We start from the raw sequence: 144,179 nt of genomic DNA, 5'->3' as shown, positions 1-144,179 counted from the left end.
ATAAGATACTATTGTAGTATTAAAATTTTATGATTTTTTATATTAGTTATTTTTAGAAGTTGATACTTGATTCTTCATAAAATGTTAGTGAAGATATGTATTTCAAATTTTAATTTTAAGTTTTTATACTATTTTATATTTTATATTTACGTGAGATCGGTTTTATCAGTTTAACCAGTGATTTTTCGGTTGAACCAATAAATCAGTGAACCAGTAGCTTGATCGGTTCGATCACTGGTTCGGTTCGAACAACTATGTTTCAATCTAATTTCAAAAATTTCGATTTACTCAACTTAGTCTCCCAACTTAACAGTTATGACTCACATTAGTTCCTAATCTTATTTTTGTCACTGTCTCACAAAATCGTTAACGACATGCTGAGATGGACTAACAACTGCTACATTATACATTCTAGCGACTATTTGATGTGACAATTGAAATTTTTTTACCTTATTTTTTTCAATTAAACACTTAAAACCATAATATGAGTCACGGATACCTAAATTAAAAAATCAAATTAAGTAAATTGAAACTTTAAAAATCAGATTAAAGCTCGAATATAACTTCAAAACAGAACTTTAACTTATGCAGTGATTAATTTAAAATAAGAATCAAATAAATCAAAATTTAACATAATTTTTATCAATGTTTTTAAATTCGAAATTTCTATACCAAAATTGACTAGGATTTTTCTTTAAATTAAAAATTTAATGAAATAGTGACTTTAATTATCTTAACCAATGTCCTAATTAATTATTTTTATGTCTTAAAAAAACTGTATATGAGAAAAAAATAATTAATTTGTCTACTTTAATAAATAGTTATTTTACTAAAATGAAAGAAAACTATTTTTTTAGAATTTTTTAAGAACTAATTAATATTATATATATTTTATTACACTACATTTAGTTATAAAAATTTTATTTATTTCTAATGCTTATATTAAAAATAAAAAAAATTAAATTAGTAAATCTTAATCTATAATATAATAATAATATAGTAATTATTTTATATATTGTACTAATATAAATTAATTATTTTTTTATTTATAAACATTTTAAGAAGTTTGAGCTTGTTACGCACTCAAAATAGAAAGATAATAGAAATATCTTTCTATTTATATATATATGCGGGTTATTCACATTTCATTTGATGATCAAAGGCGAATTGAAAGCTAAGCAGTGGTAATTCTACACACTCAAAATAGAAAGATAATAGAAATATCTTTCTATTTTGAGCGCAGATTTTTACCCTATTCTTGCGTTCTTGCGCCAAAGATCTTACCATTTCCGGAGTAACTGGAGTTACATCTATTTTTCGATTTCCATTCAAGAGTTCTTATGTGTTTCCACGCCTCTCTATCTAATATCTCTTTTTTATATTGTACTAGTGTATGTTCCCGTACCTTGTACGGGATAATACATAAAATTATATTAAAAATTTTATTAAAAAATTAAATAATATATATAATAATTATTATTATAAATATTTTATAAAGTTATAATTAAAATTAAACTTTTAAAATTTTTAATATTAAAATATTAAAAATAATTAGTATTTATTTTAATCAATTTAAGTTTGTTAAGTGATCATCTTACTCGTCCGCTTAAACAACTATTAGGAGTTAGAATCTCGCCTTGTGTATATAGCAATCCATTGGCTAGCGATATACCCTTAATAAAAGGAGTATCAATACGTGGTCAGACTTGGCAGGAGTTTTTGAATACGCAGGTACCCGATCCGTCTATACCCGAATGAAAAGGGTAATAACTTGACTCGAGTCGGGACAGATTTTGCTTAAGACAGGTATCGTCGGGTTTAGGGTGTACCCGCCCCGAATATATACATATAAACACTTTTTAGTAATTAGGATTTGCCTCACATCACACATGATTCATAGCTTCAGTCTATATTCTATAGCCATGCAAGATAAACTCAATCATCCTCACCTAAAATCTTCTTCTTCTCGACTTCTTCACAAAAAAATCGTATAGCTCATGTCATGTTGTTCCTGAGTCAATCGCCGCTTATCTATTCACAACTCTCATCTTCCTTCACAACCAGAGACGAACCCACGTTTAATATAGAGGGGACATTTGCTCTCACAAATTTTTTTGAAAAAATTAATACTTATATACATATATACCACTTATTATATTATATTTGTCTCAAAATAAAATATAAATAATTCTTTTGTATTTTATGTTAAAAAATATTTTGTTAAACTTAACACATAATAATAATTATATTGTTAAATTTGATTTAGTAAGAAAAATAAATAAATACACTAAAAAATGATAATTAATTATATTATATTAGTTAATCAATTAATAATTAAATTAAAACTTAGTTTTCTAATTAAATACAACTTAAATTATTAGTGATTTTTTAAAAATTGTTTAAGATAAAAAAAATATATTATCTATGTATTAATATACTGTAATTATTTTGGTTAAAAAATTTATTTATACTATAAAAATTATAATAAGTAGATTTGACAATTAAGTAAAATAATTGTTTAAAAATATATATAAAAAATAATATTTAATCATGTTAAAAATAAAAAAAATCTTTATAAATATTTTTTTGTTATTTTAAATATTATACTATGTGTATGAAATTATATTTTATTATTTTAAATATTATAATAATGATTGTGTGTATATTTCTAGTTCTTATTGAATATATCTAAACCAATTTAGATTGATCAAGTGATTAACTTAGTCGTCCGCTTAAATAAGTATTGAGGGTTCAAATTCTGTCTCGTATGTATAGTAACTTGTTGCCGGCCAATTGTAGATTCTTAAATGGAATTCAAATTCATCATAGATTAGTCATTAACTTGTTGAATATGGTGGGAAGAAAAAAAATATATCTATACCTAAATTTTATTATATTTTTGTCCCCATTACTAAATTTTTCTGGGTCCGTCACTGTTCACAGCTTATGTCATCATGACTGCTTATTCCGTTACCGTCGTTGTTGAGCCCGTCGCCACCATTTTCATGCCGAGTTTCTTTTCTCTAGGTAAATTTTCCTTTCTCTCTCTCTCATTGTGAGTCTGTTAAGTTCTTCTATTCAAACATTGATATTTAAATTATAAAAAAATTGATTTTCATATTTTATAAAATATCATACTGGCGGTAATTGTAAATATGATGCTACTTAAAATTAAATAAAATAACATAGATAAAACAAATAAAAAAATAAAAAATTACTTAATCTTGTATAAAATTTACCTATAAAATTTTGAACCAAAAAATGAATTTAATTTTAGTATATTAATAGTATAAAATATTTTATATAATCATTCAATTCAATTGAATTTATCTATTTAGGTCATTATTGAAAATAAATTTAAGATACTAACATACAATTACTTTAAATTAAGCAACAATTATCAATACTATATAAAGGACACACTATTCTACTAAGAATGATTGCCATAAGGAATAATTTTCTAATTTTCTATACTAATATTAGAAAGTTTATATAATACTATATAATAATATTATCATTATTAATACTATATGATATCAAAACAAAAAAATCACCGTGCTAATATAATATTATTAATATTATATAAATCATCTTTGTATTTATTTTTCTGTGCGTATATAATACTTAATTAACACATTAAGACATATATAATATTTTGTTAATACATATATAATATAAAGTGATTTACAAATTATTATTAATTCGTATATAATGTATAATTAAATTTAATGAATTCAATTAGAATAAATAATAAATTATTTATTTTATTTCAGACTTTATAAATGAATAAATTAATTAACTAATATAACAAATTATAATTAATGTTGTAAAATTAATTAAGTAATATATATTATAATAAATTATATTAATATTTAAATATCTAATCAAATCAATTAGCTGATATAATTAAATCATGGTAATAAATTGTATTGAATGAGTTAAAATAATTAAATCGAGAAACATTCTCTAGAGCATGCCACATCAACTCTATCATTAAGTGCAGACATCCGATTTTTATATAATAGAATAGATTTTATTAGAATAGTTCTAATCTATATATATATAATCATTGATATATATATATATATATATATATATATATATATATATATATATATATTTTAATGAATGTGATATATTTTTTTATGTAAATAATCTTTTAAAAAAATCTTAAAAAAATCTAATAGTTAATCTATTATCTTTTTTGTTTTAGTCCAAATTAAATGTTTTTTATTGTTTTTGGAAAGAAAATCTTTTGAGAAATTTAATAATATGTGATGAGGAACACTGAATAAATTATACAGAAACTAATTAAAACACAACATGAAAACATCTTTAAAAAAAGACGTTTTAAGCGTCTTTATCTGAGTGGCCTCCTTTATGTTAAAGGGGCAAAAATAATACATATTACTATCAAAAGATATATTAATTTAAATTTAAAAATATAAAAATACACATTAATTATTCGAATAAAAAAAAAACCAAAAATTACATTAGCCGCTAATTTTTTCCGCTTCAATTCTAAAAATTTCTTTTTATTAGAAAAAAAACTAATGGAATGACTTTAGATTTTAGTGGTAGCTTTCTTTTAAAATATTTTTTCATTATTATTTGTAAAAATAAAAAATATATATTTTAAATTAGTAAATTGATCAATTCACTTTAAAAATTTATATGCAACATAACATATAATAAAATAGAACAAAAGATAAAAAAATAAATAATAAGGATCACTAAATTGAGAATAAAATAAAATATATAAATTCATGAAGAGAATAAAAAAATAAATTAATACCTAAATTATAATTGTTTGAATTAAAATTTGCAATTGAAAATATCAAAAAGGAAAACAATGAAATTGAAAAATAAATAGAGTCATAGAGAGCTATATAAAACAATAGAGAATTTAAAATTTACCTTTTGATGAAGAGAAAATGACCACTAAATAAGAAATAGAAAAGAAAGTTAAAAATATGAAACTAAGAAGAGGATTTAAAAGAATAAATGAGTGACGACTGAGATTTGAAAATAGAAGAAAACTAAATTTGATTAGGTTAACTAATAGTCAAAATGATAGAAAGATAAAATAAATTTGGGACTTTCAATAATTGGACTTTGTTTATTTTTAATGAGGTCATTAAAATTTTAAAATGAAAACATGTTATATATATAATTTTTTTTTTGTTGAAAAATATGAAATGAGTGGAGGCAAGTGCCTCCCTCACTACTATACATGAGTCCGGGCCTGCACAAGGAAATAACAGAAAAGGGATAGAAGAAGCGAATTTACAAAGAAAGAAGAGAAATTTAGGATTTGTGCAGTGAGAACATAGAGATGCTAGAGAAATTAAGCTGGTAACACTCAGATTAAAGTAACTGGGAAGTTTGGGTTTGAGAAATTTATTTTATATATTAGTTTATTTCAAGTAAGATTTATAAGAAAACAAATGTATTATACTATTAATTAAAGTAATTGACTTATAGTGGTTCTATGAACTTTTAAAATGAAAAAAATGTGAATTTAATTTCCATCTACTTTATAAATATATTCTAAACTCACACTCAATTTAACTCATTCTGTTTTTAGTCTGATTTACGATAAGTTGGATTGTTGACTCTATTCAATTGAATTAGGTTAGATTAAATATTCGGAGATAAAATTAAGAGTAAAAGACAAATAGGTCCCAAACCTTTTAAAACGTGGACATTTTCGTCTCTCAAGATTGGAAAATACATTTCGATTTATCATCATGTAAATTCCGTGATAATTAAGTCCTTCCGTGTAATTGGTGCTCGAAACGGTAACGGAGATTGTTGAGGTAGAGTGATGGAGAGTGATGTGTCCGTTACGGTTGCTGAAGTAGATGGGAAGCAAATTCTTGGAGAACAATTTGGTCTTTAATAGCCATAACACCCGAAAACGACGTCGTATGCATCCCCCACCATATTTGAAGCTTTGTAATCCCCATAACACCCAGAAGTCACTTATTTCGTGAATTTTGAGGATTTTTTGGTGAATTTTGGGGATTTTGGTGAATAAGAATCTATTACAGCCAAGATCTCAACATCTCAATCCACACTTTACAAATCATTTCCCATGAACATCCAATATCCTGCAACTGCAAAGCAAGACGGCAGCCTTCAATTAGCACAGACTTGCCACTCTTGTCTCTTCTTTGATTTTCGAGCGGCTGATAACTCTATCTATACATTTGGATCAGCATTCTGGAAGCATCTGCATAATCTTTTACCGGAAACTGCTTTCACTGCAATATCCTTATGGCTTCCCTAAATGAATCTCGAACATGGGTGGTCCTATCTATCCATTTAGGCAGCAAGAATGGACGCATTAGTAGAACATACAACATGTAATCTGATAAACTCTTGCTCGGTCTGCAATTGTGTAGTTGTTGTTCTTATCATCTTCTGAAGCAGCATCATAGCATATATCAGTTGCTATGTGCCAAAATGAGGAGGCTGTGACCAAATTCAACCTCTACACTCCAACCAATCTGATCAAAACAATTACTTTTGGTTAGAGCATGATTACCTCTATATGAAAGAATCTGATCAAAACAATCTTGTGAAGCTCTGCAGTGAGCTTTTCTTCTTGGTTAGCTATCGCATAGTCCAATCCAAAAGAATCAGCGAAATAAATGCATAAAGCTCAAGTGAAACGGCACCAACAAATAAGGCATATGTTATGCAAACATCAACCGTTGACAAGTGATTAGTGTCAACAAAGACAACAAATGCTACCAAAGCAGACACAATAGAGAAGATGCTGATGGATCGAAAGACAAGGCCAGGTAGAGAATAAATTCCAGGAGCCTTGGTATACAAAACATCATAAAGAAATGATAGTTGGACCTCAACCAACTTAAAAGCACAATAACTTTGTTGTTGGACATCGATAATTTCATCTTTTTCGTTCTTCTTTACCATCAATGAGTAGTTTGGTTGTCCTTCTGCGAACCGAATACTTAGACTTGCATAGAGACGCTTGAGCATCGGAAACAAGGAATACCCTCGATGAAGGAATTGAAGCTCAGAATCATGTGGAACATGCTTCAAATCCAGGGGTTGCGAAATTGGAGCTAAGATTAGAGAATCTTCAAATTGGTCAAAGCTAGTTGATCTCAGAACCCAAGTGCGCTCAACATACTTTTCAATCCCAGAGAAATGATAGATAAAGCGCCAGTGCTTCAAGATAATAGGAAGATGTAAAATGCTACCGAAGCTTGGACAAGGAGGCTAAGCAAGTGCCTTAGCCATAAGGTGTTGTCTTCTAAGGCATAAGCAGTTATTGTGTCAGGGCCACCGAGATGCAAGAGCAAAAAGGGTGCCCACAGAGACTGCAGCATTTTGTTCCTGTCCTCTTCTTTTTCTCCATTCTCGTCCCCAAGGTTGTTGGCAAGAGTTCCAAGGAAAACTGTGGCGATCCAATCTGCTAAGAGGTAGCAGACAATTATGCTGATGAAGCTGCTTCTGGCATGTTTCCTCTTAGAACCTAATATGATGAGAATAACTTGGAATGTTAGGCTCAGTAAAACCAGCACACGAATCTCCTATTCATTTCATAGATTTCTTACATGTGCTGAGAATATTTGCATGATCTTTCCTGCTCAAACTATGGTACTGGTGTAGACACAGTACTTTTTTCAATGCACTAAAGACATTCTTCTTCACAATGTGCCTAGTTAAGTGTAAAAAATCTTAGTGTCGTGAAATTGAATTACCCTTGTAGAATTACTTGAGGTGGGAAAAAAGAGCTAAAGGGATTTATACTTTGGAATGGCGTGAATAGGCATAAAAGGACAAAAGAAGTAAGGAATTTATACTTGGCTATAATAGGGATTTTGGTGAATGATAGTAGATTCTTATCCCCATAACACTCCACAAACTTCATGAATTTTTTAGATTTTGGTGAATTTTCTGTAATATGTGGAGTGATTTTTGTGTGTTATGGGATTACAAAGCTTCAAATATGGTGGGGGATGTATACAGCGTTCTTTTTGGGTGTTGTGGCCATTAAGGACCAAATTGTCCTCCAAGAATTTGTTCTCCATCCACTTTAGCAACCGTAACGGACACATCACTCTCCATCCCTCCACCTCAACAATTTTCGTTACCGTTTCGAGCACCAATTCCACGGAAGGACTTAATTGTCACGGAATTTACATGGTGACGGGTCGAAATGTATTTTTCAATATTGAGGGACGAAATATCTGAATTTTAAAAGGTCAGGGACCTATTTATCTTTTACTCTAAAATTAATATTGTCAATCATATTCAAATTAGTGTAAGAATTCTAAAATGAATTAAACTTTAAAATAAATAATGTCAATCCGTCCATAATTTGTCATCGAAAAGTTCAGTTGGGCTGATTCCTACCATGCTGACAGAGTAACAACATCGTTTTGAATTTATAAAAAATAAAGAAGAAACACCCTAATGGATTAATGGCCTTCGGACAAGAGCAAAGCTAGGCAATATTTAATAGAGGGTAATTTTTTCAATTTTTTATTTTAACAAAAAATAATTATATATGTAATTGAAAATAACAAATAAGACTTAGAACTTACTTCTTATAAGATAATTAAACATATCATTTATTAAAATAATTAAACATAAATATCTCAAAACTAACTTCAAATGTTGTAAATATAGGTTGTTGCATTTAAAATATTCAAACATTATTCAATTTTTTTTAGATATTTTCTGCAAAATTATTAAAAAATATATTATGCTTTGTGTAAATAATTATATCACAACTATAATTTATGCGATGAAAAAATTAATAATATTATTATTAAAGTTGAAATGAATTAAAATTTGTAACTTACATAGATAATTGAGCTCAATGGTTTTTTCTACGAATTCCTATGTTTCAATGGTATCCCACAATGAAGACAATTGGCTGAATCCCGTGAAACCATTTCATAGAAGTTCATTCTGGGTTCGAGTGGCATTTCACCCCTAACCACAACTCATCCTCTGATTCTTCAACATCATTCGGTTTGAACCTCCACTTAATTTCATCCAAGCTTCATCCTAGTCATAGATAGATCACCGAGGTTCGATTCAAAGCTATCTATTATTGAATCTGTACTGAAAGTAGTTGTAATTTTTTTCTCAATGTAAATGATTAAATTATCTGTAAGAAATTCATCAACTATTTTACTCTGAACCTTGTTTTAACCATTTTCATTGCCGAGAAAGTTCTTTCTATTATTGTTGTAGATATTGGAAGAGTAAAGACATTGCGAATCAATCTATCAACTAAATGATAAGTTCTTGATTTTTCTATTTCTTTTAAACTTTGACATAACTCAAAAAGTGTTCCAACATCTTTTAAATAATTCGAAATATCAAATATATAATATTGCAATTGAGTGTTTAAAAGAATCATTTCATGATTAGAAAAATCTAAAAGATAAAAATCTGAATATTCAACAACTTAAATTTGTCTTTAAGATCTAAAGCAGTACTTAAAGTAAAAAACTCCATGATTATCTCATTGAATCTACTATATAACTCTTGTATTTGAGAGTCAATTGCTGTCAAAAATACATTTACCCAATAATGATGCTTAACTATTATCTTTGGTGGACGAGATCGACCTTTTCCAACCATATATTGTGTACTCATATCAGGAATGCCAATTTCATGCTTCTCACAAAACTTCTGTTAGTGGGTCCCCAACCAAGTGGGGCCCATAAGCTTTAAAACAAAAAAATAAAGAAAGAATAAAGTGGCTAATTGCCACGGGAGAAGAGTGAGAGAAGCCTTCTTTTGAAATTGAAAGCAAAAGAAGCACAAAGCTTCGGCACCGAAGAGAAGGAACTTGGGGGAAAAGGGCAGTTACATTTTGATCACATTGACCTGGTAAACTTGCTCCATTTCTTATGAAATTTTAATATGTTATTCCTGGTGTAGAGATGAACATTAGGATATAACTTGCTAGCTGTATTGCCTTCTCTTTTTCCTGATTTGAGATACCCACTTTTGTGGAGGGTTTATGTTGATTCCATCAGTTTTGATGATGTATTTTGTTGATTGTTGAGATGCCCTAGTATCACTAGGAAGACTGTTTATGTACCCATTATTCTGATAGTGAAAGATTTTCTGGACTAGGTTCCGTGGATTTTTTGTCCCTCTTTTGGGGGTTTTCCCACGTTAAAATTCTGGTGTCTGGTTATTTAATTTCTGCCATTATATTTGCTGCTTGGAGTATCTTTGGTGTTACCCATTTAATTGCACAGGTTGTAGAAAAATTATTTCTGGTGCTTCCGCTGTTAGATAGGTTCTTGTTTTAAACCTATGTTGAGTTTTCCTAACAAAGTGGTATCAAAGCTTTGGTTGTTTGTCTCTGTGTTGATTAAATGGAGAAAATTACTCATGGACCGAATATGATCAAATTGAATTCCCAAAATTATTCAATTTAAAAGACTCTCATGGAAGACATGTTGTATAGCAAGAACTTGTATGATTCTGTGTAGGGGGATAAATCCAAAGGTACTAAATCCAATACTGAATGGAAGAAGCTGAATTGAAAGGCAGTTGCTTTGATTAGGCAATGGCTTGATCTTAGCGTGTATCCACATGTTGACACCGAAACAAATGCTGAAAGATGTGGAAGAAATTGAAGGAGTTATATGAGAGAAAGAATGTGCAAAACAAAGTATTCTTGATTAGGAAGCTTGTCAATATGAAGTATGTTGAAGGTAAATCAATGCCGGAGCACTTGAGCATTTTTTCAGGAGACGATGAACTAACTGACGAGTAATGAAATCACTTTGAATGATGAGTTGCAAGCCTTGTTGTTGTTGAGCTTTTTGCCTGATAGTTGGGAAGTTCTGGTTGTGACACTGACTAACTCAGCTCCAAAAGTTGACGTTAGCAATGGTTAAAGAAAGCATGTTGAATGAAGAAGCTAGAAGAAGAGAGCGAGGTTTGATTAATGCCTCCTCACATTCAGAAGCACTTGTTTCAAAGTCACGGGGGAGAAGTCAAAGTAGAAAACCTCAAAATTTTGACAGGTCAGAGAGTCGAAGCAAGTCAAGAGGAAAGTACAAGCCAAGAAAGGAGTTCATTTGTCACCATTGTGGCAAGCCGGGGCATATCAAGAGGTATTGTAGGTTTTTGAAAAGAGAACAATCAAGAGGAAGAAACAAAGACAAAGGTAAAGATAGTGATAAAGAAACCGCTGCTATTGTTTATGAAGATGTTCTTATCACATATGATAAAAATTATGTGAATCTTGTTTGTGATGATTCCAATTGGATTATGGACTCTGGTGCCTCGTGTCATGTCACTCTGAGGCATGAATTTTTCACTTCCTATACTACTGAAAACTTTGGCAAGATCAAACTGAGAGATAAAAGAGTGTGTGACATCATTGGTATGGGTGATATGTGGCTTGAAAGCAACATGGGAAGCAAGTTGCAGTTGAAGAATGTTAGGCATGTACCGGATATGTGGTTCAATCTTATTTCAGTGAAGGCATTGGATCAAGAGGGGTATTGCACTTCCTTTGGTAGTGGAAAATGCAAAATTACCAAAGGGCTCTCATTGTTGCAAGAGAAGACAATAGTCTCTCTACTCTCTACCAGTTGCAAGCAAAGTTGTGCAAAGAAGACGTGAATGTAGCTGATGATTTCTCTTCTGATTTGTGGCATATACGTCTTGGTCACTTGAGCAAGAAAGGACTAAGCGTCTTAGCCAAGAAGCACTCATTTCTCATGAAAGGTACAACTTTAAATACTTGCACTCATTGTTTTGTTGGTAAGCATGCTAGAGTATCATTTCATAATTCTGGATCTCATAGGAGATCACATGTTTTAGATTTAGTTCACACTGATGTTTGCACTATGGATGCTAAGACACTAGGTGGTGCATCATATTTTGTTACTTTTATTGATGATTATTCTCAAAAAGTGTGGGCTTTTGTTTTAAAATCTAAAGACCAGGTGCTCGGAATCTTCAAACACTTTCATGCAAGTGTTGAAAGAGAAACAGGAAGGAAATTAAAATGTGTTCGAGCAGATAATGATGGTGAATACAGGGATCCATTTGAAGAGTATTGTAAAGGACATGTGATCAAGCTTGAAAAGACAGTTCCTAAGACTCCTCAACATAATGGAGTTGCAGACAGAATGAATCGCACTATCAATGATAGAGTCGGGTGTATGCTCTCTCATGCAAAGTTGCCTAAATCCTTTTGGGGTGAAGCGATGAGGACTGCAGTAGATCTGATCAACATTTCTCCTTCAGTTCCACTTAATGGTGAAGTTCCAGAGAAAGTTTGGAGAGGGAAAGATGTCTGCTATAGTCACCTAAGAGTGTTCGGTTGCAGAGCTTTTGTTCACATTCTAAGAGATGAAAGGTCTAAACTTGATGGGAAGTCAAAGCAGTGTATCTTCATGTGTTATGGTTACGAAGACTTTGGTTACAGATTATGGGATCCGATGAGCAAGAAGATAATTAGAAGCCGAGATGTGATATTTCTTGAAAACCAAACTATTGAAGATCTTGAGAAGACAGATAAACCAATAGTAACTGTTAGACATTCTGCTGATGATGAACCTGGTCCTTCCACTAGACCTCCTGTTTATGGGAAAGATGTACAAGTTGATAATGATGGTGATGATTTGCATGATGAACCTACACCTCAACATGAGGTGCCAGATGTTGAAGTTCCACCTGAACCACCAGTTGAGCCTGAATTGAGGAGATCTACTAGAGAGCGTCATCCTTCTCAAAAATACTCTCCTCACGAGTATGTGATGAACACTGAGACTGGGAAGCCAGAAAGCTACCAGGAAGCTATGTTTGATGAGCATAAGAAAGATTGGTTGAAGGCCATGCAAGAAAAAATGAAATCCTTACATGAGAATCATACTTTTGAATTGGTGAAGTTACCGAAGGGTAAGAGAGCATTTAAGAATAAAGGGGTGTTCAAGTTGAAAGCAGATGAAAATGTCTCACGGCCAAGGTACAAAGCTCGATTGGTTGTTAAAGGCTTTGAGCAAAAGAAAGGTATTGATTTTGAGGAGATTTTCTCTCCAGTTGTGAAGATGTCCTCTATTCGAGTTGTGCTTGGATTGGCGGCTAGCTTGAATTTAGAGGTTGAGCAGCTTGATGTGAAGACTGCATTCCTTCACGGTGACATAGATAAAGAAATCTATATGGAGCAACCAGATGGTTTCGAGGTTAAAGGAATGGAGCACCTTGTATGCAAGTTGAAGAAGAGCTTATATGGGCTAAAGCAAGCGCCAAGGGAGTGGTACACGAAGTTTGATTCCTTCATGGAAGGTCATGGGTATAGTAAGACTTCTTCAGATCATTGTGTATATGTTAAAAAATTCTCTGATGGTGATTTTATAATTCTCTTGCTTTATGTTGATGACATGTTGATTGTTGGTCATGACACTAAGAAGATTGAAAGTCTTAAGAAAGTCTTGAATAGATCCTTTGCTATGAAGGATTTGGGTCCTGCAAAGAAAATCCTTGGCATGAGTATCACTCGTGATAGGAAGAATGGGAAACTGTGGTTGTCGCAGCAGAAGTACATTGAGAAAGTTTTAGAGAGGTTTAGCATGAGTAATTCCAAACCTTTTAGTACTCCACTTGCTAGTCATTTCAAGCTGAGTTCGCAGCAATGCCCTACAAGTGAGAAAGAGAAATCAGAAATGAAGAAGATTCCATATGCATCTGCAGTTGGTAGTTTGATGTATGCTATGGTTTGTACCAGGCCGGATATTGCTCATGCCGTCGGAGTTGTTAGTCGGTTTCTATCTAATCCTGGCAAGGAACATTGGCAAGCAGTGAAGTGGATTCTCAGATACCTTAATGGTACTTCCAGAGTTTGTTTATGCTTTGGGAGTGGCCAACCTGTGATGGATGGTTACACAGATGCGGATATGGCTAGGGATCTTGATTCAAGAAAGTCTACTTCTGGTTATATGATGACTTTTGCAGGGGGAGCTGTGTCGTGGCAATTTCGACTTCAGAAATGTGTTGCTTTGTCTACTACAGAGGCAGAATACATTGTTGTTGTTCAAACTTCTAAGAAACTCTTGTGGATGAAGAAATTTCTACAAGAGTTAGGCATCAATCAAGAGAAGGCGGGCTTGGTGGAGCAGTCTATCCCCACTTGAGTTGGTGAGGGAGAGATTTGTTAGTGGGTCCCCAACCAAGTGGGCCCACAAGCTTTAAAACAAAAAAATAATAAAGAAAGAATAAAGTGGCTAATTGCCACGGGAGAAGAGTGAGAGAAGCTTTCTTTTGAAATTGAAAGCAAAGGAAGCACAAAGCTTCGGCGCCGAAGAGAAGGAACTTGGGGGAAAAGGGCAGTTATATTTTGATCACATTGACCTGGTAAACTTACTCCATTTTTTATGAAATTTTAGTTGTTATTTCTGGTGTAGAGATGAACATTAGGATATAACTTGCTAGCTGTATTGCCTTCTCTTTTGCCTGATTTGAGATACCCACTTTTGTGGAGGGTTTATGTTGATTCCATCAGTTTTGATGATGTATTTTGTTGATTGTTGAGATGCCCTAGTGTCACTAGGAAGACTGTTTGTGTACCCATTATTCTGATAGTGGAAGATTTTCTAGACTAGGTCCCGTGGATTTTTTGTCCCTCTTTTGGGGGTTTTTCCATGTTAAAATTCTGGTGTCTGATTATTTAATTTCTACCATTATATTTATTGCTTGGAGTATCTTTGGTGTTGCCCATTCAATTGCATAGGTTGTGAAAAAATTATTTCTGGTGCTTCTGCTGTTAGATAGGTTCTTATTTTAAACCTGTGTTGAGTTTTTCCAACAACTTCTTAACAGTCTCAAGTAAATTACACCAACAATTATTCCTCGATTTTTGAAGAAGTAGTTTTGATGTAGAAACAACATGCATTGCATTAGAAATATCTTGAAATTTTTGTTGTAATGCTTGACACAAAATATTAGTAATCCCCATGATTTCTTTCATCAAATGTAACAAAAAAACAAATTCAAATAAGGATAGCACTTTGTTGACACCGTAAGCCTCGTCTCTTTGAGTAGAAGTTGTACCATCATCAATAATGTTATTAAGAATGGTTTGAGTAGCTACAAACATTCTTATCAAGTTACAAATGAAAGTGAAAACTCCATCTTTTATCTCCACCTTTTTGTAAAGTGCCCACTTGATTTGTACTTTAATTTGTTTCTAGCTCATCATTGGCAATCAATTTTATATTTTTAATTTTTTAAGCTTCTTGTAGTTGATTATGTTGTTTGCAAGATGAACCAATAATATTGACAATAGCAGTTAATTGTGTGAAAAATAAAGCTTCTAAACTATTACATTCTCCTCTCATATTGCTAGCACCATCGTACCACAGACCTCGAATGTTTTCAATCTAGAAATTATAAATAGAAAGCACAAACACCAATTCTTTTTTCAAAGTCAAGGCACTAGTATTGCTAACATGTATAAGATCAAAGAAGCGTCGAACAAAACTATCCATATCAACAAATCTCAAAACAATAGCTATTTGCTCTTTTTTAGATTCATCCATAAGCTTCATCAATAATGATACAAAATTTGGCATCTCCAATATTTTTTCTAATTCAGTTTCTTACCATTGTAGCAAGAATATGTAGAATTTCTTTCTGAACATCATTTGAAATATATTTAGCAAATCTAAGATCATTTACCAAAACAAACTTTTGAACGCTGCTATTGTAAGACCACAAAAACTTTAACAATTTAATAAAGTTGCCTTGATTATTTGAACTCGAGCTTTCATCATGGTTTCTATAAGCACAACCTTAAAAAGTCAACCATCTATTACAATCAATAAATGTTCTAAGTTTATGTTGATTATTCTCAATTTTCTCTAATGTTTGTCATTTTATAAGTGTATCAACATGCTGTGATTGCTTAATCAAATCATCACATGATTTCGTTAGGGATGTCAATGGGGTGGGACGAGGCGGGGAATGCCTCCCTGCTCCCTGTCTCCGCTCCCAGAATTGATTCCCATTCCCGCCCCGATCCCCGCCATGGGAGGATAATCGTCCCCATCTCTATTTTCCGCGTTCCCCGTGTTTCCCGCGGGGCCCCATTTCCCATCTCCCTATGTTGAACATTTATATGAAAATTATAGTAAAAAAAATAAAAAACAAACTACAAAACATTATTACAAATATATCTTATCTAAGATTATAAGTCCAGAAATACAACATATCAAATCATAATCCATAAAGGGGTAAGCACTGAGTAGGAAGAGTGGCCGGTAGCGACTGAGGAGGGGGTATGTTACTATGGCTGTGACTGTGGACACAACTATGGGGGATTGGGAGTTTTGAATTTTTCTGAAAAGTTGGGGCTTAGAAACGTCGCTAAGTGGAATAGTAGGAGAGAATGGAAGACATTCAATAAGGTAGGATTAGGGTTTTCAATAGGCAAAATTACGAAAAAGTCCATATATTAGAAATAAATTAAAGATATTTAAATAAACTCAAGAATTCAGGGAATTATCGGAGACGGGGTGGGGATTTTCGCTCGGGTCCCCGCGCCTGTCTCGGGGGATTTTAGTCCCCATCCCCATTTCCACGGGAAAAATTTCTCGCCTTCGGGTCCCCATTCGGGGTAGTCCCCGCAGGGATCCCTGCGCTTCGGAGAATTTTGACACCCCTAGATTTCGTTGCTTTGTGATGGAATGAATTGGGACCTTTGCCAATGTAATTTAAAAGAGGACAATCTTTTTCACTTTTTACCTTTTTCCCATTCCTAAAGCCATTTTCAATGATTGTATTTAAACTTGTGTTGATTGAAGATTCTTTAGCGAATAGGTAGCATAGTAAATAATATATGCAGCATCATCTTCAATAGAATACTCTAACCATGAAGGGTATAATTCAAATTAAGAAGCTTGAAAATGACAACGATGATTTGTATCACTCGAAAATGGATAATTATTAAGTATTAGTTGATTTGGTCTAACTTTAAGATAAGCTCGACGAAGTTCATCTCTTTTACTTAAAAGAAACTTTTAAATTATTAGTCGAATTTTTGGATCTCTTACCAAATGACATACTTCCATTTGTTCAGGAATAAGCCGTGAGCGCTTTGATTTTGAACTATTTTATTGAGGAGTCAAAGTATTCATGTTTGAGTTTGATCTTTCAAATATTAAAGATGTTGGTGTTGATGTAATAATATTAAAAACATCTTCACTCTTTTGATTAGTCTTTTAAAAAAAAAGTGTATTATTTTCATTTTATTCATGATTCAACTAAATTCTTATAATTAAAAATTTTACATAGATAAATATTATATAATTTAGCTAAACTCAATTAATTTTAATTTTTACAAATCAATAATATTAATATCACAAACAATTAATAATAAGAAAAAAATGAAAACAATATATGTTAGGTTAACATGGAAAGTAATTATATAATTATTATATTCAATTTCTTTTAAAAATTTAAATTATTATTATAAAATTATAAACTACATAAATAAATATATAAATTGTTCAAAAAAATTAATAAAAAATTTAAAAAATAAGAGATAATAATAAAAGATCGAATGATACTTACTATTTTGTAGTGATAATGAAAATATGATGACGATTTGTTTTTTTATTTATAAAAAGAGAGAAAAACTGAAGAAGTGATCTTTGCTAATTGAATAATTGCTGCTGCGTGCTGAGGATGAGAAGCGTTTCAGATGCTGTGGAAAACAGTAAAAGTGATTTTTTAAAGAAAAAGTATAGGTGAACAATAAAAATATTAAATAATATAAATAATAGGTATATCAGATGTTTATTTTACTAGTGTATAAATGGTTATTTTAATATTAAAATTTAGAGAATTAATTTAAAAATGTAATATATTTTTATTTGATTAGTGATTATTCATATTATTCAACAAAGTTATTGTCCCTAACATTCTTTTTTAAAATATGGATTAGGCTTTTGTTTTTTATTATAGCCCATGGTCCAACTGAGTTGTTTCAAGTTGCTTTTCGGCCTGTAGCTTGAGTAGGGAGGCCATACATTCTTAAAAGGGAGGGAGAACTCATTCATTATTATTTTTTTATAAAGAATTTTTTGGGGAGAAAGCACTGCCTTCCCATAATGTAATGACTCACATTTTAAAAAATTTAAATATAAATAAATTATAATTTATTTTATAAATTAAATTTTTTATTTTTAAAAATTATTTTATTAAAAATAATTAAATTCAAATTTATATATATATTTTTTATGATAAAATATTTTACATAATTAAAATTATAATTTTAGTAATTTATAAATAATAAAAATTATATATATTTTAATTTGAATAATTGATATTTTTAATTTAAAAATAAAGTTTAGTTAATAATATTATTATTGAGTTAGATATTCGTCGATATAAGTAAATATCGATACTATTCGATAAATTTAATTTTGCTAATATTTCACTGTATATCTTTTATTATTATATTACTAATATCATTTATATTAATAACTCATATATATTATTATTTATGTTTTAATATATCAAATTTTCATAATTATCCGTTTAGAATATTTATAACTTGAATTATTGACTTAGCCATCTTATAATGCGATACCCTACCCCATTTTTTGACATCTCATCACTACTTTAATTAATCATCATCATTACCCTTCGTTCTCTCTTGGAACCGAACCAAGAAGAAAAAAAAAAAAAAAAGAAGGCCGCGAGGGAGAGAGAATGAGAAACCATGGAAGCTATAAACCTTTGGCGTTTGATTTCTTGATATCTATAACTCTAATAAAAAATTTAATCTGATTAAAATGTTCGTATTTTCCTCCTCTTCACATTGATGTCATTTTTGTTTCGAAAAAGTTAATGATGGAGCTGCTATCCCTCCAATGCAAGGTTCGGCCGAAGAAGCCCCGAAGATGGAGTAGCCAATTCTAATGTTTTCTTTTTCAGCAGCTCAATCAAAAAACTTCTTCGAAATTTCTGTTATTTTAATTTTGTACGGACGTAGAATTTTGCTAAATTCTCACCAATATTAAATTGTGGTTGATAAGTGAACTGATATTTGGATTGAGTATTGTCGAAATTTGATTACATTTCATGTTGAATTTTGTTGATAAATTGATATTTTGATGAAATTGTGTTTTGGTAAGCCTAGAAGCAGCCAAGACAGTGTCTTTAATGATAATATAGGAGCTGATATTGTGTACATAATTGGATAAATTTGGCGAGATTTAAAGGCCGAGAGATTGTAAAAAATTATAAAGAATTGGTAACCGAAAAATTCAAAAATGGATTAAAATACAAGTAATATTTTGAAAGAAAAAGGGTAAGAATTTTGGTTTTGGTATAAGAGAAAGATTAGTAATTAAACTTTATTTTTAAAGGGTAACATTGTATTTATATATAAAAATCGAGATACAATTTGTAATTATATAAGTTTTTGGGTAATAAATAGAGTACGGGATAAAACTGGACATTTTATAAAAGTTCAAGGTTATTTTTATAAATACTGAGATAAGTGATGTTTCAAATATAATCTTATAAAAATATTGAGTTGAAAATAAAATATTTAAAAGTTTGAGGTTAAAAACATAGATAACAAGAGTTTAAAAATAAAAGTTTTACGAAGCTAAATTTTTAAGAACAGATATAAATATTATTTATTTACCATTTAAAATATCTTATTTATATTATTGCTATTATTTTATTAAGAATATTAATTAGTAAAGATAGTATTAATATTGTTGTAGGTCAAAAAAGAGCAAACAGAGTGATTTTAAAAGCTTTAGGGAACACCGACTTAATTAAAGAATCTTATGATTGTCTTTCCATAAAATACTTAGTGGGTGATGAGAGAACAGTATGAAGATAGTTTGAACTATTAAGGATAATTAAGTAAAAGAATGAAGAAAGAGAAAAGAGAATATGGCACGTATGATTATAAAATGATTAAAAGGTCACGAGAGGGTGACGGAAAATAAATAGTTATGGTGTCGATATGAAAATGTTAAGTCATGGGCTTTATATGTGAATGATTGTGCGGGGACGCCCGTGTATATGGAATGGCCTCCAAAAGAAAGGGTCACATACTTCAGCTGGAGAATCAGCGCCTGCAAGAGGTTGGAACCTTGCAGAGATTATGCCGCTAGAATGCCTTATCTGACTTGCGAGTTAGATTGCGTCAGGTGTGCGTCGAAACCGACAAATGAGTTCATTACCTGCGATAGGAATAGACATGCATCATCTCTGTTTGTTTATTTTGCATTTAGTTCGGTGTTGTGAATTGTTTGTGATTGCTTGAGTGTGTTTGTAATTTTCACTGATTGTTAATATTTGAATCTCTATGACTAGTTATTGTTTTGGCTCTCTATGTTGGGCTATGATTAACTGAACTGCGATATATATATATCTTTGTGATTAAGTAATTAAAAGAAAGGACTTTTTCTTTTTTTATTTAAAGTTTCGATTCGTATTCACGAAAGCTCAATATTAAATAAAGATAATATAGAATAAAAAGGTTTAAAGGTAAGTAACATCTTGAGCTTTTGGTACGATTATGAGGTACTAAAAATTAGGGTATTACACATAATAATAGGAAGCTTTGCCGTTGCCTTCGAGGCTCCTTCCCCAACTCTATTCTCTCACACTCACAACACTAACCACACAACAAAGGCAGAGCTTCCTCAACCTCTCTGTCGTCGCCTTTTGCGCAGCCTCCGTTTCGGCGGCGCCGCGCCACTCATTGTCTCTTTCCAACCTAGTCTCTCACACTCGAACACAATAAAAGCAGAGCATGAAGCCTCATCCTTCTCTGTCATCGCCTCTCGTCGGCCTCCATCTCGTCACTATGCCATCGCCATCCCTTCTACGTCACTAGGTCGTCTCGTTTTCTCACTTTGCTGCTGCTTCTCTCTCGACTTGTCGTCGTCATTGCTCGTGCGTATGCACTCTTCTCTTAGCTCCTTTTCGTCTCTTTTTGTCTCTGTCTTCTCTTTTCTGGCTCGGTCTCTCCCTCTGTGTGTAGTCAAGATGAGTTTTTTTTAGTTATTCAATCATTATTATTTAATATTCTGGATGATTATTGTTTTTGATTCTGTTTTAATGTAGCTGCAATGATTACTTTTTGTTATTCTGTAAGTGTTGTTGATTTTTTCTAATTGTTGCTATTTATTTTTGTGATTGTTGGTGTTCCTATTCTAATACAGAGGTTACTTGAAGTTCAAGGCATGATTATATCCAAAACTCTTTAAAATTATAAAGAAAATCAATAAGACGTTGACTTGCAATTTATTTGAGTTGGATAAAATATTAGTGAGTCTGACTTTTGTTTAGGTTGATTGACGTTTGTTATTTAAGTTAATTGATTTTTTTATTGTTGTTGATTTTTTTGGAATCATTGCTAGTTTTTTTCAATAATTTTTGCTAATTTTAATCTTTTATGATGATGTTGTTACAGTGATGATTAGATTTGAAAGGTGAGAATAGTTGAAGAGAGTGAGAAAGAAAATCCGGTGAAGATGGTGAAGATAGTTTGGAGATTAGAATTTTAAAAGGAAAAAAAGAACCAAATTTTAATAATAAAATTTTCTTTGCTACGTCAGCTAATTATTATAGTGCTAGCGTGGCAGAAATCAATGCAATTCAGTTTTTCGATGGTAAGTGATAGATGGAAAGTGTTTTAAAGACTATTAGGTAGCGTTTGTTTTGAGGTACTGAGATAGAGACTGAGAGACTGAGACTCAGTATCGTGTTTGTTAGTTCAAAGACTGGTACTAAAATTTCTGTCTCTGTCTCTAAAATTTCAGTATTTCAGTACCTCCAAAAAGTAGGGACACAGGGGACTAAAATTTTTAGAGATGGAGACTGAAACTTTAATAACATTTTATACCTAAAATACTTTCATTTCAATTAATTAATTCTAATTTTACCCTTTGTGTAAATTAAATTAGAGTTTCATTCTTGTTTCAATTCATGTCTCCTATTTTGCACCAAACAGAATACTGAGATTTATTTCAATCCCTGTCTCTTAGTCTCTGTCTCACAGTCTCAGTCTTTCCGTCTCTATCTCTCTACCAAACGCTACCTTATAAATCTTGGAGTGCAACTTCAAAGATAAATTTGAGTAATTACCAACTTTAAAAACTACATTAAAATTCTAGTACAGTTACTAATTTTAGAAACTACATTATTAAGACTTAACTAGGGGTGTTTGTGGTGCGGTTTGAATTTGAGTAAAAAGCTTATTCGATTCAAACACTAATTTTACTTACGAGGCGGTCTAGATTATTGGAAGATTTAAAATAGAAAATCTGATCTGATTCGATCCAATTTTAAGTAGATTGAATTGGATTGGATTTGCGGTTTTGTAAATTAAAAAAATTAAATATATATAACAAGTCTCAACATCAAATTTTAAATAATCAATAATGACGTAACAAATCTCTCGACAATATCTTAAAAAGCCAATAATAACATAACAATAAAAATAAAATTATAGATTAGTTAAAATAAATAAATAAATAAATAATATTTTAAACATAAAATATTTATTAAATAATAATAATACATGAATAATATAAAAATATATAATAAATTGAATATGTTATAAATATAATTGTAAATATAATAATAAAATTATAATATTATAACACATTGTGCGATTTGGATTGAATTGGATTGGTTATAAAAAGTAGATTTAAAATCTGATCTGATGCAGTAATTTGCAAAAAATAAAATCCAATCAAATTCGAATTAATACGATTTTAATCAATTTTCAATATAAAATGAGTTAGATAAACAATTTAATTTAGATCAGTTTAAATTTAAACACTTTAAACTTAACTCATCCTAAAACACACCAATATAAATAATATATGGAATGAAAAATTTGGTGGAACGGCATAAATTAGTAAACCATTTGCGCCCACCATATGTGTGTGCTATAACCAGAAAGCTGAAAAAGAATTAAGAAAACCACGTAGGTCCCTGCTAATAAATTCTCATTACTCAACCAGGAGGAAGTAGTTTACCCAAATTTTCCAGATTAAGAAAACAACAATAAAATCAAAGAGGAGAAAAGGGGAATAAAATTAAATAAAAGGCGATTTATACATTTAAATAAAATAAAGATTAAAATTATTCAAATACAACATTTTTATTAAACAGCTATATTTCAATTTTATAATTAATCTATATAAATTGCTATTATTGATAAAATTTTCAAAATTTATACATAAATCATTATAAATAATAAAAATTTATATAAAAACTGACTAAGTCATACATAAACCAATAGAAGTCGTAGCAGTTTATAAAAAATAACTTCAATTTGTAAACCGCGATAAGATATGACAGTTTATGAGAATATTTATATTTTATATTCAGTTCTAAATGCATACATAAATTAGATAAATAATTTTAAATATCAAAACATAAATATTAAAAAAATCTATTTAAATTTTTAAAATATAAAATTTTAAATTAATTACATAATTTTTTTATTCTATTTTGTTGGATCGATTGATATTGGCTTAAAAAAATTATAATTTTTTTTATCTTACATACTTTAAACTAATTAAACTTTAATTAATTATACTTTAATTTAAAACCTTACATTTTAAAAATATTTTGAGATTTTCAAATATTAAAATTATTTTGTATAAAATTAAGGATATAATTATTGGGCCAACCGTGAAGAGCTCTTGATCATTTTTGGATTAAAGATGAAAAAACACCACATCCAACTCAAAACCTTAAAATAATAAGTTAATATGTCTCTCATCTTATAAACTTCTCATTCTTCCTTATTTTTTTTGATGTGAGACTAACTTCATGCACTCATTACACTTACAACACTAACAATAATATAATTCCTTGCAAATCTGTAAATTCTTAAAATATATAAAAAAAATAGCTCTTAAATTTATAGGAATAATATTGTTATAAATACTAAGTTATAGTATAATCATCCTTTTCTAAGATTTAATTTTGATGTTGCTATCAAATTTGTACTAAAAAACAAACAATTTGTTCTTAAATTTTTTACTTTTTAAATACTGTAATAATATTTATTTCTTAAATTTTGTACATAAACCAATATAACTTTTTAAGCGAACATTAATCAATTAACTAAAGTAGGATAAAAAAAAAGTTAGGTATTATATACACGATTGTGTGCAGACACATATAACTTTTTTAAACCAATATCAATTAATTGGTTAAAGTAGGATATGAAAAAAAAGTCAAATATTATTTATACTTTAATTTAAAATCTTATATTTTTAATTTTTAAAATTATTTAATTAATTTATATATATATTTAAGTCTAGTTAAAAAGTTTAAATATTTTCGTAAATCGCTATGCGTTGAAATTGATTTTTCATAAATGGCTATTGCTTCTATCTATTTATAACTTAGTCAATTTTTATATAAATTTTTTATTCTATGGCAATTTTTGTATAAACTTTGAAAATCCTAAAAACTGTAATGATTTATATAAATGATTATAGAAATAAATGTAACAATTTTTTAAATATTATTATTCTAAAGGTTACATGAAAATGAATTGTTTTTTAAGTTTAAATGTGAGGTCTAAGTTCTTTGAACAACTTTCAATATTTTTGGTGTCGAGATAACACTGTCTAAGTTTCTCGTGAATAAATAAAGGGACATCTAAAAGGGACTTCGATATTTAAATTAGTAAGAATTTAAGTAGGATTTTAGTAGATTGAGTTTTAAATATATTTGAGGGTGTCAGTATATTTATAGTAAAATATGTAATCACTTTTTAGAATAGTTTCATTTTTGTTGGTGAATGACCGTTTTTTTTTTTCTTAAAAAAATTATTAAAATCTTCCTTCTAGATAAATAAAAGATATTTTGAGAGTTAATTACTTATTTAGATAAGTAAGGTTAAATTACTGTCGTTGCGTTCGACCTCTATAATATCGAATAAGTGTAAATGAGGTCAGATTTTTTAAGTATAGACTTTTTTATTCGTTTTAGAGATAACTGTATTTTGGGACACAATTTTAAATCCTATATATTTAAATATGTAATTTACCCTAAAATAAAATTGAGTTGAGCCAACATTCATTATTTTTAAACCATCACTGATTTCCTATGCATGCTTTAATTTTAATGCTGCTCCCATTGCCTATTTTTATTATATCCTTATCCTTAAATAATAAGTAATAACTATCACAAATGTACCGAAATAAAGCCCTAACATACATTGACAAAGACATCCCACATCCTCTTGACAATGTCAAAAACACTCGCTCATTTTGCGAAAATAGAATGCAATTATCTCAACATTCAACAAAATACTGAAAATAGTAAAATATCAATTCAATTATTCAACGGTCAAACGTAGAAAACTGGAGTTTATAGATCTATCAAATTGAAAACTGAACCCCAAAAAATATTTAAAATGTTTATTTAATAGTTGTATTTTAAATAAGAATTAGTAAATCTTCTGGCATACATATATAATGCAAACATTATATTTTCCCCCTACAAAATACGCATAACATACAAACATTATATGTTTCATAGTGTCTTTTAAGTTAGTGATGAATAGTTTTTAAAGCATATTTACACCTTTAACGACATATAATTAGGTATTTGTATAAAATTTTTAATTTTAATATAGATAAGATAAAAGACTATATTCAAGCCAACTTTATTCGTATTCAAAACTAATATAGAAAAGAAAAATCTTACAACTTTATAAAAATATTCAATAAAATAAGAAAGCAAGGATGTTTAGATGATTTTAATGAATTATTTCTCCTATAACATTATAAAAAATTTATGAATCTTTAGACGAGTTCAATTATGATACGTTGAATTATGTTTATGTTTATTCAAATATTTTTTCACAGATGTAGTAAGGGGAGAAAATGAGAGTCCAGGCTAAAAAAGATGCAAAATTAACCATTAAAAAAAAAATAAAAAAAAATGAAGGAAATGACACACCGTATTTGAATGAACATCATTTAAAAATTTCTTTTGTACTCTACAAAATACGATTATTTTTGGAGATGTAATATTATGTAATTAAATCCATAAAATAAGTCTATTTTACATTTTTGCTTTGAATGATGCAAAAAATTTGAACCTCTAACTTGGAGAGAGGTTGGTAGTTGCAGCAAGCCACCAATCCCTTGAACGTTTGCTGAGTTCTGAGTTTTCACTTTTCAGGTCTCACCTACCACATCCACTCTCACTCTCTCTTAAATTCTCTCCCTCTCTCTAACCCCCTTCATTACTACTTCTTTACCATTCAAACGCCATGGTTTTCACGCCCGAGGATCAGATTCTCGTGGGTTTGGCCGTTGCTGTTGTGGCCATTGGTGTTGGTGCTTTCTACATCTACTCATCCAAGAAGCCCAAAGGTCGAACCTTTTTCTATGCCACTTTCAAATTCTTATGATTTTATTCATTTCAGTCTTGATGTCGTTTGATTCCTTATTATGAGGATCTGGATTCTATTTATTTGTTTGTTTTCTTTGTTTTTCAGTGATTCGCGTAGAGAATTTGAATTTGTATCTGTTTCAATAAGCAAAACTAATAAATCAGTTTGTCCATTTGGTGTATTGGTTGGATTCATAGACGTTGATGTTTCGGTTGCTTTGTTATTCATTTCTTCATATTTTAGATAATGTTTGGATTGGATTGGAAGTGGTTTTCGCTTCTGAAATGCTTTTAATTGCACAAGTGATCTTGCATGTTGATTAAAGGGAGCTTCCTTTGATGAAAATGTCGCCTTAATCTTGTGGCAATTATGGTACCTGAAAAATATAGGAATGTTTGATGAAATGACACCGCATGAGTGCGTTGAAAATGGAAATTTTCAAGTATTAACCTGTTTTATTTTAAATCAAGCTCTTGTGCATTAAGTCTAGAAAGTTGAATTGCTGATTTTACAGGGAATGGCATTTGTATGTGTCATAGTGAAGGGCTTGCTTTTAGATTACTGATTATGAAACTAAAGATAAAGTTAACACTAATTGAAGCTTGAGATAGTGTAAAACACAATTCCATTAGTCTTATGCGGCATAATTTCGTGTCCTTACGTTTCTTCTATATGATTAATTTTAGTTCTTGTTGTATCTCGTTAAGTGATCATTGTTGTTGTTCCTATGCTTCTAGCTTGCTTGGACCCAGAGAAGTTCAAGGAGTTCAAGCTTGTCAAGCGTCTACAACTGAGCCATAATGTGGCAAAGTTCACATTTGCGCTTCCAACACCGACTTCTGTTTTGGGTCTTCCAATTGGGCAACACATAAGTTGCAGGTTCTGTTGCACAATCTTGTTTCATGTGTCTAATTTATCTTGTGACTAATTTTCTCTGTTTTCTTGTCATATTTTGAGAAAAGTTGCTTTTTTCTAACAGGGGTAAGGATAGCCAGGGTGAGGAGGTTATCAAACCATATACCCCTACTACTTTGGATTCAGATGTTGGACATTTTGAACTTGTTATTAAGGCATGTCTGAATTGATTGAATAAATTGTTATGCTATTTCTATATATGTACATTAATCTTCATGTTCATTAATCTTTTAAATGTCTTTGTAATATGTCTTGATTAGATGTACCCACAAGGTAGGATGTCACACCATTTCCGTGAGATGAAGGTTGGTGACTATCTTGCTGTAAAAGGACCCAAGGTAAATATTTCTATCCACATTTCTGGGCATTTTCTTTGTAACTATGATGCTTTATCCTCTTGGATATTTGTAGTATTTACTTGGTATATATTTGACCTTTTTTTATTTTTACTTTTTGGTATGGTGGTAGATATCTTATTGAAAGAAGTCAAAATTTTATTTGGCTAATAGTAACAGCAATGGTATTCAAGAGTTTCCATGATCACAATTCACAACCAAAAATCAATGTTTGTGCTTTAGTGCTGATCATAGGAAGCACAGATCAATCATAGTAGCATACTCTTTTTTTTGGACTCTTTTTAATATATCTGTTAGAGTTTTTGTTCTAAATAGATGCTTATTTCTAGACGGTTCTGCTTTTCTTATCTGCCTTAGTACCAACCATTTTAAATCGTCTTGATCTTGTGAAAGTTGTATTGCTCTTTTTTGTTTCTTCGAAAAGTGGTTATGTGCAATTTGAATTCATAGATTTTATACCAATTTGAAAAGTTGTTATTTAGGTATTGAGCTTTTAGACATTATTTCTTCCAGGGACGTTTCAAGTACCAACCTGGCGAAGTTAGGGCCTTTGGGATGCTTGCTGGAGGATCTGGAATCACTCCAATGTTCCAGGTATCATCAAGATGGATGCTGCGTTTATTCGTCATTAAGATGAAACCTCGTTTATACCATTCTATGCATTATACTAATTTATTTGTTTTTTTGTTGCTCAAGGTTGCTAGGGCTATTTTAGAAAACCCACAAGACAAGACTAAGGTTCACCTTATCTACGCCAATGTGACATATGAGGACATTCTTTTAAAGGTAATATCTTTATCTTTTTTGTTGAATACTATATTCTTAACTTGTTTATACATGGACCAGCTTGTTAATTCAGTTGATGATCTGCTTGTATTGCCTTGTAGCCAATTTCATTTCATAATATAATATGCTAGAATCAAATATATCAATCGGCTAGTTTGTTGTATCCTATTGTAGAAACAATGAAAACTATTTTCTTATAGATGTCTAAGAATTTTTATCATAATCCTTATCCTTCATTTCTTTTCTTGTTCTTTGTCAATATTATAATAGGATATTAAGTTTCTATAGCATAACGCATTACCATCTTATTGGTCAATTCCTGCATTTTGATTTGTCATTTAATCGAAACTTATGTTTATGTGCAGGATGAACTTGATGGCCTTGTTGCTAACCATCCAGGTCAGTTCAAGGTGTACTATGTCTTAAATCAGGTAAGTTGCTATAATGCGTAACTGTAATTCTGTTCTTGGCTGTTGATTTTGCTTTATAATCGTCAATCAAGGAGCTATATATTATTTTTTATCTTCACACTGTAAAAATGATAATATTTCTACTGAATTTTTTTGGTATCCATTTGCCTACTAAATTTGATTAAAATTACAAGCAACAATTCAATATTTTTATCATAACTTGACGTAAACAGCTTATAGTCACTAACAGGGGAAAAACTTCAGTGGACCTTAACAAGAAAGGACTAATTTTCCAAAATGGGTAACTAAAACTTATTTGGATGAAATTAATGGAACTAGGGATCATATTTATGAATTTCTTAATCTACTTAACCCTCAAGTAGTTGACATATGTCTTCCTATGAGTTTTCAAATTGTTGAATGCATGTGTTCCGTGATATTATTCTAATAAGTTCACAGTATCCTAACTTCAGATAGCTGTCGCAATAGAAAATTGGGAGCTGCTTCTTTGATAGTATATTAGTAGCTTGGTGTGGTGTGTCCGCACCCGTCAAGCTATCTGCATTCAAACTTGATTTTTGTATGATATGACTAAAACATGATGATTCTGTATGGTATCATGACTTTAGATTACTCAATGTTATGATTAATGATCATTTGCTTTGATGTTATTTAATCTCCTTAGCCTCCTGAATCATGGAGCGGTGGTGTCGGATTCGTCTCAAAAGAAATGATTCAAGCTCATTGCCCTTCTCCAGCAACTGATATTAAGGTAACGATTTTAACCCTCCAAAATGTTTCCTTTGTGCTTTAGATATCATCGTGTTTTGTTTTGCCTAATGTCATATATAAAGGGATGTTGGTATTAAACCAAGTTACTCCTATACTACTACTTTTAGTACTTGCTTGGAGTACAATTTATGCTCTGTTAATCATAGATTTTCAGTTAAACAAGTTTTATGTATAATAGCTAGAATCTTGATTTAACTCTTAAAAATCTTTTGATATCATGATTTTAAATGAGTCAATCAATTTTACAAAATTTGTACTAGGTTTGACGATATTACGATTTAAATGTTATTACAATTTTATGGTTTACGTACATAATTTACTTTTCTGACTTCACGTAAAATCTCGATTTTCTCTACCTTTTATGAGATAGAATTAGACATTTGGCCTCTATCGCTTAAGCTCAACATCTTTACACAGGACTTCTCTCTCAGACTTGTTGAGAGATGGGAAAGTGACACATCACTTATTTTTGTTTGTTTTTTGCTTTTGTACACAGAATCTCTTATCCCACCATCTTTGGGACATTTTTTCTACTGTCTTAACGATATTATTCTTTTGTTTAAAAAGGAAAAAAAAGGTTTAATCATGTTACTTATGAAATTTCAGATCTTAAGATGTGGGCCACCACCAATGAACAAGGCCATGGCTGGTCACCTTGAGGCACTTGGATATGCTCCTGAGATGCAGTTCCAGTTCTGAAGTGATAGGCTTGATTTTGGTGCTTTTAACACTTCATTTTTAATGGCTTTGGTTATTCAAGAAACAGACATCAAAATTTTCCCTTGGCTACATAAAGCATGGTTCAACTGTGCTTATATTTTTCATAGGCGTTAGAGTTAAAATCTGCAATCTGCAATAATTGCTTCTCATTGTCATAATGAGATTGATACATTGACATGTGTTAGAATTGCAAATTGAGTTACACTATTGTATTCACTGAAAAATTTTCATTGCTCATTACCTAAGTTGGATGCATAGTTGGGTGTTGATTACCTAGGGGAGTTTTTAAAATAAATAAATAGCAAAAGAGATTATTTAGTAGCTAGGGATTAAAGACTTCTTTATTGGAAGATTCAAATTTGACACTTCTAATTAAGCAACTAAGATATTTACTACTTTAAATAATCGTTACATTCCGGGGTAGTATTAATTATACTATTATTATTTGTTGATACTTTCAAACGGTTTGGTGAGTCCGTGATTGAAACCATCTACTATTTTCAAAACACTTGGTCATATTTATTTTGGCAACCAAACCAAGGACACGATCAACTAAGAAATATTCTAGCTCTCTAGTATATTTTATAAGGACACCTTAAGACAACTATATATAATTATTAAGACATTTCTTTTTCTTCAATGATAATTATTTAAATTAGTGTATTAATAGGCTTTTTATGAATTGAACGTATATAATAATAACACATAAGATTGTTTCAGATGATATTCTAATTAACAGGTTTTAGGAAGTTCAAGTTTTACAAATATTTTTTTTATAGTTTATATATAATAAAGGATATTTTAGAAAAACATTTATACATTAAACCTTTTTCACATTTCCATTTTATAGTAGATAAAATATTATCTATTTAGTTCACATATTCTTTACTTATGTTTTAAGATAAAATACTTTTTTGTTCCTAACGTTTGAACTAAACATCAAAATAGAAAACTTTGTTATTGCTCAAAATTGTTTCCTAATATTTTTCGAAATCTTTTGATATCCTCCTTCTACAGATATCCATTTTCCTTCATCACAATTATAGCCATTACCACAACAACAATCAAACTCACCACCGAAGTCAACACAACCACCAAGCCTATCACTGCTACAAGACTACTACCACAACCATCATCACTACAATATGAGCTTAATTTTTTATACAATTATTGTTTAACTCATTTTTATAGAAGGTTTAGAATAAAATTTAGTATTTAGAATAAAAGAATATTTTAAAAGAATAATTAGTATTTGCCGAAAAATAGTTAGTTCCTTAGTTAGTTAAAATATTTTTTAATCCTAGATAAATAATTTAATTTAGCATAGAAGTTATTTAGTAATATCCCTATATTCAATTCGGACTAGTTGAAACTTCGAAGTCGTAAAATTTTGCCGTCCCATGATATTTGTCCTCACGTAGGGACGGTCTTACCCGAAGTGCTACCCCATAAAAAAAAGTGATTATATTAAATAATGAAACCTATATTGAACCTATTAATCATCCCAGAACAAATAAATAAGCAAGTTTATTATATAAAGAAGTTAATTTTGATATATTAATAGTGTTACGGTGGGTAACCGGAGATTAGTCCAATGGATGGCGTTCGGCGGCCCAAGTGAGTGATGGAGGAGGACTCCAGGTAGGTCCGCAACTCGGGAGGCTCCGTCCGACTTGTGCTCGCGTGTGAATGGGGGGTGGTACCTGCAAAGACACTCCGATGCCTAAGTTAGCAAGGGTGTAAGCAGGTCTTAGAGAGTATTGGACTTAGGAATACCTGAGGTGTGTCAGTGTACTTATAGTGGTGAGCCAATAACCACCGTTGGAGTAGTGCCGTATCTTTAGGATAATAACCGTCCCATTATCTTAGGGAGGTTAAGATATGGCTTTATGAAGTGGTTAGAGAGATTTCAGGGGCGGTTACCCATTTGAATGAGTATTTATCTGCCAGCTAATCTCACAACCGACTTCTTCGTACCAAGTCGGGGTTGACACCGACCTCTAGAATGGAGGTGGGTGCTTTGCTAGGCTTAATCTATTGGATCAGGCCTTTCGATTGGACCTGGGCCCTTAACATTGGGCCGGGATATGAACAGTGCCCCTACTTGAGCCCAAATTTTCTTTAAAGTTTGGGTTCAAGTATTCAACTCGGGTTCGTAGTCGACTTGTTTGAAAGAATACGGATGGTGAGAACCGACGTGATTTTCGCGACTTTTGGTTTCTGACAGTTACGTCAATTCAAGCGTCGTGTCCGTTGAGGGATCATTTAGGGATTGAGGGCTTTGGTAACGGTGCAGTCGCATTAATGACTGCCTCGTTTTTACCATTATGCCCCTTAGCCTATTTATAAATACTTTCCCTCTCTTTCCATTTTCCGTTGCTGCAATCTTTCAAACTTCTCCTTATCCTGTTTGTGTTGCATTCTTGTGTTTGAAGACTTCAGTTCTCTCCAACCTTCATTTTCGGCTAAAGGTTAGTTCTGCTTTTCCCATGTCATTTTGTTTGCATGTTTTGTTTAGGTAGGTTGACCCGTAGATTCTAGTTTCGAATCTTTCTTCTTTAGTGGCCTTGTTTTTTGATTTTCTTTTTTCCTTTTTCCCTTTTGTAGGTTTTCTGCCACTTTTCTTTACATAAAAAATGGCTTCTGTAGACATTCTTTCTCAGTGGGTTGACGATACGGTCCTTGGGGAGGAACCGTTGGTCGACGCTGAGTTCGTCACCCACCTTCGTACTCACCATAGGCTCTGTACTTCGGACGAGGACGAGCCTAAATATGAATTGATAATCCCGGGTCCTGAAGACCGGGTCTGCTTTGGGAGAGTTGATGAGGCGACCCCTCACTTTTTCTTTATGTATGAATGCATGATCACCCGTTTGGGTGTTTTTCTTCCTTTCTCGGATTTTGAGATATCCGTTCTGCACCACTGTAAGGTTGCCCCTACTCAACTCCACCCCAATTCCTGGGGTTTTTTGAAGATTTATCAGTTTATAAGCCACGCTCTGGACTTCCCGACTTCCTTGAGAATCTTCTTTTATCTTTTCCATATGACTAAGCCCTTTAGTGGGCTAAACAATAAACAACAATGGGTATCCTTCCGAGCCATTCAAGGTCGGAGGATTTTCACCCTTTTTGACGAATCTTTCCACGACTTCAAAAATTTCTTCTTCAAGGTTCAAGCCGTAGAGGGTCACCACCCCTTTTTTCTGGATGAGCATTCCTCCCCTCGCTTTCCCCTTTACTGGCTGCCAGCCACCCCTTGCGAAAAGATTGGTCTAGATGACCTAGACGAGGTGGAGGCGGCCATTGTAGGGTTTTTCCGAGAAGCGTGGGGGAAGTCCCCATACTTGGATACCAGGAAAATTCTCCAGGGTACACCGACCTTCGTTCAATCTCAAATAGGTAGTGCATGCATTCTTTATTTCCGAGTTGTTTCCGCCGACTTACATTTTGCCGACGAGTTGTTGACTTACATTTTACCAACTTGTAACTCGGTTGTTATTTGTTTTCTTTTGTAGATATGGCAAAAAAGAATGCTCAGGAGGCCTACCAAAGGGTCCGGGAGGCTAAGGCGAAGTCCCGGGCTAGGTCCGGGGTAGTCATCTCTCCTCCCCCTCCACCTCATCCTCCTAAGAACACTGGCACTCCTACTCAACCTATTGTTCTCTCTTCCTCGAGCTTGCCCCGACCACCCCCCTCTGCCCAAATTCTCTCCGAACCCGAGAAGAAGAAGCGCAAGACTTCAGAGTCTGGCTCTTCTTCCTTCGATGGTGGGGTTAAGGCGGATGCTATGGCATTCGTCCGAAAGAACATCTATCCTTTTATACATATGGATGATGTTTCTGTTCGGAACCACCTTACCACCATGGCCGAGGAGAGTTTTAGGACGGCGGGTGTTTGTGGCAAGCTTTTGGACATTTTTGAGAAAGCTCCCCTTAGCTCCTTGGGTGCAACCTCGAGGGTTGAGGAGTTGGAGGGGAGACTTCGTATTTTTGAAAAACATGAAAAGGAGCTGAAAGAGGAGAGAGATAGGTTGAGGAAGGAGAGGGATCACCTGAAGGAGGAGGAGGGTAAGCTACGGGCCCAATGTACCTTGGAGGCTAATCTGAGGAAAACGGCGCAAGAAAGCTACCACAGCTTATTTCAAGATATTGTGGCCGTGAGGAAGGATTTGCTGAATTCTCGGAACGCCTACGCCGAGTTGGAGGACTCTATCGCCGATGGTGCCGAGGAGTCTTGGAGAATTTTCTTGGAACAAGTCAGAGTTATTGCTCCCGACTTGGACCTTTCTCCACTACATCCTGACAAAGTAGTTATTGATGGCGCCATTGTTGATCCTCCTGTTCCCGAGGTCGTTTCCGAATCAGACCTGAAGACTCGGGGACAGAGGATTATTGAGTCTCCTCCTCGTCCCCAAGATGCTCCGAGTTCTTCAATCCTCACTCCGACTTCCTCTTTAGCTCCTCCTCCCGGTCCTGGTGGTGTTCCTCCTGGTGATTCCTCTACTCCGTCCAAGAAATGACTTCTTTTTATTTTGTGGCTATATGGGGGCCCGGCCTGTGGGTCCCCCTTTTTTAAACTTCTATTTATTTGCTGGTGGTTTGTGAACAATTTTCTTCTGGCCTTTTAAGGCCGTAAACAAAATATTCTGTTCGCTGCCCTTTTTTGGATAAGGGTTTTTAAACAAAATAAATGCCCTTTTTTGGATAAGGGTTTTCTAATCGGAGTAGGCGCCCCTTTTTTGGATAAGGGTTTAAGTTACTTTGCGCGTGCGCATGCTTTTTTCTATTTTGGTATGTTTGATCTTTTCGGAAAAACCTTTTGTTGGCTTGCATTGTTTTCTTGAGCCTTTTCCGTGCGAAGGCTTGTATGCAAACTTTAAACTTTCTCAGGTTCTCATATCTCTTTTGTTATCCTTTATACTCAACTTTTGCTTTAGTGAGTTTTTATGACTTAGGTTATTTTTGTGATGCGCTTTTCATCTACTCGGAACTCGGTTTCCTTTTACTCAGAGTTCTGTCGAGTTTGCGTTACTCGGGCTCCTTTCGACTTAAGAGTCGGATAATTCCCGAGTTTAATGCGATCAACTCGTATAACCTCTTTACACCGACTTGTACCTCGTCGTTTCATCCTGACGACCATGTTAGGTCGGTTCATGGGATTTTCACGCTTTGTCGAGCTTAAGTCGGTGCGTTTCGTAGAAAGACTTATAAATATAGAGAAGGATATTTAAGAGAAATATAGTAATGAAAAAGATCTTTATTAATCGGGAAGGTACCTTTGTGCTACTAAGGGTCTTGACAGTATATTTTCCCTTAGCCTCTACTATGATGCCTCGTTAAAAACCCCTCTCCAGAAAAAACCCCTTTTTTGGGAAAAAATCATGAAGCTGGGAAAAGAGTACATCAGGGAATAGAGTTCGCTTCTAGCTGTAGTACCTTTTCATATTACAAGCATGCCACGACCTTGGTAACTCAGTGCCATCCAGGTCGGTTATTTTATAATAACCTTTCCCTAACACTTCTTTGATTTTGTATGGCCCTTTCCAATTGGCGGCGAGCTTTCCTTCCCCCGACTTGTTGACTCCAATGTCGTTTCTGATTAGGACCAAGTCGTCTACAGCAAATGTTCTTCGAATGACTTTTTTGTTGTATCTGGTAGCCATTATTTGCTTTAATGCTGCTTCTCTTATCTGGGCGTTCTCTCGGACTTCGGGGAGCAAGTCGAGCTCCTCTTTGTGCCCCTGTACATTTCCGACCTCATCATGGAGAATTACCCTTGGGCTTTGCTCACTAATTTCTATAGGAATCATGGCTTCTACGCCGTACACTAGTCGAAAAGGTGTTTCTCCTGTGGCGGATTGGGGAGTTGTCCTATAGGCCCACAGTACTTGAGGGAGCTCTTCGGCCCAAGCTCCCTTTGCTTCCTGTAATCTTTTCTTCAGTCCTGCCAGTATGACTTTGTTAGCTGCCTCGGCTTGCCCATTAGCTTGTGGGTGTTCTACCGAGGTGAACTGGTGTTTGATTTTCATACTGGCTACCAAACTTCTGAAGGAGGCGTCGGTGAACTGAGTCCCATTATCTGTGGTGATGGAATAAGGTATTCCATACCTTGTGATAATGTTTTTGTAGAGGAACCTGCGACTTCTTTGAGCAGTGATAGTGGCTAATGGTTCTGCTTCTATCCACTTTGTGAAGTAATCTATTCCCACGATTAAGTATTTAACTTGCCCTGGTGCTTGGGGAAAAGGACCTAACAGGTCCATCCCCCATTTTGCAAAGGGCCAGGGGGAAGTTATACTAATGAGCTCTTCTGGTGGAGCTACGTGGAAATTTGCATGCATCTGGCATGGCTGGCATTTTTTCACAAAGTCGGTAGCATCTTTCTGCAAGGTCGGCCAATAGAATCCTGCTCGGATTACTTTTCTGGCTAGCGACCTTGCTCCGAGATGGTTTCCGCAAATCCCATGGTGTACTTCTTCCAACACCTCGGTGGTTCTTGAGGTCGGTACGCACTTCAGCAATGGTGTTGATATCCCTCTTCTGTAAAGGACATTTTTCACCAAAGTATAATGTTGTGCTTCCCTTCGGATCTTTTTAGCCTCTTTCTCCTCTTTGGGGAGGATGTCGAATTTTAGGTATTCGACTAAGGGATTCATCCATCCGAGGTTTAGGCCGACTACCTCAAGAACCTCTCGTTCATCTTCTGCTTTTGATACCGAGGGCTCTTGTAGGGTCTCTTGAATCAGGCTTCTGTTGTTCCCTCCGGGTTTGGTACTTGCTAACTTGGAGAGGGCGTCAGCTCTGCTATTTAGATCCCGAGTTATGTGTTTGATCTCGGTTTCCGCAAAGTGCCCAAGGTGTTCCAAAGTTTTTTCCAAGTATTTCTTCATATTAGGGTCCTTTGCCTGATATTCCCCCACTTATTTGGGAAGTCACCACTTGTGAGTCGCTATAGATTGTCACCTTTGTGGCGCCAACTTCTTCTGCTAGCTTTAATCCTGCAATCAAGGCTTCATATTCTGCCTGATTGTTTGAAGCTGGAAATTCAAATTTTAAGGAAACCTCTAACTGGGTTCCTTTTCCATCTACCAATATTATGCCTGCGCCGCTCCCTGTTTTGTTGGAGGACCCGTCTACATAGAGTTCCCATGTAGTTGGTTTTTCCTCTTGTTCACCTGCGTATTCTGCGATGAAGTCGGCGAGGCACTGGGCTTTAATTGCAGTCCGAGCTTCGTATCTCAAATCGAACTCGGAGAGCTCTATCGCCCATTGAACCATTCTCCCTGCAACATCCGTCTTTTGAAGGATTTGCTTCATGGGCTGGTTCGTACGGACTCTTATCGTGTGAGCCTGAAAGTAAGGTCGCAGCCTTCGTGAGGCTATCACTAAGGAGTAGGCAAACTTCTCTAGTTTGTGGTACCTTAGCTCAGGGCCTTGTAGAACCTTACTGGTAAAGTAGACCGGGTGTTGACCGACCTCGTCTTCTGTGATCAGGGCTGATGAGACAGCCCTGTTTGCGACGGATAGGTATAGGACGAGGTTTTTTCCCGGTACTGGTCGGGTTAAGATAGGAGGTTGGCTTAAGAATTTTTTGAACTCTTGGAACGCCTCCTCACATTCCGGAGTCCATTCAAACTGGCATCCCTTTCTTAACAGAGAGAATAATGGAAGGGATTTTAGTGCCGATCCTGCCATAAATCTGGAGAGGGCTGCAAGTCGGCCATTGAGCTGTTGAACCTCTCTTAAACAAGTCGGGCTCTTCATTTCTAGGATGGCTCTGCACTTGTCGGGATTGGCCTCGATCCCTCTTTGTGTTAGCATGAAGCCTAGAAATTTCCCTGCTTCTACTGCGAAGGCGCATTTTGCGGGATTTAGTCTCATCCCATGCAACCTTATAGTGTTGAAGACTTGTGAGAGGTCGGTTAAGAGGTCGACTTCTTGCTTGGTTTTTACTAACATGTCGTCGACGTACACCTCCATTAAGCTCCCTAGATGGGGGGAAAACACTTTGTTCATCAGCCTTTGGTACGTGGCTCCTGCATTCTTTAATCCGAATGGCATGACTACGTAACAATAGTTGGCTTTTGGTGTGATGAACGATGTTTTCTCTTGGTCGGGTTCATGCATCGGGATTTGGTTATATCCCGAGTAGGCGTCCATGAATGATAAGTATTGGTATCCTGAGCTGGAGTCTACCAGGGTGTCAATACTCGGTAGAGGATAAGGGTCCTTAGGACAGGCCTTATTCAAGTCGGTGTAGTCGACGCACATTCTCCATTTACCATTTTGCTTTTTGACTAGCACCACATTTGCTAGCCATGTTGGGTATCTGACCTCTCTGATAAAGCCGGCTTCCAGGAGCGCCTGTACTTGCTCTTCTACTATGGAGGTCCTCTCTGGGCCGAGCTTGCGTCTTCTTTGCTGTACAGGTCGGGACCCTGGGTAAACCGAGAGCCTATGAGACATGAGCTCGGGATTAATCCCGGGCATGTCGGAAGCCTTCCAGGCGAAGAGGTCGGAATTAGCTTTTAGGAGTTCACCCAACCTTTGTTTCAGGGTTTCCCCTAGGTTGGCTCCTATGTAAGTCGTTTTGCCTTCCTCTTTACCGATTTGTATCTCCTCGGTTTTTCCACCCGGCTGGGGTCGTAGCTCTTCTCTTGTCCTTGTCCCACCTAACTCTATGGTGTGGACTTCTTTGCCCTTTCCTCTCAGATTCAGGCTTTCGTTGTAGCACTTCCTTGCCAATTTTTGGTCTCCCCTCACCGTTGCTATTCCTCCTGGAGTCGGGAATTTCATGCAGAGGTGAGGGGTTGACACTACTGCTCCAAGTCGATTAAGGGTAGTTCTGCCAATTAAGGCATTGTAGGCTGACCCTTCATCGATGACTATAAAGTCTATACTCAGAGTCCTTGATTTTTCCCCTTTTCCGAAAGTTGTGTGAAGGGGCAAAAATCCCAGTGGTTTTATTGGCGTATCCCCCAACCCGTATAGGGTGTCGGGGTAAGCTCTCAACTCTTTTTCATCTAACCCTAGTTTGTCGAAAGCGGGCTTGAAAAGGATGTCCGCCGAGCTTCCTTGATCTACTAGGGTTCTGTGGAGATGGGCATTAGCTAGGATCATAGTTATCACCACGGGATCATCATGCCCGGGGATTATCCCTTGCCCATCTTCTTTTGTAAATGAGATAGTGGGGAAGTCGGGGGTTTCTTCCTCGACTTGGTAGACTCTTTTGAGATGTCTTTTGCGAGAAGATTTGGTGACTCCACCTCCCGCAAATCCTCCTGAGATCATGTGGATGTGCCTCTCAGGGGTCTGTGGTGGCGGATCTCTTCTGTCCATGTCATCTCGCTTTCTCTTTCCATGGGTGTCCGACCTCTCCATGAGATATCTATCAAGCCGACCTTCTCTAGCCAGCTTTTCTATCACATTTTTGAGGTCGTAACAGTCGTTGGTGGAGTGACCATATATTTTATGGTACTCGCAATACTCGCTGCGACTTCCCCCTTTTTTATTTTTAATGGGTCTTGGGGGCGGCAGTCTTTCAGTGTTGCAAATTTCTCTGTATACGTCCACTATAGAAGTCCTTAGAGGAGTATAAGAGTGATACTTTCTGGGCCTTTCGAGACCGGGTTCTTCCTTCTTCCTGACTTCCCTTTCCCTTTCCCTAGAGGAGGAAGTAGGTCGTGAACTCAGGTCTCTTAATTTGGCATTCTCTTCCATGTTGATGTACTTTTCGGCCCTTTCTTGTACATCACTTAGAGAAACGGGGTGCCTTTTAGATATGGACTGTGAGAAGGGGCCTTCTCTAAGTCCGTTGACTAACCCCATTATTACTGCCTCTGTGGGCAGGTCTTGGATCTCTAAACATGCCTTATTGAACCTTTCCATGTAGGCTCGTAGAGACTCTCCGACCTCCTGTTTTACTCCCAGGAGGCTCGGTGCATGTTTTACTTTATCCTTCTGAATTGAGAACCTCATCAAGAATTTCCTGGAGAGGTCTTCAAAACTAGTAATGGATCTCGGGGGGAGGCTATCGAACCACTTCATCGCTGCTTTCGATAAAGTGGTCGGGAAAGCCTTGCATCTCGTAGCGTCGGAGGCATCAGCTAGATACATCCGGCTTTTGAAGTTGCTAAGATGATGCTTTGGATCCATAGTTCCATCATAGAGGTCCATATCAGGGCTTTTGAAGTTCGTTGGAACTTTTGCCCTCATTATGTCCTCGCTGAAAGGATCTTCTCCGCCTGGGAGTTGATCTTCTCCTTCGTCGCGGGAGTTCTTGAGAGAGGATTCTAGCTGCAAGAGTTTTCTTTCTAACTCTTTTCGCCGTTCCATCTCTTCCTTAAGGTACCTTTCGGTTTCCTTTTGCCTCTCCCGCTCTTGTTCCAATTGCTCCAGGCGGCTATGGACTAGTCCCATCAATTCAGTTACGTGGGATGGTCCACCCTTTTCTGATTCACGACCATCTGAGGAGTTTACCTTTGGATTCTTCATTCCAGAGGTACCCTCTCTGTGTTGGTCGTTATCTTGATGTTGGGCTGTGTCTTCATTGTCATTGCCCATGTCTAGATTCTCTTGCTCAGAATCTGTTTCGACATGGCCTTCTTCATGGGATCTTTCTGCCATCGAGGGATGATCTCTCGGGTCCCCGGCAACGGCGCCAATGTTACGGTGGGTAACCGGAGATTAGTCCAATGGATGGCGTTCGGCGGCCCAAGTGAGTGATGGAGGAGGACTCCAGGTAGGTCCGCAACTCGGGAGGCTCCGTCCGACTTGTGCTCGCGTGTGAATGGGGGGTGGTACCTGCAAAGACACTCCGATGCCTAAGTTAGCAAGGGTGTAAGCAGGTCTTAGAGAGTATTGGACTTAGGAATACCTGAGGTGTGTCAGTGTACTTATAGTGGTGAGCCAATAACCACCGTTGGAGTAGTGCCGTATCTTTAGGATAATAACCGTCCCATTATCTTAGGGAGGTTAAGATATGGCTTTATGAAGTGGTTAGAGAGATTTCAGGGGCGGTTACCCATTTGAATGAGTATTTATCTGCCAGCTAATCTCACAACCGACTTCTTCGTACCAAGTCGGGGTTGACACCGACCTCTAGAATGGAGGTGGGTGCTTTGCTAGGCTTAATCTATTGGATCAGGCCTTTCGATTGGACCTGGGCCCTTAACATTGGGCCGGGGTATGAACAAATAGTATAAAAGGTTTTATATAATTATCCAATCAAATTTATTTATTCAAATTATTTAAAAATTATAAATTTAATAATTAATTACTTGAAATATATAAAAAAAAGTCATAGTGAATACCATTATGTACGAAATAGAGTAGAGGTGTATATATGGATAAAATTTTAATTTGATCTGCATACAAAAATATTGAATTTGATCATATCTGGTATTTATATTTTTTAGAGATTGGACCAGATTGAATATAAAATATTACAGACAAAAAAAATTAATTTTTACCCGTTTTTTTTAAAACAGTAAAATTTTTTTTATTCTTTTAAATTTATTTACTTCCAAAATATTATTAAATATTTTTTTTAAATAACAGAAATAAAATAATCAAACTTATATAAATAATAAAAATAAAATAATTAAATCTAATTATCCAATGTTTCAATAACAGCAAACTAATTAATAGTACAAGTTTTAATATAACAACATTTTAAATGTAACACAAATTAAAAACTAAATGAAATTAAAAAAATATGTAAACACTTATCTAATATACCAAATGTATAATTATTTATTTGATTAGATATGCTGATCAAATATGTGAATATACTTATAAAATCTGATATCCAATCTAATTTATATGAAGATCGAATTTAATAGACTTGTGAATTAGATAATATTAGCAAAATTTAATTTAAAAATATTATTAGTATATTAAAATTAGTCACTAAAATTAATTATTAATAAATTTGTATATAAATATATGTGTAATTTAATTTATTTTTAATATATATTTATATTCTAATATATATTATATAATAGTAATTTTAGTAGTTGATTTTGATGTATATGTAGTATAATCGTACAACTAAATACAAGTTCCTAACGTTTTAGTAATAGTACCGACTATTTGAGTATCTTTTGAATTCAGCAGGTGATTATAAAATTTGTTACATTAAATATTTTTCCATTGAATGATGTGTTAGCACATGATTCAGTGTTGAAAATTACTTCTAGAAGAATTAAAAAGGATAGAAAATAAAAAGGAAATTAGTTCTTGAAAATAGAGAAGAAAGGAGGCAGAGTTTGGTGTAGTTGCTCGTTAGTTGTTTCCAATAGACACAAAATACTAAAATAATGGACACCTCTTAAGCTTAGAAGAACGCTTCCACAGTTAAGACCCTATTCCCACGCTTCCTCCTCCTTCTTCCATCTCCAACTTTTGCATCATATCACAAAAAAAGAAAACACAACAACACAATCAGACAAAGATCTTCCGTGACCAAAATAACTACTAATTAAGGTAACACCGACCTTTGTAGAATTGTAGTGTTCTTTTCAAGTGTTTTTGAATCATACACCCATAAAGTTTTTCAACTTGAGTTTCAACCCATTTCTTCCTTTTTCCTTTTGAAGGAATGTGGATAATTTCAATGTGCAACCATGGTAACATATTATCCATGGTTATTTATTATTTCAAATAGCATAGTGACATTTGGTTGGAATGCTATTATCACACTATAACAATGGCTGAGAGGAATGTGTCACACTCACATTTCAAGGTTGTTTCTAGAAACTCCTTACTCTCCTTCTTTTCATTGATAACTATGTTGTTCATGATGTCATGGCTCTTCATTCTCCGATCCACCCGACCAGAGGACAATCCTAATGCGATCGACCGCAATGCGTTACCTGATTCCAATCAATTCTCCACCATCAACACCGAGTCTCCGTTTGGAAACCGTGCAATCCTCGGCAATGAACAAGATTTAGAACCAACTAGCCATGAGACTAAGAAAACATTGCCTGATGAAACAAATGATTCTGGAAAATGCAGCACCAAACCAAGAACAAGTGGCAAAAAAAGTGTCCTGAAAATTTTCATGTATGATTTACCTTCTGAGTTTCATTTTGGACTATTGGATTGGAAAGAAGAAGGGCATGGTGTTTGGCCTGATCTCAGAAGAAAATTACCACATTACCCCGGTGGATTGAACTTGCAGCATAGCATAGAGTATTGGCTTACTCTGGATCTTCTTGCTTCAGAGCAACTACCTGAATCCTCGGATTCAAGAAGTGCAATCCGAGTTCATAACTCGAGCGAAGCTGACGTCATATTCGTCCCATTCTTCTCTTCTCTGAGCTACAACCGGTTCTCACGAACCGATCCGCACGAGAAGAGAAGCAATAACAAGGTGCTTCAGGAGAAAGTGGTGAAATTCGTGACGGCGCAATTAGAATGGAAGAGGTCAGGGGGGAGGGATCATGTGATCTTAGCACATCATCCGAATAGTATGTTGGATGCAAGGACGAAATTGTGGCCTGCTACCTTCATACTTTCGGATTTCGGAAGGTATCCTCCCAACATTGCCAATGTTGAGAAAGATGTGATTGCACCTTACAAGCATGTTGTTGAATGCTATGAAAACGATTCATCTACCTTTGATAGCCGTCCAACTCTTCTCTACTTCCAAGGAGCAATATATAGAAAAGATGTATGTTCTTTCTTCTTCTTCTTTTATATTCTAATATGCAGAGTTGCTTGCTTTTTCATTAACTAAGTTTTTTTAAATCTTTATTAGATTTAAATAGTTGGTTATCTTCATGTGACCTCGGAATTATATGTTCAATCCGTAGAAATAGCCACTAATGTAATTATTTGCTTATATTACCCTCTTTGAATGTAGTCCTTTCTCAATTTCTGCATTAACATAGAATACTTATGCACCAGACTGCCTTTTTTTATTAGATTTAGATTTTATTCTCCTAGTGTTCAAAGCATAAGTTGATTTGTATATAGAATGATGCCATAAACTAATTGCACTTAGTATTGAAAACTTATGAACTAAAGTCTCAAGAAAAGTTTAAAGATGATAGATTATTTCATGCTTTTCATATGCAAATTACAATTAGAGCTATTGGGAATGGGACAGTGCCTTTCGGGTTCGAGATGGGTCGAAGTCAACCTAGACTTAGTACATGATAATTACCAAAAGAATTTAAGTAATAAAAATTGCACCTTAACTATCAAGAATAGTGAGAAATAGTTTGGGGTAGGAGAGGGTCACCTCTAAATAATGGATGGTGGCCATACCTATATTAGTACACATAGTTATGCAACATAAAGGGTTGATTTGTGGGGAATCAATTTTTATTTTTTCTAAGGGTTGTACCGGACCCCCTTATTATAAAAGATTAGTAACTACCCCCACTAGACAGCAGTCCTGTGATGACTTTTAATTTGATCCATGAAGTTGGGACCTTTCTTGATATAGTAGTAAATGTCTGCTTGTGTGGTCCTTTCTGGCTATTAAATCATTACATAATGTATATGATGGGAAGCCAGTGTGACTATGCTAATAGGTGTTTCTCCTAGTCCTAGCTATTCCATTATTAAAAAAATTGATGAGATTCAAACCCAAGAATTCTACCTAGGTCCTTGGGAGTTATGTTTGATGACTTAGAGGGGTCTAGCTGATTTTGTCACTTCAGATGGAATTGCAAGATTTTAGACACTTAAGAGCTAAATTTATGTGCGTAACTAGCTAGAAAATCAAGGTAGTTAATTTTTATATTGTTGATAATGTTTTCCTGGAGTATAATGAACCTGTCCTAGCTAACTAATTATGTGGTGAATAGCAACTGAACATGCTCATGTTTTGGAACTTGGAAGAGAGTAGTTTCCAAATTCCAACTATTATTATTATTATTATTATTATTATTATTATTATTAGAAACTTTATTTTCAACAATAAGATATTCTACCTTTTCCACACCACTTTATAAGCACTTATTTATTTTTATTTGTAATTATTCAATTTGTATTTATAATTTTATCAAATTTTTAATTATATTTTTTATCGTTTAGAAATTTATAATTGAATTCATATATTAGATAAGTTTTTTTAATCAGAATATCCATTTTTATTTTAACAAAAATCACTCGTAAGAACTTAACTGAAAATTTTTATAATGTATAATGACTAAATTTAAAACCTTTAAAGTCTAATCAATAGAATAACTATTTTTTTAATTATATTTACTTTCTTTTTTATTGAACTTTTTGTGGTAATAAATAAATGGTGCATTCTATAATAGCTACGATTATAGTGACTATAGTGGCTACGGAATTTTTATAACAATTAAAAAATATAATTAAATTAAGATTTTTTTTAAAAAAAATAAATAAATCCTTAATTTTTTGATTTACAGATATTTAAATTTTCAAAAATTTAAAAATATATTTAAATCCTTGATATTTTCAAAACTTGAACATATCGACTCCTTATATTCATTTGGGTCTATCAGACCCAACGAAAAATCAAACATAATTCCTGTTGTACTGACCTGATTGATACGGATATACATGTGAGAGAGTTTTTAAAATGAGACAAATTAGATACAAAAATCGATGTGTTCAGATTTTAAAGAAGTCATGGATTTAAATGTATTTTTAAATTCTCAGGGACTTAAATGTCCGCAAACCAAAAATTTAGGGATCGATTTGTTATTGGTGGATACTACTATGAAGACTTTATAATTGTCTTCATATGAAAATATTTTCTTTTGATCCTTGGATGATAGGTTATATAATTAGATTTTGATATATTATAAAAGTGTTGTCTTTGTTTAAAATGTGGCTAAATAAATAAGTCGCATTTTTAAACAAATTATTTTTATTAAAAGATATTTTTACCATTTTCATTTGAGTAATTGCTTTTGTTATTTTTTTATCATTGATAACACTTTTTAATTAAAAATAAAATATAATCAAATTAAAAAATTATGCCAACTCATAAAATGAATAACCTTAATTTTAGCTATACATTTTAAAATATTATCAAAATCAGTTATGCTAGATGAATAACTAAAATTAAGTATCAATATAAAACACATACTAAAATATAATATATATATATATATATATATATATATATATATATATTAAAAATTAATTAAATTACACATATATTTATATATAAATATATAATTAATTTAATAACTAAATTTTAGTATCTACATGAAATTTTCTTTTAATCTAAAATTGATAAGCATAGCCAGAATTGACAATTTAGTTAGATGTGTATAAGAATTTATCCTTCCTTCCAATTAATAAAGTATTGTTTACATGTTCAGGGAGGGCACGTAAGGCAAGAGCTATTTTACCTCTTAAAAGAGGAAAAGGACGTACACTTCTCATTCGGGAGCGCTCAAAAAGGAGGAGTCAAGGACGCATCCGCCGGCATGCGGTCATCGAAATTCTGCCTGAACATAGCCGGCGACACGCCGTCGTCGAATCGCCTATTCGACGCCATAGCAAGCCATTGTGTCCCGGTGATCATCAGCGACGAGATTGAGCTCCCATACGAGGATGCAATCGACTACACCGACTTCTGCATATTCGTCCGCACCAGGGACGCTCTCAAGAAAAGGTTCCTCATAGATTTCGTCAGGAGCGTTAAAAAGGATGAGTGGACTAGAATGTGGAACAGGTTGAAGCAGGTTCAAAAGTACTATGAGTTTCAGTTCCCTTCCAAGGAAGCTGATGCTGTTCAAATGATTTGGCAGGCTGTGGCACGCAAGGCTCCTCTCATGAGGTTGAAAACAAACAAGTCTAGAAGATTTTTTAGGTCTGTTTATGGTACTAATATGGGCAATGTTAGGGTTAAATCATCATTACCTACACCCAAAAACTTTTGGTGACTGTGTTATTTATATTTATTTTTGTCTACATATTAAGTCAATATACAAAATGGATTTTATATGCTTAGCAGGTGGGGATTCAAACAAGTAATATTTCACCACACTAATAATTAATAATTTGCACATTCTATGATCCAATTGAGATGGCTATTGTGTAAAAATGTGGGAATAGATGGTGCATGGTGATGGTATGATCCAATTGAAAAAAAATAAAAAATAAAAAAACACGTTGTGACCTCTTGGGGGGTTATTGTACCAATGGGGTTGGGTCGGTATATATGCTTGTCATGTAAAAGAGGATTCCTCTGTTTTGAAAATTAGATAGAAACTTCTTCCTCCGTCTTTATGATAGTTTTCAATTTATTGAGGTTATGACTCAGAAAAATCAGAAGCAACTTGGAGTGCAAATATAGGAAATTAAAGTGATATATTCTTGTTGAACTTATTCAAGGAATATTAAAATGATACACGGTTTACAACAACAATCGAAGTGTTGGCTGGAATCCAATTAATAATAAGTCACAATTATTTACGAAATTAGCTCATAACAAAGAAAAGAAAAGGTTTTTATTGTCTCTGCAAGCTCAATACTGTAAATACAAATCAAGAGAAATCATAGGAGACTAGAAAAGTTTAATTATGTCAAATCGCTACTAGATTGTTTTAAAAAATGTTCTTCGTTTTTCTCATTCTTTTTTTACAATAAATCTCTTCTTACTTTGGAAGAGTAACTTTCCTCATCTAAATTTAAAATTTAGTTTTATCTGAGATAGTTTCTATCATTTGATATATTTTATGTTAGGCTTAGACTTCCTTCTTGTGTGGAGAAAAAGTCCAAATATTAATATCTACTCCCATAAATAGTTAATTATTAAGGTGAGTTAGGGTTAAATAAAAGAGGTCGCATTTTGTCAAAAAACACAAGCATTGCGAGAAAAAAAAAAGAAATAATACTATCCACCTTTTTCATCAGAAAAGCAGAATTTGAGCGTTCGTTTCGCACTCATTCACCATTAGATCGGCGTAAAATTTGGATTGCATATTCATCTCATCTTATTCTTCATTTTGAACGGTAAAAATTCTGATTAGAGAATTGCAATTGGAGAAATCAAGCTCGGATAGAGGTTCTATTTTGTGGTATTTTCATTTTCTTATTCTTGTCTTGTAAATTTTGATGCTTGGATGGTTTGACTTCACGTCTTGTGCAATAATTTGTGACTCTCTTGTACCCTATTTTTTTTTTTTTATCATAGTGCAGCTATTTTCTGGTCCTGGTGACTCATGGTTTTTACTTCTCATATTGAAGAGGTTTTTCGCGTTAAAAAAATCTTGGTGTGATAGCTTGCCTTTATTTTCTGGTTTATGTGATTTTTTCATTGGTATTGGGTATTATTGTGCGCTACCATTTATTGTTGCGTGTGAATATTGTTGTTCCTCTAATTCTTGCAAGTAGGAAGTTTTATTCCTATCATTTGGTATCAGAGCTCAATTTTGGACATTTGGTTATTACTTGCTTGAAAGATAAAGACAAATAATTCTACTAGGAGGATAAGTTTGAATGGCACTATCCATATATGGAAGGGCAAAATAAAAGATTTGTTGTTTGTCAAAAATCTACATTTATCCTATTTTCTACATAGAAACTAGAATCTAAAACAGATGAAAAATGAGAGTTTGAACACAAACAAATTTGTGATTTTATTAGACAATGAATGGATGATAATATTTATAATCACATTGCTAATGAGACTCATGCTAGGACTTTGTGGAAGCAAATTGAATCCTTGTATGCTTTCAAGTTTGGTAATAATAAATTGTATTTGTTGAACATACTGATGAATTTGAGACATAAGGAGGGGTCACAGGTATTAGATCACTTGAATGAATTTTAAGAAATTCTGGATCAGTTGTCAAGTATGGGAATCAAGTTTAAAGATGAGGTTTAAGAATTGTGGTTGTTAAATACTCTACCGGATTTTCGGGAGACATTTCATATCTCTCTTACTAATTCTACTCCAAATGGTAAAATGAGCATGCAACTTGTTAAAGGTGACATTTTAAATGAAGAGATAAGAAGGAAGACATGGAGTTTTTCGTCATAATCTGAAATGTCAGTCACTAAAAATAAAGGAAAGAATCAAAGCAAAAGTAAAAAGATAGAGGTAAAAGTAGGAGTAAATCCAAGTCAAGATACAAGAATGTTGAGTGTCATTATTGTCATAAAATGGGTCATGTCCAAAAATATTACTTTCTTTGAAAAAGGAGAACAAAGGTAAACAAGAAAAAAAGATGATAAAAGTAATGATCGTGTATCTACTATTTCAGATGATCTTCTCATTACTGACATTGTTGATTAAGAGTACAAGGTCAATTTTATTTCTGATGATGAGTTCAGTTGGGTAATTGATAGTAGCGCCTCAATACATGTTACATCAAAAAATGAGTTATTTACTTCTTATACTCTAGGTAATTTGGAGTGCTTAAGATGGATAATAATAGCTTGACCAAGATTATTGGTGTAGGAGATATTTTTCTTGAGACTAATATGGAAATAAAATTGCTACCCAAAGATGTTAGACACGCTCCAGATGTTCGCTTAAATTTGGTTTCAGTTAAAAAGCTTAATAATGAAGGCTTTGTAAACACTTTCGGCTTTGGATAATGGAAGCTTACTAAAAGTAACTTAGTGGTGGCTCGAGAAAAAGGTACTTCAAGTTTGTAGATGATGCATGCCATAACTGCAAAAGGTAGTGCGAATGCGGTTGAAAGTAAAGAAGTTTGTAACTTGTAGCATAGAAGACTTGATCATATTAGTGAAAAAAGACTTAATTATTTGGATCAAAAGGATGTTCTTTCCAATTTGAAGATGCAGATTTGGAGAAATGTTCTCATTGCATGGCTTGCAAACAAAGAAGATTATCTTCAAGAAGCATCAACCTTCAAGAAAATCAGACTTCTTGAAATTGGTGCATTTCAATATTTGTGGTCCTTTGAAGGTAAACCTTTTAATGGAGCTATTTACTTTATTACTTTTATTGATGATCATTCAAGAAAGCTTTGGACTTATGCTTTGAAAACAAAGAACCAAGCTTTGAAAAAGTTCAAACAATTCTAAGCTTTGGTTGAGAGACAAACAGGTAAAAAGCTTTAATGTATTTACACTGATAATGATGATGAGTATCGTGAACCATTTGATGAGTATTGCAAGTATCAAGGTATTAGGCTTGAAAGGACACTTCCTAAAATACCTCAGTTGAATGATTTGACAGAAAAGATTAATAGAACACTGATTAAAAGAGTTAGGTGTATACTTATTGAAGCTAATCTACCTAAAGTCTTTTGGGGTAAAGCATTACTTACAATGGCTCATATGATTAATTTGAGTCCTATAATTGCTTTGGATAATGATGTTTTGAATCATGTTTGGTCAGGTAAAGATGTCTCGTATGATCACTTGAGAGTCTTTGGTTGCAAAGCATTTATTCATATTCCAAAAGATGAGAGGTTCAAGTTGGATGTGAAGGCAAGACAATGCATTTTTATTGGATATGGTCAGGATGAGTTTGGTTACAGGCTTTATGATCCCATTGAAAAAAAGCTTATAAGAAGCCGCGATGTAGAGTTTATTGAAGACCAAACCATTGAAGACATTGATAAGACAGAGAAAGATCAATCACAAGAGAGTAGTGACTTGACTAATGTAGATCCAGTTTAGCTGCCTTCTTCACCAAAACTAACAAAGAATCAAGGAGCATATGTAGTAAAATGAGCCTTTGGTTCCTGATAACCAAGAGATGGGAGATCCAACTTACGCTCCAATTGATGACGATGTTGATAGTCAGCTTGAGCTACCTGAAGATCCAACAGGTTTCTATCCTAGGAGGTATACTAGAGAGTTAGGACCTTCAATGAGGTATCTTTCTAATGAGTATGTGACATTTACTAATGGATATGTGACATTGACTGATGGGAGAGAACCTGAATGTTATGAGGAAGCTATGAAAGGTGACGACAATAAGAAATGGTTTGATGCAATGCAAGATGAAATGAAACTCTTGCATGATAATCAAACATTTGAGCTTGTAAAGTTGCCAAAGGAAAGAAAGCTTTGTAAAATAGGTGAGTTTATAGGTTGAAGCATGAAGAAAATTCTCAGTATCCAAAGTATAAGGCTAGATTGATGGTCAAGGGCTATAGGTAGAAAAAGAGAGTTGACTATAATGAGATATTTTCACTAGTTGTGAGAATTCTTCTATTAGAATTATTTTAAATTTGGCTGCAAGTCTTGATTTAGAGATAGAGCAGATGGATGTGAAAACGACTTTCTTTCATGGTGATTTTAAGGATGAAATTTACATGGAACAACCTGAAGGTTTCATGGTAAAAGACAAAGAGGATAATGCTTGCAAACTGAAGAAGAACTTATATAGTTTAAAGAAAACTCTGAGAAATGGTACAAGAAGTTCGAGTCTATTATGGCAAAACAAGGCTACAAGAAGACTACTTCTGATCATTGTGTATTTGTAAAATAGTTTGCCAGTAATGATTTTGTTATTCCTTTGATATATGTTGATGACATGCTTATTGTTGATCAGAATACTTCTAGGATTAACATGTTAAAGAAGCAACTTGTGATGTCATTTACAATGAAGGAACTTGGGCCAACAAAGGAGATTCTTGGTATAAGAATCGAGCGTGATAGAAAAAAGAAGAAACTTTGGTTGTCACAGAAAAAATACATAAAGACAATGTTGCACAGGTTCTAAATGGAGAAAGCAAAGGCCGTTAGTACTCCTCTTGCTACACACTTCAAATTGAGTTGCAAGCAAAGTCCATCAAGTGAAGAAGATAAGAAAGCAATAGAAAAAGTTCCATATGCATCACACGTGGTAGTTTAATGTATGCTATGGTGTGCACAAGACCGGATATAGCTCATGTTGTTGGTTGTGTCAGCTGTTTTGTTTCAAACCCAAAAAGAGAGCATTGGAATGCTGTAAAATGGATAATGAGATATCTTCGTAGTACTTCTAGCATGAAGTTGTTTTATAGAAGTGAGAATCCTATTCTAATTGGTTACACTAACTCAAATATGGCAGGAGATATTGATTCTAAAAGGTCCGTTTTAGGCTTATTTTTGCGGGTGGAGCTGTATCTTGGCAATCTGGTTCCAAAAATGTGTTGCTTTGTCTACTATTAAGGCCAAATTTATTGCCATTACCAAAGCATGGAAGGAGATGCTTTGGATAAAGAAATTCTTGAAAGAACTCGAGTTTGCTCAAGAAAGGTATGTCTTGTTTTATGATAATTTTAGTAAAAATTGTACTTTAAATTCTCGATCCAAACATATTGATGAGAGGTATCATTGGATATGTGATGTTTTAGATGCTGAGTTGTTGGAACTTGAAAAGGTTCATACTGATGAGAATGGTTCTGATATGATGACCAAGACATTATCAAGATGGAATTTTAAAATTTGTTGCTTAATCGCCGGATTGGTAGTTACCTCTACATAGTCATGAGGAAGAGATTTGTTAGGTTTTGGATCCCTTTCAATGTGGAGAAAAAGTCCAAATATTGGTATCTAGGTCCATGGATAGTTGAAGTTGCTGAGGTTAGTTAGGGTTGAATAAGAGAGGTCTCATTTTGTCAAAAGCACAAGCATTGAGAGAGAAAGAGAAGAAAGAACACTATCCACATTTTTCATCAGAGCAACAGACTTTGAGCATTTGTTTTGCACACGTCCACCTTTGGAATGTGTGAAATTTGGAATGCATATCCAACTTATCTTGTTCTTCATTCTGAACGGTGGAGATTTCGATTGGAGGTCTGCAGTTTGAGAAATCGAGCTCGGAGAGAGACTCTATTTTGTGGTATTTTCATCTTCTTGTTCTTGTCTTTTAAGTTTTGATGCTTGGATTGTTTGGCTTGTACAGTAATTTGTGACTCTCTTATACCGTATTTTTTTATTATAGTGAAGCTATTTCCTAGTTTAACTTCTCATATTGAGGAGATTTTTTGTAAAATTCACAAAATTAGTAAATAATTAGTCAATAAATTAATTATTAATCCAAAAAATTAGAAAAGAAAATTTTATAGTTTAACGTCCGACGCTAAATCTGATGGTACTCAATGTTTTTCTTGTAGTGAATAAAGATTCGTTGAAAATTCTTCTTCTTTCTATGTTCACTTTCTTAAAATAGTATAAAAAGTCAAATTACTTTCAACTTGTCTAAGTGCTTTTTGTCAGAATGATAACTTCCTATTATATTGTGTTAGTTGTAAGAGAAAAGTCAAATGGTTTAACTTCTTGAGTTTAAGTACGTTTTTTATATTTGAACATTATAAGTAGAAACTATGATGCTTTTTCTAAAATATGTAATATTCTCATGTTTTTATACTAATTAGTCTTTTGAGATATCATATAGCTAACATATGATACTCCTACAACTTGAGTAAAACATTGTACTTAATAGAGATATTACATCTAATTAGTTACTTTATGAATTTGAGACATTATTGTCCATCAAAATTAATTTATAAATTACAAAGAAAACACAACAAAATGAATTGCCTATCAAAGATTATTGGCTAAGGGTGTTTGAAAAGATAAGTGACCATGATTAAGAGAGAATTGCAACATTGGTTCATAATAGTAGAATTTCACAATTGAATTAAAATTAAGAGATTAAACTGATGGTTTCAGTGGCTAAGAGAAGGGGGGGTTGAATCTTAGCCCCCTTTTTGCTTGCTGACACTTGCTGGACTTAGAGGAAGCTTTTCTGTTTTTAGCTCGTCCCTAGTCACGAGACATTTTTATTTTGTCTCGTCACTTGACACGAGACATTTTTGATTTTTCATCTGAACAGTAAAAACAGAATTGAAGTAGGAAGAGAGAGAAGATAACACCCAGATATATCCTGGTTCAGCTGCTAAGTGCAATGCAGCTTACATCCAGTCTCCATCACAACAGTAATGGAATTTCACTATAATCATCCAGATTACAACTTGTAAAGTGCTAACCCAACTTACAAGGGGATTCCCACAGAATCATGAAACACAACACAGATGTACAAAGGAACTCTAAGACATCTATGGCTTTTTCTTTTAATTTTGCACTCTCTGCCTTTTTCCGCTCTATGGCTTTTTCATACAAACCTCACTGTTTGCCTTTTTCCATGAGACTCAAGACATGACAAAATTAAACAGAAAAATATTAAACAGAAAACATTGAAGGAGAAGAAGAACTGCTAGCTTAGGTAGCTCTGAGAACTCTGTGCCTTGCACTCTCAAATCTTACTCCTTGAATCAAACCATGACTGTTCACCTCTTTTATAGAGAAGTGAAACCTTCACAGTTGAAACACAAACCCGAGCTCAGCTTCTTTTCCTTCACAACAAAAACTAGTTCGGCCTCACAGAGAGAAGAGGTAACTCATGCAAAAACCAACATGCAAATACCTCTAGTCCTTCCTTGGTCATCACTCTTCATCAATCCGAGTGCTCCATCCTTGGCTTCCTCTCCAAGATGGATTTCTGGCCCTTGATGCTTCATGATGATGATGACTTCATCTGCTTCAATCTCTGCCTCAACCATCACTTCGCCACTCTAGCTACTTCCTGTGGTGGTTGAGCAGAATCAAAGACAAGCCATGCCTCCAAAGATCTTTCTTGCTGGCCGAATCTTCATCCTTCTTTTTGAGTATGAAGGATCCGAGATTACCTCACCAAATCTTACCAGATTAGGTGATAATCTCAGCCACAGCATACCTTTTTTTTTCTTTTTCGTGCCATCAACTCGATGGTCTTTAAGCTTGATTTCCTTTCCTTTTGGTAGCTCCAAGTAGCTTCCATGGCTTCCTGTGTAATAACCGAAGAAGAGAAGCAAAGATAAGAGAGAGGAGAGAGAAGTTTGAACACAAGCTAATTGGGTAATAATAAAGTGAAATTAAAGTCCAACTTCCCTAGCTTAGAGTGGCGTGTAGCATTATGATCACCATCATGTCAATCACACTTTCTCTCTCATGTTCTCCATGCTAGTGAATTAAATTTCAAATCCTTCAAAAGAATGAAATGGAATCCGTTGGAAGCATTTAGGCTTTTCATTTGCTTCATGGATTCGGATAAAGCATGGAAACATTCATCAATATTGGGCTTGGTAGCAATAGATTTTATTTTGGCCCAATATCATTTTCCTTTCGGACCATAGCATGCATAAAACACATTGGGCTATTGAATTTGGCCCACTAAAAACATTTGCTTTCCTGGAAGTTTGGTTTCGGATCAAGCACAGGAAGCTTTCATCAAAAATAAATATGGGCTCAGTTGCAATAACATCTTGTTTTCCGGCCCAATTAAAAAAAACTGCATCACAAAATTATCAATTAACATATAATTAATGAAGATTAAACTAATAATTTTGCAATTAAATATTTTAATAATATTTGTTCATCACAAATATTAATTTGGAGTTTTCCAAACTCATCATAAACTATTTTAAAATCAATGTTAATTTAAAATAAGTAGAGTGTTTTTTGCTTCACCAAGATTATTTTAAATTATTTCCAAACACTTTTTTGTATTACTTATTCTATGCAACTAACTGAGATAATTACCAAGAGTAGAATATCATAGATCTTTTAATCTATCTCTCTTCTTCTCTAAGCTAGAATTGGTCTGACATCTATTAATTTTCAACTTGAAAGGGAAATAAATTGTTAGCTTTATATATCTCTGATTGAGATGATTAACAATAACAAATATAATAAAGTTTTATAATTTTTATTTAACACTTTGTTCAAATATTTCTAAAATACTAAAAAATTTCTTTTAAAGTCATAAATGCAAACTTAAAAGGTATGAGACCTAAAAAAAGTATCTCAATCAAGAGAACACCTAAGAATATGTGTGTTGAGCAAACTAAACCATTAAAAAATTTCTTCTCTCTCCTGCATAAAGCACACTGCACCAATGGTGCACGAAATTGTGATCACTACAACTTCGCACAACTAACCAGCAAGTGTACTGGGTCGTCCAAGTAATAAACCTTACGCGAGTAAGGGTCGATCCCACAGAGATTGTTGGTATGAAGCAAGCTATGGTCACCTTGTAAATCTTAGTCAGGCAAACTCAAATGGGTATGGTGATGAACGAATAAAACATAAAGATAAAGATAGAGATACTTATGTAATTCATTGGTAGGAACTTCAGATAAGCGTATGAAGATGCCTTCCCTTCCGTCTCTCTGCTTTCCTACTGTCTTCTTCCAATCCTTCTTACTCCTTTCCATGGCAAGCTTATGCAAGGGTTTCACCGTTGTCAGTGGCTACCTCCCATCCTCTCAGTGGAAATGTTCAACGCACCCTGTCACGGCACGGCTATCCATCTGTCGGTTCTCGATCAGGCCGGAATAGAATCCATTGATTCTTTTGCGTCTGTCACTAACGCCCCGCCCTCAGGAGTTTGAAGCACGTCACAGTCATTCAATCATTGAATCCTACTCAGAATACCACAGACAAGGTTAGACCTTTCGGATTCTCTTGAATGCCGCCATCAGTTCTTGCCTATACCACGAAGATTCCAGTTAAAGAACCCAAGAGATAAACATTAGAGCCTTGTTTGCTTGTAGAACAGAAGTGGTTGTCAGGCACTTGTTCATAGGTGAGAATGATGATGAGTGTCACATAATCATCACATTCATCATGTTCTTGGGTGCAAATGAATATCTTGGACAAAGAACAAGCGGAATTGAATAGAAGAACACTAGTAATTGCATTAATACTCGAGGTACAGCAGAGCTCCACACCTTAATCTATGGTGTGTAGAAACTCCACCGTTGAAAATATATAAGAACAAGGTCTAGGCATGGCCGAATGGCCAGCCTCCCAAAGAGGGTTCAATCATCAAAACATGATCAAAAGATGAAAACACAATAGTAAAAGGTCCTACTTATAGAAAACTAGTAGCCTAAGGTTTACAAAGATGAGTAAATGACATAAAAATCCACTTCCGGGCCCACTTGGTGTGTGCTTGGGCTGAGCAATGAAGCATTTTCGTGTAGAGACTCTTCTTGGAGTTAAACGCCAGCTTTTGTGCCAGTTTGGGCGTTTAACTCCCACTTTGGTGCCAGTTCCGGCGTTTAACGCTGGAATTTCTGAAGGTGACTTTGAACGCCGGTTTGGGCCATCAAATCTTGGGCAAAGTATGGACTATCATATATTGCTGGAAAGCCCAGGATGTCTACTTTCCAACGCCGTTGAGAGCGCGCCAATTGAGCTTCTGTAGCTCCAGAAAATCCACTTCGAGTGCAGGGAGGTCAGAATCCAACAGCATCTGCAGTCCTTTTCAGTCTCTGAATCAGATTTTTGCTCAGGTCCCTCAATTTTAGCTAGAAAATACCTGAAATCACAGAAAAACACACAAACTCATAGTAAAGTCCAGAAAAGTGAATTTTAACTAAAAACTAATAAAAATATACTAAAAACTAAACCAAATATACTAAAAACATACTAAAAACAATGCCAAAAAGCATATAAATTATCCGCTCATCAACCAACAAAAAAGACGTATACTTCATTTTTTTCTAAAGGAATAAAGAAACAGTAAAAAGAAAAAGATTTTCAATGTTAAGTTTTTATAAGTCACTCATGATATAAGAATTCAGAAGAGCATACTAGCATAGTGAAAGAAAGAAAGACAAAAGTAAAAAACTAAAACCAAAAGAAAAGGTAAATTTTGTATGGAGAAGAAAGCACAAGTTATTTGTTCTTATGCCCATTTGGCAATAAGAGTCATTAAACCAGATCCTAAAAGAAGAGAAATATTTGCCCTTATTTGAAGTTTATCACTTTTTTGCATTTTTGGATTCATAAAATCAGCAGCAAGAAGATCTACAAGTCCCATATAGATTAAGATTCCAACTGAAGCTGCATTAAAGACTCCTTCCACAATAAGGGCTGTTGAACTATTATCATTATAAACATTAGAGATTTCTATGCCAATTGCAATTCCTATTGGTGTAGTTAGAGAGAAGAATAATCCCATAATTATAACAGATAGCCTTCTAAATTTTACCTGAAATAAATTTTGTCAATGTACAAATATCAGACAATAATATGTGATTTTGTTTTCAAAGAAGTATTTATTTCTTTTGACTTTTCATTTTAGGTGGACAAAATTTTATAATTTTATTTTTTAATAATCTATGCCCCTCTTTTGGTAATAGGAATTTGTAATTATTATTTAACTTTTAATATTTTAGGTGCACAAAAATTTGAAATATGATTTTCTTTATTTTTGCTAATCTCTATCTTTTTTTTTGTTGGTAATCGATGTGTGCAATAATGTCTTCCATTTGTTTCAATTATTTCATTAAATAACAAAAATATAAATAGAATGAGTTTTGATAGAATTTTCTAACAGTATAACTAATAATTCTCTGAATTTAAAAAGATAGTCAATTATAAGAAAGTAGCGTAGAGAAAATTTAAAAAGAAAAAATAAAGAAAAAAGGAGTAAAAAAATTAACAAAGGAAAAAAAGAACAAGAAGAAAAATAAGGTAGAACCAAAAAATAAATCAAAGAAAGTGTTGATTGAATTGGAGGAAGAAGATCATATATCATCTAGCGAAGAGAAGTTCGACAATTTTTAACTAGAGGTGGATAAGATATGGACGTTGGGGAACAAGCTGGGACTAACAATGTTAGAAGCATCAAAGATAAACAAGTATCTCAAAGATGTGAAAGTTGAAGCTTAGAAACTAAAGAAAAGAGATGTAAAAATAATAAAAGGGAGAGAGCGTGGAAGAAAGAAGGTGAAGGGCATCAAGTTAGGATGTAAGTACAATCCTTTACAATGATCTTATTATGAAATGTTAGGGGTCTGAAAAGTTATGGGAGGGGGGAATAGGCATGGTTAGAGAAATGGTGTGCAAGAATGCTATTAGATTTCTAGGTTTGGTTGAAACAAAAATGACTAGTCTTAAAGTATGAAGTAAGGGGAATTTGGGAGAATATTAAGTTTCAATGGGAGTGGTTTGAAGCTGTTAATAGTAATGGTGGGTTATTGTGCATTTGGGAAATAGAATTTTTACAAATAAATAAAGTTATCAAAGGTGCAAGGTGGATACATATTATTGGCACTATTAAAGATGTTAATGAAAGGGCTGATTGGGGTTATATATGCCCCTAATTCGGTGGGAGATAGGAAAATTGTACAGGAAGAAGTCGCAAATGTGAAAAATAGTTTTGATATTCTAAAAATTGCTTTTAGAGATTTTAATGCAGTAATGAAAGCAAAGGAAAGAAGCAGCGAAATAGTATGTAGTTGTGACATGGATGATTTGAAAAATTGGTTGCAGCAAATGGGGGTAATGGAGTTACCACTATGCGGATGAAAATTTACTTGGAGAAGTGGAAGATGTGCGAATTTGCTGGACAGATTCTGTGTCGATCCTATTTGGATCCAAAAATATCGTGGGCTGCAAGTTAGAGCGGTGAAGTGCTCAAAATCTAATGATGTTCCACTTATCAGGGAAGTGAGAACTAAAGATTGGGGACCTAAACCCTTTCGGTCCCTTGATATTTGGTTCTTACATCCTCAATTCAAAAGGATGTTTGATGATGAGTGGAAGAAGGTAGATGGTGCATCAGTGACAAAAAAAATTGAATAATATGAAGTCAACGCTGAAGAAATGGAATAAGAACAAATTTGACAACATTGAATGAAAGATCAAATGCTTTGAAGATGAAATTGTAAAAACAGAGCAAAACTTAGAGTTTGGGTGAATCAAGAAGAAAAACTCATTAGAAGGCAAGCTCTTAAAAATTAAGTGGAAGTATGGTACAAGAGGAAGGTTGATTTTTGGAGGCAGCAATCTAAAGATAGATTTATCAAATATGTGAACGAGAATACAAAATATTTTCATGTAAAGGCATAGTTGAGGCAACGCAAGAGCTAAATTCAAAAGATACAAGAAGAGGGAAGAAATGTGAAACATCCTAGAAGAATAAAAATGCAAGTTAGGAGTTATTTCAAGAACTTATACACTCAAAAACCTATGCCAAAAGCGCTCTTTGAAAAAGTTTTTGGTTCCTAAGATATGGGAAAACGAAGTAGTCCAAGTTGAAACCATTTCTAGTAATGAAGAAGTAAGAGTTGTAGTATGGTCGTGTGAATCAACAAGCGTGCCAGGCCCTGATGGCTATAACGTGGGCTTTATAAAGAAGACTTGGAATACTATTAGAGTCGAGTTCACAAATATGGTGAAGGAGTTTTTTCCTGAAGAAAATATGGCTATGGATATCAACACAACTTGGGTAGCATTGGCTACTAAGCCAGGCGGAGGTAAAGAGATGAAAGATCTTCAGCCAATTAGTATGGTCGGAAGCATATACAAGGTGATATCCAAGGTGATGGTGGCAAGACTAAGGGCACTAATGGGTAAATTGATAGGAGAAGCGCAATCAGCTTTCGTTTAGGAATGCCAAATCTTAGATGGTGCGCTAATCGCATGTGAAATAGTGGCGTGGTTAAAGAAGACAAAGGGCAAAGGAGTAATTGTAAAACTGGATTTTCAAAAAGCTTATGATTCAGTAAAATGGAGCTTTGTTCAACATGTGTTAAAGAGGATGGAGTTTGGTCAGACAAGGAGAGCGTGGATAAGGGCAATGTTGGAGACAGCATCAACGTCGGTGTTAGTTGATGGAGTGCCCATAAAGACATTCTAAATGGGAAGAGAACTTAGACAAGGAGATCTAATTTCTCCATTTTTATTCTCGTTGGTTGTCGAAGTGCGGATGCGGTTGCTAGAAGGATTGTAAGTCGTTTGAATAGAGTGTCATTAATACATTTACAATTTGCGGATGATACAGTGCTATTTTGTCCTCCAAAGCTAAAAGTTTTGAGAAATTACAAAAAAGTTTTAAGATGTTTGGGGATTATAGCAGGTATATCCATAAACTTTGAAAAGTCTATAATCATTCTAGTCAATTGTCATGAAATAGTGATATGGAGATTGAAGCGAGCTATGGGTTGCGAGGTGAGAAACCTACCAATTAAGTATCGTGGTATCCTCCTTAACACAAACCCAAGGAGAATTGATACATGAAAGCCAGTCTTGGAAAAAATTGAAAAGAAGTTGAGCACATGGAAGTCAAGTCTTTTGTCAAAAGCCGGGATGATAGTTATTATTAAGTCAATGATTAATAGCTTGCCAATATATTACTTGGGGTTGTTTAAAATGCCAAAAGAAGTGGGAAGAAAAATTATTTCTATACAAAAAATTCTTTTGGGGAGAAAATGGGGAAAGAGGGGAATGCCAACAATAAAAAGGAGTACGATATAAATACCAAAGGAGCATGACGAGTTGGGCATGGAGATTTGGCTATGAAAAATGCATTCATGCTATTTAAATAGTGGTGGAGATTCTCAACTGAGAGTGACACTTTATGAAAAAAGATAGTTGCTTCCTGTTATGATATTGAATGATCATACTCCAGCAGTGGAACACATTTGCAAAAGGTCTTATGGACCTTGGAAGGATATTATTAGCATAGCCAATAGGAATGAGGTATAGTGTGAAATAGCTTTAGAGGATGGAAAAGATGTGTGGGAGATGAAAACACTATAAGATTTTCGAAGGATCACTGGATAGTAGACAAGAAATTAGAAGAAAAGTTTTCAAGATTGCTTAGAAACACAAATAAAAAAGATTGTGCCATTGATGAACGTGGGTTGTGGTCTGGCTCAACATAGGTATGGAATATCAGACAAGATTCTAAAAACTGGACCAGACCAGTCAGTTCAACCGGGTTAATCGGGATCTGGTCAGTTGGCCGGTCTGGTTAATACCTAAAATTGGCCTACAAAAAATCGATCAAACCAGTGATTAACCAGTGAACTGGCTGAACTGGCCTGTTTTTTGAAAGTCCGATTCTTCATTCAGCATCAAAACAGCGTCGTTTTGGTTTGAAAAAAAAGAAAAAACAAAACGCGCAAAAGACCCCCCAAATGCACCAATCCCATCTCCCATCTCTCTCACTCTCAGTCTCACCAAAATGGAAAAATCCCTAATTTCAAAAGTGGCAACTTTAGAGAGCAGCGAAAGAATGAGCGGAACCTTTGTCAGAACATGGCAGCGGCAGAGGAAGTTGGCGATGGAGCTATGTCTGAAGTTGATGTGCATGACTGATAAACCCCATTTTTAGGGTTTATCTTGTATTGAATTTAGGGTATTTTGATAACCTTTTCTCGCATTTAGCCTATGAATTGGCATGATTTTGTAATCTCTCCCGTATTTGTGCTTAAGTGTAAAAACATGCTTTTTAAGCCTTATTTTGATGAATTCTAATTCCTCTTTGATTCCATAAGATGCCTTGATGTGTTTGCTAGTAATTCCAGGATTGAAATAGGCTAGGCATGGATCAAAGAGAGCAAGGAAGGAAGCATACAAGTGGAGAGAAGCATGAAAAGTCAAAGAAGTGAAATCATCCGAGCACGCGCACGCGCACAGGGCGCTCGCGCGCACATCGCAGAATTAGCCGGGGACGCGCACGCGTACCGTGCGCGCACGCGTCGCAGTCCGCACATGACTTCATTAAAGCAACACGTGCCTGGCGATTTGGAAGGGTTTCTGAACCCATTTTGGCGCCAATTACTGATAGAAAGGAATAAAATGATCAAGGATTGAAGGGGGAGACATTAGAAGTTAGTCACAATTAGTGATAGCTTTAGTTTAGAGTAGTTTTAGAGAGAGAAGCTCTCACTTCTCTCTAGAATTAGGATTTGGTTTAGGTTAATCTCTTTTCTTAGATCTATGTTTAATTCATGCTTTAATTCACTTCTCCTTTATCAAGTCTTAATCTTCTCTTCTTCCTCCTTCTAGTTATGAGCTTTAATAATTGTAATTCTTCATTTTGTTTTGGATAGATTGTTGTTCATTTGTTTTCTTTCAATAATGCAATTTGAGGTAATTCATGATAATTGTGATTTTCTTGATTTGTTGTTGTTAATTCTTTGCAATAATTGTTGTTAGATTTCATTCTCGTTGTTGATTTACTATGCTTTCCTTTTGTGCCTTCCAAGTGTTTGATGAAATGCTTGGTGAGATTTTAGTGTAGGTTTTGTTCCTCTTGGCCTAGGTAGAGTAATTAGTGACTCTTGAGTTGTCTAATTCCTTTGTTGATCGATAATTAGAAGTTGCTAATTGATTTGGATGCCTCTAAAGCTAGTCTTTCCTTTAGGAGTTGATTAGGACTTGAGGAATCAAATTGATTCATCCACTTGACTTTTCTCCGTGGTTAGAGGTTAACTAAGTGGGAGCAATGGACAATTTGTCATCACAATTGAGGAGGATAACTAGGATAGGACTTCTCGTTCTCATATCTTGCCAAGAGTTTTGTTAGTTGTTAGTTTATTCTCTTTGCCATTTATATTTCTTGTCCAAAATCTTAAAAACCCCAAATATAACTCACAACCAATAACAAGACACTTTATTGTAATTTCTAGGGAGAACGATATGAGGTTCAATACTTCGGTTTATAAATTTTAGGGGTTTGTACTAGTGACAAACAATCTTTTGTATAAAAGGATTATTGTTTGGTTTAGAAACTATACTTTACAACGAGATTTCATTAGTGAAATTCTAAACCGTCAAAAATCCAATCATCAATGACTTCTTCCATTATTGCAATGTCTCTCATGGTTACTACAAAACAAGCTATAAGTAACCATTCTTCTTCTTATTCCATGTTCTTTAATCTTATATTGCTTCATTATCATTCCTCTGCTTCCTCTTCTTTTTCACTATCAGTCTCACCAAAATGGCAAAATGCCCCAATCTCTCTCACTCTCACTCTCAGCTGCCGCAACTCTTCTCCTCATCACCGTCTCTGTGTTCATCGTGAAGCCCGCCTCTGTCCTCGCCGTCGTCGGCTGCTTCTTTCTCATAGTAAAAAATGCCCCTCTCTCTCTCTCTCTCTCTCTCTCTCTCTCTCTCTCTCTCTCTCTCTCTGCGTGCGTGCGTGCGTGTGTGCGTGCGTGTGTGTGAGTGAGAGCACCACTCTCTGTGTGCAACGTGAACGTACCCATGCCACTGTGGACTCTTCACCGTCATCGTGAGTTCTTCAATGTTCGCCGTCCCTCAATATTTTCTTCATGGTTTTCTTTATTTTCAATTTTTTACTGATTTCCTCCCTTTTCACTTTAGTAGTTTATTTGTTTCCTTTGTTGTATGTGGAACGAGTTATTGATTATTTGTTAATTTTATTTATTCTAATTTATGAGTTGCTTCTCTTGCTTGTTGCCGATTTTTTTATTCTCAGTTGATGGTGCTATGATGCATTGCTTCACTACATTCTTTATATTGAAATTTTTTTAGTTTTGAGTTGTTTATGACTTTATGCTATAATTCTGATTTTGAGTTGTTTATGAGTTTATGCTAATTTTTTTGATTTGGTGATTCTGTTTGTTGATCTTTCTAATTCTGAGTTGTTGACTAGTTGTGGTGCAATATGGAATTATTGAAAATTTTGAGGTGAATATGCTAATTTTTTTTATTATTTTGATTTGTCATTTTCTTTTATGGTGAGTGTTGATAATGGATGGAAAATAATTAAAACTTTTGTAACTCAGTGAAAAAAAAAAGAGAAAAAAGTGCACATAACAAAGAGGTAAATAAAGTACAACATAGTTATCAAAGAAAACGGACATGGTGGTCTTGTGTTGTATATAGATTGGATTTAAATCTTTATATAACAGGCGGATACTTAACTGATAAAGAGGGCAGATTGCATTGTTTAATGAGAAAAATAACAAATAAAACTTCATTAGTTAATGCTACATAAAATGGAGTTCAAGTGGGATTACAGTATTTGTTGGACGAAATGCATATAAAAGAAGAGAATATAACCATGGTGATCAAAAACAAAGTTATAGTAGATTGTCTAATAAAAAAAAGGATAGGACCAGAAATTTTTAAAAATTAGAACAGGCAATGAAGGTCAAATCCTAAAGAATGTGAAATTAGTACATGAAGGAGAGCAAAGATTTAAGCATAAAAAACAATGGGAAGGGATGGTAACAGAAAATGAAGGAAATTGGATCGAGTGAGTCGCTTGAAGGATGACTATAGTACACTAAATTAAAGTACTGGATGGGTGGACATTATCAAGAATAACAAGCTAGCTTTGGTGATATAAAAGGGATAATATGCTTATCGATTTTAATACAGTAGGTAGAATGTGGATATTTAAAGGTGACAATTGGCTTGTGTGGATGTAGCTTGAAGGGTGTGAGTTAGCAATGGGTACAATACAATGACATTATTTAGAGTAAAAAAAAATTACTGATTGTTGTTATATTGTTGTTGATCGAAAAATATTTTCGATGAAAATAAATTGATTCGGAGTAAGTCAGAGACAATTTCTCGAGAAGATGTACGGGTAAGCGTGGGTCGAAAGTGATTGGCGTAGATTGGATTTCGATTGACTTATTAATCGATAGGCCTAGTCGAATAAGAGATTTGAAATACGTAATCGAGCAAGACATTCGATAGGCAGGTCGAATAGTTATGGTAGTGGAACAGTTAAAGGCTTTTATCACGCGAGGGAATTATGTGAAACGTCTATTATCAAGCGGCGGGAACGGTTACCAAGAGGTATTGCATTAAAAGTTGTAATCTTGTAATTAATTGTAATTAATCGTGAGTTATGTAAGATAGATTATAAATACTAGGAAGTATTAAGAAATATGGGTTGGAATTTTCACTCAGAAAAACACTCAAGCACACTCACATCCCAGCAAATTCTTGAGTCTGCAATCGAGTAACTTTTCTGTGGGGTTCTTTCCATCTTTTCATTCTTTCAATTTACTTTTCTATAAATTTAACATTTCAAGTAATTTTACTTTCCAAGTATTCTTTATTTTTATTGTTCAATTTATCCTTTTTCATTTTAATGTTTTATGTTGAAGTCCTTTGATCCAATCGAAGGCATTTTATTGTTTTCTTTTAATTTCAATGCGAATTATTTTTTATTTGTGAACAATTTTCCTTTTGAAAATTCTATTTCTTCTTTGTTTCTTCTTCAATTTACAAAGTTTAATTTATCTTTATTCCCAAAATTTATCTAATGGAAGACACTTTGATGCACTTTTAGAAAAACTAGTACTTGCAAAGAGGAGTAGGTTTCACTCCTAGACTATTAGAATTGAACCACCATCGATTTGCTAAAAATCGACAAAACAAATTCGCACGCCCAGTGGGACAATTTTTTAATCGAAGTGTGTCAAGCAATTTTTTCCAGTATTACTTAATGTATGTGATTACGAAGTGGGAGGATGATTCACATGGATGATGAGTTATCGAATGGGAATGGTGGTTTATCCACTAATAATAGCATACAAGTGTCTATACAACAAGCTGACGTGTCTTCACGCTCGGAGGATGTAATTAGAACTGAAAGTATAATACTTACGACTGTTCAGACTGAAAATGTTAGACGTAATACTCGTCCACGTGGTCCTGTGCCACCATATCAACCTCCATTAACTGCTGGTTGGCCTCCTTATGGTCTTCCTCCTGGTTATACCCCACCGGTGGGTGGTTTTATTCCACCTATCAGCTTTGGGAATGCAAATGGAGTAAATAATACTCAAAACCCACAACAACATTCTGAGTATTCTCGCGATTATAATGTGGGCTCCACTTCGAATGCTACTAATTCAATGGCAGTATATCGACAACAAGTAGAAGAAAGTCACCATGATTTGGTCAATTTATTGACCCAACAAATGACTACAATTCTGAATCCCATGATGGCTGATCATGAATCAAAATTCGAGCGTCTTGCTAGACAAGTCGAAAGGATTGCTCGAATTGTTGATTATGATGAAGGTGAAGGGCATAATGTCAGGGGAAATAACGAAGGAGTAGCAAATGTTTTTCAAAATAAAAACAATGTTTTAAATCAAGAAAATCCTTATGTAGTTCCCTGAGGTCAGAATGTTGATGACGTTTTAGCCATATTACATGCTAATCATGGCGGTGAACGTTATCAAGTCACTAGAATTGTGGAAGAAGTATTAAATCGGATTGGGCTGAATGTTGGTTTTATGAATCGACTACATTTTGTGTCCTCTTTCCCCCAAGTTGTTCAGATGGCTGAAGTGCCAAGAGGGGTGAAGAATCCAAAGATAGTCACAAAATTTGCTGGTGAAGTTGGAGAATTAACTACTGAACATGTTGCTCGTTATTTGGTCGAGATTGGGAACTTGGCTAATGATGAAAATTTGAAAATGAAGTTTTTTTCTTCTTCATTGACGAAGAATGCATTTACTTGGTTTTCAAATATCTGACCAAATTTGATCACAACTTGGAATCAGTTAGAAACTGCTTTTCACGCTCAATTTTATCGAGGAAAAATGAATGTAGCAGTTACTGATCTAGTGGCTTTGAAACACGAAGATGGTGAGACCATTAATGATTATTTAATACGTTTCAAAAACGCTAGAAGTAGATGCTATGTGTCATTACCCAAAAGTGAGATAGTGAAAATAGCAACTATGGGGTTAGGATTCTATATGCGCAAAAAATTGCTCAATGTGCATATTCCTAATTTGGCCCATTTGGATGAAAAGGTTCGACAGACTGAACTCATGCAAAAAGAGAAAGAAAAGTATAGAAATGAGCAAAGGTCAAAGAGTAAACCTTATACCCAAAAAGAATAGGTTGCTTATGTAAACATGGAGTCCTCAGAGGAGGAACTCGATTTCGAAACTGAAGTCGCTTTGGCCGAACTTAAGAAAGGTCCTCCATATGTTTGTTCTTTACTGAAAAAACTTCCTAGTAGTGAAAAATCGAATGATTCAAAACTAAAAAGTGGAAAGAAGTATAGTTTTAATATTTCGAAATCTGATAAGATTTTTTATGTGTTGCTTAAAGATAAACAATTAGTTTTGCCTGAGGGTAGAACTTTACTTTCCGTGAAAAATTTAAAAAGAAAGCCTTACTGTAAATTTTACCAAGCAACAAGTCATTCGACTAACAATTGTGTCCGTTTCAGGGACTTGATTCAAGGAGCAATAATGGAAGGATGGTTGAAATTCGACGATGGCAAGAAAGAGATGAAAGTTGATGTGGATCCCTTCGAGGTTGATGCTAGTTATGTCGAACCTTGTTTAGGAGTGAACATGGTTGGCATGTCCTATGACTTTGATGTGACTCTTGACGATTTCGAGTCACAGGTGAGATCTGTATACCCCAAAATAAGGGATGGTTTGCTGGATTTCTTGGTTCAGCAAAAGATCAAAGACCGGGACGAATCTCTATGTCCACGGTGCAATGTTGTTTTTGATGCTGAAGCAGCAGCAATCTTTGAAAAGGAAAGAATGAAGAAAGAATTGGCTTATAGAGAGGAGCAAGCACGCTAGAGGCAGCTGTTTCGGTGAATAGAGGGTTCCAGTTCAAAGACCCCTCAGCAAAATGTGACTACAACTTTAAGCCGGTCCCAAGCCATAGGTGTTTAGTGGATTAGGAATTGTCAAGAATTCCAGAGATGTGATCATCTGTATCAACGTAATCCGCAATGGGGGCATCGAGCACCTTCTCAAAATCAATATGTCTACTATCGAGGTCGTGCCAGGGGTTATCTGAGAGGAAGAGGTGGAAGGAGAAGTTTCAATTAGAGTAAGAAACATCAGATAGAGACAAGTAAAGAGGTAAGCAAGGGGGCAACGCCTTCTGTACATTCTCAAATTGTCTTTCCTTCTGATGGAGAGACTTATCCCAAGAAAATTCCATCACCTGCAAAGATGGATAAAGACAAAGCAGTAGCTCAGTTTTCAGGAGTTGATAAAAATAAAGACGTCGATGTTGATGAAGAGTATTTTGATGAAGGGGAAGATGACATGATAGGGACGATTTCGATCATTCCAACTGAATACCTTGGGGAATGTGAAATTAATCCAGATGAAGACTATGATCAGAAAGATGAGGGGGCTTTCTCCTTTATCCAAATTGAAGATGAGCCAGGGTACTTTCCTCGGCCCACTAAAAAGCAAATGTCCCATTTATGCCAACTTCATATTATTGCCATTTTGAATGGGTTTAAGATAAACAAGGTATTGATTGATGATGGGGTAGCAATTAGTCATCTGCCTAAGAGGATGTTAGGAAAAGTGGAGAAGCATCCTGATGATTTGGTTCCCATGAATATTGCTGTGACTGATTTCAGTGGGACTTCTACACCAGCAAAAGGGCTGGTCACTTTGACCGTAAAGGTTGGGTCATCAGAAAGACATTCTGTGTTTGTGGTAGTACCATCAAAAGCCAGTTACAATGCTTTGTTGGGGCGAGATTGGATCCACGGTGTGGGAGCTGTACCTTCTACTGTGCATCAGAGCATGCTTCTGTGGACTAAGAAAGGCAAACCTTAAATCGTCAAGGCGGATTCGAATCTATATGTCGAACAACTGTATGTCGATTTCAGGAAATATAATCATAAGTTAAAACCCTTAAATGTTGATCGATCACTGAATCCTTATAATTGTGAAGGGTGCTACTTGACTTCGGAAGGCCTTTCGATAAAGCTATGTTACGCAGTATTGGGTTTCGAGTCCACTGGTTGGGATTGTCTTTCTTGAAGATCTTGGAGAAACTACTCTATGGACCAGGTTGAGGAAGTTTCTGACTATCTGGTAACATTACATAATTATTTAAATAATTTTTAGTTGTTAGAGAATAAAGATGATTCTTCTGATGAAGTTGAATCACATAGGGTTAGTAATCTTATTAGTGGTAATGTGTTTGATTCGGCGTCTTCAACCGAATTTAGTTATGATTTCCCTACTTCTTGTAATGAAAATAATGATGCAAGCTGGACTGCCGATTTAATAGTAGAGGCTCATTGTGTAGAAAATAAAAGTAATGATAATTTAATCAATGATCAAGTTTCTTCTGTTTCTGATGATTCTATTGATTTCACTTTTGATTGCATCTATGATTTAGAACCATTGGGTTTCGAAAAATACTCAATAAAAGATGATGATTATTATAAAGGGTTTGAATCTCAAGATCCCTTAAAGGAAATTAATCTGGGGACTCCTGACGATGTTCGAATTACATATATTTGTAAAGATCTAGTTGATCCTTTTCAAACTGAACTCTTTAATCTTTTACATGAGTTTAAAGATTGTTTTGTTTGGGATTATCATGAGATGCCTGGTCTCGATCATTCACTAGTGGAACATCGATTAGCATTGAAACCCCATGCTCGACCTGTGAAACAAACTCCAAGATATTTTGCTCCTAAAATTAATATAAAGATTAAAGAAGAGATAGAACGCTTGATCAAGGCAAAATTTATTCGAACTGCACATTATGTTGAATGAGTGTCGAATATTGTCCCTGTTATGAAGAAGAATGGGAAGTTACAGGTATGCATCGATTTTCGAGATTTGAATAATGCTACTCCAAAAGATGAATACTTTATGCCTATCACAGATATGTTAATCGATTTTGCAGCAGAAAATGAAATCCTTAGTTTTATGGACAGTTATTCTGGATCTAACCAAATTTTCATTGCAGAAGATGATGTGGCTAAAACTGCCTTTCGTTGTTCTGGGGCATTAGGTACATATGAGTGGGTAGTTATGCCTTTTGGTTTGAAAAATGCTGGGCAACATATCAGCGGGCAATGAATGCTATTTTTCACTAATTTATTGAGAAATTTATGGAAGTGTATATCGATGATTTTATGGTTAAATCGATTTCGGTAAGTCAGCACATTGATCATTTAAGGAGAGCATTCCTTACTGTGAGGAAGAAAGGGTTAAAAATGAATCCTTTGAAATGTGCTTTTGGTGTATCGGCTGGAAATTTTCTAGGTTTTGTTATTCATAAAAAAGAGATTGCCATCGACAAAAATAAAGCAAATGTGATATTGGCATTGTCTGCACCCAAATCGAAGAAAGAAGTACAATCCTTTTTGGGTAAGGTAAATTATCTTCGAAGATTCATTTCGAATCTTTCAAATCGAACTAGAGTGTTTTCACCTCTAGTGAAACTGAAGCATGATTCACGATTCGAATGGATAATGGAACATCAGTTGGCATTCGATTCGATTAAGCCTTATTTGTCTAAGGCCCTGATTATGGCGAATATTCGTCTATCTGAACCTTTAAAATTATATATTGTAGCATCTGAAAATACTATAGGGTGTATGTTAGCCAAAGATGATGAAAATGGGCATGAGCGGGCAGTTTATTACCTTAGTCGAGTTTTAACTGATATCGAAATGAGGTATTCTCCAATCGAGAAATTGTGTTTGTCTCTATATTATGCTTGTATGAAATTAAAGTGTTATGTGGTGGCTAAATCGGTGAAAGTTATAGCACAAACTGATCTTATTAAATATATGTTGAGTTTTCCTATGTTAAGGGGACATTTAGGAAAATGGATGTTGGCGTTAACAGAATTTGATTTACAGTATGTCCCGACAAAGACTGTCAAAGGACAGGTCATTGCAGATTTTCTTGTGGATAATTCGAAAGTCCTGGATGACCAGGGGGCAAATATAATCGATGTAGAAGTCAATTATTGAAAATTGTATTTTGATAGATTGAAACATAAAGATGGTGCAGGGGTTGGAATCCTTGTTGTTTCACCAGAAGGTATTCCATCAGAATTTTTGTTTGAATTAAAGTATCATTGTTCCAATAATGTGGCCGAATATGAGACTCTGATTTTGGGTCTTGAAATTTTAATCGACAAAGAAGCTTTAGAAGTTTAAATTTTAGGGGATTCACAGTTGGTTTTAAAGCAGTTATCGAAGGAGTTTAAGTGTAACAATGAGACGTTACAAAAATATTTAGTAACTGCTTGGGAATTATTAACGTCTTTTCAAAAATTTTCTTTGGTGCATATCCCTAGAATTCATAATGAAATTGCTAATGAGTTAGCCCAAATTGCTTCGAGGTATTGGATCAGTCCAGAAACTATTAGGAAATTATCTAGTATCCATCAAATTTTAGTGCCAGCAAATGAAAGAGAAGTTTTATGTATAGATGAATGGGAGGATTCTGACTGGAGAAAGCCTATTGCTCATTATTTAAAAAAATCCCAATATTGCAGTCGATAAAAAGATAAAATTACATGTAATAAATTTTGTCTTAATGGCTGATGAATTGTATAAAAAAGGGGTTAATAGGAGTTTATTAAGGTGTTTAGGCCGAGATGATCAGGGCATTACCTTGGGTGAAGTCCATAATGAAATATGTGGTACCCATCAGGCAGGGAAAAAGATGAAATGGGTGTTATATCGCAATCATGTGTAATGGTCATCTATGATAAAAGATTGTATTGATTATGCGAAAGCATGTCAAGAATGTCAGAAACACGGTTCAATACAACAGATCCCAGCGGCTGAATTGCATTCGATAATAAAGCCATGGCCATTTAAAGGTTGGGCTTTAGATTTGATTGGGTTGATTCACCCTCCTTCATCAAAACAACACAAGTTTATTTTAGTAGCAATTGATTATTTCACAAAATGGGTTGAAGCAGTTCCCCAAATAGAAGCTGGTCAAAGTGAAATAATAGATTTTGTCGAGGAACATATTATCCATCGATTTGAGATTCCTCAAACATTAAGTACTGATCAAGGAACTATGTTTACTAGCCAGCGAATTAAAAATTTTGCAGTCTCGATGAGTATTAATATGGTTACTTCAACTCCTTATTATGCACAGGCTAATGGGCAAGTAGAGGCAGCAAATAAAATCCTGATAAGTTTGATTAAAAAGCATATCGGAAATAAGCCTCGAACTTGGCATGAAACTTTGAGCCAAGTGTTATGGGCTTATCGAAATTCGCCAAGAGGATCGACGGGGACTTCACCTTATAAATTGGTGTATGGCCATGATGCAGTGTTACCGTTAGAAATTAATTTGAATACTTTAAGTGTAATTGAGACAAAATGATTTTCCAGTTGATGATTATTGGAATGCAATGTTTGATGAGTTAAATAAATTAGACTCAGAGCGAATCCTGGCACTCGATAATGTGATTCGACAAAAAGAAAGTATTGCTCGAAGTTATAATCGTCGAATCAAAGGAAAATCTTTTAGGATAGGTGAGTTAGTTTTAAAAGTCATCTTACCAATAGAAAAGAAATTGTGATTTCTGGGCAAATGGTCCCATGCTTGGGAAGGTCCTTTTCAAGTTATAGGGACGTATTCTGGAAATGCCTATCAGATTAAAGATATCGAGTAAGAAAAGGTGATTAACTCGATTAATAAAAAATACTTGAAAGATTTCTATTGTTGGCAAAAGTAGAAATTCAACATGCATAAGTCCAGAAAAGATGAAACCATTACAAAAAGTAAAACTTGAAATAAAAAGAAATTCAAGGTGCTATTAGTTTGGCTAAATAAGAACGTAGCTTTGCCTTTTTGCTGTCCAGAATTGAAAGTGCCTCAATTTGTTTGAATTTGTCAAATTGGACTTTCTCAAGTTGTTTTTCATATTCTTCCCGCTTGGTCTCAATTGAAACAAGTTCTTCAATGAGGTGTTGTTGTTCTTGTTGGGCAGCTGCCAGAGGTTTGGCTATAGTAGCTTAACTTTGGCGTACTTTGGCAAGCTTTTCATTAATTTGAGCCAATTTTGCTTTAAGTTTCGCTTCTTCTTTGTCATGAAAAGCTTGAACAGAAATAGCATGGAAGATTCTCAGATCAAATTCCTCACGGGAAGCTTGGATTGGTTGAACGGCTGCAAAACAACTTTCTATATTAGTTTTGATATTGGTTTCTTCAGTCTCAGTATTTTGGAGTTGAAATTGAGATGCGACGCTCTCATTGAGAAGTTGTTTGAATTATTGAATTGAGACAGAATTTGGTGTGTTAGCTGAGAGTTTAAAGGAAGAATTCAATAGATCAACCAGGAGTTGGTTAAGAATTGTGTCATTAACCCATGTGGTAGGTGGATGATCCAAGAGCTTTTTGAGCAATCGAAGCTGCTCTCGAGTGTCAGTGTTCAATTCGAATGAAGGCCTTGATGTAGCAGGTTTTGAAAGCATTGGCACTGGCACATGTACTGCATTTTCTTGGATAACTTGGTTTAAAACAGAGATCAAGTTGGCCAAAGTAGCACCTGTAGGAGTGGTGAAAGCACTCGATGTTTCAGGTCTTAGTCCAGGAGGAGTCTGAAAATCAACTCGGTGAGGAGGACTAGGCAGTTTTGGAGGGATTTCCAAGACTCTGGACTAAGACGAATCTGAATTTGTTGTCTCAACATTTCAAGAGAGAGAGTCGGAATCTGGAGCCACTTGGTTCTCCGCAGAAAGTGCAGCCTGGTTGTTGGGTGAAGTTGATTCAAGTATGAGAGTTTGAGTTGGAGAATGCTGTGGAGGGTCTTTTATCAAATCGACCACCGATGTTACATGAGAAGGTGGAAAAATAGTATCAAGTGGTTGAGTAGATCCTGTAGCTTGAATGGAATCATGGGACGAAGAATGCCCTTGATCATGATGCTGTTGCAGAATTGGCTGGTCAGGTATCACAGTAGACATAATTGAATGAGTAACAGTGAAAGGCTGGTATGAAAGGTACATAGTTATGAGTTAAAATTCATTTCAATTTGAATAAGACACATATAGAAATGTTAAGTGTTACCAGAGCAAGTTTTGGTTGCCGGATTAGTTGAGAATCAGGATCTAAATCGGCTGTATCTTTCGATTCGGAGAAGGCAAAGTGAATATCTTTATTGGTTGGTTCACTTTCATCAGAACTCTCACTTGATGATGGCAGCACTAACTAGTAAGAAGCTCAGAATTGAGTATGGTTAAGAAAATACAATTTGTAGAACATTCCAAGTTAAAAGAAAAAGTTGTGAGTAAAAATAGTTACCTTTCGAGAGGTTCTGGTAGGAGTCCTTTTACTTTTATCTGGTGGTGGTTGAGCGGTGTCAGCTTTCCTATTGTGAGTTTTTTGGGAAACTCTCGGCAATAAGGATTGTTCGAACAGCAGTTTGTTGAATTTCTTCTAAGGTACGAGTGTACATTGAATAGTAAGTAGGCCACCATTCGAAACCGGATTTGGTGATCTATGAGCTGCGATCGTAGATCAAGAAATTGAAACGATCCCTGCGTTGATTTTTTAAGACGCAAGTATTGAAATCTTCTTGAGTTGTTAAAGCAATGTGGCAGAATGGATCACCATTTCGAGGCCGTGGCGTTGGAATAGCTTGAGAAAACCACCCAGTTGTCTGGCTGTTAAATGAGGAGCGTATAGGTTATTTTGAACTTTTCTTTTTTGTGTAAAGGCAGCCCTATCGGAAATACTTGAATGACCAGCAGGTTTGCCTAACTTCGACTTGCAAGTTCACTCTCTTCATTGGTGTTAGGAAAGAGTAAACGATCAAGCCAGGCAGCGCCGCAATTGCGACGAAGAAAAGTAGTGAAATTGAGTTTATCATTGTCAAAATCTTTGCAGGAATGAAAAAGAGAGAAAACAGCCCATAATCTGTCTTTGTTTGATTGGGTATCCAGAAAATTGGGTTTGTAATTAGACAATCGAAAACCTTCAATGTGTTGCTTGTCAATACTGCTACCTCCAGGTTTTGTCATAAAATTTTCGCAGATGGCATTGAGCCATAATTGAAGAAGCCACAGAAGGCCTCCCGTACTGATTATTTTATTGTCTCGGAGGTCACAAACAAATTGACCAAGTTCTTCAAAAATGTGCCCTAGAAGAAGTTTGGCCAAGTTGAGAACTTTTCCTTCATGAAGAAGAGTTGCTAAGGGAAGGAAGAGCTTTGACATTTGTACGCTTCGAGAGCGGAACATGATTGCATTTAGCCAATAAAACAAGAAGGCTACATGTTCATTATCTGTGATGTTCGTGCCTTCAACATCCATGTTATGGGCAATGAAGTCACTGTAGGAGTTGGTTAAGACAACATTATTATGGCGCTTGGGTTGCATGTCAGGGGTACAATCTGGAGAATTTATTGGGAGCCTGTAATAGTAGCTATGTCAAAGAGAGACATTCCGATCATTCCGCAAGGAAGGTAGAAGTTGTTGGTTGTCCTGTTCCAGAAACAAGTCATGGCCCCAATCATCCAAGGGTATGTTGTAAGTGAGAAATGAGAGAGCCTTAATAGTTCATGTATTCCTAAAGCTCCCCAGTCAGCACTTTTTGTGGGTTCAAGGCGTTGGTACCAAGCTGTAAAATCGAATCCTCGATGATTGATTTTTGGATTATTCCTGAAGGATTTTTGATTGATGAAATGAGAGATGTTAAAAGCATGGTTTATCAGCAAATCTTTCCCTTCAGCGATTGGGAAGAAAGAAAGTTTTTTATTTGCTCTTTCAAGAGATTCAATTGGTCTGAGGAAACAGTGCATATCTGCACCGATTGTGAAGGGAATTAAGATTTTGGTATCATTAATTTGCAAATGGGGATCGTCAATGACTTCATCATTGACTTGATTGAGAATGCGAAGGGCTGGTGAAGATGGCGGTGCTACTGCAGAACCTTTACCCTTGTCTTGGGTGGCAGCATGAGAGGAGAAACCAGCCATTGTTGAATATAGAAAAAAGAGATTAAAGGTTGAGGATTTTGTGAGTAAGTTCTTGGTGTAAGGAAGATTCAGAGAATAATGAGTTTCGAAAGATTTAAACAAATGTGAGAATGATGGATTTAAAGTATTACTGTAGCCGTTACTGTGAGAGGAATACGAATAGAGGTAACTTCGTAAGGAAGATGAAGTGGTAGAGAGAAAAAGCGCAAGTTTCGGGAAACGTGTCGAGTGGGTCAGTATTAATGGGGAGTTTAAATAACAATTATTACTGATTTGAAAACTGACGTTTTCAGTTTTGGATTAAGTATTTTATCTTCCGATAATATTATCGAAGGCGAACACATTAATCCAAGGGGGCAATTTGTTGATCGAAAAATATTTTCAATAAAAGTAAATTGATTCGGAGTAAGTCAAAGACAATTTCTCGAGAAGATGTACGCGTAAGCGTGGGGTCGAAAGTGATTGGCGTATATTGGATTTCGATTCACTTATTAATCGATAGGCCTAGTCGAATAAGAGATTCAAAATACGTAATCGAGCAAGACATTCGATAGGCGGGTCGAATAGTTATGGTAGTGGAACAGTTAAAGCCTTTTGTCACACGAGGGAATTATGGGAAACGTCTATAATCAAGCGGCAGGAACGGTTACCAAGAGGGATTGCATTCAAAATTGTAATCTTGTAATTAATTGTAATTAATTGTCAGTTATGTAAGATAGATTATAAATACTAGGAAGCATTAGGGAATAAGGGTTGGAACTTTTACTCAGAAAAACACTCAAGCACACTCATATCCCAGCAAATTCCTGAGTCTGCAATCGAGTAACTTTTCTGTAGGGTTCCTTCCATCTTTTCATCCTTTCAATTTACTTTTCTATAAATTTAACATTTCAAGTAATTTTACTTTCCAAGTGTTCTTTAGTTTCATTGTTCAATTTATCCTTTTGTATTTTAATATTTTATGTTGAAGTCCTTTGATTCAATCGAAAGCATTTTATTGTTTTCTTTTAATTTCAATGTGAATTATTTTTTATTTGTGAACAATTTCCTTTTTGAAAATTCTATTTCTTTTTTATTTCTTCTTCAATTTACAGAATTTAATTTATCTTTATTCCCAAAATTTATCTAATGGAAGACACTTTGATGCACTTTTAGAAAAACTGGTACCTGCAAAGAAGAGTAAGTTTTGCTCCCAGACTATTAGAATCAAATCACCATCGATTTGCTAAAAATCAACAAAACAATTGTATTTCGTTTTGGATGCATATGATTTTATTGTTTGTTAGACTAAGTTACTGTTTCTTCTGTCTGGAACTACTTTTTAAAGGTTTTGTTATTCTTAATGGCAATGTTGAAGGAGATACATTACTGTCATTGGTTGTTGTTTCTCCCATTTTAGGTCGAATTTATACCGGACAATCTAAAAGAAAAAACTAATTTTCTGGATTTAATTTTTTCTAATATTTTTACCTATGCGATGCACAAACTAAATATCTTTTAAATTAAAATAATTTCTTATAAAATTTAAAAACAAATTTTTTTTTGTGATGAATGAATTTTTATAGTCATTATTTTTAAATAATAAAATAAAATTATATACTATAAAATGTAGTATCTAACCCAAAGTTTGAAATAATAGTCTAATATTTTATTTTGATGTCTTTAATAATACGATATTTGACGAGATAAGTCTCAAAGTGATTCCTGAAGTTGCATTCGAGTCTCATAGTAATCCCTAAAGTTAATAGTTACTCATATTCATCCCTGAAGTTGCACTCCGGGACTCAGATTCGTCCTTCCGACACATTCCGTCCACCTGGCACTACCGGAAAGCTGATGTGGACTCTTTCATGACACGCAGGCCAAGTAACACCTAGCTGACGTGGATTAGTAAACTTTTATGGTACAATTTGGTCCCTAAATCAAAATTAAAAATTTTAATCTCCAAATTTAATTTTTATTCTCTTCTCTATAGTAGTAACCCCTCTCTTTTCTTTTCTTCTCTTCTCTTCTCTATATGGATGTGAAAGAGACTACAAATTACAACTTTATTAAAAGTACGCATATGTTTTGTTAATTAAAAGTCACATACTATGTCTTTATATTTAACATTTTATGCACTCATTTAACTCTAGTTTAATTAAAATGTTTTACAAAATTCAATTTTATATTTTTATATGATTTTACAAAAATATATCTCTTGTATTTATGGAATTAAAAAATTACATCGGTATGACATCTCTATTAAAATGACGTGTCTAAAATTTTATTATAATTAAATAGGTATTTCAAATTAATTAAAGGTAATATTAGAGAAAAAATAGCAAAAATTTACCTAATTTAATATTTATTATAATTTTATTATAATTAAATAAGTATTTTAAATTAATTAAAGATAATATTAGAGAAACAAAAAAATAACAAAAATTTACCTAATTTAATATTTATTATTTTAGTCACTAATTAATAAAAAACTAATTAAGCAAAATAAATATAATTAACTAATTTAAGACACTAATTTGATCATATTAAAATATTAATCATACCATCTTTTTGTTTGTAAATGTCATGTTGATATTTTAACATTTTATATTAGCATTAGGGATGAGTTGAGATTCACAATTTATGAATTTAGAAATCAATTTAATCATTTTTAAAAGTCAACAATTTTTTATGAACCTTCACAATTTTAGAAACTAAACTTTGCATTATTTCTTTAATTATATATATCATATAACTTTTTTTTATGTTATAATCTCATAATCTTTCTTACAGAAAAAAGGGATAAAAGCGGTTAAACTTGTTCAAATAATAGTTGTTAAGAAGACTCTAGTTGTTGTTATTGTTATAAGATACTTCAACTAAAAATAAACAAAAAAAAATCTTGTGAATTTGGAATATGAATATTTATGCTTGTAAAGAAAAGAGGGGGTTACTGTAGAGAAGAGAATGATGATTAAATTTGGGAATTAAAATTTTTAATTTTGATTTAGGGACCAAATTGAACTATAAAAGTTTAATAATCCACGTCAGCTAGTCGTTACCTGACCAGCGTGACACGGAGGAGTCCAGATCAGCTTTTCGGTAGTGTTAGGTGGACGAAATGTACTGAAAGGACGAATCTGAGTCCCAAAATACACTTTCAGAGACGAATATGGGTAACTTTTAAGTTCAGGAACTATTATAAGATTCGAATACAACTTCAGAGACCACTTTGAAACTTATCTCAACATGTGACATCTCTTTACGAAATATTTTATTTGTATAATTAGATGAAATTGTAAAAGTTTTTATATAATTAAATTTCTAGATGAAAAAAAAATGGAACAATAAGAACTCACTTTCATGTTGAGGATGAGTCGGTAGAAAGGAATGTGAAACCGTGTCTCATATTAGATACACTTTTTATATTTTATGTTATCTTTTTATGTTAAAATTATTGTTGGTATTGTATCTAAAAATTGAGATTTTTTATTAAAATATTGTTTATTGTATTTTTTTTCTTTACAAAATCAAGTATTATTTTATTACAATGAGAAAATAAATCAAATACTTTGTATTTTTAGAATAAAGTAACTGCCCACATAAATTAAATATATTTTTAAAAAAATAATTAAGGCATTGTTTAAATTTGTTTCAACAACTTAAAAAAAAATAATTGACAAAAATATTAACTGAATTTGTTTTATCTTAACTAGTAGATGAGCATACAATATTAATACTCCACATTAGTTGTATAATAATTGCTCCAAACAAATTAGTAGTTAATAAATATTAACATAATAGTTCATGATATTTTATAATAAAATTAGATAAATTAGTTTCAAATAATATGAGATAAATTAATTTTTTGTCTTTTCAAATTTTTGGTAATTTAATTATTTTATCATCTTTTTTAGAAAAAGTACAAAATTTGTCACATTTTAAAAAGTATTATAATGCGATTTATCTTTTTATTTTATTAGATACTTTTATATATATATTTTAAAATATTAAGAATTAATTTATCATTTTTAGAAATTAATTAGTCCAAATAAATATTAAAGTATATTAAAAATAATATTTTTTATTTTTTAAATAAATAAAATATATATTTGAACTCAAGAATAAAATCCAGTCCAAAAAATTAAGTAACTCTTAAATCGAGTCATTTTTTATTCGGTGCAATAACAAGTTTTAATTGTGTGGTCTCATTTATACGGATCGGATTGATTTAGATATGGATCACCACAACCTATATGTAATTTGATTTAAGAAGTGAGTAATTCAATTTGAAAAACACATTAAATACATCCTCACGATTTCACCTCTACTATTTCAATTACTATTACTAAGGTGATAACAACTTTAAACGTGAAAATAACTTTTCATTCTATAAAAAATAATCACTCTTAATCATCTAAAATTATTTTCACAAAAAAAATTAAATCTAATCTACAACTCTATAAATACTGTTCGTTAGTCGGCTTCCGAACAGGTCGGGTGGACAGAAGATGCAAGATGGATAGGTGAGGATGTCTTAGTCTTGGTCGCACTGATTGTGGGTCTGCCGAGCTGGCGAGCACTTGTACTGGCGAACAGATGAGGGGGGGTGCCACCTGCAAAGACACTCCGACGCTCAAGTCAGCAATGTGCAGGCGGGCAGAATAATGGAGTGAGAGAATGTGACGTACCTCGGGGGAAGAGCCAATCTTCCCCTTATATACATGTCAGTAGTGGGCCCCTTACGTGACAGGCCCATATTCCCAAGGACGCTGTCCTGCAGCACGTGTGTGATCCGTACAGGACGCGTGTCCGGGTCGGTTGTAGGGCGCGTGCCCGGGTCGGGTGTTACAGGGGTCGGGTCGGCCCAAAGCTGGTTCTGGGCCGGGCCGTAACAGTGCCCCCACGCGCCAATGGTAGTCGTGGGAGCTACCAATGGCGTGTCGTCTAGCATCTCGTCTGGTCGGTCGCTCGTGGGGAGGACGTGCCCCCAAGGCGCGTCTCTTGGTTGCTCAAACAACCGTTTCATCGCCTCGTTTCCTGCGCCGAGCATTGAATGCTCATAATGGGGTGAAAAACCCCGTTTGAAAAGACCATTTTGCCCCCAGGCGTTTCGCGCTCTGGAGGCAGCTTTTAAACGAGCGGTTTTGGTATTTCTTCATTTTATGTACTTTTTCCGCACCCTCTATTCTCCCTTCCCCCTCCTTGCTACAAGGCTTTGCTGTGGTGCCTCCGTTCGGGTTTCTTGCATTTTACCAGATTCAACTCCATCTTCCTCTCATCAATTCAGGTAATTTTTCCTGATCATCCTCCCTTTTGTGCATTACTTCTGCATGCTTGTTATTTGGTTCTTTTGATGTTACTGCGTAGCCTTAGTTGCGAGTAGACGTGTTAGGGGGGAAGTACCATTCTAGGGTAGGCTTTTTCTCGTTCCTTTAGTCTTCTAATCTTGTTTGCCGTTAGTCGGGAAGTCGTGGGGGTGGTGTTTGTTTTCGGCCTGAGCGACCGATCTCTTAGACTAACTGGATGGTACCCCCATGTAGGTATGGCCCGCACGGTCTCCCGAGCATCCGTTAACCCTGCGGCTTACGACCAGTATGCTTGGGTCGTCTCAGATGTGAGGGATTCACCCAACCAAATGAGCGAAGAGGAGCTCACCGAGTTCCGACAAGCCGGGTATCTGTGTGGCGGGACTGACGAGGAGGCCAATTATGACGCCTTCGTCCCGGCTGCTCACGAGCGGTTGTATGAAATCAACTTCCAACCCCGCCAGGTCGCCGACTGGATTTGGTTCTACAAGGCCATGTTCACTCAAGTCGGAGTTCGCATTCCGTTTTCAGCCTTTCAAATGGCGCTCTTAAACCGAATTTCTGTGTCACCGTCGCAGTTGCATCCGAACAGTTGGGCTTCGATCCGCTGTTTCGAGATGGTTTGTGAATATCTCGACCTGCCGGTGTCCGTAGATGTCTTTCTCTTTTTCTTCACCCTCACAAACCCTACCAAGCAGGGGAAACACAGGAAAGGGTTCATGTCCTTCCGGGCTGCTCAGGGCCGGAAGATTTTCGGCTTGTTCGAAGATTCTTACCATGGGTTTAAGGACAAGTATTTTAAGGTCCGTCCGGCCAAAGGTCGCCACCCCTTTTGGTTGTCTCTGGAGGGGGTACGGCTCATCCCGACTTATTGGAGCTTCGGGGCAGGAGCCAATAGTTTTATTAAGGTAGTTTATAAAAACATGTCGGCAGAAGATCAGCAGATTGCCGAGGTGCTAAACGCGGTTTTTGGGAAGAACCCAGTAAATCCCCACCTCCTCATGGGTGATCGGGATTCCGGTCGTAATTATATTTGTGAGAAGCTCTTTACTTTACGCTTTATCTTTTTCCTTTCTTGTTGATATTATGTGACGACTAACCGACCTTACTTGTTTTCCCGCAGTGGATATGTCGGCGTCCGTGACGGGTCTTCCCGACTTGTTTCAAACTTTCCTTGGTGGTGGCGACGATGAGGAGAGTGACGAGCAACCCGCCTCAAAGGGACCTGATGCACCGGAGGACAAAGACGCACCGAGCAGAAGGCCGCAACCGATGGGATCGGGACCTCGGCTCAGGGCGCCTCGGTTGAAGGTGGCGAGGCGGCCCGTGTTTCTCCTATCCGTGAGGTTGTCGGGACTGGGGGTTCGATGCCCAATCCGGATGATGAGGAGGAGGTGGTGGAGGTCTCTAGCCTAAAGAGAAAGAGAAAGAAGACATCCACGGCGTCCTCTAGTCCTGAGGGTGTCCTTACCGTCATGGAAAGGAATTTCGATGCCAGCAACTTCATAGATACCCAACTCATTCCTGGCACTGAGGAGTACTTCCACGAGTCTTCCCTTGCCGGGCAGGCGAGGTGGATGTACCGAACTCTTCTGCGGGGCGCCGTGATAGCCCGGAAGGCCGAGTTTGAGCTATCCGGGATGGAGTCTCTCCGTCGGAAGTTGGACTCCGCTGGGAAGGCCAACAATGAATTGAAAAGTGAAGTGGAAACTCTTCGGGAGCGGTTGACTCAAACTTCGGAGAAGTTGGATGCCGCCGAGAAAAAAGCCACCACCGCCGAGCAGAAAGCTACTTCCGCCGAACAAAAGTTAACCGCTGCCGAGAAGAAACAGAAAGAGTCGGACGCGACGATTGAACGTCTAGTCGAGCGTGAGATGGCTCTGGAGAAACAGGTCGGCGAAGCGCAGAAGCGTACGGCCGAAGTCGAGAAAGAGAAGCAGGCCGCGGAGGCCGAGCTGGCAACGTGGAAGGCGAAGTATAAAGATGTCGTTAAGCAGGGCAAGGCCGCGATCTTGGGTACTGAGGAAGCCCTCAAAGCTCAAATTAAAGTTGTTGCTCCTGAGTTCGACACGTCGGCGATTGGTGTCCGCAAGGTTATTCTTGATGGCAAGGTTGTCGACGTCCCCAAGAAGTGAATTTCTTGTTTACAGCCTTTCGTGCAGCCGCTTTGTTATGACTTGTAAACTATCTTAGTCTTGGCCGTTTTTGGCTTGCGAACAATTTAGCCGTTTTATTTTGGCTTGTGATTAATGACCATTTTAGCCGTTTGCCCATGTTGTCGTGATAAGCTTTTTATTTGTCTGAGTGCGTTATCATTTCTAACCGTATTGGTTTATACTTCGTCGTTTACTCGCTTGCTCGTGTTATCGTTCCTATTAACCGTTTTTGGTTTGAAGTTGTTTAGACTGGCGGCCCGTGGCCTTTCGTGTAGTTGTTTGTTAAGACGTTGATTGACGACTTCCCGGGTGATCAGTCCCGGGTCGCACGTCGTTGTCAGTCACGATGGGACGGTTTATCTGAAAAACTTAGATAGAACATGGTGGAGAATTTGCACAAGTATATCTTATTCGGTATCCACATAAAAGACTTGAAAGTTACTATGAAGTTCAAATGGCAAATTAACTACTTAGCTAGATTAGCCGGCAGGTCGCTGCGTCCTCTAGGAGTAGAATCTTCTAAGGTTGTCCGCGTTCCATGTTCTCGGGACCTCCTTGCCATCGAGCCTTTCTAACTTAAAGGCCCCTTTTCCCATCACTTTCTTGATTCTGTATGGGCCTTCCCAGTTGGCCGCTAGCTTGCCTTCTCCTGGGGTCGGCAGGCCGATATCATTTCGCCTCAGGACAAGGTCGTTTGGTCCGAATTCCCTCTTGAGCACTTTGGTGTTGTAACGGAGCGCCACTCTTTGTTTTAGCGCCGTTTCTGTCAAGTGGGCCATTTCTCGGGCTTCTTTTATCAGGTCCTTTTCTACAGTTTCCTCTACTCCTTTCAAGAGCAATCGTGGGCTTGGTTCGCCGATTTCCACGGGTATTACTGCATCCACCCCGTACATCAGTCGGAATGGGGTTTCCTTGGTGGAGGATTGCTCGGTTGTTCGGTAAGACCAGAGGACCGATGCCAGCTCGTCGGCCCAAGCGCCCTTTTTGTTGTCCAACCTCTTCTTTAGCCCTGAAAGGATAACCTTGTTGGCGGACTCCACTTGTCCGTTCGTCCGAGGGTGTTCTACCGAAGAGAACCTTTGCCTTATACCTAGGCCGTTGAGAAATTCTGTGAACTTTTTGTCAGCAAATTGTGTGCCGTTGTCCGAGATGACGACCTCTGGTATCCCGAACCGTGTTATCACCTGCCTCCACATGAATTTTCTGCAATTGGCTGAGGATATGCTAGCCAATGGTTCGGCTTCTATCCATTTAGTATAGTAATCAATTGCCACTATGAGATATTTGACCTGCCCAGGGCCGACAGGGAAAGGCCCCAAGAGGTCGATTCCCCACTGAGCGAATGGCCGGGAAGTCGTCAGCAAGCTCAACTCGTTTGCCGGTGCCTTGGCAAAGTTGGCGTTCTGTTGGCACTTTACGCACTTTTTGACAAACTCTTTGGAATCCGCCATCATCGACGGCCAGTAGTACCCAGCTCGGATCAACTTCCTTGCTAGGGCTTTTCCTCCGATGTGGTGCCCACAGCAGCCCTCGTGGACTTCCCTAAGGACGTAGTCCGTTTGGTCGGGGTGTAGGCACTTCAGTAGGGGCTGGCTGAGCCCTTTTCTGAATAGCTGTCCTTGGATGACGGCGTATTTGGCCGCTTCCCTCCTTAATTTCACCGCATCCTTTTCGTCACCAGGGACTTGGCCGTGTTCTAAGTAGTTGGTGATGGGGTCTAGCCATGAAGAACTTAGGGTTGTTATGTGTAGTGCAATTGCAGGTTCCCTTGTCATGCCTTGGATGAGAGACCGGTTTCCCTCCCCTGGCTTAGTGCTGGCTAATTTTGATAGGAGGTCTGCTCGTGCGTTCCTTTCTCTGGGTACATGCTGGACCGTGACCTCGTCAAACTTTTGGCTCAAGCTTTTGACCTTTTCCAAGTACTTCTGCAACAAGGGGTCCTTGGCTTGATAGCTGCCGTTTACTTGGGAAGTGATGACTTGGGAGTCGCTGCATACTTCCAGCCTTTTTGCACCGACCTCTGTTGCTAGGGTCAAGCCTCCTATGAGGGCTTCGTATTCTGCTTGGTTGTTCGAGATGGGAAACTCGAATCTGACTGACTGCTCGTATACGACCCCGTTTGGACTTTCTAGGATGATCCCGGCTCCTCCGAAGGTCTGGTTGGAGGCTCCGTCTACATGGAGCTTCCACCGTGTACCCATGTCTTCGCCTGGGTCTCTTGTTACTTCAACCAAAAAATCTGCCATGGCCTGTGCCTTGATGGCTTGTCGGGGCTCGTACCGTATGTCATATTGAGAGAGCTCGATGGACCAAGTCATCATTCTTCCCGCCAGGTCGGGTTTTTGGAGAACTTGTCGGATCCCTTGGTCCGTTCTGACGACCACCTGGTGACTCTGGAAATACTGTTTTAACCTTCTCGAGGAAGTTAGGAGTGCTAAGGCTAGCTTTTCCAACTTGCTATATCTTAACTCTGCTCCTTGTAGGGCCCTGCTTATGAAGTAGACTGGTTGCTGGGTCCTCCCGTCCTCCCGCACTAGTACTGCGGCCAGGGCTTCGCTTGTTATAGCGAGGTACAGGTACAGTGGTTCTCCGTCCCTTGGCTTCCCGAGAACGGGAGGTGCCGCTAGGATTTCCTTGAAGTGTTGAAAGGCTTCTTCGCACGCGGGTGTCCATTCAAACGCCATCCCTTTCTTCATGAGGTTGAAGAATGGTAGGGCCTTTGTCGCCGAGGCCCCGAGAAACCGGGAAAGTGATGTTAATCGCCCTGCCAACCTCTGGATGTCCTTGACACAGCCCGGGCTCTTCATCTGAAGTATTGCCTGGCATTTCTCCGGGTTGGCTTCTACCCCTCTCTGAGTTATCATGAATCCCAGGAACTTGCCGGCTTCCATGGCGAAGGCGCACTTGAGGGGGTTCAGCCTCATACCATGTTGACGGAGGGACGCAAACACACTTGCCAGGTCGTTTAGGAGGTCGTCAGGTCGTGTTGTTTTTGCCAGGATGTCGTCCACGTAAACTTCGACCGTTTTCCCTATGAGGTCGTGGAATATCCTGTTCATCAGCCTTTGATATGTCGCCCCTGCATTTTTCAAGCCAAACGGCATTACCTTGTAGCAAAAAGTTCCTCCTGGCGTTATGAACGCCGTTTTGTCTTCGTCTGGTCGGTGCATCGGTATCTGATTGTAACCGGAGTAGGCGTCCATGAAACTCAGATATCGGTACCCTGCCGCGGCGTCGACGAGTGCATCTATGTTGGGGAGGGGGAAGCAATCTTTGGGGCATGCTTTGTTAAGGTCAGAGTAGTCCACGCACATTCTCCATCTGCCATTGTGTTTTTTCACCAATACCACATTTGAGAGCCACGTTGAGTAGTCCACTTCTCGTATGAAGCCTGCTTCTAGGAGGCCGGCCGTTTGCTTGGCTACCTCCTCTGCTCTTTCCGCCGACATCTTTCTCCTTCGTTGAGCCACTGGGCGTGCTTCCGGCTTGACGGCTAGGTGATGGGAGATGATTTGTGGATCTATGCCCGGCATGTCGGCTGGCGTCCATGCGAACAGGTCTTTGTTGGCCCTTATCATTTCAATCAAAGGCTCCTTCAACTCATGTGGGAGGTTCTTGTTGACGAATGTGAACTTTTCCCCTTCGTTACCGATGCTAAATTTCTCCAGGTCCCCTTCTGGTTCCGGCCTCGGCTTGTCCTCTACTCTGGCATCGAGGTCGGCTAGGAATACGCCAGATGCTTCCTTGGACTTCTTTCTGAGGGAAAGGCTGGCGTTGTCACAAGCGACCGCCGTCTCGAGGTCTCCTCTTATGGTCCCTATGGATCCATCATCGGTGACAAACTTCATAACTAGTAGCTTGGTGTTGATTATGGCTTCAAAATCATTGATTGTTTTTCTTCCCAAGATGATGTTGTAGGCTGTGGAGTCTCGGAGGATTACGAACTCGGCCATCGCCGACCTCTGACCCTGCACCTGTCCCACCGAGATTGGTAGGGAAATGACTCCGTCTGGTTTGATGAAGTGGTCGCCTAACCCGATGACCCCGTGCTGGTGTGTCGTCAGGTCGGCATCCTTCAGCCCTAGTGCGTCGAACACGTTGCGGAACATGATGTTTGAATCAGCTCCTGTGTCGACAAGGATCCGTTTGACGAGGCCGGTTCCCACTCTGGCCGTTATGACCATGGGAGGGTTTTCCGGGGCGTTGCTGAACCATTGGTCTTCTGGGCCAAAAGAAATGGACGGAGGTTTCTTGGTACTCTGCCCGGGTGGAGATGAGATCGCCAAAACCTTGGCGTCCTTTTTGTGTGCCGACCGGGATTTTGGTGCGGCGTTCTTTGCCGTTACCACGTTTATCACGGTGAGGCCATGGTTCCCGCCTTCGGGTTCCTGCCGTCGCCTGGTCGAGCGCGCCTTGGCTTCCTCATCTTGATCGCGATAACGCCTTCTCGGCTCCCTGATGAGATGGGAGAACGCGGCTAGCTTTCCTTCCCTTATCGCCTGTTCTAGTGCATCCTTCAGGTCGAAACAGTCCTGTGTTTGATGGCCATACCCCTTGTGGTAATCACAGTAAAGGTTCTTGTTTCCTCCTGTTCGGTCCTTAAGTGCTCGGGGCTTCGGGAGGATTCCCTTCTCCGCTATCTGTTGGTAGACCTCCACGATGGGGAGAGTGAGTGGGGTGTAATTGTTGAATTTCCCGACCCTGGGGAATGGTCGAGGTGCCCTGTTTGACGCCTCTTCCCTAGCTTTTTCCTTAGCTCTCTCTCCGTCGACGGGCTGCCGTGCTTGGCTGTAACCGGACTGCCGTTTGTTGGCAGCCACGACTCGGCTGACTTCCTCGTCGTTTATATACTCCTTGGCCACTGTTTGGATTTCATGCATCGTCCAAACTGGTTTCGTGGTGAGGTGTTTCCGGAAGTTCTCGTTGAGGAGGCCGTTCGTTAGGCAAAGACTGGCCACCGAGTCGGTTAAGCCGTCAATTTCCAAACATTCGTCGTTGAACCGATCCAAGTACTTCCTCGTCGATTCTCCTTGTCTCTGGGTTATCCCCAAAAGGTTGATGGGGTGCTTAGCCTTTGCTATTCGCGTTGTGAATTGAGCCAGGAAAGCGCGGCTGATGTCTGAGAAATTGTAGATAGAACCTTGGGGGAGGCCGTTAAACCATTTGATCGCTGGTCCTGCTAAGGTCACCGGGAAGGCGCGGCATCTCACTTCGTCGCCTACCCCCTCTAGATTCATTCTGGCCTCGAAGGCCGTCAGGTGTTCTAGAGGGTCTTGAGTTCCGTCGTACCTCATGTCCGTTGGCTTGTCGAAGTGTTTCGGCAGCCGGACCTCGAGGATAGATCGGTGGAACGGGGTGGCGCCCATTATCACAGGTTGTCGTGTTCTTCCGTCTTCGCGACCTCTTGTCGCTCGATGGGTCGGTCTGCCTCGGGAGTAGATGATCGTGTCATTTCGTCTCCTCATTATGGGTGACTCCTCCCGCGAACTCTCTGCTTCCGTCCGCGGGCGGCTTCGGTAAGAGTCTTCCTCCTCGCTTCCGGGAGACGGGGTATAGCTCGGATCGGTAGAGCGTCCGTCCCGCTCCCGGTCGGCAAGCTGCCGCTCCAGGTTCTGGACTCGGTGGCGCAGCTCTTGCATTATTATGGCGCTATCGCCGCCCGTTCCTCCGAATGGTCGTGTCCCCGTGCGTCGATGGGGGGACCTTCGCCGCCCCCTTGCGAGGCGACGGAGGCTGCCCCCTCCGCTCCGGCAGCCCGGCCTTGGTCGCCAAGACCCAGTACAACCTCCATTTAGAGTCCCCACAGACGGCGCCAATGTTCGTTAGTCGGCTTCCGAACAGGTCGGGTGGACAGAAGATGCAAGATGGATAGGTGAGGATGTCTTAGTCTTGGTCGCACTGATTGTGGGTCTGCCGAGCTGGCGAGCACTTGTACTGGCGAACAGACGAGGGGGGTGCCACCTGCAAAGACACTCCGACGCTCAAGTCAGCAATGTGCAGGCGGGCAGAATAATGGAGTGAGAGAATGTGACGTACCTCGGGGGAAGAGCCAATCTTCCCCTTATATACATGTCAGTAGTGGGCCCCTTACGTGACAGGCCCATATTCCCAAGGACGCTGTCCTGCAGCACGTGTGTGATCCGTACAGGACGCGTGTCCGGGTCGGTTGTAGGGCGCGTGCCCGGGTCGGGTGTTACAGGGGTCGGGTCGGCCCAAAGCTGGTTCTGGGCCGGGCCGTAACAAATACCCTAATATTCAAGTATTTTTTGTTCAATCCAAATTCATTTCAATCCGTTAAAATTCTTATTGACTTAGGTCTCACTTCTCATTTTACTTTTATTTTTCTCTTCTTTATCACTTTGATTGTATTCTTTAATTTTAAAATTTTAGAAAGTTAAATTTTTTTTATTTTTATTTCAATTATTACAACTTCTTTTATTATTCATTCTTTCTCTATTTCACTTTTTTTTTTAATTTGTGAATTCAAACGTTTGATAATTGATCACCTTAATAAAAAAATTAAAAACTCAATCAAATAATTAGATAGCTGAGTAAATATTGACAATGCAGTGATGCACTCTCTTATATTAGTTGTGCTATTTTTGAAGAACAACGGTCCACCGTATAAAATTTAATAATTAGAAATAGAAATAAATAAAAATAGAGCAACGATCAAATTTACATTTGTTGTCATATGAGCATATATTTTTCTGTATGTGAAACGTGAACTTTATAGTATTATAAATGTGGAATATAAAGAAAATAGCTTTATAAATGTATCATTAAGCAATTTTCAAAAATAAAGAAATTAAAATTTATATTTATAAGTATTTCTTAAACGATCTTGATATGTATTTTATTATAATAAAAATGCTATATGTACACTAAATTTAACTACAAAAATCAGCTATTATGTATTTATATTTAAATACATGTATTGTTTAACTATTTTATAATGTGTATTTTGTATTCTAACATATAATATTATGTTAGTCGCTAATTTTTATGACTAATTTTAATGTATATCAAACATAAATGTTATTCTTATAACAGTGGCAAAAATATCAAATTATTAAAAAATAAAAAATATTTATAATACCGTTTGAATCGATTTACAAGATAATGTAAAATTGATATAATTATTACAATTTGAATTATATATATCTATTTGATTTTGTTTTCTAATATAATCCAATTGATTAAAACGATTACAATTTATATTGTATGGATTTAAATTTATTTTGTAATCTAATCTAATTTAAACTATTATAATTTGGATTGAAGAAATATAACCATTTGAAAGATTTAAATTACAAAATAAAAAATTTAAAATTGAATAAGATATAATTTAAATTACAAAGATCTTAATATTCAAAACTTCAATTCATTTATTGTCTATTAAAATTCGAAGTTATTGAGTAAAAATATAAATAATTAAAAAATAAATAAATATAAAAAGTTAATTTATTTATTTAAAAAAAATTTCACTTGTATGCACACCTAAATTTTTCGTCAACTAACTTAAAGATGTCAAAAGTTTTAACTCATTCTAATTCCAAGGGCTTAATTTAATTTGACATGCTAATTGCTAAACACTTGAATTACAACTCTTTTTTTAAGTTATGATCAATGTTCAACAAAAAGACCCCAAATGTCCTTAGTTTAACCCAAAAAATTTTTTTTTTTAAAATTTTGTATAATATCTATACAAAGAAAATCTTACTAAAATGATTCATATATATATATATTAAAAATAGTTTAATTTATTATTCTCTTTTTTACGAACATGTCAGCTATTGACTAAAATTTGTTGCGCGTTGAAAAATTTGAATAATGGAAAACAATTTGATAGTTTAACTATCATTTTTAAATATATTATATAATTATGCCGTGCAATTTGAAAAAAAATTTTAGAAAATGATGGAATAAATATGTGACATAAGCTTTATAGTAATTTATTTTTTATTATTGAATTAAGTAAAGTTTCTATATATATATATATATATATATATATATATATATATATATATATATATATATATATATATATAAAATAGTCTAACTATTGACTAAAATCTGTTGCGCATTGAAAAACGTGAATGATGGAGAATAATTTGACATTTTGACTATCATTTTAAAATATATTATATAATTATATATTATCAGATTGTGATACGTGTAGTTTGAAAAAGAATTTTAGAAGATAATGGGGGCAAATATGTGACATAAGTTTTGTAACATTTTGAATATCATTTTTAAATATATTATATAATTATATATTCTCTGATTCTTATGCGTGCAGTTTAAAAAAGAATTTTAGAAGATAATGGAACAAGTATGTGACATAAACTTTGTAGCAATTTATTTTTTATTATTGAATTAAGTAAAGTTTCTTTCTTTATATATATATATATATATATATATATTAAAAATAGTCTAATTTATTATTCTCTTTTTTAAAGTTATTGATTAAAATTCGTTTCACATTGAAAAATTTGAATGATAGAGAACAATTTGACATTTTGACTATCATTTTAAAATATATTATATAATTATATATTATCTGATACGTGTAGTTTGAAGATAAATTTTGAGAGATGATAAGGCAAACATGTGACATAAGTTTCGTAATATTTTGACTATTATTTTTAAATATATTATATAATTATATATTATCTGATTTTGATGCTGTGTAGTTTGAAAAAAGATTTTGAAAGATGATGGAGTAAGTATGTAAGATAAACTTTGTAATAATTTATTTTTTATTATTGAATTAAGTAAAAAAAAAAAAATTTTTTTTTTGGCCTCTGAGCCTAAATCTCTTTTTAAAGATATCAATAATTTTGTGACACCAACGAATGAGAGGTGAGAATGAAGTTAAGTCTTTTGTCAATAATCCTTAATTTTATTGATAAATTTTTGGATAAGTTTCATTTAAATCAGTTGTAGTACAAAGCGAACCATGCTTCTGAAAAAATATAGACACCAGTAAAACAGAGAATAACAAAGACTAAGACAAACACTTTGATATTTTCTCTTAAAAGTTATTTATATTCTTTTCTCAAATTTATGTAGTTTTTACTTTATAAATTAGGGCTTAGAATTTTAATTTGGTAAATAAGATGAGAAGAAGAATAAGAGTATTTTAAGAGAAAAAAAATTGAATGGCATTATTATTACTATTTGATATTTATGAGAGTTTATTATCATATAGGATTAAAATTAATAGAGTCTTTCACCAAATTAATTAATTAAAAATATTAAACAAAGATAAACATTGAAGGTTATAATTTAGTTTAAATTATTGATAGTCAATTTGTCGGCGTTTTAATTTTTTATGATAAAAAATGATTATTTATTATTTACAAAAATAACTGATTATGTATTACCACATTAATAGAAGTAATTAATTTTTTAATTTATTACTTAAAAAGCCGGTCATTTAAAATGTATAATTTAATTAGATTTTTATGTAAAAGTATATATGTACATTAAAGTATATAAAAATTAAACTAATGTTCTTTATATTAAAATTTGAAATAAAAAAAATAATTTTGAATACATAAATATTTAAAAAATAATAAAATTTGTCTAAATTAATTTAAATTTATTTTATTTTTTATATTTATTAATTATGTCTAAAATAAATACATAATATTAAATATAATAAATATATAATTTTAAATTATATATATATATATATTTATAAATATTAAATTAAATATAATAACTTTCAATTATTTACTGATTTGAATAATTATAACAAACACGGCAAGTCTCTAAACATTCTTTATAACGAGATAAATTTATGTCTCCATTTTATTATCTTCTTTTTTCTGAATGGATGTGATTTCAAATAATAGTATACTAATCTGAGTATCTGACTAACCATCTTTCTATGTTTTCAAATGGGTTACATATAAGTTTTTACAAAAAAATAAATGTCCATAGCCTATTATTTTATTTAGGGTAATATTCCAAATTAATTTTCAAAAAAATTTTAGTCAGGTAATTTATTTTCAATAAATTTTAGTCACTAAATCAGTTTCTAAACTTTTATTTTATTAGATAAATTTTGATTAAAAATTAGATAAATTAATCTCTATATCATAGTTTAATAAAAGATATAACCGTCTTTAAAAATTTATAAAATTCTCAAATCAAACCTTTTATATAAAAAACGATGGAGTTGAATTTGTTTAACCAAATAAAAATTTAAAAGCTAATTTAATGATTAAAATTTGTTAAAAATTAAATATTCGACTAAAAATTTTTTAAAAATTAATTTAAAGTATTACTCTTTTATTTGCTCGTTTACTTTTTTGGAAGCTCATTAACCGTAATCTCCTAACACCGAAATCAATTTTATCATAATAATTTTTGAAGGTTTCTTTATTTTATTAAAAAAATTAATTCTTTAGTTTATTTACAAACCACAAAATCTTTAGAAAGTTTTATTTTAGTTTAAAACACACGGCTAATAATATATTTTCATATAACCACTAATTTAGCCTTTAAATGTTACTAATCTTGGATAATAATATAAACAGGTGATTATAAATTAAATATTTAAAGTAGTACCTGAGTTATGCAGCTTCCAAGTTCGATATCTTCAAAGAACTGATGGAATGTCAACGCAGCAACGAGGGGTCTTATTGTTTCTGAACTCATTGATACTCCCAAGGTGATTCCTATTACGATAGAATGGACAACGATCCCCAACTCCAACACCTATAGTCAAATTCTTTCAAAATAATTATTATTATAAATCAAAAATTTCAAAATCAATTAGAGTAGTTTGGCAATTCTATTGCTAGTCAATAAAATCAAAGAATATAAAACTGCACATATATAGTTTACCTGAGTTGTTCTTAAAAATACTGCACATATACAGTTACCTGTGATATGACGCGATGAGGAAGTAGCTCTGAAGACTTACTGGGAACAAAGCCATGTGCATGAGCATGTGTTTCGTGGAGGTGAAGATCTTTTTCTGTATCTGTGAAAGTCTCTACTTGTGCCTCTTGGAAGTGCGATTTTTGAAAATAAGCAGTGGCATAAGCATCAACCATAAGGGTTCCTATACTAGTGCACATGGCCACAAATCCAGTGAAAGGAAAATCTCCCCAAGGATGATCGTGCAAACAAGGTGAAGTTAGATTCTCGAACGCATCCGGCAACACATGAATAAATCCGGTGGCCAATATGACACCTGCCGCAAAGGCCTTAATTAAGAGGAAGATGTCTTTTTCTGGACTTATAGCAGGTATGAGTTTGCCGAGAAATGGAATACAAACACCAATTGTACTGGCAATTAGAATGGATATAATAGCTGCTATCTTTAACTTCAGCGACTTGCCTTTGTCTCGGACTTCTTTTGATTCATCACAGGTGCACTCAGAAACAACTACACTTGGGACAACAAGCAAAATAAGAATGCTATAGATCAAGAGTACTTGGGTATTTTGATTCATCTCATTCATAGTGAAAGTGTATTGAAATCAGAGTGTAAGTAAGAAACTGAACAAAAATAAATTTATATTTATAAGAGACCAATAATATCATTATCCCAAAATAATTTTATAATTGAAAAATATTTGTCGACATAATAATTTACAGATCTTAAAAGATTACTATAATTTGATCAATATAATATTTTTTAAGTGTATTCACCTAATTAAAGATCAACTTTTTTAATATATCAACTTTTATTTATGAGGTAAGTAGTGCATTGAAGTACATTCACATTTTATTAATAATATTTTTAGTGTTAAAATACTTGATTTTTTTAACTCAAATATACTTACTAATTAATTATAAACATTTATGAACTATGTTACAACTTTTCAATCTTTAGTTAGACTTTTATAAACATCAAAAGTGTGACATTATGTCGACACCATATGCTACAATCAATTAAAATATAATTTTTAAAATACTTAAATACAGAAAGTCTACATATGGAAGAAAAAATTATGTCACTATGTTAAAGCATGAAATACAAGTATATGTTAAAGTATGATTCATAATAAAAATTATTTAAAATGATATTGATATTAGTAAAAAGATATTATATTATTTTTAAAAAATATCAGTGTCGGCATTTATATCTCGTACATAGTGTATGATTAACCGTATGACTATATAAAAAGCGTATACCTTACATATGGTATATGACTCACTACATAACTATACGAAAGGTTGTGCAAATTTTTGTACATGATGTGGGTATGATTATAAATTTAATGGTGTGGATAATGTGAATATGATTCTAAATATAGTAACTACACAAAAGGTTGTGTGAAAAGCTGTGCATATTTATATGAGTATAGTAAACTTGGATAGTGTGATTGTTTGCATATGATTGTTGATATGGTAGATATAAATATAGTTGGTATGCATATGGCTACTATTGCTAATAAAATAAATTAATTCTCAGTTTAGTAAAAATTATAAACAATAATAACTAATAAATTATTACAAATTTCAATAATTACTAATTACTAAGTTAATTATTAATTATTAACTACTACTATAAACATAAAAATTATTTGCATATACAAAATATTAAATATATTCTATAATATAATCTTCAGTACATGTGATATCACATTTTTTTATTTTCTTTTTCTTTTTACTTTACATAAAAAAACATATACTAAAAATGAATGACAATATTTTTTTTAAACAAATACTTAAAGATAAAAATAAAGTAAACTTAGTTAATAACATATACTGATAATTACTAATACTGTTCTTTTTTTAATTAATTAAGTATTTAAACTAAAAGATAATTTACTAAATATTTCAAACAAACCTAACATCAATAAACATATGCTAAAAATTAATAATATTAATTCTTCCATTTCAATAAATAATTAAAATATAAAAATCCTAACAATACATATTAACGATAGTCGTTAAATAATAATCAAGGCTAATAATTTTAAGTAAAACAAAACTAAAATTTGAATTATTTAGAATAAAACTAAAATTTCTACATAATACTGTTTTTGAAAAAATTTTAAAATAAAACTAAAATAACTAAATAACATTTTTTTGGAAAAAAATTAATTAAAATTAGAAATAATTATTTTTTGAAAAGAAAATTGTTTGAAATAAGCCTAAAATTATTAAATAATACTGTTTTAAAAAATTATTTAAAATAAAACTAAAATTACTAAATATTTCTATTTTTAAAAAATTATTTAAATTTTTTAGAACTAAAATTACTAAATAGTTGTATTTTTTGAAAAAAATTGTTTGAAATAAGCCTAAAAATACTAAATAATTCTATTTTTTTAATTATTAACCATTTATTCTAAAATAATTATATAAACAATTTTTTTTTACCCTCAAAGTGTTTAATATTCTGAAAAAAAATTGTTATAAAATATACTTACATTTTATGATAAACAAATAACTTGTTACAAACAATGTTAAATTTTGTGACAAATCAATTTTTTGTTACAAAATAATTGGAGTTTTTGAAATAAAAAGTTACAAAATATTACGACTTTTTGCAACTTACTTTTTTTTTTTGTTACAAAATGTTATAATATTTCATAACAAAACAACAGTTCGTTGCAAAAATTAATATAATTTGTAACAAAAGTTAGGTTGTTACAAAATATTATTTTTCTGTAACAATCACCAATTATTTGGTAATAATTTTAAATTTGATACAAAATTTTTGTTACAAATGTTCTATTTTTTATAGTGAACTAACTACTTATGGCTCTACTTTCAGTTTAAACACTAATAAACTAGGCTAAATAATTACCTAATAACAATATAAAACACTCAAAAATAAATTATCTGTGTATGTGCTACCGTTTTCTTCAACAACTTAGAGGTGAAGAGGAAATTTGCTCTTCAAAGTGATAGAGAGTGGGACCGAAGAAGTTTGAACAAATGAAGGAAGAGTGTTATTGCCTTGTTAGCATAGTTGTTAGAATCGAACAGGTGATCAAATTAAACTAGTCAAACTACTAAGTTACTGGGTCATTGGCTCAATCTGTGGATCACTAGTTGAACCGATTGACCCGGTCCTACATAAATAAGAATATAAAATAGTCAAAAATTTAAAATTAAAATTTAAAATATATATTCACTATCATTTTAAAAATAATTAAGCTATCCTAAAATAATATGGAACAAGAACAATAAATATTTTATTATTTTTACTTTATCATAAATATTTTTATTTTATTTTTATATTAAAATAACTGTTATTTTTAAATTTTAATAATTTATTAATTAATTTATACCTATTATACTATTATATACTATAAGTATTTATTAAAAATAATATTAATAAATATTATAAAATTATTAAAAAAAATAAGTGAATTTATAATTATCGTTAAATAAAAATATAATTAATTGAAAAAGGAGTGAGTTTATAGCTAAAATAATAATAAAATATAAATTTATGATATCATGTGTATTAATTAGGATATCATGTGAAAATTAAATATATACTTTAAAAAAATTAAAAATAACTAAAATAAGATTAGCCTAGTAGTTGTTAGGTTTGGTTCTTATATTAGAAGACTATTCATCTCATTTATGGTGACAGTGTATAAAACTAATGTGTGTATGTAAGAAACTGAACAAAAATAAAATTATATTTATAGGAGACTAACATCCTCATCCCAAAATAGTTTTATAATTGAGAAATATTTGCCAACATAGTAACCTACAGATCTTAACGATTACTATAATCTAACCAGTATAATATTTTTTAGTTCTTTAAGTATATTCACTAACTAAAGATCAACTCTTTTAACATATCAACTTTTATTTACGAGGTAAGTAGGTATATTGTAGTGTATCCACATTTTATTAATAGTATTTTTATTGTTAAAATATTTGATTTTTTTAACTCAAAGATACTTGTGAATTAATTATAAATATTTATGAACTATATTGCAACTTTTCAGTCTTTAGTTAGATTTTGACAAACATTAGAAGTACGGCAATATGTCCACACCATATGCTAACAATCAATTAAATTAAGATTTTTAAAATGTTTAAATACAAAAGGTCTATTTATGGAAAGAAAATTTTCATCATTATGTCAAAATATGAAATAGAAACATGTTAAAGTATGATTCATAATCAAAATTATTTAAAATGATATTGATATCAGTAAAAAAGATATTATATTACTTTTAAAAAATATCAGTATCAGCATGTATGCCTCGCACATAGTGTATAACTGATCGCATGACTATATAAAAGGTTGTGCATATTCCTGTACATAATGTGGGTATAATTGTGAATTTAATAGGTGTGAATAATGTGGATATGGTTCTAAGTATAGTGGGTACATGAACTAAACTTTTTTAACAAATACTTCAAGTAAAAATAAATAAAAATTAATTAATAATATATTTTGATATATAATTACTGATACTGATGCTGATACTATTTTTTTTTTAATTAATTAAGCATTAAAAATAAAGATAATTTACTAAATATTGCAAATAAACTTAAAATCGAAAAACATATGCTAAAAATTAATAATATTAATTTTTTCATTTCAATAAATAATTAAAATATAAAAATCCTAACAATACATATTTGCTATAGTTGTTAAATAATAATCAAGGTTAATAATTTTAAGTAAAATAAAACTAAAATTTGAATTATTTAGAATAAAACTAAAATTATTACATAATACTGTTTCTGAAAAAAAAAATTAAAAATAAAACTAAAATAACTAAATAATTTTTTTTCGAAAAAAATTACTTAAAATAAAACTAAAATTATAAATAATTGTTTTTTAAAAAAATTATTTGAAATAAACCTAAAATTACTAAATAATACTGTTTTAAAAAATTATTTAAAATAAAACTAAAATTTCAATTATTTAAAATAAAACTAAAATTACTAAATAATTCTGTTTTCAAAAAATTATATAAAATTTTTTAGAACTAAAATTATTAAATAGTTGTGTCTTTAAAAAAATTTGTTTGAAATAAGATTAAAAATATTAGATAATTCTATTTTTTAATTATTTGTCATTTATTTTGGTTCTACTTTTTACTTGAAATACTAACTAACTACTTATGGTTCTATTTTCAGTTTAAACACTAATAAATTAGGCTAAATAATTACCTAATAACAATATAGAACGCTCAAAAATAAATTACATGTGTATGTGCTGCCGTTTTCTTTAATAACTTGGGGTGAGGAGAAAATTTGCTCTTCAAAGTGATGGAGAGTGAGACCCAAGAAGAAATTTTGAACGAATGAAATAAGAATGTTGTTGCCTTGTTAGCATAGTTGTTAGAATTGAACCGGTGATCGAACCGGTCAAGCTACTGAGTTATTGAGTCATTAGTTCAACCGGTAGATCAACCGATTGATCCGGTATTAAGTAAATAAGAATTTAAAATAATAAAAAATTTAAATTTAAAATTAAAATTCAAAATATATATTCACTAACATTTTAAAAATAATCAAACTATTCTAAAATAATATGAAACAAGAACAATAAATATTTTATTATTTTTACTCTATCATAAGTATTTTTATTTTGTTTTTATATTAAAATAACTATTATTTTTAAATTTTAATAATTTATTAATTATTTATACCTATTATATTATTATATACTATATGTATTTATTGAAAAAATAAAATTAATAGATATTATAAAATTATGAAAAGAAAAAATAAATGAATTTATAATTATTATTAAATAAAAATATAATTAATTTAAGAAGGAGTGAGTTTATAGCTAAAATAATAATAAAATATAAACTTAGGATATCATTTGTATTAATTAGGGTATCATGTGAAAATTAAATATATAATTTAAAAAGTATTAAAAATAACTTAAATTAGATTACCTTAGTAGTTGTTAGGTTAGTTCTTATACTAGAAGACTATTCATCTTATTTATGATGATAGTGTATAAAATCAATGTGTGTATGTAAGAAACTGAACAAAAATAAAATTATATTTATACGAGACCAACATCCTTATCCCAAAATAATTTTATAATTAAGAAATATTTGCCGACATAGTAACTTACAGATCTTAACGATTACTATAATCTAACCAATATAATATTTTTTAGTTCTTTAAGTATATTCACCTAACTAAAAATTAACTCTTTTAACATATCAACTTTAATTTACGAGGTAAGTAGGTGTATTGTAGTGCATCCACATTTTATTAATAGTATTCTTATTGCTGAAATATTTGATTTTTTTAACTCAAAAGATACTTGCGAATTAATTATAAATATTTATGAATTATATTGCATCTTTCCAGTCTTCAGTTAGACCTTGACAAATATTAGAAGTGTGGAAATATGTCCACACCATATGCTAACAATCAATTAAAGTAATAGTTTTTTAAAATGTTTAAATGCAAAAGGTCTACTTATGGAAGGAAAAATTTTGTCACTATGTCGAAACATGAAATAGAAACATGTTAAAGCATGATTCATGATCAAAATTATTTAAAATGATATTGATATCAGTAAAAAATGTATTATATTACTTTTAAAAAATATCAGTATCAGTCTGTATGCCTCGCACATAGTGTATGACTGATCGTATGGCTATATGGAAGACTGTGCATATTCCTTTTGCATAATGTGAATATAATTGTGAATTTAATAGGTATAGATAATGTGGATATAATTCTGAGTATGTGATTACATGAACTAAATTTTTTTTAACAAATATTTAAAGTAAAAATAAATAAAACTTAATTAATAATATATATTGATAATTACTGATACTAATGTTGATACTGTTCTTTTTTTTTAATTAATTAAGCATTTAAAATAAAAGATAATTTATTAAATATTGCAAATAAACCTAAAATCAGCAAACATATGATAAAAATTAATAATATTAATTTTTTTATTTTAATAAATAATTAAAATATAAAAATTCTAACAATACATATTTGCTATAGTCGTTAAATAATAATCAAGGTTAATAATTTTAAGTAAAATAAAACTAAAATTTGAATTATTTAGAATAAAACTAAAATTATTATATAATACTGTGTTTCTGAAAAAAATTAAAAATAAAACTAAAATAACTAAATATGTTTTTTGGAAAAAAATTACTTATAATAAATTTAAAATAATTGTTTTTTAAAAAAAATTGTTTAAAATAAGCCTAAAATTACTAAATAATACTGTTTTAAAAAAAAATTTAAAATAAAACTAAAATTTCAATTATTTAAAATAAAACTAAAATTAATAAATAATTCTGTTTTTAAAAAATTATATAAAATTTTTTAGAACTAAAATTACTAAATAGTTGTGTCTTTAAAAAAATTTGTTTGGAATAAGCTTAAAAATACTAAATAATTCTATTTTTTAATTATTTGTCATTTATTTTGGTTCTACTTTTAATTTAAAACACTAACTAACTATTTATGGTTCTACTTTTAGTTTAAACACTAACAAATTAGGCTAAATAACTACCTAATAACAATATAAAACACTCAAAAATAAATTACCTGTGTATGTGCCGCCATTTTCTTTAACAACTTGGGGGTGAGGAGAAAACTTGCTCTTCAAAGTGATGGAGAGTGAGACCTAAGAAGAAATTTTGAACGAATGAACGAAGAGTATTGTTGACTTATTAGCATAGTTGTTAGAACCGAATCGGTGATCGAACCGGTCAAGCTACTGAGTTATTGAGTCATTGAGTCATTAGTTCAACTGGTGGATCGCTGGTTGAACCAATTGATCCAGTCCTACGTAAATAAGAATATAAAATAGTAAAAAGTTTAAAGTTAAAATTAAAATTCAAAATATATATTCACTAACATTTTAAAAGTAATCAAGCTATTCTAAAATAATATGGAACAAGAACAATAAGTATTTTATTATTTTTACTCTATCATAAATATTTTTATTTTGTTTTTATATTAAAATAACTATTATTTTTAAATTTTAATAATTTATTAATTATTTATACCTATTATACTATTATATACTATATGTATTTATTGAAAAAATAATATTAATAGATATTATAAAATTATGAAAAGAAAAAATAAGTAAATTTATAATTATTGTTAAATAAAAATATAATTAATTTAAGAAGGAGGGAATTTATAGCTAAAAAAATAATAAAATATAAACTTAGGATATCATGTGTATTAATTAGGATATCATGTGAAAATTAAATATATAATTTAAAAATCATTAAAAATAACTAAAATGTGATTATCCTAGTGGTTGTTAGGTTGGTTCTTATACTAGAAGACCATTTATCTCATTTATGATGATAGTGTATAAAATCAATGTGTGTATGTAAGAAACTGGACAAAAATAAAGTTATATTTATAGGAGACCAACATCCTCATCATCCCAAAATAGTTTTATAATTGAGAAATATTTGTCGACATAGTAACCTACAAATCTTAACTATTTCTATGATCTAACCGGTATAATATTTTTTAGTTCTTTAAGTATATTCACCTAACCAACGATCAATTCTTTTAATATATCAACTTTTATTTACGAGGTAAGTAGGTGTATTGTAGTGCATCCACATTTTATTAATAGTATTCTTATTGTTGAAATATTTGATTTCTTTAACTCAAAGATACTTGCGAATTAATTATAAATATTTATGAACTATATTGCAACTTTTCAGTCTTCAGTTAGACTTTGACAAACATTAGAAGTGTGGCAATATGTCCATTCTATATGCTAACAATCAATTAAAGCAAGATTTTTAAAATGTTTAAATACAGAAGGTCTACTTATAGAAGGAAAAATTTGTCACTATGTCGAATAATAAAATAGAAACATGTTAAAGTATGATTCATGATCAAAATTATTTAAAATGATATTAATATCAGTAAAAAAGGTATTATATTACTTTTAAAAATATCAGTATTAGCATGTATGCTTCGCACATAGTATATGACTGATTGCATGATTATATGGAAGGCTGTGCGTATTGCTATACATAATGTGAGTATAATTGTGAATTTAATAGATGTAGATAATGTGGGTATGGTTTTAAATATGGTGGCTACATGAACTAATTTTTTTTTTTAACAAATACTTAAAGTAAAAATAAATAAAACTTAGTTAATAATATATATTGATAATTACTGATACTGATGTTGATACTGTTCCCTTTTTAATTAATTAAGCATTTAAGCTAAAAGATAATTTACTAAATATTACAAATAAACCTTAAATCAGTAAATATATGCTAAAAATTAATAATATTAATTTTATCATTTTAATAAATAATTAAAATATAAAAATCCTAACAATATATATTAACTATAGTCGTTAAATAATAATCAAGGCTAATAATTTTAAGTAAAATAAAACTAAAATTTGAATTATTTAGAATAAAACTAAAATTACTACATAATACTGTTTCTGAAAAAAATTAAAAATAAAACTAAAATAATTAAATAATTTTTTTTTTGAAAAAAAATTACTTAAAATAAAACTAAAATTATAAATAATTGTTTTTTGAAAAAAATGGTTTGAAATAAGCCTAAAATTACTAAGTTATTTGGTAGAAAAATAAATCCAAATCAATTTATCGTAAGTTATTTTCTCAATTACTTATAAAATTCTAATTTTTCTCCCAATTCTATACACAAAATTTTCAATTTTCACATCTACAAAATTATTAATTTTATAATTTTATATTCTTAATTTAGTTAAAATTTCACAATTTAATTAAAATTATTTGAAATAAATAAAAATAATTTAAGCATAAATTAAAATAAGGCTAAGCATTGGAGTGATAAATTTTACATTGAGTTTCAAATTAAATTTTATGAAATATAATTCCACAAATACTTATGTGACACTTTGTAGGATCTAAACTGAAATGAAATTAAAATCATGCATTAGAGATACTTTAATTATTAGTATATTATTACGAACAATATTATGGATACACAAAACATCAACTACCAAATTAGTTATCGATATAAAATATATATTAAAATGTAAAATATTTAAAAATAAATAAATAATACAATATACATAAATATATGTTGATTGATTTTTTGTGTGTATATAAAATTTTTGTATTATTATAAAACACAAAAAATTCTAATTTCAAATGGTCTTAGCATCACTACTACATACTTGACTTTTATTAACATTTAAAAAATGTTACTAAATCATATTAAAATATTACCTCTGTATATTAGTAACATTTTAACAAATGTTAAATACACCCTATGTTACTAAAGAGTTTTACTAATATTCTTCTAAAGATTTAATAACATTTAGTGAAAATATTACAAAAAATATTCTATAGTAATATTATGAGAAATGTTACAATAGACCATTCATAGTAACACTTAGAAAATGTTACACTAGATATTTTTATAATACTTAAAAGAATATTATTATAGATAATTTTTGTAACACTTAGAAAATATTACCATAGATTTTTTTTTTGTAACATTTAAAAAAATGTTACCATAGATATTTTCTGTAACACTTACAAAAAATGTTACTATAAATATTTTTTGTAACACTTAGAAAATGTTACCATAGATATTCTATAGCAATACTCTAATAAATGTTACAAAAGATTTTTTTGTAACAATAAAAAAATATTACAATAGATCTTTAGTAACATTTAAATGCACAAAATATTGAATTAAAAGCTTTTTCTTCAATTATATATTCTACACCCACTTTACAAATTAAAATCAAGATATTTAGATATTAAAATTGGTCCAATAAGTCAATTTTTTTATTTCTTTAATATGCTTGCATGATTAAATACAAATATTTGAGACCATGAGCACATATTTAAATTAAAAAAGAAGTAATGGTGTTTATCTTTCAACTATATAAGCAAGAGACACCAGCAATTATAAACAAAATAATATCTCTATAACAAACAAACTTGATTAAAATGTTACAATTATAAACAAAATAATATCTCTATAACAAACAAACAAAATAATATTGCATCATGAAGAATGACAAAAAAATAAAAAGGCAGAACATCGAAGCACATGTTAAAATTTAACAATCTAATCAAGAACTTAAACGAACTTCCTATAAAATATACCTGCTCCTCAGAACTCATTCCAACAACATCCATTGCTCTCCTTGTAGCTATATATTCTTTATGTTCGTCAATTCCTTCTAACTCATAGCAATTTGATTGATTCATATAATGAAATATTTTTGGATGTGAACTTATATTTTATAATCTCTTGTCTAAACAAAGTTCTATCATGCTAAATTTCTGTTACCCCATTCAAATTATCAGCTAGAGCTAATAGCAAGGCCAATAATGAATAATGATGTGCTCTAAGCTTCTAAGCACTGAAAAAATGATCACAATGAATAACAACCACATGCATTACCATAATTAAGCAAAAGGGCATAATGTACAACAAACATTGTATACCTAACATGAAGACAATGATAGGAAAAGAAAATGATCTTTTATTTTCTATCAAACACTCTAGAGGTCCTATGTCGGGGATTTTTGTTTAATTATCGGTCACTCAAATGTGTGATTTCATCCAGAAATAAATTAGTACAAGAAAAAGAATCCCACTACCTCCTATGATGTAGTGCAGAGCATGTAGAAACAATGATAATTTTCTCTCTTGGTTTGATTGCTGACAAATACGCGATCTTTCTAGTAAATATGTTCTGATAGTAGCTCTTGAAATTCTTCTCTTCTGATCAAATTGAATCTCCACAAATTTACCAAAAGGACCGCAGAAGTCACAAATTATAGTAAGACAGTATGACATAAAAATAATGCTATATAAATAAATAAAAAGAAAACTTACTATTATTTTTCACCTTGAATTATTGTTCCTAACCGTCTTTGCATTCCCAAAGGCTTCAAGAATAGGATTGGACTATAAATCACAGAAGAGCAAAAATGTTCATGTTTATATAATTTTTATGAAAACTAGATACTAGAAATGATTAAGAAAGAAATAAATTTACTGCATTTAAATGAGCTTGCAAAACTAAACTCATGAAGTTTGATTCTCTTACCTCCAAGACTTTTTGCTCAACAGTTCTACCTTTAGCAGCAGCAGTTCTAAACTCAACTACATAATAAAAATCTTGCGATGAGGATAAGGAAAGGGTTACTATATTTACCGACAAACAATGTAGAGATCATTGTTCGATAGCTCACTAACTAGTATAGATTTTCCTTGACAAGTATGTAATAAAGGCATTTAGTGATGGTTCTAACTTCTAAATGCAACAAATAGCAAAAACAAATAAATTTATACCACTTATGCATGAAAGTTATAGCATCAAAACTATTACAGGATTCTCATAATTCAACAAAATAATTATTAATAAAGGGAATTGAGAGTATAAAATTATCTAGAAAGAAGAAAATCATAGGGTTGACATATCTCTATGACTAAAATCAAGATTATCTTGAGACTCTTCTCCCATTGGTTGATTATCTAAGATGCATGTATCAATTGTTGTCACAGGTATATCATCCCTAGTGGATTAACATTATCTTCAACACTTGTAGATTGATAAAGCATAGAACTTGTTATTTGAGGACCATCCTTGAACTTTTCCATATCATCATTATCTAAGTCACCGTATATATCAAACAAACCGCTTGGAATGGTGTTGGTAATAACATGCCAAGTATCACTTGGATCTTCTGTGTAATAAACTTGTCTCACTTGGGTTGCAAACATGAATGGATCATTTTTATAAATTGGCTTTTTAAAATTTACAAGTGTTAACCCAAAGTTGTCTTTTTTACTTTGAAATCAATCGCACTTAAATATCACATATTTAGAATGCCCATGATAATCTAACTCAAGTATATCTTTTAGAACTCTATAATTAACAAAATATTTTTAAATATTGCTATAAAAAATCTTTTCTCTCACAATTTCAGCGACAAAAAATCTTTTTAAGTGCTCATTGACAATGTCTTGCAAATTCAGGAACAATAATTAAATCAAAGAAGGTATAAGAAACAAGTAAGCTGTCATTAACAGCATACCAACATGGTCTAGTGATGACAAGGGAGGAGCTGTGCTACATTTTGTAGCTAAAAGACACTATTTTATCTATTTGAGCCAGAGGATTGCAATTATGCAATATTTTCACAATAATAATTTAGATATAAAACTCTTCAGAAAACTTGAATGAGAATCATGTGTCAAGTTTTTCGACACATTCCTATGTTGATGAAAATTAAGCTCACATCCCCATTTCCATTACATAGTATTTCCACACAAAATCAAATATATTAATGTATTATTATCATGAAAACTAAGTAGACATGATATTAATTTTCACTAGGATTTGAATAAGTTCGATAACCATAAGAAAAGAAAAATAATTTTGATGTATACACACTACTAGAATTTACATTTTTAGCAGTGACTTTTTTCTAACAAATTTTTTGTTGAATAAAGTATCTATATAGATACGACTTTTTAGAATTGTCACCATTTTAAATTGACCTTATATTTATGGTTGCGACAACAAGAAAGAACCATATACATGTCAAAAGAAAGAAAAAAACCCTGCCAATTTATCTCAAAGATTAAATATGTGCATCAACTAGTTTCAGTCAATACATTTTAACTACAAATATTCGTTCCGTCAGATCCAAATGCTTATGGAGGAAGGCATGATACCAGTAATTAAAATAACTGCCAAGTACCTTTATAGATGAAGAAAGCAAACATAAATCACCATAAATATTGTGTTCATGCATTGGAAGTAGGATTCAGTCTACCAAATCTCATATATTTCTTGACTTTTAAAAATTTTATTATTTTCCAAGATATCGTTAGCCACGATGTAACAACATATAGTTGTGCATAGATCATAGAGGATAATAATACTAATATTGTGTATATTGACAACTATATAAGAAAATATATAGCTAGAAAATAATAACAAATGTTGAGATGCCATGATTACTCCCTCAGAATTATTGAAATAATCTGAATGCATAAGTACAGGAGCAACAAGACTAAAAATCTCTTTAAGGATATTTGCATTAAGGTATTAAAAATAATAAATAATTGATGAATCAAATAATTTCTTCATACCATAATAATATTTTTACCAAATTTTGCTAATCAACTTTTTATAAATTTGTAGAACAAGACGAATCTATTGTTATAACTGAACCGAATCCAATTATACACAAAATACAGCAAGATGAAATCCATGTCAAAAATCCAAAATACTCAACCACCAATACAAGGTCAAAATCAGTTTTATGAAATAAGTTAATTAGCACTTTGAAGAACTGCCATGAATTCATAACCTAAATTAGCACATTGAGTATCAACGGATGGCCTACCTGAACAATGATGGTGACGATGATGATAGCAGGCGTGGCAAGCAGAGGCAGCAACAACGAGCAGCGATAATTTAGATCTGGATCGAAATCAGCAAGAGCTGAGAAATTGAAGAACAGAGTGAATAAAAAAATTAAATAAGAGACAAAATGCTACCGATGAGCTTGCTCTTAAATTTGAGATGAGAAATTGAAGAACAAAGTGAATTGGAGGTAGCCTGTGGTTGAAGTACAGAGCATTGCAGTAATCATGATGAAACTAAGGAGGAAGACAGTGAGATCGAGGAGGCAGAGTGAGAGATTAAGGAGATGAAGTGCGAGCAAGAGCGATATCGAGCGAGAGCGGGATCAAGAATCGAGCGAGATTGAGATCGAGATCAAGCAAGAGTGAGATCGAGATCAAAGCAAACACGTAAAGCATGAGCGAGATTTTTATGTGAGGAGTGAGAGATTTTGATTTTGCGAGTGGGGAGTTTTGCTTGTTTCCAGTGAATGTGAATAAGTGAATTAGGAATAGGTAACATTTTTTTAAAAAATTAAATGCATTTGGTAACATTTTAGCATAAATGTTATTTAATATGTAATTTTGTCATAACTACAAACATTTTAATAAATGTTAAGAGATAAATGTTACTAAATGTCTAAAATATAGTAGTGCATCAATTTTCATCTTTCTTTTCAACGTTATTTATGATTTGAATTAATGATTAGTTATACTAAATTTTGTCAATAATGTTAAATTATTTTGTCATATATTTTCAATAATTATAATGATATGTTCTATTTTCTTATATTATTATAATTATAATTAGAAGTTAATTTTAATGTATTAATAGTGTAAAATATTATATACAATTATTCAATTATATTTATTCTTTTAAATGATTATTCAAGCGGTCAATATAATGTAAAATTACCTTACAGTGACAATATATCAAAATTAAATTCTTATAATTATCTCTTAAATATAATAACAATGTAACTGTTACATACAAGACCCTAATATCCGAAAAACCAAGTAAGGCCCAATGATTTGGCAATATCCCAAAGAATAAATTAAGGCAACAAAAGGAATAGTTGCCTTAGAATCTGATGAGATAGGGATTAAATGTAAAGATATCATAATGTCAAGATATAAAGAGAAAATTAAGTCGAATCAAAGGCTATTCTGCCAATAACGTATTAATTAAGACAAATATAAAGACAATGTATAACAAAGAAATGGTAGGTATACAAAAAATACTTTGCAACTAAAACACTTACTAACTTAAGTATTGGAGTGTCTTTATAGGTTTTCTTTCCGACCTAACTATAAGCATTGGTAGAAAGGAGGCTCTCCGTCATCTCCTCAGCTCGGACCATCTGTCTCACTATTTGGTTCGTCTGTTCACTGAAAACTATGGTTGACTAGATGTTAACACAAATTTGAAAGTTTCACACCCATAACTTCCAATCATGAAAGAAGGGAAGAGTGTGATAGGCATAAGACTGATATAACTCCTGACCAAGATAACAACGATTAACATCAGAATCGTAAAATCTACTTAGATGGGGCGTCGTCAAGGACGTAATGCAAAAGGGCACCATTTTTCCGGTTTCAGGAATAATTATGTACACACTATGAAGGAAATGAGGCATCACGTTCAACAATTACAATATCAGTTACTGGAAAGGTTTCATCTATCTATGTCTAGAAGTTGTGATGACACGTCATGACATCGAAGTCGAGACCAGCAGTCGCCTAGTAGGAATGATGATTGATGATTCTCACCCTCACCATGTAATAGAAGGTATGATTTTCTTTGAAGGACAAAAAGGGACACAACTCAGGAGATCAGTAGACAGTCCTAAACTGCATCTCGCTCAGTACAGTCCAAGAGAAGAAGAACGACATCTAGAAGTAAGAGCTTGAGAAGGTAGATGAAGAGTCGAGAGCACCTGATTATCGGCAAAACCTATTGTCCTCTCATATTTTACAAGTTTGGCTTCCTAAAAATATTGACAAGTCGACAGATATAAAGTATAAAAAAGTCACGAATCCCCAAAAGCATATTGATGCTTTTGAAGCTATGATGAATTTGGAGGGGATAGAGGATCCTTACTTGTAAGGCATTCCCATTGACTACATGGACCAACATGGAGTGGTTTGACTTAGTTCCTTTGAATTCTATCTCTTATTTTTTTTATATCAAGTATAAGTTCTTTGCTCACTTTACCACTAGAAGGGCACAAGCAAAACATTCAATCTCATTGCTTGGAATGGAGCAGTGTGTTGAGGTATCAGGGCTTACCTCAATCTGTTTAATAAAGTGCTTGTAAAGGTTAATACTTGAACACCTAAAGTCGTGCGATTGTGTGTTATAAATGGTTTGTTAGAAGGAGATTTTAGACGCCATCTGACGTCAAAAGACGTTAAGTGTATGGAGGAAATACAACAGATCCCTTTGGAATATATGCAGGACGAAGATCTTAGCAATGTTATCTCTACTAAATAAAAAATCTGGACTTCTCAACCCTCAAAAGGCGGGAACTTGACAAATCCTTCAAACCAGCCTCCTTGATCTCATTTGCCAAAACTAAAGTTTAATCATTATACCCGTTGAGTGCTTGCATAGCTGAAGTATATCAACAAATCCCCTAAAAGTGTATATTTCCTAAGCCTTGTCAAATCATATCTCGTGCGTCTTTGGAAAAATCACAATATTGTGATTATCATAAATCCCATGGGCATAGAACTAAGGATTGCATTAATTTGAAGGATCCTTTGAACCAAGCAATTTGGGACAGTAAACTCCCTGGATTTGTACAGCATGCAAGGCCACCTCAGGGGCGAGGGGATGATGAAGACCGTGAAGGGAGAAACCCCAGAACCAACCGAATCCCGAAATGGTGAATAATGTGGCCTAGCTATTGTGAATGTTATATTTGAAAGAGATGGACAACCCAAGTCCTAGATTTCTTTGAAAAAAGATATAAAGGTTCTCACTGTTAAAACATAGAAAGCAGAAAAATTTTCTGACATCAAATTTATAGCAAAGGACTTTAAGTTCAAATCATTAGTAGATGATGAACATCATGTGATCACTACAAATCTTGAAAATGGATTCGTGAAGAGCATTCTTCTAGACACTCTTGCATATTATAATCTATTGTTTAGAAATGCTTTTGACGTTTTAGGACTAAAAGATCATCATTTGAAATAGTATTTGTTTGGGGTAGAGGTTTGGATAATCACTACATAAAGCCAGATGGAGCAGTGGATCTTTTGATTTCATTTGGAGACAGTAAGGATGTTAAAGTGATTCAAGCAGAATTTGTGGTTTTGAAGGATTTAACTACCTACAACGTCATTTTTGGAAGAAAACCCATAAATAACATTTCATCTTTTGTTTTCACAAAGTTCTCTGTCATCCAATACCTTATGTTGGACGATCCGGTTGCTTCCATCCGAGGAGATAGAATGGTTGCTATAACATGTAATGATACAAGTGTAAGCCTTATGAGAAGGATGAAAGAAGCAATTGGAGTGTTCTTGGTGGATCTTGATACCCGAGTTGAAGGACAGCCAAGACTCAAGCCCAATGGAAATTTGGAGAAGTTTCAAACATGAAAGGATGTGAAAGAATATACTATGATAAATAGAAATTTGCCATTTCCGTTGAAATTTGAACTCTAAAATTTAAAAGGGGGGACTTATCAAATATTGATGGCTAACAATTTCACATATTAGATTGGAAAAAACATGGAGATTTATATCGACGATATGTTGATAAAAATAAAGTCAAATGAGATTTAATGTTGGCAATGATATATTGCTGGAATCAAATGAGGTTTAATCCAACAAAGTGTGCTTCTGGAGTTTGGGGAGATAAGTTTCTCGGGTTTATGGTAATTCGAAGAGGGAATGAAGTCAATTTCGAAAAATTTCAAGCAATTTTGAACATTGCAATCCCCTAGACTTTGAAATAAGTCCAAAGGCTCATGAGATTATTAGCAGCATTGTCTCATTTCATTGGAGCCTTGACTAAAAAGGCCAAACCATTCTTTTCCTTAATGAAAGTGGATGCCCTATTCTCGTTGATAGAGAAGTGTGAAAAGGCATTAAAAAATTTAAAGAAGCCCTCGCCTCCCATCCAATACTTGTTAAATCAGAAAACAAGAAGGCATTATATATATACCTCCCTATTAAAGAGGAGACTTTAGCATTTATTCTCGTTTTAAAAAGCGATGATAAACGTCAACAACCCATTTAATTTTCTAAGGTCTCGAGTTGTGGTACACTAAATTAGAAAAATTTGCTTTTTCTTTGTTAACATCGGCATGTCAGTTACGCTAATATTTCCAAAGTCACACAATTACAGTGCGGACTGATCAACCGATTAAAGAATTATTACCAAAACTAGATTTAGTTGGAAGAATGTTAAGTTGGTCTAAATTTGACATTTATTATGAGCCCATAAATGTTGTCAAAGCTCGAGCCATGGTGGATTTCTTAGTTGAGATCACTCAAACTAAGTCGGAAGATATAATGTTGGTAATGATATGTTGCTGAAGCTTCAAACTATAAAAGTGGCAGAGCTGATTTCATTCTAACAAAGGATGATTATGTGGTTATTGGAGCCTCTATCAAATTTGATTTTTGTATATCTAATAACTGAGTTGAGTTTAAAGTTTTGCTTGAAGGGTTATTGATAGCTTGTGATGCTGGTAGCACCAAGATTCTAGTGTACAATGATTCTCAGATCGTGACTTCTCAAGTTAATAGTGAATATCAATCACAAGATCCATTATTGCAGTTGTATCTTAACAAGGTACAAAGATTGATTAAGGATTTTGAATCATTTTCTATAAATCATGTTTCCTGAGAGAAGAATGCAAGGGTGGACGTTCTATTTAAATTGACATGTATGAAACCTGAGAATGGAATTTATACTCTGATTCAAGAGGTTCTATAGGAGTAGACAATAATTCTTAATGAGGTTACAATTTCCCATTCGATTACTTTGCCAACTTGGATGGATCTGATTTTGTCATACTTAGAATGTAGAAAATTTTCCAATGCTTCAAAGAAGGCAAAGAGATTAAAAGTGAAAGTAGCACAACATGGCATTATAAATTATGTGACAGATGATTTTTTCAACCTTTGCTCAAGTTTTTGGCTCCATAACAAACAAATTATGTGTTGCAAGAGATACATGAAAAGTATTGTGGACATTAGGGGTGTTCAAAACCGATCCGGACCGAACTAAACCGACCAACCGAATCGAGAAAATCAAAAACCGAACAAATCGAAAACCGAAAAAAACATATTTTGCTATTTTTATTGCGGTTTGATTCAGTTTTTGGTTCTGACAATGAAAACCCTAACCGAACCGAACCGAACCAGTATTATACAAAACTCTAAAAACCAAACCCCCACCCCCAATTAACGTGACCTAACCTAACCCCCACCACTAAACGTAAACCTAGCCACTCTGTACTCTCACTCTCTCAGTTTCGCTCTCTGCACTCATTCTTAGTCTCACTCGAACCCCTTCCTCCCACCACCTTGTAGCGCCGTCGAAGCCTTCCTTCCAGCGCCACCAGACCTTTCTTCCCAGCCCTTCCTTGTGGATAGCACCACCCAGCCCTAGCCAGCACCTCCCTCGCGGTTATAGACACTACACCACCTAGTAGGCCAGCACCGTCCAGCGACACCCCAGCGCCACCAACAGGACTGATCTGGCCACCTACAGTACCGTTTGTGGCCACCCATAGCAGTACAACTACGTTTCTGGCCTGGCCACCCACAACACAGCAGCCACCGATTGGCCTTCTTCCAATGCTCTTCCTCATTCCCATCCACTTGACTTCAGCTTTGATTTTCTCTCCTTCTATGTATCTGAAGCAATTAGACATATTTGGTTTATAATTATGAAATAGTTAGGGTTTGATTTTGTTAATTATAATTTTTGTGATTCTGAGTTGCAGGATTTGTTTAGGGTTTTGTTAATTTGCTTGTTAATAACTCTGATTCTGTGCTTCTGAGTTGTTGGGTTCAAATTTGTTAATTTCTTGTTTAGGGTTTTGTTAATTTCTTGTTAATTAGACATATTTGTTCATTGTTGCTTATTGCTGTTCATTATTTGTTCATTGTTGCTGATTGTTGTTCATTGTTCATTGTTACTGAATGCTAGTAATTTTATTTTGTTGTGTTTTTGCTTCTTTTTTTTTAATTATTTGTTCATTGTTGTTCATTGTTCATTGTTGTTGATTCCTAGTATTTGTTGTTCATTATCTGATATTGGTCTTTGGCAGGATATAAGAAGAGATCTTGGAATCAATATAATTGATGAACAGAAGGTGCAATTGTCTAAGATAATTGGTCTTTCTACACATGTCTCGGTTGCGGATTCTAGTATTTGTTATTGATTTTTGGAAGTCTGTTTCATTGTTGTAGGGATTGTGGCACGAAATAGATTTATTGGCTTGGATGGAGGATTTGGGTCCAATACTGTGAAAAACTTACCAAACAGCAGATTCTGTGATTTTTTATTTCATTATAGTTTCAATCTTTATCATGTTGTTAATCTTTTTTTCCCTTGATTTTTTATGTTCAACTTATTGATATTTTTGCTTCTGCTTCTGCTGGTTATTGGTTAAACACGTACCAGTACCAATATACTTGGTTCTCACCTTTTAGTTGGTTGTTAGTTATTATTTTTATGCTGTCATTAATGGATTAACATCTTTTCTTTTTGTATTTTTAAGATGTTATATATATTGATTCTGTATTATTATACTACTCTTTTTATAAATTGTTTAGAGAAATGGTTCTGGCTCTTATCTTTCCCTTCCTAAAATGTATTTTGCTCCACCCTCAGCCCTCAGCTCTTGCTCATTTTCATGATTAATTGAACTTAATTTTTACTGAAGAAGTTCCATTGATTTGTCATGAATGTCATAGCCTTCATAACATTTTGTTGTTAATGGTGAAAGTGAAAAGTTGTACAATTTGCAGTAGAAATTTCTGCATTTTGTCCAATTCCAATCAGTACATGAAATTAGGAATGTTTGAATGGAAGTGTACATACTAATGTTTGTTAGTTGCTTACACTTCACTATTCTTTTATATTTCAGTCTTGGCTCTAGTAGTTCCTGCAACTTTTAGACTTTTTTTCTATAATTAATTGGAAAATAAAAAAAAACCAAACCAAACCAAATCGATTTTAATTGGTTTGGTGTTGTTCGGATGACTTCGATAAAAAAACCGAACCAAACCGAATCGTAGTTTAATTAGACGATCGGATCGGATGACTTTTCTCTCAAAAACCGAACCAAACCGCAGCGCGAACACCCCTAGTGGACATCACGTAGGAGGAAAGTCATTAGCCTAGAAGGTCATATAGGTTGGATACTATTGGCTGATATTAATCCAAGATGCAGTGGATTATGTGCAGGAATGTGTAAAGTGCCAATTGCATTCTAATTTGCACCAATTGCCACCTCATGAGCTGGTATCTGTGATTTTGACGAGACTCTTTGCAAAATAGGAGATGGAATTCTTGGGACCACTTTCTCATGGCCTAGGGAAAGTTAAGTTTTTAATAGTAGTAGTAGATTAATTTACAAAATAGATTGAGTAACTCTAAATGGTTTGAAAAAATGCTGGGTGGGAATAAAGACTTGTGGACTGATGAACTCAGTACATTGTTATGGTCATATTGTACAATTCTACAATCTTCAACTGGAGAGACGCCTTTCTAATTAACCTATGGAGATGAGATTGTCATCCCATTTAGGATCAAAAAACCTAGTCCGAGGATGGTCCTAGGAAGCACGACAGATAAGGTTAAAATGAACTTGTTTGAGGAAGTACGATCAATGGCTAATCTCGATGAACAAGCATTGAAATAAAGAGTGGCAAGAAGATATAACTTGTGAGACCTAGGGATTTCAAACAATTCGATTTGGCTTTGAAACAGGTAAATGCCGGATCCTCAATACCTTTGGATGAAAAGTTCTCATCAAATTGAAAAGAACCCTTCAGAATTAGAGAGGTTCTTAGCTAAGGGGCATATAAATTGGAAACCTTAGATGATCTTAAAGCGCCAAGGACATGAAATGCTACTCACTTAAGAAGGTATTACTCTTAGAAGATTCTAGCATATGAATAAAGGTACTCGTTTTCTTAAGCTAGGGGCACTTGAAGAGGAATATACATCTAAGGAAAAATAGGGAATAAGAGCATGATTTAGTCTTTCTTCGAGTTAAGCCTTAAAGTGGTCTCTGAAGTTACACTTGAGTCTCAAAATGGTCCCTGAAGTTAATAGTTACTCAAATTTGTCGTGGAAGTTGCACTCCAAGACTCAGAGTAGTCTCTAAGACACTTTTCATCATCGAAAAGCTAAGCTGGACTGATTCTTGCCATGTTGGCAAACTTCCCCTCCAAAACAACTTCATTTTGTATTTATATATATTAAAAAAAAAAGAAAAACCCTAATGGTCTTCAAGCCCCCCTCCACAACCCTACTCTCACACTTACCACCGTCACTGATAGAGACAGAGCTTTGCTCATCCTTCTCTTTTGTCGCCTCTCGCCGGTCGGCATCTCGGCACCGCACTACTCGCCCCTCCCCAACCTAGTCTCTCATACTCACAACACTCAAATACGGTAGAGAAAGAGCTCAAAGTCTCAACCTTCTCTGTCGTTGCCTCTTGTTGGCCTCCATCTCGTTTTCGCAATGATCGCCGGCCTCCATCTTGTCGTCGTGCCATTTATAACACTCTACCACACAGAGCCTTATGCTTAAGTCATAAGACAGAGGTGGTGAGGTATTTCGACCTCTAAAAATAAAATTATATATTAATAATAGTGAAAAAAACTTTTTAACTAGGAGACTTTGAAGAAAAAAGGGTAAATCAAAATCGTTAAATTGAAAAGCGCAACACTCACGAAGCGATAAATTAAGCCAAACAGAAAAAAGATAAGCTAATATGGGTATGTATATATAGAAGAGTGCCAAAATACAAATAACGAAGCTCGAGACCCGGTTCGCGAAGATAACCGGTCCAAGCATATAAGTATATATACATATATATATATATATATATATATATATATATATATATATATATATATATATATATATAATTATACATACATACATACATATATATCAAAATCAAAACCTAATATTCACAATATACCAAACTACAAGGGTTTATGAGAAACCTCACATTGTGCACAGAAATTGGGGATGAAATCCAACAATTCCTCACTAATGGTTAGTACCTAAACAACCAAAACACAAAAATCTACTCAAAACTCAAGCTTTGAATTTCGAATTTCTTAGGACAAGGCAGAGAAAAGGAGTACAAAATTCGAAATCTTACCTACAAAGCTTAGCTAGAACTGACGGGCTCGACAAGAGTTTTGCGTAGCAATTGACGACACGCAAATTGGAGCACCATAGCTCGAGAAACAAGCGAATAAAGGTGAGGGTGAATAGTACTCTCTCTCTCCTCCTTCTCCATGCAGTTGTGTGTGTGTCTCTTTGTGTAGTTTATGAGCTGAAAAGCTCATTAAGTATGCTTTTATATGTTGGACTTGGGCTCAACTTGGTCCCGTCCAACCCATTTGCGTTTTTAATTTTTTTAGCCCACTTTGGGCCAAAACCTTTAAAATTAGTGTCCAATTTTCAATTCTAAAAATTTTTTTGAGTTTTTTTACGGTTTTTATTATTCTTACTACTGGACAGACTTAAGCTGGTATTACAGACTAAATTACCGATATACATTTTTACACAATTTTTCGCTAAAAATTATATTTTTTATTGAAAATTATATTTTTCTACTAAAAAAAATTTACTAAATTTAAATATCACTATTAAATTTTTAAATTAAGACTTCTAATTTTTCGAACCTACTCCAAACAATTTAATTATTTTATATTATTTAAACGGTCCATAGAAATTATAGCCCTTACATCATCATTCATCATACAATGATTCTAGCCATCCCATTTAAAAAGTTAATTTGTGTAATTTGGCAGGAGTATAATCTTGTGTGTGTAACTTTATTATTTGGTGGAAAAAGAAAAGAAAAGAGAAGAAAATTGCAAAACCCATCTTAAATCCCAAAACATGAGCCGAGCTTGTTGCCGTGGCTTTAACAATGACAATGGCGCTATCATCATCTTCATGCTTCTCTTCTTCCTATTCACCGCTCGCTCCTCCTCCTTCACTCCCTCGCCACCCTCTCATTAGCCTCAATTTCAAACCCAACTGTCGTGCCCGTGGCGGTTCTTCTCATCCCAAACTCAAAGCCTCCGTGGCTGCGCCGCCACTCTTCTCCGGCGCCACCAGACATGGCCTCGAAACTGTCAACATTGCTGAAGATGTCACCCAGGTTCGCACTTCTCCACCAATTCCTCTTTAGCTTTTCAATTAATTATAAATTTCAAGTCCCTATGTTCTTTATCCTATCAAATTTAAACTTTAATTAACTCCAACTACATCATTTGCTTCTCTGTTTGTGAAATTTCGGTAGTTGCAATATTAACACAAAGTGGTTAGTAGCAGTAGAAGCTTAGCGTAGCTCAGGAATACATGAATTGCAGTTGAAGCATGTTAGGAATCTATGGAACTGAAATTTTGTGAAATCCGTTGCTACACTAATAATAATACTAATTGTTTCAATGGTGGTAAAAATGATGAATGAATTATGTTTTGACAGGGGGCATTTGTTTATCTTGTTTTAATGGATAGATGTATTAATTTGAATAATATTTTTTTTAATGCAAGCTAATGTAGTTGATTGGAAATACTCCAATGGTGTACCTCAACAAGGTTACAGAAGGTTGTGTGGCAAACGTTGCTGCAAAACTTGAGTCTATGGAACTCTGCAGAAGTGTCAAGGATAGGTAATTGTTGTATTCATCACAATGTATATACTGTACATAAAATAAATTTTTTGATTGTTTGTTCTGATGTGATATTATTTTGTTAAAGAATCGGTAATCAGATAAGTTATGTAATCACATTAATAATTTTATTGGAAACTTGTCGGTGTGGCATAGTAATAATTTATCCATTACTTTGCATTTCGGTTAAATTTTCAGCTTGGCATTTTGTTATATGATTTTCGATTGTCGAATTGGGGACACATCATGAACTGACATATGTTAATGTTTCAAAATCTCAGAATTGGCTTTAGTATGTTGTCTGATGCAGAAGAGTTTGGAGATATTTCTCCGGGGAAGGTAAGTTGGGATGATTTTTGGCTTACCGATTAATGTGATATTTGCTTCTCCAGCTAGTTTTAAAACTTCATTAACTATGAACTGTGATGTAATTTTCTTTCCGAAGTTGAGGTTTGGATGTTTGATATTCAATAAATTTCCGATTATGCATTCCCCAGACTGTTTTAGTTGAACCAACAACTGGAAACACAGGACTTGGCATTGCTTTTGTTGCAGCAACAAAAGGGTACAAACTTATAGTAACCATGCCTGCTTCCGTAAATCTTGAAAGGAGAATCCTTTTGCGTGCATTTGGGGCAGAGATTGTTTTGACTGATGCAGAAAAGGGATTGAAAGGGGCAGTTGAAAAAGCTGAAGAAATTGTTCAAAGTACACCCAATGCTTACATGTTTAGACAGTTTGATAACATGAATAATGCAAAGGTTTAAGTCTAAACTCTCAGATATATGACCTTTGCCTGGATAGCTATTGTTCTAAATTGTTTGGTGCATTTCTGAAATTAAGATACATGTCGTTAAGCTTTATGTGCACAAATTACAGATCCACTTCGAAACTACAGGGCCAGAGATATGGGAGGATACCATTGGTAATATTGATGTATTGGTTGCCGGTATTGGAACTGGTGGCACTGTTACCGGCACTGGACGTTACCTGAAAATGATGAACACCAACATAAAGGTTCAATTACTGCCTTGAATGTAATTATTTGTTATTTCAAATTAGTGAAATACACTTATTGGTGTTGTGCCATTGACTTCCACTTTAAACTAACAGGGGGTCCTGACTCCTGAATTCCAATTTCATAACTTGAAAGAAATTAGGTGCAGTTGTTATTGAATTGGAATAATAAAATACATAAATGATGATAACTTGTGCATTATCATTTTCATATTCTAAATCCCTAAGAATAGGCTCTATGATTATGTTGTTCTTATGTTGGAGGAGAGAAAGAGAAGATTATGAAAGGAAAAATGGGACTAGAAAGAAAACAGAGAATATTTGTACAACTATTTGCATGTGTGGTTAAACCATTAATTTTGATTATGTTTCCAAATTAAGACTTGAATTGTATCCATTGGTTAGATGTATAGACAATTATGCCATATGGTTAATCTGCTGCTTGCATTTAACAGAGCCAGTGATTCTTTGATTGTTCTATCATCTTTCTCCTATCATTACAGTATGCTTTATTATGTCTTTCTTAGGTGGTTGGTGTGGAACCTGCTGACAGAAGTATAATCTCAGGAGACAATCCAGGTATGAATCTTTTGCAAAGTTCATAAATGCACTCGTTCTTTTTTTAACTGTTTTGCTTCTTGATATTAATTTCAAGCTATTGATTCTCTTCTCAGCTGTTGACTGTATTCCAATGTTTGATGCAGGTTTCATGCCAAACATTTTGGATATCAAACTGCTCGACGAAGTTATCAAGGTAATGATAAAATCATTCCTCCTCAGTTTTATACTCGCATTTCTATTTTTGTTCACTGTAACTTCATTGCTAGTTCGTTTCTACTTTGGCATTTCTATACTGAAGAACAAACCTTATGATTTTCTTAATTTTGGGTGATATAGAGATTCAATTATGAAACAACTACTGAATTTTATTATGCTTTATTTTTCTTTCCTGGAGTGTCATCTACTTAAAACTTTATAATTACTAGCTTTTTCTTTTAGTATGCAGTCCTTTGATCTTAATAATTTGCTTAAGTAAATTATTTTGCACAAACTAACTTGCCATATGAGGACACAGGTTACAAATGTTGAAGCTATTGAAATGGCTAGGAGATTAGCGTTGGAAGAAGGTTTGCTGGTAAGTTATCATTTAAAGTATTTTTGAAACTATTATTTCTTTTATTTTCATAATTTTAGTGTCAATTTTCTCTAAAGTTGTTACTTTGTATTTAGTTTTATTTCTGTCTTTTAATTGTTTATAAGTCTAGATTCTAGATGTAGAATTCGCTTTAGTTATTGGTTTTCTTTGGATTAGCATGTTGCTGGATATTGCAACGTCTACAAAGAAGTATGTTTTTTGGATTTTATAACATTCATTATAATTCTTTCAAATTTCTTTATAGGTCGGAATTTCTTCAGGAGCTGCAGCTGCAGCTGCCATAAGTTTGGCAAGACGGCCAGAGAATTCTGGGAAACTTATCGTGGTGAGTTCATTTCTTCTTAAAATATTTTGGCTATCTTTTATGTTTTCATCATTGCAAATGCTCTGGAGTATTCAAATTTTGTATATATCAATTTTTACTATGCAAAAGTGTAGAAGAAACAACTTAAGGATCAAGCTCTAAGCCAATTTCGTTCCCAAAATGATGCCGGAAACTGCCTCCTCTCCCAGCCAACCTCCTTATGTATTTCCTGAGATGTCCCCTCTCACTTACATGCTCCATTTTGATAACTTCCTCCTATTTTTTCCCTTTTTTTTGTTGGTCTTACACTACACACACCACACTCACACTAGAAGTAGAAAGGGTCCTATATTCCACTCTTGAGATTTGAACCCTGGTGCAGCTTGATGAGAGGCATACAAATCCTCCATCTGTGCCTAGCCTCAGCTGCTCCAATTTTTCCCTTCTTGCTCTTTCATATACCTTACTTTTTTTTTTTTTGGTCAAATGGATTGGACACCTCCAATCCTAGGCATTACAAACTCACCAACATTACACTCGCACACAATATTTAAGGGTTCCATCCACTACCTGGCCTAGCCAAGTCTTGAATCCGAGTGCACTTGTTGCAAGGCATACATGATGACTACTAGACCAAAACTTTAGTGGTTTCATATACCTTACTGAATCCCCATTTTTTGATCCCTGCATCCCATTGGGTTGTGTCAATTGTGGCCCAATCTGCAACATCCCAGCCCTTATAGTGTATACATTGTTTAGGGTCTATAAATCACTTTTAGCATTGGGGTTTTTAGGTGTACCCAAGATTGCTTTGTTTGGTAAGAGGGTAAAAGGCGAGGGTGAAATTAGAGGACACTTTTGTGTAATAGAAGTGATTTTACCCTATAGTTCTAGTCTTCTACCTCTTAAGTGGCACCGGATTTGATGGTCGTTTGGACCATTAAATGAGATACCATTAAATGATCTCATAACAAAACATGTTTTTTTTTTTAAGTTTTTTAATAATTGCTAAATAGTCTATTTCTAATTTTAATTACAAATTAACCCCATATATTTTATTTAATTATAAAAATTATTTTTTATTTTATAAATTATTATTTTATTATTTATCTATTATATTTATTAATAATAAAAAACAAAAACAATAACGAATTAGATCTTCCATTGATCATAATAACTTTTTGGCAATTCTAATCGATTAAAAGTTTATCTTTGATCCATTACATCCGTCGAAGATTTTGAAATCGTGTTTCTTAAAAAATCAATCGATTGGATTAATAAAACAATCGATTGAATTTCAAGTTTCCCATAACTCAATCGATTTATAAACCATTAGTTACGGCGCAATTCAAAATTTATAAAAACGATATGAAAATTGAGAACGGTGATTCAAAATTCAATCGATTGGATTATCCTACCAATTAATTGAATGCAGAAAAAACTTATTTACGTCACATTTCAATCGATTGAATGATCATACCAATCGATTTGGAATATACCATTAGTCACGTACAAAATTCAATCGATTTTATTATCATACCAATCGATTAAACCTTCATATATCATTTTAATAGCGGCCTTCAATCGATTGGATAATATAAACAATCGATTGAATTATATAAAAACCCACATTCTAGTCATCGTTCAATCGATTGGGTAATATGACCAATCTATTGATTTTTGCGAAAACCATACTGCCTTACAACTTTCAATCGATTGTTTTGTTAATCCAATCGATTGATTTTCTAAGAAATACGATTCAAAAGTCCTCGACGGATGTAATCGATCAAAGATAAACTTTTAATTGATTGAGATTGCCAAAAAGTTATTACGATCAATGGAAGATCTAATTCGTTATTATTTTTGTTTTTTATTATTAATAAACATAATAGATGAATGATAAAATAATAATTTATAAAATAAAAAATAATTTTTATGATTAAATAAAATATATGAGATTAATTTGTAATTAAAATTATAAACGAACTATTTAGCAGTTATTAAAAAACTTAAAAAACATGTTTTGTAATGGCACTTTGAATCTTTTGCCGTCTTAAGTTAACCAAACATTCTCTGATACCGATAGAATAAAAGAAAGCATTCGGAAAATTTTCCCATACAACTAATATAATAGGTATTGTGAATAGAAACAAATTTCGCTATTTTTATTGCCTATATTTAGATTAAGCTGTAGACTCATTTTATAGTCAATTTTTCTCTCTACGTTTCCTTTGTAATTGGATTTGGATCATTATAGCTCCTTGAAAAAGCCCATTATTTTTCTCTCTAGAGGGCCCAGGTTAGGTTGTTAACAACTTAACATGTGTTTATTTTATTTTAGTTTTCTTATCTCCTTGGCTTTGTAATTAGATCATTGTGACTTATGTGTATGGTGCACTTTACAGTATTCCATGAGAAACAAAGAAATTATTCTCTTGTTAAGAATGTTTTTCTGATTTTCCATAATTGAAGGTCATTTTCCCTAGTTTTGGTGAGAGATATATTTCAAGTCCTCTCTTCCATTCTATCTATGAAGAAGTTCAGAAAATGTAACAATCACCATTTAAAGATGTGGACAATTGGACTCGTCTTTTGGATATTGGAGTAGTTTACATGCCACCATTCAAGAAAGTAGCTGCCTTAGCCCTAAACGGTATAGGTATAATACTATAATCACATACTTCTTTTTTTTAATGAATTTATTTATTAGTCACGCACATTATGTACACATTAACAGTGATATTTTGTATTATTTTCATCTTTGGACTTTTTGCCTCAGATGAATAATTTGAATGAGACAGAGTTCTTGGGAAACAGGATGATGCATGGCCTAATTTGATGTACAATCCTGATTTTGCCCCCTTTCTTTTTCATTTTTATTATTTTCATTGCCTTAATACCCTTCACCTTCCTTCATTATTGACTTTATTTCTCCCTCCTATACCATGTTTTTTATTATATATGTAATTTTTTCACCAAGTGGGATAAGGTTTTCTTGTTATATATATCTATAATTTATTTTAGCTTGGTCCTATCATGTATCCTGTTTGTGTAGAAATACATATATGGAAGCATCACAGACTGACAAGAGTATGATAATGGTTTTGTTTGCACTATACTAATGTTTTTATTCAGTGCTTGCGTACTAATTGCATATTGAATCTAAAAATAGCACAGAAACTATGATGAAAAGTATTGAGTGTAAGAATGAAACTACTTGAGAAAGTTACTTAGCTTTGCTAATTTGCTTAAATAGTCATACATCAAATTTATGTGACGATGATAATTGAGGAAAAAAAAACAATATTCATGAAATCAATTCTAAAAAGAGCTGGTCAAAATAATTATCATCTAGGAAAATTCTAGCTTTTTGTATTCACCTAATCTTGATAGTATTAGTAATCTCTCTAACTCTCGAATGGAAAACAATTTCACCTAGTTTTGATTAGCAGATTATGTTGTTAGAACACGAGTTAGCAAGATACTATAAAATATATAATAGATTTATTATGTGATCTAACCAATATATGCTAGATTATGATCATGATTGTATTTTCTATTTTATTTTATTTTTTTCATCTAGATGAGACATGTAGCAGCATTGCCTCCTCCGGTTTAAAAATCTAGCATATAGTAGCAACATCACCTAGTACTAGTCGCAGTAGACAAAGGTTGAAAGAACACATGGACATGGCACTTTGGATCGATTTTTTCTAGGTCCCATAATGGAGGAGGCGAATGCAACTACACAAATGAAATTTTGAATTCCCATTTGAAATTCCCTTCTATTTTGGGCGACTTTTCATTATTTACTTTTTGGCATACTTGCAAGTAATGTTACAAGGTTAAACAAACACTAAGCTTTAGGTAGGATAGCAGAATCTTTATTATCTCTGAAACTGACATTTGTCTCTCATAGGCTGGTTCCAATAAAAATAAATATGTTCTCCATCACGTTTTTAAGGAATCGCCACTCCTTTTCTGCCATCACTGGTCCATATGTTTAGCCTAATTTTGAAGGCCAATTAATGCTGTGGACTTATACTAAGCAAACCACTTCATTTTCCACATTATGGCATCGATGTTGAGAGAGAGAAGGAAAGAGAAATAAGACAAAAGAAAAACTGAAAATTAAAAAAAGAAAAGAAAAAGAAAAAGAAATGTTATTTGTATGCTTAAAATTAGTGTCAACTTAAAACACTAACTTAAATAACAATAAAGATGAGATAGGTAAAATAAAGGGAGTGACCACTGTTATTCTGGTGACATGTTCAAATAGTTAGGAATATCAAAGGATTAGATAAAAGATGACTGTGATTTTTCAATTCTCCAGCTTTTGATGCTCGATTTTGGGACCTTTAAAATCACAATCTAATTAATAGTTATAAATTAAATATGAAATACCAATTTAAGTGTAAAAATATTATTTTTAAAAATAAAAAGGGGGCTTATAGAACCTAATCTTTTATTACATGAATAGGACAAATCCTAAATTGCATTGAAGGCAGTGGGATCACATAGTAATTGGGCCAATAACAATGATTTAGTATCTTGTCCTTAGTCTCGTTTAGTCTTTTCATGCCATTGGCTTGAAATTTTCCCATATAGCTGAGTTGTTTATATAGTTAAAACTTAAAAAGTTAAAACCATAGAAAAGGATCAATTCTATGGTTTTCTTCATATAGCCCTATTGTAAAATGAAGAGCTTCACAATTCACATATAGCATCTTAACCTCTATTTATTTATTTATTTATTTATTTTTGCGGTGGTCCCAATTATTTGTCTTGTACAAAAGGGAAGGGCCTATTGAGGAAGATCATGACAAGTGTGGGGTGCTCTTATCTCACATGAGATGATGAGAGCCATGCAATAATGCTTAGTTAGGTACAAAATTATATTAAACATTATTTAGTGTGGCTAACGGGTGTAATAGGTTTAACTGCACCATTAACACCAACCGTCATTTAATTAAAGGTTAACACAAAATAAACTAGTGTTCGAATTATGTTTTATGGAAAATGCTAAGATTAGATATGGACATATGGTGTATTATAAGTTCAATAAAAGTAGGTGTTTAAATATTTTTAAACCAAATTTTTAACTAACTTGTCACAATTTTTTTTGTTCGTACATATGCAGGTACAGTTTCTTTTTCTTCTTCTTCCTTCTTCCTTCATTGTAATGTCATGGCTGCCGTCACTGCTATATCATCATCGTTGCCGCCATCTTTCTTCCTTTTCTTATTTAATTTCTTCTTTTTTTCTCTCGTACTCCGTTATTATTATCATTATCATCATCGTCCTTGATTCTTCCTCGTCTTTATCTCCTTCTTCTTTTGTATATGTTCACAAAATTAAAGCACCCAAATTTTAATACACACATAAATTTTGGTACACAGCATAGAAATTTTAGTTTACAACACAAGATTTTTAAGAATTATAAATACAAAACATTGGCATCCAATCAATAAAATACACACCGTACAGCAATTTTGATGCACAACACAGAAATTTTGGAGCATAATAAAAAATTTTGGTACATAATACAAAAATTTTTAAGGACCATCTGTCTAAATATTGACACCAACTAATAAAATATGCACATGACATAAATTTTGATGTACAATACAGAAATTTTAGTGTATAGCACATAAATTTCGATCTACAACTGAAAAATTTTAAAAAATTACATATCCAGAATATTAACTCACTCAACTAATAAAATATATTCACGTAAAAATTTATGTGTTATGTGTAAAAATTTCTATACTATATACAAATATTTATGTTATATACAAAAATTTTTATAATATATTAATAAGTTTGTAAGTTTGTATTATATATAAAATTTTTTGTATTATATCAAAAAAATTTTGTACTCTCTGCTATACTACAGAAAGTACAAAAAATAAAAAATGGTGAGTTATATACACGATTTTTTTTGTTGCACTTGCACTAATTTTATTAAATTTGATTATAAAAACATTTGTACATGACCGTTATATGTTAAGATAATTTAACGGTATTTATTTGAATGGTGATAAATGTCATCTTTTCATTATTCAATTATAGACTAAATTAAAAAATTAGTTTATCAAATTAAAGATCCGCATAATATACATTAATTTACTTCTTAAGAAAATTTGTATCCATGAATAAATATATATCTATATTGTATCATTTTAGTTTCAAAAGATTTATATTAATTTAGTACTTAAAAAATATGTGTGAAATATCCATCTGATCTGTGAAATATACATTTGACATCAACATGATATTTGAAAAATGTATAAACTTATTACTTAATATCAAATATATGTTTCAAAAACTAAATTAAAGTATTTCACAGGGTTAGAACTTAAATTGATTTTAAAATTTTCTAGACTAAAAAATATTATTTTAAAATAAATAAATAGATATCATAATTTTTTTTCGGAAAAAAAGAAAAAAAAAAAACTAAACTAATGTACATATAATTTTTTTATTTGTTCTAATATACATATAATAATAGTACACGATATACACCAAATTCAACCCGATGCACCTAATGTGTATCTTGGTGGATTTTAACACGTCTATACATAAGAATGCAAAAATCTATGGCACATTGAAGTGTCGTTAAAACGTATCTAAAGTAAAAATAATCCATTGAGATTTTGTTGGCTACAATGGAAAGTAATATACATGTGAATGCACCATCATCACTATGTCTTTCATCTTTTTGGATGTGCATGTAGCTAGAATTTATTAGATTTCCACGTTCGTTAAGCAAGTTGAATATTGCATAGGCTATACAATTATCCAAAAACTTTAAGAGCTCATAATAATATGCCAACTTACTGCTACGAAAAAGTTCTATCTAGCTTGCATTATATTGTTCTATGTCTTCACGGAGTGACGATATTGACTTTTTTTTGTTTACAGATTTATATATCCTTGTTGAAATTTATGATAATCTTATTTATATATATATATATATATATATATATATATATATATATTGAATGGTAAAATCTATTTTGGTGTTTAATTTTTTTTTAAATTTTGTCCTTCTTAATAATTTATTCAACTATATATTAGTTATTTCATATTAAAAATTTTTTACTATTTTATCTTTTTTTATCAAATACATTCACGTTTTTTCTTATTTCATACATTCACAGAACTTTTATAATTATCTCTTTTTGAATTTACTATCTCTCACCTCACATTACTATTACTGCAGAATAAAAAAACTTTCTTCTTTTTATATCTATCTTCTCTTGCATCATTCTCATTTCACTTAAATATAACGTAAAACCTAATATAATTTGCTTTCCGTCATTAAATAAAAGTGTAAGACTATGCTTATATGGTTATTTTGGTTAATTAGTGATAACATATCAATGGAAGATTCACGTGGACGTCGTCAACCGACTTGGCAAGTCTATGCCAGACGACGAAGATAGACAAAACATGAGCGAAGAACAGAGACAGCAACACCTGGCCAGAAGGCGTCCCAGTTATCAAGAGAGTATTAGACGAGGAAAATAAATTGATATATCGAGTGGTCCAACTAATATGACAACGCCATTAGAAGATTTCACAAATATATATAGAATTGCCGCTCATCAATACTCTAAGTTATACATCCAATTAATAAATTTATGTTGTTAGTTTATCATTTAATTTAAATTATTTCTACAATATATTTGTGTTAATGTACTTTTAGTACCATTTATCTATAATGATAGTAATCAGTGGTTAAGAGAAGGGGGTTGAATCTTAGCCCATTTATTCTGAATATTAATTTCTGCCTTTTTTAAAGAAACTTCAGGAGATATTTCATCTTTTGTCTCGTGTTGAGTTGAGAGACACTTTTTTTTGTCTCGTGCCAAATTAAGAGACACTTTTTGTTTTCGTCTCCAGATTAACAGAAACTGAGAAATGAGTAGAAACGAAAAATTAACACCAGATATATCCTAGTTCAGCCACTAGGTGCAATGTGGTCTACATCCAGTCTCCATCACAACAATGATGGAATTTCACTATGTTATCACAACATTACAAATACCAATTTCTTCCTAGGAACTACCCATTTCAATTTGGGACAAATCCAGATTCTAACCCAATCTGAACTTGACTTAGACTGACTGCACAGTGCTAACCCAACTTGTAAGGGGATTCCCACAAAATCATGAAATACAACAGAAAAATGTACAAAAAAATTCTGAGACATCTATGACTTTTTCTCTAATATTACTCACTGTCTTTTACCTCTCACTGGTTTTTTCTTACAAATCTCACCATGTTTGCTTTTTACCATGAGACTCAGACAGACAATAATAAGAAAAAGAAAACAAAATGAACATCTTTGAAGGAGAATAACTCAGGTAGTTTCAGGGTAGCTATGAGAACTCTATACTTTCACTTACTCTCCTTGATCTCAACCCTTGACCGTTCACCTTTAATATAGAAGGGAAATCTTCCAAGGTTGAAACCGGTTCAACCGAGTCACTTCTTCTCCAACCAAAAACAGCAGCGGTTCAGACAAAGAGAAGAGAGAGGGAAAAATAAAAAATAATATTCATGTACCTCTCTCAACCCTTTTCATCAAACTCCTTCAATCTGAACCCTTGATCTTATTTTTGACTCCAAGAAAGGATTCAGACCCTTGATGATCATCTGACCCAGGACAGCTTCTTGCCTTCCATTTTTGCTTCTTCCTACGTGTAGCTCAGCGACTATCTTCTTTTTTTTCGATGAACAAAAATGGAAATGAACTTTTGCAACTAAGATCTTCTTCCTGATAGAGGCGGATCCTTTCTTTTCTTGCAAAGAAAATCTTGAAGCCCTTCTTAAAATCATGCCTTCAATGACAAAAATCTTGCATTGCCATGCCTTTCTTCAGATCTTCCTTCTTCATAGCCTTTCTTCCATAGGCTTGTTTGTGACTTCACTTTTCTTCTAATAACTTCTATCTTCTTCTTCCTCTGATGGATGTGACCGAAAGACAAGAGAGAGGAGAGAGAAGAGACAAAGCCTTCAATGCTAAATTAAAATCAATTTAATTTTGAGTTTTGGTTACCAAAAAAAGTATTTAATCAAATTGAATTTTGAATTCTAATCACAAATGTAGTAGGTAACCGAACCAACCCTTGATCCATTCTTTTCTTCTTCTAATTCGGATATAAGCTTTGTTGGATCAAGAGGAGAATTGTCTTGGACTGTGCACATGTTTCTTGGCCCAAATATATTTAGCCATTTGATTTAAATAGATTTGCACAAGGCTGGACTATTATTAATCAAATTTGGGTTTGATTAATTTTTGACCTGCTAATGAAAACCTGCACACTAATACACATATTACACAAATCATTGGAAGAAAATAATATAATAATTCTCTAACCAATATTTAATAATATTCGATCATCATTTTTATTAGATATAAGTTTTCTAAACTCTAACATATAATTTATCTAACTAAATGTACTCTTAAGTTTTCATAATATATTATTTATATGCAAATAATAAATTTTTTAAATATTAGATACATATAATAACAATAAAATTGGTCTAAACTACAGACTAAATTGTAATAATATAGGTAGAAATTTTGTATATTTATTTAATTAATATTTTTTTTAAGTTTTGATTCAATAAACCTTTTATTATTGTCCAAAATAATATTTTTACATATATTATTATATTATCTTAATATATTTTAAATACTTACAATATTAATTATTGAGTGATTTAATTATTTTTAAATATAATATTATAAGAATATAAAATGTTCTAACTATACCATTATAGAAAATTATATTAGATATATTATTTTAATTATTAAATTTCCTTACTCTATAACAATAAAATTTAGTTGATAATTTTAGTGTATTTTTTTTTTTACTTTTTCTTCTACAATATTATATATTAAAAGTGGCAATTTTTTTACCACATAAATTTAAATCGATTAATTTATTATTTTAATATAATTATTATGCTATCATTTTAATGTAATTTTAATATTTACGAATTATTTATTTCTAAAGAATAATTATACACTAAAAAATAAATATTTAATCTCTTAAAAATTTAAAATATACTATTTTCATCCCAATAATATGATTTTTATTATTTAAATGCTTATAATAATAGTGGTCTAAGTAACATTCTAAAATTTTAAATTTCATATCGTTTTTAATATTTTATATTTTTTTAACTTTTTGTTTAATACACAAAAAATGTTTAAATCATTTCAATAAATATATATAACGTTGTAAATTATAAATAACAATTTTTTCACTTATAATAAATTTATACGGTTACACTTTGTATTTATATTTTACATGCCACTATCTATTTTATTTAGTTATTCAGAGTTTGGATAAAGACAATATTAATGGGAATTCTATATATTTTATTGCTTCTAATAAATTTAATTTTGTATGTTTTGTTTCCTATAAAGAAAAGGATAGGGAACCAAGTGTCTAACCAGCCAAGAATTAAACAACTCAATTAATTATAATTATTTTAATTTTTTTATTAAATTATAATTTGAATAATTGATATTAATTGTTGGTTTTGCAAAAATAGGATTTGTGTAATAACACAAGCCATCATCAACATCAATCACGCTGCTGTTTCTTCACATTTTTTCTCCACGACTACGGTTCTTGATTTCACTCATAACCTCATCAACTGCGCCAACCTTTTCCATCCAATCATCTAACCCGTTGCTGCCTCCTTGGATCTCCGCTGTGCATGCCGCCATTAGCGGTGCCATTCGTGGTAGTGGTGCAATTGTTGTTTACGATTGAGGTGATTAATTTCACTCATCAACTCATCAACTGCACCAAGTCTCTCTATCCAATCATCCAACCCGTGGCTACCTCCTCGGTACTCCGTTGTGCATGCCACCATTAACGGTACCGTTCATGAGCGTGGTGCAAGTGGTGTTCACAACTCGATCACGTCGCCGTACCCCCACAAGGACCATCACGCCGAGCTGTTCTTACACAAATTCGCTGCCATCTCAGTGCAAGGCTTCTGGCATAGAGCATCGTCCATGGAATTTTCAAGTTTAGAAGGAGGATTGAATAGCACATTGATTGATGTTCATGAAAATAATTCAACAGAAGACAATGAACAATTGAATGTGGATGATGTTGTTATTCAAGGGGGGTCAAAGGTACGTTGGAGAGGGTGTTTTTGCATTGTAGTGGATTGTATGACAATATGTTATGTGAATGTTTCTTATGCATGCTAACTAGATATTTTTTTAGTCCATTTATTTGAAAAAATCTGGTACAGTAATTTGGTTATTTTATGAGGAGGTGTGTCTTTTTCTTGAACATGTCGCATGTTTTGTTCATTACACAGTTGTATTATGTTTTTCTTTAAAGCGAGTTAAACTCTTTCCAACGAGTGTTTTTTTTTTAATTTAGTTAATCCTAGTTTATATATTTGTATAAGTGGATATCTCTTGGTGTAAATGCTCGAATAACTATTTTGATCGACTTTCATATGTGTTTGCACTATTGTTTAGTGAAGTAGTTCGTTATGTAGTAATAATCTTAAGTTGATAAAGGTTTTTTTGGGTATCTTTGATTGAAGGTCGACGAAGTTACTGACCTCATTGTGTTGGGAAATGATGAGTTGGAATTGAGACATTAGATTTAAATTATTCCTTGTTGTTACCACAGTATAATGAGTGAGTTTATGCTAGTTTTAATTGGTACTTCCATTGAATATTTGGTTTTTCAATTGCGTTACATATTCCAGATCATAGTAGGATCAGTGAAGAGAAAATCCCAATCATAGAAATGTGTTTTGATTTGTTGCCTCTGGCACAGAAATTTTATGCAAATTATGCAAAAAAAGTTGGGTTTGTAACTAAATTTAGGAACACAAATTTTGACAAGACGAGGAAGGAATCATAGATACCCATTAATCAATCTATTCACTACACCCGAGAAGGTTATCGGGAGTCTCGGGTGAAGGCAGCAACTCAGACAAACAGAATAACAACCATGAGATGTAGAACAAGGATGTATGTCATGTTGGACAGGGTAAAGGAAAGTTGGATTGTGTTTAGACTAGAATTGAGAAATTCCCACCCCTGTTTGGCTGAGAAATCAGTCCACTATCATGAGTACAGGGATTTAACCATGCATGCTAAGTGTGTCATTACGGATAACGACGAGGCTCGCATAAGACCCAACAAGACGTACTTAGCACTGGCTAATGAGGTTGGTGGGTCTTCGAACTTGAATTTTTCAGAGAAGGATGTCAGGAATTACATCACAAGCAAACTCTATTGTGCTGACAAGAATACAAACTTTAAGGAGATGATGAATTATTTCATGCGAATGAAAGAGATCAATCCGAGCTTGTTTTATAAGATAGATGTTGACGATGCTAATAAGTTCAAGAGCGCACTCTAGGTAGATGCAAGGTGCAAGGCTTCGTATAAATATAATGGAGATGTGATGTTGTTCGACACCTCGTACAAAAGAAACAGGTATGTATACTTATGGGTTGATTGCAAAAGCCTTTATTTTTTGAATTTGTTTTTGCATTTGTCATTTGTTGTTGGTGTTTTAGCATGCATGGTCTACCGTTTGCATCATTTGTCAGTGTCAACCACCATAGGAAGTCTACTCTTCTTGGTTGTGCTTTACTTGGGAGCGAGGAGATCCCTAGTTTTGAATCTATGTTCAAGCAGTGAGTGAGATGCGTGAGAACTGCGCCAAGGGGGATAACCACTGACCAGTGCAAGGCCATGGCCGGTGCTATTAGGAATGTCCTACCGAATACTGTCTACCGATGGTGCATTTAGCACATACTGAAGAAGACACAATTAATGCTTGGGAGTTATGCTAGGTACAGAGAAATGAATGCTAAGATGAGCTACATTGTGTGGAATTCTCCTTCTGTGAACTCTTTCAATGTTCGCTGGGATGGATTCATCAAAGAATTCAACCTAAGTCAGAATAGATGGTTATGAGGTTCGTGACCGTTTACTTACTTCGAGTTTATTTGTTGCATATGGTTTATTTATTTATTTTTGGTAGGTTTTTCGGTTTATCTTGGTTGTTGTTTTGTTTTAGGAGTGTAGTCAATGATTCTTTTTATCTTGTCAGTAGATGTTCTTTTAAAAAAGAAATGGATGGTTTCTCTCATTAGAAAACTGGATGTTTTTTAGTTTGTGTTATTGTTTCTTTGGATGTGGTTATCTTGTTGTGTCTAAGCAACACTCTTATGCTAGTTTTTTTGTAGACCTTTATGCCAATCGACGAAAGTGGGTTCCAATATTCTTCAATGGTTAATTTTGGGCCGGTATAAGAAGTACACAGAGGAGTGAAAGTATGCACACATTTCATGGGGGGCTTCTACATTGTAAGAGTGATTTAGTTCAATTCATCCATGAATACGACAATGTGCTTGGATACAAGAAACAAAAGGAGTTGGAAGATGATGCTGCAAACTCGAAATGAGTCATTCCATGTGTATCGAACACTACCATCGAGAGACAGTTTCAGTGGGAATACACCAGTAATATGTTCAAGGACGTTCAGCTGGAGTTAAGAAAAAAGCTGATTGCATTGTTAAATTTTAAACCTTGCACACTGAACACAACCCAGTTTAGCATCTACATGTAGAGTCAACTCAATAGGAACTAATCACAAAGAGTTTGAACACATTCAACATTCAAAAACATTGAGCAGCGGGAGCATGCAGATTCCACCGATTCAAGGGAAAAACACAAATATAGAAATCAAATACAATCAACTTTTTTAACATTCAATGGAGAACCAATAATATGGAAAAAAAACAGCATCGAGTTTTTTTAGCGGAAAAGAAAAGAATTTTGCTACAAATAAAACAGTCCAATCTATCAAAACAGTAATATCTAATCTAATCTATATGCACACGCATCTCAGCAAGTAGGGACCCCTAATGATAGCAACATCTGGTGACTAATAATTGCATCGACCTATATTCACCACAATCAAACCCAATTTTATTGAGGAAAAAACCAACGCCCTGGAGACTCTGTTTTCACACATTTTTGGCCAATTCAAAAAACAAAAGGAACAACTAGTATTTAAGAAAACTCAATTCAAATCCTACAATCAAACCTCTAATTGTACAAAGAAGTAACATCCAATAATTCGAAAAATGGAGTGCTTAACACATGATTAGCAAGACAGACTCAAAAGCCTATAACCCATTCGATGTCTCAGTATATGAATATAACCATTCAAAGAAAAAGTATAACCATGTCTTAATATTTGTTATAGTGTACACAGAAGTAACACCCTGACAATTATCAAGCAACACCAATGATCAAATAATTACCTATCGTGGAGTGCTTTCAGGTGATACTTCACGGCACCACCAGGAGGATTTTGACGCGGTGTTCATGGGGCAGAACATGCGAGTCCCCTTCGAGCTTCAATGGTGCGGCATTGACAACATGTAGCAGTCCCAAAAGGCTAGGCTGAGCTTCAACGGCGCGGTGACGACGACATGCAGCAGTAGCGGCGGGCTTCGTTGAGCTTCTGATACTAGTAGTGTCTCGTAGTTGGAATGAAACGGAGTGGCTGACCTGGGTTGACAGCGTACAGAAAACGCGCATGACGAACGTATGAGGGAAGTTCTGTAGTTTGGGAATTTTGGATTATTCGTCAGTAAAACTTTGAAAGGTGGGGTTAACTAGGGTTATTTGGTTCATTGTAGGTAAATTGGGATGTTGCTTCTTGCTTGTATGGTGAAATAGGCTCCGTGTTCTAGCCCAATAAAAATGGCAGAAGTTGGCTGGACCCCTTCTTAATTCTCTAGCAAAATTGTTCCTATAAAATAAACTTTCAATTACTACTAATAATGTATAAAATTAATACATTGAACAATCCTATAACATTGTTAATTATAGTCAAAAGTTATATTGGTTAATTTAATACGTTTGAGTCATTATTAGCATCCTACCATTTTAATAATCTCTTAGTACATATAATGTATATGTAATTTAAATGTTAGTCATACAAAATAAAAATAATAATTTATTTTTGAAACTATTGTCTTAGTAACGCTAATAATTTAAATGTTCCTTAAAAATAAATTAAAAATTATGATATTATGTAAGCAGAATATAAAGTAAAATTAATTACTTTTTATAAAATATTTAATTAATTTATTTTCATACACAATAATATTGTAATTACTTATAACTGTTCAAATATGAAATATTACACATTCCTTCAATGTGCTAAATTATGATAAGAAACCTTTTAATATAAAAATGTTAAAGAACCCTTACCATTTAAATTACTATTATATTATTCTGCTAGCATAATATGTACTCTTGGTACACTTTGATTATTAATTTTTTTTATTAACTCAAAATAAACTTTTAATGTGTTCTTTTTAAATACCACCAGAAATTCATGGAAATAAGGTTTGGTTTGGTAAAACTTTTACTTTTCGAAAGTAGCTTCTGAAAGTTATTGGTGCACGAAAATTACATTCACACTATGTAATTCTACACAAATAACCAGCAAGTGCACTGGGTCGTCCAAGTAATACCTTACGTGAGTAAGGGTCGAATCCCACGGAGATTGTTGGCTTGAAGCAAGCTATGGTTATCTTATTATTCTTAGTCAGGATACCAATAGGGTTCTTTAGTTTCAATTGTAAAAAAAAGTAAAAGAGCATAAAATAAGTAATTGTTACGCAGTAATGGAGAATGTGTTGGAGTTAATTTGGAGATGCTTTGTCTTCTGAATCTCTACTTTCTCCCTGTCTTCTTCTTCACGCACGCAAGGTTCCTCCTATGGCAAGCTGTATGTAGGGCATCACCGTTGTCAATGGCTACTTCCCATCCTCTCAGTGAAAATGGTCCAAATGCTCTGTCACAGCACGGCTAATCATCTGTCGGTTCTCGATCATGTCGGAATAGAATCCAGTGATCCTTTTGCGTTTGTCGCTACGCCCAACACTCGTGAGTTTGAAGCTCGTCACAGTCATTCAATCCCTGAATCCTACTCGGAATACCACAGACAAGGTTTAGACTTTCCAGATTCTCAAGAATGCTGCCAATGAATTCTAGCTTATACCACGAAGATTCTGATTAAGGAATCTAAGAGATACTCATTCAATCTAATGTAGAATGGAGGTGGTTGTCAGGCACACGTTCATGGGTTGAGAATGATGATAAGTGTCACGGATCATCACATTCATCACGGTTAAGTACGAATCAGTATCTTAGATAGAAACAAGCGTGTTTGAATGGAAAACAGAAATAATTGCATTAATTCATTGAGACGCTGTAGAGCTCCTCACCCCCAACAATGGAGTTCAGAGACTCATGCCGTCAGAAATACAAAGTTCAGATCTAAAATGTCATGAGTTACAAAATAAGTCTCTAAAAGTTGTTTAAATACTAAACTAGTAACTTAGGTTTACAGAAAATGAGTAAACTAAGATAGATAGTGCAGAAATCCACTTCTGGGGCCCACTTAGTGTGTGCTGGGGCTGAGACTTAAGCTTCTCACGTGCTTGGGCTGTTTCTGGAGTTAAACGTCAGGTTGTAACCTGTTTCTGGTGTTTAACTCCAACTTGCAACCTGTTTCTGGCATTCAACGCCAGAATGCAACATGGAACTGGCGTTAAACACCGGTTTACGTCATTTATCGTCGAGAAAAGTATAGACTATTATATATTTCTGGAAAGCCCTGGATGTCTACTTTCCAACCCAATTGAGATCGTGCCAATTAGACTCTTTTAGCTCCAAAAAATCCATTCCGAGTGCAGGAAGATCAGAATCCAACAACATCAGCAGTCCTTTTTCAGCCTAAATCAGATTTTTGCTCAGATCCCTCAATTTCAGCTAGAAAATACCTGAAATTACAGAAAAACACAAAAACTCATAGTAAAGTCTAGAAATATGAATTTTGCATAAAAACTAATAAAAACATACTAAAAAGTAGCTAGAACCTACTAAAAATTACTTAAAAACAATGCCAAAAAGCGTATAAATTATCCGCTCATCACAACACCAAACTTAAATTGTTGCTTGTCCCCAAGAAACTGAAAATAAAATAGGATAAAAAGAATATACTATAAATTCCAAAATATCAATGAAGCTTAGTTCTAATTAGATGAGCGGACTAGTAGCTTTTTGCTTCTGAACAGTTTTGGCATCTTACTTTATCCTTTGAAGTTTAGAATGATTGACATCTATAGGAACTCAGAATTCAGATAGTGTTATTGATTCTCCTATTGTAGTATGTTGATTCTTGAACACAGCTACTTTATGAGTCTTGGCCGTGGCCCTAAGCACTTTGTTTTCCAGTATTACCACTGGATACATAAATGCCACAGACACATAACTGGTCTTGCTTCAAGAATCAATTTCATGATTTTTCAGATTATCAATAACATTTCTCTTTGTTCATCATTCTTTTAAGAGCCAACAATTTTAACATTCATAAACAACAAGATAAAAAATATGCACTGTTCAAGCATTCATTCAGAAAACAAAAAGTAATTCCACCACATCAATATAATTAAACTAATTTCAAGGATGAATTCGAAACTCATGTACTTCTTGTTCTTTTGTATTAGAAACATTTTTCATTTAAGAGAGGTGAAGGATTCATGGAATTATTCATAGCCTTAAGACATAATTACTAAATACTAATGATCATGTAGTAAAGATTCAAAACATAGACAAACATATAGCATAAAACCGGAAAACAGAGAGATAAGAACAAGGAAGTTAAGGAATGAATCCACCTTAGTGAGGGTGGCGCCTTCTTCTTGAAGGACCAATGGTGTTCTTGAGCTCCTCTATGTTTTTGAGCTCCTCTATGTCTCTTCCTTGCCTCTGTTGCTTGATCCCTATTGATTTTGGTGCTCCTATCCTTAGTTGCTCCCAATAATTGTGTAGAGGAAATTGTATCCCTTGAGGTATCTCAGGAATTTCTTGATGAGGGAATTCCTCATACTCTTATTGAGGTCCATGAGTGGGCTCTCTTGATGTGCAGTCAAATGCTCTACTACTGAGCTATGGATCCTTGAGATGAATCTCTCCATCTCCCATGACACGGAGGTGGAAGCTTTTGTCTTTCCTTTCCTCTTTCTAGAGGTTTTTCCGGCCTTAGGTGCCATAAATGGTTATAGAAAAATAAAAAGCTATGCTTTTACCACACCAAACTTAGAATGTTACTTGCCCTCGAGCAAAAGAAGAAAGAATAGAAGAAGAAGAAGATATGGATAAGAGGGAGAGAGGTGTGGGTTTCGGTCAAGGGGGAGAAGAGAGGGTAGTGTTGTGTGAGAATGAAGAAGAGAGGAGTGGGATAGGTGGGGATCCTGTGGGGTTCACAGATCTTGAGGTGATCCTGTGGGGTCCACATATCTTGAGATGTCAAGGATTTCTCATCCCTGCATCTTTTAGGCGTGTAAAACGCCCTCTGTATGCAATCTTAGCGTTTAATGCCAGACTGCAGCTTGTTTCTGGCATTAAACGCCCAAATGTAGGCTGTTTCTAGCATTTAACGCCAGCCTGATGCTTGTTTCTGGTGTTAAATGCCAACTTGGTGCTTGTTTCTGGCGTTAAATGCCAGACAGATGCACGTTTCTGGCGTTTAAACACCAGACAGCTCTTCCTCCAGGGTGTGCTTTTTCTTCTGCTGTTTTTGATTCTATTTTTAATTTTTACAATATTTTCGTGACTCCACATGATCATAAACCTAATAAAAACATGAGAGAACAATAGAAATATAGATAAATAAAGATTGGGTTGCCTCCCAATAAGCGATTCTTTAATTTCTTTAGCTGGACTATTACTGAGCTTTAATCCAGTCACAGTCTTGAGCTTTCTTGCTCAACATTGCCTTCAAGATAATGCTTGAATCTTTGCTCATTAACAATGAACTTTTTTTCAGAGTCACTATCATGAAGCTCTGCAAACCATGGTGCTTCCTGAATGGTAAAAAGTTGCTCATCTGGAAAGGTTTCAGAGATCTCAGTAAGAGGGAGGGACGTCCCTTCTACTGGTTCTATTCGGGACAGGTGATCTGCTACTTGGTTCTCTGTCCCTTTTCTGTCTCTTATTTCTATATCAGACTCTTGCAGAAGCAAGACCCATCTTATGAGCCTGGGTTTTGAATCATGCTTTGTGAGTAGATATTTAAGAGCAGCATGGTCAGTGTACACAATCACTTTTGATCCTACTAAATAGGATCTGAACTTGTCAATGGCATAAACCACTGCAAGCAATTCCTTTTCTGTGGTTGTGTAGTTCTTTTGCAAATCATTTAGAACACGGCTGGCATAATAAATTGACGTGCAGAAGCTTGTCATGCCTCTGTCCCAACACTGCACCAATGGCATGAACACTGGCATCACACATTAATTCAAATGGTAATGTCTAGTCTGGTGCAGAGATGACTGGTGTTGTGATCAGCTTAGCTTTCAGAGTCTCAAATGCCTGCAGACACTCCTTATCAAAGATCAATAGCGTGTCAGCAGCTAGCAGATTACTCAGAGGTTTGGTGATTTTTGAAAAATCTTTTATAAACCTCCTATAGAATCATGCATGCCCCAAAAAGCTTCTGAGCCTTAACATTGGCAGGTGATGGTAATTTTTCAATTACCTCTACCTTAGCTTGATCCACCTCTATTCCCTTGTTCGAAATTTTGTTCCCAAGGACAATTCCTTCAGTCACCATAAAGTGACATTTCTCCCAGTTTAAAACCAGGTTAGTCTCTTGGCACCTCTTTAGAACAAGCGCTAGATGGTCAAGACAGGAGCTGAATGAGTCTCCAAATACTGAAAAGTCATCCATGAAGACTTCCAGAAATTTTTCCACTATATCAGAGAAAATAGAGAGCATGCACCTTTGAAAGGTTGCAGGTGCATTGCACAGACCAAATGGCATCCTTCTGTATGCAAATACTCCGGATGGACATGTGAATGCTGTTTCTTCTTGATCCTGGAGATCTACTGCAATTTGATTATAACCTGAATATCCATCCAGGAAGCAGTAGTATTCATGACCTGCTAGTCTTTCTAGCATCTGGTCTATGAATGGTAAAGGAAAATGATCCTTTCTAGTAGCTGTATTGAGCCTTCTGTAATCAATACACGTACGCCACCCTGTAACTGTTCTTGTAGGAACCAGTTCATTTTTTTCATTATGAACCACTGTCATGCCACCCTTCTTGGGGACGACTTGGACAGGGCTCACCCAGGGGCTATCAGAAATAGGATAAATGATCCCAGCCTTTAGTAATTTAGTGACATCCTTCTGCACCACCTCCTTCATGGCTGGATTCAGCCGCCTCTGTGGTTGAACCACTGGCTTAGTGTCATCCTCCAATAGGATCTTGTGCATGTATCTGGCTGGAATAATGCCTTAAGATCACTGATGGACCACCCAAGAGCTGTCTTGTGTGTCCTTAGCACTTGAATTAGTGCTTCCTCTTCCTGTGGCTCTAAGGTAGAGCTTATGATTACAGGAAAAGTGTCACCTTCTCCCAAAAATTCATATTTCAGGGATGGTGGTAATGGTTTGAGCTCAGGTTTAGGAGGTTTTTCCTCTTCCTGAGGGATTTTCAGAGGTTCTATTATTCTCTCTGGTTCCTCCAAATCAGGCTGAGCATCTTTAAAGATATCCTCTAGGTCTGATTCGAGACTCTCAGTCATATTGACCTCTTTCACTAGAGAGTCAATAATATCAATGCTCATGCAGTCATTTGGGGTGTCTGGATGCTGCATGGTTTCGACAACATTCAACTTAAACTAGTCCTCATTGACTCTCAGGGTTAATTTCCCTTTTTGGACGTCAATGAGGGTTCGTCCAGTTGCTAGGAAAGGCCTTCCTAGAATGAGAGTTGCACTCTTGTGCTCCTCCATTTCCAGCACCACAAAGTCAGTGAGAAAGGCAAATGACCCAACCTTAACAATCATGTCTTCAATCACGCCTGATGGGTATTTAATGGAGCCATTAGCAAGTTGGAGACATATCCGGGTTGGTTTGACTTCTTCAGTCAAACCAAGCTTTCTGATAGTAGATGCAGGTATTAGGTTGATACTTGTTCCAAGATCACATAGAGCTTGCTTGGTACAAGTACCATCTAATGTGCATGGTATCATAAAGCTTCCGAGATCTTTAAG

At 33.6% G+C, this 144,179-nt stretch overlaps 5 protein-coding genes across 7 annotated transcripts; 3 read left to right on the top strand and 2 right to left on the bottom strand.

Annotated features, from left to right (window-relative positions):
* Positions 1 to 6,618: 6,618 nt before the first annotated feature.
* On the bottom strand, positions 6,619 to 8,106 carry LOC130934403 (uncharacterized). The gene is given in 3 exon segments (XM_057863978.1): positions 6,619 to 7,181; positions 7,184 to 7,510; positions 8,040 to 8,106. Coding segments are annotated over 3 exon segments (957 nt in total).
* An 18,013-nt stretch (positions 8,107 to 26,119) lies between these two features.
* LOC130935908 (NADH--cytochrome b5 reductase 1) lies at positions 26,120 to 30,668 on the top strand. The gene is made up of 9 exons (XM_057865827.1): positions 26,120 to 26,414; positions 27,172 to 27,313; positions 27,414 to 27,504; positions 27,610 to 27,687; positions 28,219 to 28,299; positions 28,402 to 28,491; positions 28,857 to 28,922; positions 29,587 to 29,673; positions 30,300 to 30,668. Exons 1-9 carry the CDS (start codon positions 26,312 to 26,314, stop codon positions 30,390 to 30,392), a joined length of 831 nt encoding a protein of 276 aa, XP_057721810.1. The 5' UTR covers positions 26,120 to 26,311; the 3' UTR covers positions 30,393 to 30,668.
* A 12,240-nt stretch (positions 30,669 to 42,908) lies between these two features.
* Positions 42,909 to 47,391, top strand: LOC130936499 (probable arabinosyltransferase ARAD1). Its single transcript, XM_057866574.1, has 2 exons — positions 42,909 to 44,090; positions 46,732 to 47,391. Exons 1-2 carry the CDS (start codon positions 43,122 to 43,124, stop codon positions 47,296 to 47,298), a joined length of 1,536 nt encoding a protein of 511 aa, XP_057722557.1. The 5' UTR covers positions 42,909 to 43,121; the 3' UTR covers positions 47,299 to 47,391.
* A 10,670-nt stretch (positions 47,392 to 58,061) lies between these two features.
* On the bottom strand, positions 58,062 to 95,797 carry LOC130934401 (zinc transporter 5-like). The gene is made up of 3 exons (XM_057863977.1): positions 95,213 to 95,797; positions 94,896 to 95,045; positions 58,062 to 58,367 (listed from the first exon to the last, which is right to left on the bottom strand). Exons 1-3 carry the CDS (start codon positions 95,795 to 95,797, stop codon positions 58,062 to 58,064), a joined length of 1,041 nt encoding a protein of 346 aa, XP_057719960.1.
* Positions 95,798 to 119,733: 23,936 nt separating this feature from the next.
* On the top strand, positions 119,734 to 126,057 carry LOC130936500 (S-sulfo-L-cysteine synthase (O-acetyl-L-serine-dependent), chloroplastic-like). 3 transcript variants are annotated; one of them, XR_009068119.1, is made up of 11 exons: positions 119,735 to 120,025; positions 120,430 to 120,539; positions 120,821 to 120,878; positions 121,037 to 121,300; positions 121,419 to 121,556; positions 122,084 to 122,135; positions 122,261 to 122,310; positions 122,632 to 122,691; positions 122,957 to 123,037; positions 125,489 to 125,675; positions 125,796 to 126,057. XR_009068119.1 is itself a non-coding variant. In XM_057866577.1 (10 exons), exons 1-10 carry the CDS (start codon positions 119,792 to 119,794, stop codon positions 125,567 to 125,569), a joined length of 1,092 nt encoding a protein of 363 aa, XP_057722560.1. In that variant the 5' UTR covers positions 119,734 to 119,791; the 3' UTR covers positions 125,570 to 126,057. The 3 variants fall into 3 exon arrangements, 2 of the variants coding, with proteins under 2 accessions (XP_057722560.1, XP_057722559.1); XM_057866577.1 differs by having other exon boundaries at positions 119,734 to 120,025; positions 120,466 to 120,539; positions 125,489 to 126,057; XM_057866576.1 differs by having other exon boundaries at positions 125,489 to 126,057.
* The last annotated feature ends 18,122 nt before the right edge of the window (positions 126,058 to 144,179 follow it).

Source organism: Arachis stenosperma, chromosome 6 (assembly GCF_014773155.1).
Source record: "Arachis stenosperma cultivar V10309 chromosome 6, arast.V10309.gnm1.PFL2, whole genome shotgun sequence".
Lineage (NCBI taxonomy): Eukaryota > Viridiplantae > Streptophyta > Magnoliopsida > Fabales > Fabaceae > Arachis > Arachis stenosperma.
Note: the sequence above shows the minus strand (reverse complement) of the source record. Positions and strands in the feature narration are given on the sequence as shown.

Excerpts from the sequence above, each read along its gene's own strand:
- LOC130934401 (XM_057863977.1), bottom strand. The coding sequence starts at position 95,797 with ATGAATGAGATGAATCAAAATACCCAAGTACTCTTGATCTATAGCATT. Across the intron at positions 95,046-95,212 it reads CTCATCGCGTCATATCACAG|GTGTTGGAGTTGGGGATCGT; the intron begins GTAACTGTATAT and ends ATTTGACTATAG. Across the intron at positions 58,368-94,895 it reads TTGGAAGCTGCATAACTCAG|GTAAAATTTAGAAGGCTATC; the intron begins GTACTACTTTAA and ends AATTTATTTCAG.
- LOC130936499 (XM_057866574.1), top strand. The coding sequence starts at position 43,122 with ATGGCTGAGAGGAATGTGTCACACTCACATTTCAAGGTTGTTTCTAGA. Across the intron at positions 44,091-46,731 it reads GAGCAATATATAGAAAAGAT|GGAGGGCACGTAAGGCAAGA; the intron begins GTATGTTCTTTC and ends TTACATGTTCAG.
- LOC130935908 (XM_057865827.1), top strand. The coding sequence starts at position 26,312 with ATGGTTTTCACGCCCGAGGATCAGATTCTCGTGGGTTTGGCCGTTGCT. Across the intron at positions 26,415-27,171 it reads CTCATCCAAGAAGCCCAAAG|CTTGCTTGGACCCAGAGAAG; the intron begins GTCGAACCTTTT and ends CTATGCTTCTAG. Across the intron at positions 27,314-27,413 it reads GGGCAACACATAAGTTGCAG|GGGTAAGGATAGCCAGGGTG; the intron begins GTTCTGTTGCAC and ends TTTTTCTAACAG.
- LOC130936500 (XM_057866576.1), top strand. The coding sequence starts at position 119,792 with ATGACAATGGCGCTATCATCATCTTCATGCTTCTCTTCTTCCTATTCA. Across the intron at positions 122,311-122,631 it reads TGCTCGACGAAGTTATCAAG|GTTACAAATGTTGAAGCTAT; the intron begins GTAATGATAAAA and ends ATGAGGACACAG. Across the intron at positions 122,692-122,956 it reads CGTTGGAAGAAGGTTTGCTG|GTCGGAATTTCTTCAGGAGC; the intron begins GTAAGTTATCAT and ends ATTTCTTTATAG.